The sequence below is a fragment of the Biomphalaria glabrata genome, chromosome 13, assembly GCF_947242115.1.
Source record: "Biomphalaria glabrata chromosome 13, xgBioGlab47.1, whole genome shotgun sequence".
Taxonomy (NCBI): Eukaryota; Metazoa; Mollusca; class Gastropoda; family Planorbidae; genus Biomphalaria; species Biomphalaria glabrata.
Genome location: NC_074723.1, coordinates 35,467,369 through 35,607,542, shown reverse-complemented (window position 1 = coordinate 35,607,542; position 140,174 = coordinate 35,467,369). Strand labels below are relative to the sequence as shown.

Below are 140,174 nucleotides of genomic sequence, written 5' to 3'. Positions count from 1 at the left end.
TTAAGTTATGAGACAGTGGTACGGCGATATCGATAATGGTAGCGTTTTTTTTTTTTTTTTATCAACAAACAGAAGATCGGGGCGATTGAAATCTACCATTTTGTCGGTCAAGATAGGCCTATCCCAGTACAGCAGATGTTCAGTAGACTCGAGAACCTCTTGTGGAGAGTATTTATAATAAGGAGGAGTGTCCTTACCGATCAAATTATGTGTCAAAGACAAGCGTTGATGTATTAGCTTGGTTATGGCGACCTAGGTAGGCTGATTCCGATAGGGCTGGACATCCTGCCATAATGTGTTCAATCGACCCGCCCACATTTCCACATTTTCGGCATTTGTCGACAACATTGAGTTTTAAGATATGCTTCTCGTAATTTTTTGTCCTGATTACTCTGTCCTGTATTGCTGAAACATAGCCTTCAGTTTCAGGATAGAGATGACCTTCTTTGAGCCATGTTAATGTAGTCACCATTATTATTATTATTATTATTATCACTATTATTATTATTATTACTTTATTATTAACCACTGTCTCTCTCCCCCCCCCCCCCAGAGTTCTCCTTGTTCAATGAAGGCCTGACTTACTTTGACACCATCATCACATTAGTTCTGCCTTCGTTTCTGATACTTCTCTTCATGACGGCCATTTTCAGTTCCCTCATCGCCGCGTATTGGAAGAACAAGAAAGGGAGGTCATCAGGTACGTAGTTTCTTTCATTTGTTGTCAGACTAAGAGTTGTCTTTCTTGCCCCTTTCAGTTTTTTCGCAGACGTCTCGTTAAAAAAATATGGTAAAATTCCCAGAATACAATAAACTCTTGGCCGAGGGCAAAAATCGGCACACACACACACACACAAACACACACATTCTCATTAAAGTTTCAGACTTGTTAGGATGTTCTTGGCGAATTAAAATAAAGAATTTTTTTTTTTTTAGAATTCTTCATTTCAGCTAGCTAATTCTTCGTAGGGTCAGAAAAACACCAAAATTGGGGGGAAAAAAAAGCAAAAGGGAAGATACGGTTCTCGAAAACGGATCTAAAGATTTTCTAAGATATTTGAAAGTTTATTTAGGGAGCGTGGTGGATGAGTGGTTAAGGCTTGGCTTCCAAACCTGAGGTTCTGGGTTCGAATCCTTGTGAAGACTGGGATTTTTAATTTCGGGATTTTTAGGGCGCTCATGAGTCCACCCAACTCTAATGGATGCCTGACATTATTTGGGGGAAAGTAAAGCTGGTTAGTCGTTGTGCTGGCCACATGACACCTTGCTCATTAACCGTTGGCCAAAAAAACAGATGACCTTAACATCATCTGCCATATAGATCGCAAGGTCTAAAAGGGAAACTTACTCTTTCTACTTACTGAAAGTTTATTTATATATTTGGGAAAAAAGTTTATCTAGTTGGCCACACATGGAAAACTCTGGTTTGACATTATTAATATTTTGGAAGTACAATAATCTAATTCAGCGGTTCTCAACATTTTAAGCTCTCGACCCCTTTTTTTCAATCCCCAACTCTTCCGCGACCCCCATCAACACATAAACACACAAACAGCAATAGAACAATCCATATTTTCGATGGTTCTAAGCGACCCCTGGCAAACAGTCAATCGACCCCCCCAAGGGGGTCGCGATCCACAGGCTGAGAACCCCTGATCTAATTAATACATTTTCTCTAGAGGTCTAGACAATCTTTACATTTACATTTTGTTGCATCCATCGTTACCGACAAGCATCAGCTGCTAACAAGTAACATTATTACAAAGCTTACATCAACTCTGTCTGTCTGTCTGTCTGGTAAAATTTTTGTTCACGTTATTTCTCCCACACCCAATCTCGGATCAAGCTGAAATTTTGTACTTTTAATTCTTTTACCTGACAATACAAGAATTACTATTTAAAAAAAAAAACCTATAAGTTCATTAACTATTTGGAAAGAAATAGTGGTAAAGTAGTGGTATAAGCTGAATTGTTCCCCTTTTATAGGTCACCGCATTAAAGTAGGTTTGAAACAATCAATAATAACTATACAGTCTCCTAGTTTCATACAAAGCAGAGTGATTAGAATGTCGTTTAGAGGAAGTCTGGGTTTTTAGTATTAAATCTAAATACTTTTTAAAAATTACTATTGTAAAATTGAATCAGATCTCCCCCCCCCTCCCCATTTTCTCAACTTGTCCAGACAAGTGATAGCATCATAGCGTAATGAGAAAGCTAAAAGCATGAATTAGCGCTAACGAAAACAATCGGTCTATATATATATAATTCTCTTCGTCGCTCAAGAGTTTGGACGAGAAGAAAAGTAAAGGAAAGATCACTCTCTTATTTCTGCGGATAGTCACCCCACGAAAAAACAAGAAGGGGGGGGGGGGAGAACAAGTATTCACCGGTCACTACGGATGGCTGCCTGGTTAATTGATATTGCTCTTAGTGAAACACAATGACGTGTCTTATCTTATCTTATATAATACAGACGTTACTTCAAAAAAAGAAGATGATTACGTCGTACGCGTCACGCATTTAGTCATGCATATTAACCAATGACTTAAATTCTGCCAAGTCACTGGTTTTCCTGGCTGGCTCAGGCAACCCATTCCATGGTCTACTTCTTCAGTCTCTATTTGCCGTGGGTTTAGTCTCTTGCATGTCTTTCAGTGTTGGGAGACCAATGTCTTGTTGTTAAAATATTTTTACTCGCACAGATTTTTGGTTGTTGATCTAGATCTATTACAGATTTACTGATTCAAAACTAATTGATATTACTACACTTGGTATAAGCTGTGTTTTTTTTTTAAGTATTTGTTATGTTTTTCTTGCTTTTTTTCATGGAAATTTGTCTGAGAGCATAACTCCGACTTGAGTAAAGTTATGTTTGCTGAGCTTCTAAAGGCAGCAATTAAACTGAGACTAAACGTTATAGAGGGCCTCAGTATTATCTGGGTAAAAGTAAAGGCGATTGGTCGTTGTGCTGGCCACATGACACCCTCGTTAACCGTGGGCCACAGAATCAGATGACCTTTACATCATCTGCACTATAGATCACAAGGTATTAAAGGGGAACGTTACTTTTTTTTAAAACATAAGAATAAGGTCATAGTTTGTAAATGTCTACCAGTTAAAATGTAATTGAGGGCAGCTGGACAGAACTGAAGCATTACTTAGCCATGGCTGTGAATGTAATCGTCTGAAAAAGTCACGCAAGCTTGTGATTGGCCATGCAAGTGTCCACTTAGATTAGACGCCAAGACTAACTTAATGTAAACTCCATTATCGGGCAGACGGTTTACTTTTGCTGGAATTTCTTTTCCATTCCTACAAAAGCTCACTCTCTCTCTCTCTCTCTCTCTCTCCTCTCTCTCTCTCTCTCTCTCTCTGTCTTTCTGGCTCTGTCTATCTATCTCTGTTTCGGTCTCTTTCTCTCTTTGTCTTTGTCTCTCTCTGTGTCTCTGTCTCTATCTATCTCTGTGTCTGTCTGTCTGTCTCTCTCTCTCTCTGTCTCTGTCTCTCTGTCTCTGTTTCTGTCTCTATGTGTCTCTGTGTTTGTCTCTCTCTTTCTCTGCCTCTCTCTCTCTCTCTCTCTCTCTCTGTCTTTCTTTCTCTCTTTCTCTCTTTCTCTCTCTCTGTCTCTCTGTCTCTGTTTCTGTCTCTTTCTCTCTCTGTCTCTTTCTGTGTTTCTGTCTCTGTCTCTGTGTTTGTCTCTCTCTCTCTTTCTCTGCCTCTCTCTGTCTCTCTGTCTCTGTTTGTTTTTTAAATGACATTAAAATTCGTCGCTAGGAAAGTCCAACTAAGGTTACAAAGTTTACAAATTGTCAGAAATAGCATTTCTTCAGAAACCATTGCGCAACACTCGACTGTGCATGTGGTCCAAGGGTCAAAAAAAATTTCATTCTAGTAGGCCAACAAGTGTTCAAATGGACACTTGACCTATTGTTTTGTTAATACATAATTGTCCAGCACACAAAAAATATCAATGAAGGGTCAAGAATTAGTGTGGTTTCTGGAAAAGTCTTTTTTTTTATTTAAAACACTTGAAAAGAAAGACCGAGGCTTGTATCGAAATGCTTATAGATTAATTCATACAGCCAGATAATCTTCAGAATTGACAATCTATGGTACTAATACTTTTACAGTTTATGTTGTACTTATCACTGTGATCTCAAATTAATTTCATCTTTAGGATTGATGTTGTTTTGATTTTTATTTGTTTATGGAACTTGTATTGATGCTGACGAGTGCAGAAAAAAGAGCGGAATGGCTGATGACTGTCGTCTCGAAGGTTTTAGGTTTAAACCCTGCCTCCGCCTTCCCTCTGCATCCTGCTAAAGGCTTGGGCTAGGATTTAATCATCTTCAACTCTGAAGGAACGTCCAAAACATTTAAACATTTAAGACAAACCAAAACAAAAACAAATTTATATTATATTAAATCTAGTCTTGTTCTCAAAATGAAACTGGTCACTGCAACCTCCATTACGTGGATATTATAAAACGGGATTTAAAATCAGTGACCATTGATACAGACCATTGGGAAGAGATAGCCCTAGACCGAACCAGTTGGAGAGAGACAGTGACCAAGAAAGCTATGGACAGCGAGAAAACATGAGCTTCAGCTTTCTATCTCTTCACGATATCTCTCTTTTAAAAACATCACTGTCTGACTGTCTCTCTCTCTTAATAACATCTCTCTCTCCATCTCTCTCTCTCTCTCTCTCTCTCTCTCTCTCTCTCTCTCTCTCTCTCTTCAGTCAAACGATTCTTTGTGTCAATAGTCTGACTGTCTGATTGAATCCATCAATGTCTGAGACTCAACCTAATCAAAACATCAGAATTTCCCTTTTTTTCACCTTTTATTGGAGATTCTAATTTAATTAAAACACGTCTCCATCAAAAGTTGATCTTAGACATTCAGTTTTAGCGCTTTCTGGGTTTCAGGTCATCGCCTTTTGTAAAGTCGGTGATCCCGTGCCCTATATAAAACTGTTAATTATCTGTAATTATTTGTAATTGTCTGTAATTATTTGTAATTATCTGTAATTATTTGTTATTGTCTGTAATTAAAAATTCTGTACTATAAATTGTGGAATTCGGAAAAATTTGGGACCCCTCAACTCAAGAAAACATTAAGAAACTGGAACAGACACAAAATAGAGCAGTGAGATTCATAACAAACGAATATTCACATTTGACTTGAGTAACACCTTTAGTAAAATCACTAAATTTAGAAAGCTTTCAGGACAGAAGGCTCAAAAGTAAAGTAGCAATCATACATAAAACACTGAACCATAATCTTCAAATACAAAAACAGAATTTAATAAAATACTCTGAAAGACCCAAAGATAAAGCCACACTCCTCGTCCCATATGCTAGGACAAATTTGTACAAATACTCTTTCTTCCCTAGTGCTATTAGAGCATGGAATGGGTTGCCTGAGCTAGCCAGGAAAACCAGTGACTTGGCAGAGTTTAAGTCATTGGTTAATATGCATGACTAAATGCATGACGCGTAGGACGTAATCATCTTCTTTTTTTGAAGTAACGTCTGTATTATATAAGATAAGATAAATGTTCGTCTTTTTAATATGTTTATATAAATCATTTTGTTTCTTTTAAAGAATATATATATAACCTACGGCTATCTGTTGTTCACAGTCGTTTTAGACTTCTGTACTACTGAGGATGCATTTAGTTTAAAAAGGGGTATTGGTCTGCGCGAGCCAATTATCACTTTAAAAATACTATATATATATATATATATATATAACAAAGAGAAAGAGAGAGAGAAGAGAAAGAGAGAGAGAGAGAAAGCGAGAGAAAATACAATAAACATGCATATATGTAGCCTTTACATTCACATTAAGACTATAGTAGCACCATCATTAAGAGACATTTCTTATACTATATGCTAGGTCAAATTTTTACAACTGCTCCTTCTTTTGAAATAGCCATTAAGAGTCATATTAAAACATGGAATGGGTTGCCTTACTTCAACAAGGAAAACCAATGACTTGGCAGAGTTTAAGTCCATAATTAGCATGCACGACTAGATTATCACATGGATAGGCGTAAGATGTAATTATCTTCTCATATAAAGGAACATCTGTAACTTATAAGATAAGATTAGATCTGCATAATACTAATAATATTTCTAAAGTTTTTCAATTTATGTTTTCGTCCTTTCCATTCAGGTCAACCTGGTCACGTGAAACACTTCTGCTCCTCGCCTTACGGGCGCCTCACTGTCATGCTGACAGCTGTGTCCATCACCTTTATCACGCTTCACACTCCAAGCCACATCATCCGGCTCCGGCTCCTTCTCGGACAGCTGCTCGGACACGGCCCGACCATGTCCCAGTTTCTGCTCCAGCGCCTGTTCGAGCTCTTCTACTACATCAACTTCGCGCTGAACAGCGGCATCTACTTGATGTTCGGGAAGTCCTTCCGGGGCGTCTTTACCAAGTTCTTCTTCTGCCGACCCTGCTGTGACAAAGCGGCCAGGGCTGAGAATCGAGACAGCGAGTCTGCGCAGAACGTGTGCGAGGCGAGTTCGAACGCAAACAAGCTTGAAGAGGCAAGCCGAGAAGACAAGGGTCGGCGTGTACAAGAGAGCAACCGTTTTTCCAAGACTGAGTGTATCGAACTGAAAGTACAAGATGAGATTAGCTAGTCTACCATGTCTTATAGGGGAAAACACAAATATAAGAATTATGACGTCATGCATTCGTGTGATCTACAAGAAACTTTAGCATTTCATAGCTAGTCTACTATGTCTTATAGAGGAAACACAATTATAAGAATTATGACGTCATGCATTCGTGTGATCTACAAGAAACATTTGCATTCATAGCTAGTCTACTATGTCTTATAGAGGAAACACAATTATAAGAATTATGACGTCATGCATTCGTGTGATCTACAAGAAACATTTGCATTCATAGCTAGTCTACTATGTCTTATAGAGGAAACACAATTATAAGAATTATGACGTCATGCATTCGTGTGATCTACAAAAAACATTTGCATTCATAGCTAGTCTACTATGTCTTATAGAGGAAACACAATTATAAGAATTATGACGTCATGCATTCGTGTGATCTACAAGAAACATTTGCATTCATAGCTTAGTCTACTATGTCTTATAGGGGAAACACAAATAGAAGAATTATGACGTCATGCATTCGTGTGATCTACAAAAAAAACTTTAGCATTCATAGCTAGTTTATCATGTCCCATTGGGAAAAAAAAAGAATTATGACGTCATGCATTCGTGTGATCGACAAGAATGAAAAAGCTACATAAATGCATATTATATAAATAAAAGTGTCAATAAAAAAAAAACATATTCAATAGTGTTTATTGAGATTATAACTTTTGTTTAAAATAAAATAAAAATAATTAAAGTCTTATATATATATATATATAACAAAGAGAAAGAGAGAGAGAAGAGAAAGAGAGAGAGAGAGAAAGCGAGAGAAAATACAATAAACATGCATATATGTAGCCTTTACATTCACATTAAGACTATAGTAGCACCATCATTAAGAGACATTTCTTATACTATATGCTAGGTCAAATTTTTACAACTGCTCCTTCTTTTGAAATAGCCATTAAGAGTCATATTAAAACATGGAATGGGTTGCCTTACTTCAACAAGGAAAACCAATGACTTGGCAGAGTTTAAGTCCATAATTAGCATGCACGACTAGATTATCACATGGATAGGCGTAAGATGTAATTATCTTCTCATATAAAGGAACATCTGTAACTTATAAGATAAGATTAGATCTGCATAATACTAATAATATTTCTAAAGTTTTTCAATTTATGTTTTCGTCCTTTCCATTCAGGTCAACCTGGTCACGTGAAACACTTCTGCTCCTCGCCTTACGGGCGCCTCACTGTCATGCTGACAGCTGTGTCCATCACCTTTATCACGCTTCACACTCCAAGCCACATCATCCGGCTCCGGCTCCTTCTCGGACAGCTGCTCGGACACGGCCCGACCATGTCCCAGTTTCTGCTCCAGCGCCTGTTCGAGCTCTTCTACTACATCAACTTCGCGCTGAACAGCGGCATCTACTTGATGTTCGGGAAGTCCTTCCGGGGCGTCTTTACCAAGTTCTTCTTCTGCCGACCCTGCTGTGACAAAGCGGCCAGGGCTGAGAATCGAGACAGCGAGTCTGCGCAGAACGTGTGCGAGGCGAGTTCGAACGCAAACAAGCTTGAAGAGGCAAGCCGAGAAGACAAGGGTCGGCGTGTACAAGAGAGCAACCGTTTTTCCAAGACTGAGTGTATCGAACTGAAAGTACAAGATGAGATTAGCTAGTCTACCATGTCTTATAGGGGAAAACACAAATATAAGAATTATGACGTCATGCATTCGTGTGATCTACAAGAAACTTTAGCATTTCATAGCTAGTCTACTATGTCTTATAGAGGAAACACAATTATAAGAATTATGACGTCATGCATTCGTGTGATCTACAAGAAACATTTGCATTCATAGCTAGTCTACTATGTCTTATAGAGGAAACACAATTATAAGAATTATGACGTCATGCATTCGTGTGATCTACAAGAAACATTTGCATTCATAGCTAGTCTACTATGTCTTATAGAGGAAACACAATTATAAGAATTATGACGTCATGCATTCGTGTGATCTACAAAAAACATTTGCATTCATAGCTAGTCTACTATGTCTTATAGAGGAAACACAATTATAAGAATTATGACGTCATGCATTCGTGTGATCTACAAGAAACATTTGCATTCATAGCTTAGTCTACTATGTCTTATAGGGGAAACACAAATAGAAGAATTATGACGTCATGCATTCGTGTGATCTACAAAAAAAACTTTAGCATTCATAGCTAGTTTATCATGTCCCATTGGGAAAAAAAAAGAATTATGACGTCATGCATTCGTGTGATCGACAAGAATGAAAAAGCTACATAAATGCATATTATATAAATAAAAGTGTCAATAAAAAAAAAACATATTCAATAGTGTTTATTGAGATTATAACTTTTGTTTAAAATAAAATAAAAATAATTAAAGTCTTGAAGGAGGGTTGATGAGATTTTATGAGTGTATTTAGCCTATGCCCGGCTCAAATTTAGAGAAGTTTTTTTTTAATTATTTGTGACCATGTTCATTACAACAATGAATCAAGGTTGTATCAAGCAAGAAGACTGGAAAGCAGTCAACAATGTCTGTACAATGACCCATAATACAGGATATACATTTGGAAGATGTTTTTGTAACCATAAAGTGTAGAATCCTTGTTGAAATATTGCTTGAAGTTACTGTAAAAAAAGTAAAGTTCCCCTTTCAGACCTTGTGGTCTATAGGGCAGATGATGTAAAGGTCATCTGTTTCTGTGGCCTACGGTTAACGAGGGTGTCATGTGGCCAGCACAAAGACCAACCGCCTTTACTTTTCCCTAACTTATGTCAGGTACCCATTAGAGCTGGGTGGACTCCACAGTCGCCCGAAATTAAAAATCCCAGTCTTCACCAGGATTCGAACACCGCTCCCCATGCGCTTTACCGCTCAGCCACCGCGCCTCCTGAAGTTACTCTAATTAGATGTAATTTTCATCTTTCTGAGGACTCCCCTTTTGGTCGTTTCTCGGGGGCTCGGACCACAGTTTGAGAAACACTTTTATAAGGAATATTTGCAATCAAGTTGGACAATATTATGGTAATGTTAGGGTATTGAACCAGTTCCTTCTCTCACCTTCACTTTCCCCTATCCCTTAGTCAGCTGGACCGTTTGGGGCACCACACAAGATCCTTTGACCGTCTTTCTCCGTTTCTTCCTTTCATATTAATAGAATCTCTTTCAATGACATTTCATTTATGTTTTCTTCCCGTCGCTTTCTCTGTCTACCTTTTCTTCTTTTTTCCTGGTACTCATCCTTGAAGGAGAGCCCTGAGAACCTTATGATATAGCCATAGAGTTTTAGTCCCTTTTCTATCACTCTTTAATTCGTCAAATACGAGACTTTCCCCAGCGGGCGAGTTAACGAAACCAAACTAATCGTCATAATTCAACTTAACCTATCATTTGGACTTTTGGGGCACCACACAAGAGCAGTTGAACCTTGTTCTCCATTTCTCTCGGTCTTTTGCCATGGACAGAATCTCCATCAAGGATTGGCGTGCATATCGTTCGTATCTGAGACTTGTGTGCTCAGAAGTTGATAGCGCTGACACATTATGACACATCGTGTAGCTCGACTCAAAGTTTGTTATCTTTTAGAGTGCTACACAGCTGAAGTAATCTATGACACACACCCTCAGTCACACAACACACACACACACACGCTTCTGTGCACACTTGATTAGGGATTTGGTGATAAAGTTATTGCATTTTTTTTATCAAACATTTTGTTGGTTGTCCAATTTAATTCTCATGACAATTACGACAGAAGGACTCCGTTCGGAACTGTCGTTCAAACCATGGTTTTGACCACGGAATAACGGATATTTCAATATCAGTTTTTGTGTTGTTTTCAAAAGTGTTGTCATTAATTTCGTCTGCTCGCGGTTCTGTTACAGTGAAAGTTTACTTAATGCTACTTTAAAAGTGTTTTATGAATTACCGCATCCAACTATAGCAATTAGTAAGTGATTAACAATGAACTGACTTCAAACACGCCTTTTATTGACAGAAATACTTGATTAACATTTTTTAACAACAAGGTAAAAAAAAAGTATTAAACGATAAAATTTTAAAAATTTGCAATCGGAAGAAATTCAAAAACATCGGAGATTTTACATACTTCTCATTTGTCTAAATAGCGTCTTGTAGTCTAAATAGCGTCTTGTTGTTTAAATGGCGTCTTGTTGTCTATATAAGGTATTGTTGTCTAAATAGCGTCTTGTTGTCTAAATAGCGTCTTGTTGTCTAAATAGCGTCTTGTATAAATAGCGTCTTGTATAAATAGCGCCGTGGTGTCTAAATAGCGCTGTGTTGTCTATATGACGTCTTGTTGTCTAAATAGCGTCTTGTATAAATAGCGCCGTGGTGTCTAAATAGCGCTGTGTTGTCTATATGACGTCTTGTTGTCTAAATAGCGTCTTGTTGTCTAAATAGCGTCTTGTCTAAATAGCGTCTTGTATAAATAGCGCCGTGGTGTCTAAATAGCGTCTTGTTGTCTAAATAGCGTCTTGTTGTCTAAATAGCGTCTTGTATAAATAGCGCCGTGGTGTCTAAATAGCGCTGTGTTGTCTTTATGACGTCTTGTTGTCTAAATAGCGCCGTGGTGTCTAAATAGCGCTGTGTTGTCTATATGACGTCTTGTTGTCTAAATAGCGTCTTGTTGTCTAAATAGCGTCTTGTTGTCTAAATAGCGTCTTGTCTAAATAGCGTCTTGTATAAATAGCGCCGTGGTGTCTAAATAGCGCTGTGTTGTCTATATAAAGTATTGTTGTCTAAATAGCGTCTTGTCTAAATAGCGTCTTGTATAAATAGCGCCGTGGTGTCTAAATAGCGCTGTGTTGTCTATATGACGTCTTGTTGTCTAAATAGCGTCTTGTCTAAATAGCGCCGTGGTGTCTAAATAGCGCTGTATTATCTATATGACGTCTTGTTGTCTATACTAGAGATTTTCATTAATGGTGTACAATTTTAAATAGCTAGCATTTTTTTTCAGATTACAGAAATGTTGCTAAGCTATGTTTTCTTTCAAGTTATAAGATAGTTTTTGTGAACTTTCATTAGCAAAGCAGATTCCTATTTACTAAGCTCTTTAGTTGGCAACACCAACGGTGACATTTTTAGAATCATGTACATTATTTAGTTAATAGTGAGACTCCTCAAAAGATATCTTTTTTTTTCTACATTAATTTATCTATATATAGGTCCTTTTCTATACATCAGTGATGCCCAAAATACGGCCCGCGGGCCAGATCCGGCCCGCAACGTGGTTCCATCCGGCCCGCCTAAACCTAGGCAAAAAGTGTAGTGTCGATGTTTTATAAAACAACAGTTAAACAGCATTTTGAAATAAAAATGGGAATGTTTACCAAAAAGAGACAAAAAAAAAGAGTCGGTGGTAAAGCTAGCTACATTTTTCCATACATTTTAAATAAAGAAATGAAGTTATTTTCTGATGATAAACTTCAAACCTAAGTGCTAGATCCATGTTTTTTTTTCCGAAAAATAGTTTCAGGTAAATTTTATTTCTTTTGTATCTTTTCGGTCATTTGGCCCGGGATTCAAGGGTCGGAAATTAAAATGGCCCGCAGGTCAAAATAGGTTGGGCATCCCTACTATACAAGGTTTCTGCTTGTCCACACATTTACCATGTATAGTCTATGTAAGACATACTGTCTTTTTGTCTACATAGTGTCAACATAGTGTCCATTGTTATGCAGATAAGTCAAACGGAGGTAACTCTCAAATAACGAAATTCAATAACGAGAGGCCAACAGTATAAGTTAGTCGACGCTGACAGCGAATGTCGAATAAGAAGTTGAATAATAACAAAAGGGACCGTCGAATGTCAAGCTAAATCTATACGTCAATAAAACAGCCTCTCTAGAAAGCTTTTAAAAGTAGTATGTTTACATTTCGCTATTCTTCTTAAAATCCGAGTCTTGTTTTTATTAGTCGCGTCATTGTCTCTAAGTCAAACCTTTCCCTTTCTATGTAACAAATAACTAATTCCTAATCGTGACATAACACAAAGTATAGTCATTGTCTAATTTAGGGTCCATTTGTTTTCTAGCGTCCATATATTGTCCATGTATAGTCATTGTCCAATATAGTGTCCATTTGTTTTCTAGCGTCCATATATCGTCTATGTATAGTCATTGTCTAATTTAGGGTCCATTTGTTTTCTAGCGTCCATATATTGTCCATGTATAGTCATTGTCCAATATAGTGTCCATTTGTTTTCTAGCGTCCATATATCGTCTATGTATAGTCTTTGTCCAATATAGGGTCATTTGTTTTCTAGCGTCCATATATTGTCCATGTATAGTCATTGTCTAAAATAGGGTCCGTTTGTTTACACTCTACATAATCATTATATCTGTATTACGTCCTTTGTCTACATAGTGTCTATTTGTCTACATAGTGTCTATTTGTCTATATAGTGTCTATTTGTCTACATAGTGTCTATTTGTCTACATAGTGTCTATTTGTCTACATAGTGTCTATTTGTCTACATAGTGTCTATTTGTCTATATAGTGTTTACACATTGTCCATAATTGACCGTCTATTTTCTATATAGTTTTAGTGATGGGCAAAAGTTAACTAAAAAAATAGTTAAGGCCAAAGTTTAATTAAAAAAAAAAAGTTTAGTTAAAATCCTAGTTTAATTATTTTTTTTAGTTACAAACTAAAAAGTTTAATTACAAATTTTACAAACTTTTTTAACATACATACCAATAAATATTTAGATCTATGTAATTTGGAGAATATATATGATGAATAATAGAGAAGAGAATAAACTAGAGGGTGCACAGGTCACTAGAAAGCCTTTTGACCTTTACCCGGTCGCTATTCCCGCCAATTCAAGGCAGACTATTTGAAAGGCGAGAAAAATAAACGTGTTCATTATATTTCTAGCAAGTTTCGCTGCTTGATAAATCCTGATTAATTCCTTGCTTCTATAGATCTACATTTTGCTGCTTTTTATTAAACACCAGTGTGTTCCTGTATTAAAGAAATGTCGACTCTCTTTATTTTAAAACTTTTTACTAGATTATTACTAGAGTGTCTAGAGTTACAGTCTAGTGGCGTCTAATCTATTAGTATTAGTCTATTAATACTATTAGATCTATACATAGTCATAATAGTCTATATTTCATTATTTTAGTCTCTTAGTCTTAAGTAGAGTCTTAGTCGACTTTGTCTTAGATCTAGATGTAAATTTAAAATTATAAGTCAATAATATAAATCTATTAATTGAAATCTATATTACTTTACTTTATTAGACTAGATCTATTAGTTTAGAGATTCTACTATTCTAGAATTAGAGTCTAGATTAGATCTAGATATATTTAGATTACTTATTATACTATATAATAAGACCTAAGATGCATAGATGATAGAACTATCTATAATGACTATAATACTAATAATAGTCGTCACTATACTAGATCTAATACTAAATCTAGACTAGATCTACATCTACTTCTATTATAATTATACTTATATCTACTATCTAGATTTATTAGATTTAGATCTACTATTATCTACTAGAGTATATAGATCTAAATACTCATATCTAGTTATAATCATAATTATAATAATCTAAAATCTCTAGATCTAGAGTTACTAAGATATCTACTAGACTCTATCTAGATTTTAGATCTAGTAGTAGTAGTAGTAACTAGTATTTCTTTGATTATTTTTATATTAAAATATTAATTATTTGATCTAGGTCTAGTAGCTAGATCTAATTCTAGATCCAGATTATATTTCTGATCATTTCGTTTGTGGAAGATATTAGATCCAGAATATTCTAGAATCTAGAGTTAGTTAGAGTCAACATGCAGTTTTATCATTACTTCTAAAGGTAACTTATATTAGAACTTGGACAATGACTTCTAATTTCTTTCTATAATAGTATCATTCTAGTGATTCTATTAAGATCTACATCTATCCCATTAAAGACATTAAAATCTTTTTTCATGTGCACAAATAAATGTTTATTACATTTTGCTAAAGAGATTGGTTGTGCTTTATATTTTTCATGTTTGGCTGTTTGTCCTTAAAAAAGGTCAAAATAGTTAGTAAAATTTGTGATTAACTAAAAGTTTAATTACTTTTTTTTAGTTCAAACTTAGTTTTAGTTTAACTAAAAAAAATTAGTTTAGTTCCCATCACTATATAGTTCAGTGTCCATTTATCTATAGATGCTAATCAAGTTGAGTCCAATGATAGTAAATAAAATATCACTAGTGATAGAACTTTAAAGAATTGAACAAGATAAAGCTCACATCCTCTAATACAAGTCCACTATAGTGTCGCAAATAATTTGTTCTAAATGAGTAGATTGCAAGCAGAAAACGCTAAACGTGCTTTTAATATATACCGATCTTTATAGAAGGCCTGAACACTGGCTTGAGACGTCACAGCCTGTGGGCAACTTAGAACAATATCTCATCGCCACGTCACAGGTCGTGATGCCAGACCTATAACGTGGCAACGAGCTAGTGGTCTAAACGATTGGTCTTGATTAAATGCTGTTACACCTTGCCCAGTAAATTTAGCAAGCATTGAGTTTTTGATTTATTGTTACTATTGAAAATATTTGTGAACATAAGTATAACATAATAGTTCATAATAGGTCATGTAAGTCAAAGTATTATTTTATAAGCTATACTTCTTATCAAAGCTAAAGCTGGTATATGTCTAAATGATCAATGCATGAACTCTCCTGAAAGTTTGGAAGACATTGAAGAATGGACGAGATTCGATTACTTCTCTTTGGACTTGTGATAGCACTACTGCTGGGACCTAATGGTGAGTACTAAAAATATTAGCCTTTTTACAAAACCTATATCAACTCTGTCTGGTAAAAAGTTTGTACACGTTATTTCACCGATACCAATTCTCGGATCAAGATGAAATTTTGCCCAATTATTTCTTTTACCTGACAACACAAGAATCAATAAAAAAAAATTAGCCAATTATCTATTGGCAATTAATTATTTTGTTAGGTAGCTTGAACAAGGGAAAGTAATTGTTCTTGACTGAAGTGGTGGTATAAGCTGAATTAGTCCCCTTTATAGGTCACCGCTCTAAATTGAAGCAAACAGTATAAAACAATACCACCATATATATATATATATATATATATATATATATATATATATGTATATATATATCCCGCATGCCAGATGGTAGAATCCCGAAAGATATCTTATATGCTGAGCTTGTGGAAGGAGTCAGACCCAAAGGCCGCCCAAGACTAACATATAGAGATGTCTGCAAGCGAGACATGAGAGCCACAGGCATCAGCGAAAGTATGTGGGAAAACATAGCCAAAGACCGGAGTGCATGGAGACAGACTGTGCGTGCTGGGACAACCCTTGCTGAGAACAAAAGAATTGAAGCGGCCCTTAATCAAGAGGGAAAAAAAAGAAAGCTGCCCTGTCCGCTAGCCCTAAATCAGAGGCATACACATGTACGAATTGTGGCAAAGTCTGCCGTTCTAGAATTGGCATGATTTAGCCAAACCAGATTCTGCCCCGACTCAAGATTAAGCCAAAACCAGTGACTCATTTGGGCGCATCCATTGCCTTTCGAGACAAAAGGAGCCATATATATATATGTTAGTTAGAGCTCATTCAATGATAGATTTATATAATAAAAAAAAGGTTCATGTGTCTGTTCTGTGATCCTGTATCCTCATAGTAATAGTAAACGGATGGACTCGAGGCACAATGAAATGGCGTTTATGTAAAATTAAAATCTTTTGAGCTTTCTTACCAATGTTTTATCTTAGCTAGATATCTAACTAAGGTTTATGTGTTAGCTATGATGTTACCAGGAGTTATTCTATCTAGCCCCAGACTTGCTTATCTCCGTCTCGACAGGTCTGGGAAACCCAAAATTCTCGACCTGTATGGCGACATTGATGCACTACGCAAGACAGCAGGGTTTCTGTCCAGGGCTTTTGCAAGAGAGGATTTGAGCCTCTCAAGCCCTCACCCAAATGGAGTTTGATGATGATGATGATGATGATCTAGCTCTAGTGAAGCCTCTATAGTTTCTCACCAAATCTAGGTGTCCCTGGTTACAAAACACTGACTACCCAGTCAAGACAAACACAATACTTTGTTATATCATGTGTCACACACTAGCCTCTGGAGTAAAAACTTACACACTTCCTTTAAGTCTGATCTGGCGATAAATTGCGTGAATGCGTCAAGCTATTCCCCCCCTCCCCCCCCCCCCCCCAAACCAGTTCACACTGAGAGATGAAGGACTGTAAGAATCAACACGCGTACAAGAAAGGAACATGTAGTCAAAATATTGAGGATAATTTTAGCAATAAACTGGTTATATCTAAGTTTAGCAATTTAACAAATTCGTCATAGACAGGTTATTCATCATTATAATGGTTCTAACTGCAATCATATAATGTTAGACAAAATTTAGTATTAGAGATTATTATTTCTGAGCAAAACGAAAAACATAAACGCAATTACCAAGATTAAAAGTTTAACATTTTGTATTTAATGAATAGAAAATTGCTTTTTACAGTTTGGATTATTCGGAATATCCTATACATATCAACGCATGTATGGGCCCAGTTAATTATGTATAGTGTTTAATGTATAATAGCTACTTTTCTTTTTATTCGTCTGTCCCAGAGTGTCTCTAGGTTTAGTGATTTTACTAATGGTGTTACTCTAATCTAATTGGAATATTCGTTTGTTATAAATCTCACTGCTCTATTTTGTATTTGTATTAATATATTAATATTGGCCATAACATTATTTCTCTACTTCATACGGGATAAATTTGGAAGAAAAAAAAGAAATATTTTTTTAAAAACTATATATGTAAAGCAGATTACCTTTATCTATCACTTAGATCTTTAGCTTGCGTTTTGTTTTTACAATAGTTAGCAGGTCATCGTGGGGTCTAATCTCTTGGTTTGAGATGCGGTCATTCCTAGGATTCTTCTGTAGCATCTCAGTTCCATTGCTAGGATCCTCCTCTCTAGCTCTGCAGTCAGCTTCCAAGACTCACAAGCATATAAAAAAATGTCAATTAAAAAAAAAACAAAGTTTCTCTAAGCAAAAGAACTCCGTACTTACAACTATGTCTACATCTTTCAATGATGTATAAGTTATTTCCCTTATTAGATATCAAATTATTACCAATAATTAATTGATAAAGTTTCTTACATTTATTTACGTTTCATAAGGCACAATAACTAATTGAAATTAAAGTTTCTACTTCATCCGAAAATTGGGTGTGGGAGAAATTACAAGAACGAAACCCTACATATTTAGCCGAGTCTGTCTCTGCTACTCTATACTGAAGAATGTATTTCCATTGTTGGTATCAAACGAAATACTTAATTACCAGTACTTCTATTTTATTGATTTATGTCTACTTTTTGCCATTGAATAAGCTTGAAATGTGTCAGCTTGATCCGAGAATGGGTGTGGGAGAAATAATGTGCACACATTTTATACCAAACAGATAACGAGTTCAAATAAGCTTTGTAAAAAAAAAAGCCCGTGTGATCACAGCAAATTTCCAATAAGGATCAAGAAAGTGGCATTAGTCTTAAGACGCCAAAGATGGTTCATTCCTGCAGCTCAGAATGCTAGTACTCTTTTGCACTGTAGCTCTGTGCCGCAACTCTCTGGGAAGTTTAACTCATTGAGTGCGGAGCGTCTATCCCATAGACGTTCATACCCTACCTTTGTTTCGTTGCAATTTTAAAATAAACTTTTTAACTAACAACAGTGGAACTATTTTTACTGTATAAAAGAGTTCTTCATCCTTTGTTTACATAGATCTAGAAATTAGAAGCTTTTGGCTTCATTCAGACATTTATTTTTACTTTTTTTACGATGTAAAAAATGTCGACATGACTACGCTAGTCCAAGACACACCCACAGTGTTTACTACTGAAGAAACTTTATAATTATTCTAAAATTTATCACAAATAAATAGTAATAATGAAGAATTTGATCTAGGATTAGATATATTATTATCATTAGACTTAGTAGTAGTCTATATTAATATTAGTATATAATATTACTATAATAAAACAGTCTATATTACTATTAGTAATATTAGTATTTTTAGATCCAGGTTACGCAGGTAGGTCTAAGTACTCTAATCATGTCTAATGTCTCTAAGACTCTAAATTTAGCGTATTTATAAATTATAATTTATATCTATATTAATATAGTATTTAGATCTAAATCTATTATTGTCAATAGGGGGGGATAGGTAAGGTGTAGATCGAGATTGACTAGATCTAAAGCTTTTATCTCTAGATTTAGGATCTAGATCTAGATATATCTTTAGATCTAAGCCTATAGTTATTATAGTATGATAAATAAAAAGAAAGGTAATGGTAGATCTACATCAAATAATCATCCACTGTGGGCATTTTTTGCCCATTTTCTTTTTTTTTTTTAGTATTGTTTATCTGTAAACATCTACAACATCATGGCTATGCTTGGTATGCTTGTCCAAGACTGGCAAGACACACCCTCAATTTTTACAACTAAGGAAGCTTTATAATTGTTTATACTTCTATGAATAGTAATAATGAAGATTTAGATCTTGATCTACATTTAGCATAGGATGAAGCAGACTTGGACATTATTAGCATTTAGATTTAGATCTAGTATTGTGCTTAGGCATAGGCTAGGTCTGGAATGTAGATAAAGGTTGACTAGATCTATGCTTTTATCTTTACACCTGGGTAGATCCCTATAGATCTAAGCCTAAGATAAATGAAAACAACAGAAATGGTAGATCTAAATCCAATATTCATCCACCATGCTGGGCTTTGTCTTGGTATATTTAGTAGCAATTGTTATTTAGTATTGTTTAATGGTAAAAATCATCACCATGACTATCGGCCTACTTATACAGGTTCAAGTTGCACTCTGTCTTGAAAGTACTCCAAAAGTACTACTAAATAGAAGTGAAATATAAAACTATTCTAGATCCATAATTTATTTACAAAGGAATAGTAATAATGATCTAGGTCTAAATCTTAGGTATAATGAATTAGAATTTTTATTGTCCATCAGCTAGTTAGAGATTTAGGCTTTGCTCTCTCGCTAACCTATGTCTTGCACTGGTCTAGTATTAGAATGAAAGATGTTCTAGGCAAATAAAAAGAAGACAAATCTAGATCTATATCCCATTGATTCAAATGTACATAATATTTGTGTACATTTGATTGATAGATTTAGAACTTGTGTCTATTGTTATTGGTAGAAATAGTGCAATATTATTTTCCCTTTTCTGACTAAAAAGCCATGTAAAAATAATAATATAATCAGTGATTCATCATCTTTTATTGACTGTTTTATCACATTTCTTTTTTAAAAAGATGTCAATAGTCTAATATGATGTTTCAACAGTAGTACAAAGGTCTCAGAAGTTCTAAAGCTGGCATCCATTTTTTTTAGGGTCATATTATTTAGATTATAATTTGTATCTTATATTTAAATAGAATGATGTTAACATTTTCATATTCTCTATTCATTTAACTTTACTTTGATACCAAATATGTTACTATAGGTTCATTGGTACTTGAATAATAAATTTGTGTATTAGTCATGTTTGGAACATTTTCTTTTTTTTTCCAAAAATGTAGCATTTAAAAAAAAAAAAAAAACACTGCACTCAATGCCTTTTAAGCTTTCCTCAGGCCCCTAGTTGTCAAAAGGGTAGGGGACAACGCGAAATAAAATGTTCTACCTGAGGGGAAGGGGCGTCTTCAATAATAATTTAAGAAACACTGCTCTAAACGTTTATGAACTTTATATTTATATAGACTAAAGTCAGTAAAATATATTTCTATAGAAACGATAACATCATACTGGACTTTGATTATTTATTAATAGATATTAAACTGTCTAGATATTAAAGTGTAATTTTATTGGCAATGTGTGTGTTTGTTCTAGGTAGTAAAGTGTAATTTTATTGGCAAAATGTGTGTTTGTTAAAAATAATTATATTTTCTTTTTGCTTGATAATTATATCAGTTCCGAAGTTCAGCCTAACAGACACACCATACACACTCAGTTGTACATAAATTAATACACGATAAGTTTGATGATTTAAAATTAAATTATGAATTTAATACAATGATATTTATGCAATGAAAAGTTACTAATGTGAATGATTAGTAATTACAATAAATCCTCCCTTAACACCTATCCCACCGCATACCTAAACGACTCTTGAATGGCCAACTAAGCGAAGGAAAGCGATCGTAAGGTGGTCAAAGAAAGCGCTTCAGGGACACCCTCAAAGCTTCTCTGAAGGCGTTCAGCATAGACCCAGCCACCTGGAAAACAGAGGCATATGACAGAGCATCATGGTGTAGCGCTGTGAAAACTGGCGCACAGGTTGCTGTGAAAAAGAGAACCACGCTGGCAGAAGAAAAGCAACCTAACATTCCCGGTTTACATAGATCTCACCAGCCACATGAGGTGGCATAAAACACCAGTACAAAGCCCTCAGCCCCCTGGATGAAAAGTGGTCATCATCGAACCACGATGGACGAACTATATATACAATAAATCATAATTTCAGTCCAATTAATTACTTAAATAGCATTTAATATTATTATAATATAATATTGACGTCAACAACAGTTTTCCAACTCAAGACAAAGATTCATCTCTGTTACAGATTCTGTTCAAATTTCTATAACCATCAATTCTTGATAAGTAGCATGCAAGAGAATCTTCCAACAATATTAAGGATAAAATTGACAACAACAATACTCAGGGCAACTCCAGATACCATAGTATCTATATGTCACTCCAATACTGAAACCCTATAAAAACAAATAACAGAGATTCTTCTAACTTCTAATCTAAAACTACAAATACAAATGCGAACGAATCCATATGAATATAATCTTTACAATATGAAATAAAACTCATCCTAAACAGGGGTCAAAATAGTCCTACTAGGAATAGATACAAGGCAATCGCTAAGGCTGTCCAGTAACGTAAAGCAAAGGACAAATTCAGGACCACAAAAGTGCAGCTTGACTCTCAAGGTACAAGATGGCGTAAAATCCATCAAACGTTCAAGAAAGAACAAAAATGACGTCACATCAAAATCATGTCGAAGCTTGAAGGGAAAAAAATACTGCACAAATATAAATAGTGCAAATGATGTCATCGCCTACAGAGGAAAGAGGGGTAACTACGACACTCCCCCTCCTCAACGAACTGGTAATTTTGAACAAGATTCCAGTTATCTTAACAATAGCCAAAACTGCAAGAAATTTCTCCAGAAAACCAAAACTTCACCCAAGATCAAGACAAGAAGATTATAACCGGTTATGTATTTATATAATCGCACCCGACAACAATTCTGGATTCGCTCTTAATGTGTAGTAGACTATGCCTTAAACGTCTTGATTTGTTTAACATGAATGTAATAGATTCATCTTTCCTTTCCCAGAAAGCCTTAAGTGCTTCCAGTGCGCTGAAACCACGGATACAGGCCACTGCGCACGGGACATAGCAGGATTGGTCAATGCTTCCCTGGGAATCCCAACCTGGTATCATTACGCCAAGGACTGCACGGCAAGCAACCCTGACTGGGCCCTGTGCATGATACAAACTACTGAGACAAACGGTAGGTTACATCTCTCTCTCTCTCTCATTCTTTCTCTCTATCTCCCTCTCATTCCTTCTAGCTCTCTCTCTCTCTCTCAATCTTTCTAGCTCTCTTTCTCTGTCTCTCTCTCTCATTCTTTCTAGCTCTCTTTCTCTGTCTCTCTCTCTCATTCCTTCTAGCTCTCTTTCTCTCTCTCTCATTCTTTCTAGCTCTCTTTCTCTGTCTCTCTCTCTCATTCCTTCTAGCTCTCTCTCTCTCTCTCATTCTTTCTAGCTCTCTTTCTCTGTCTCTCTCTCTCTCTCATTCCTTCTAGCTCTCTTTCTCTCTCTCTCATTCTTTCTAACTCTCTTTCTCTGTCTCTCTCCCTCTCTCATTCCTTCTAGCCCTCTCTCTCTCTCTCTCTAATTCTTTCTAGCTCTCTTTCTCTGTCTCTCTCTTTCTCATTCCTTCTAGCTCTCTCTCTCTCTTATTCTTTCTAGCTCTCTTTCTCTGTCTCTCTCTCTCTCATTCCTTCTAGCTCTCTTTCTCTCTCTCTCTCTCATTCTTTCTAGCTCTCTTTCTCTGTCTCTCTCTCTCTCATTCCTTCTAGCTCTCTCTCTCTCTCTCTCTCTCTCTCTCTCTCATTCCTTCTAGCTCTCTTTCTCTCTCTCTCATTTCTTCTAGCTCTCTCTCTCTCTCCTTCTTTCTAGCTCTCTTTCTCTGTCTCTCTCTCTCTCATTCCTTCTAACTCTCTTTCTCTCTCTCTCATTCTTTCTAACTCTCTTTCTCTGTCTCTCTCCCTCTCTCATTCCTTCTAGCCCTCTCTCTCTCTCTCTAATTCTTTCTAGCTCTCTTTCTCTGTCTCTCTCTTTCTCATTCCTTCTAGCTCTCTCTCTCTCTTATTCTTTCTAGCTCTCTCTATCTCCCTCTCATTCCTTCTAGCTCTCTCTCTCTCTCTCTCTCAATCTTTCTAGCTCTCTTTCTCTGTCTCTCTCTCTCATTCTTTCTAGCTCTCTTTCTCTGTCTCTCTCTCTCTCATTCCTTCTAGCTCTCTTTCTCTCTCTCTCTCATTCTTTCTAGCTCTCTTTCTCTGTCTCTCTCTCTCATTCCTTCTAGCTCTCTCTCTCTCTCTCTCTCTCTCTCTCTCTTATTCTTTCTAGCTCTCTTTCTCTGTCTCTCTCTCTCTCTCATTCCTTCTAGCTCTCTCTCTCTCTCTCTCATTCTTTCTAGCTCTCTTTCTCTGTCTCTCTCTTTCTCATTCCTTCTAGCTCTCTCTCTTATTCTTTCTAGCTCTCTTTCTCTGTCTCTCTCTCTCTCATTCCTTCTAGCTCTCTTTCTCTCTCTCTCTCATTCTTTCTAGCTCTCTTTCTCTCTCTCTCTCATTCTTTCTAGCTCTCTTTCTCTGTCTCTCTCTTTCTCATTCCTTCTAGCTCTCTCTCTCTCTTATTCTTTCTAGCTCTCTTTCTCTGTCTCTCTCTCTCTCATTCCTTCTAGCTCTCTTTCTCTCTCTCTCTCATTCTTTCTAGCTCTCTTTCTCTGTCTCTCTCTCTCTCATTCCTTCTAGCTCTCTCTCTCTCTCTCTCTCTCTCTCTCTCATTCCTTCTAGCTCTCTTTCTCTCTCTCTCATTCTTTCTAGCTCTCTTTCTCTGTCTCTCTCTCTCATTCCTTCTAGCTCTCTCTCTCTCTCTCATTCTTTCTAGCTCTCTTTCTCTGTCTCTCTCTCTCATTCCTTCTAGCTCTCTCTCTCTCTCTCATTCCTTCTAGCTCTCTTTCTCTCTCTCTCATTCTTTCTAACTCTCTTTCTCTGTCTCTCTCCCTCTCTCATTCCTTCTAGCCCTCTCTCTCTCTCTCTAATTCTTTCTAGCTCTCTTTCTCTGTCTCTCTCTTTCTCATTCCTTCTAGCTCTTTCTCTCTCTTATTCTTTCTAGCTCTCTCTATCTCCCTCTCATTCCTTCTAGCTCTCTCTCTCTCTCTCAATCTTTCTAGCTCTCTTTCTCTGTCTCTCTCTCTCATTCTTTCTAGCTCTCTTTCTCTGTCTCTCTCTCTCTCATTCCTTCTCGCTGTCTTTCTCTCTCTCTCTCATTCTTTCTAGCTCTCTTTCTCTGTCTCTCTCTCTCATTCCTTCTAGCTCTCTCTCTCTCTCTCTCTCTCTCATTCTTTCTAGCTCTCTTTCTCTGTCTCTCTCTTTCTCATTCCTTCTAGCTCTCTCTCTCTCTCTTATTCTTTCTAGCTCTCTTTCTCTTTCTCTCTCTCTCTCATTCCTTCTAGCTCTCTTTCTCTCTCTCTCTCATTCTTTCTAGCTCTCTTTCTCTGTCTCTCTCTCTCTCATTCCTTCTAGCTCTCTTTCTCTCTCTCTCTCATTCTTTCTAGCTCTGTCTCTCTCTCTCTCATTCCTTCTAGCTCTCTCTCTCTCTCTCTCTCTCTCTCTCTCTCTCATTCTTTCTAGCTCTCTTTCTCTGTCTCTATCACTAAACTATAGAAACAACAAAAGAAACAAAAAACTTAATGAAATACTCAGAAAGACACAAAGACCGAGGCACATTTCTTATTTCATACGCTAGAACAAATTCGTACAAGTGCTCCTTCTTCACTAGTGTCATTACAGAATGGGAGAGGTTGCCTGAATCAGTCAGGAAAACCAACGACTTATCAGAGTCATTGATTAACATACATGACTAGATTGACGCATGAAATGCATACGACGTGATTATCTTCCTTTTTGAAGTATCGTCTGTAATATATAAGATAAGACGCGAAATTAAACTTAAAAAAATAAAATTATCGTTATAATTATAGCTCATAGTTGGTAACAGCGAAATTCAATTGATCGTTTTTGACATTCAGACCTAACCCCACCAATGACAAACATACAGATGAAACATTTCTTTAATCTATATTCATTTGTTCTATTTCTTTATTTTCTCCCTTAGCTAATTTTTTTTTATATTTAATAGAAAGCGATGTTTAATATATCTTCCTGGACAAGCATGTATTTTTTAAATTTTAATAAATGTCAACGTGACCACAGAGATTTATTACCAACTTCATCTTAAAATCATTATATGTTGTTTTTTTTAACAAAGTTAATATCAACTATGCCCGTTTGTCTGTCCGTCTCGGTAGATCCTTGTATGCGTTGTTGTTTTTTTTAACTCCATCTCCCCATTCCGCGGATCAAGTTAAAACTTTGCATAATTTTCAAAGTGGAAGACTATACACGAATCAATCCCAAAAAAGCTATCAATTCAGTTAATCAATTAGTGGTAATTAACTACTTTTATTTATTTACAGAAAATGGAGATAAGCCTTGTAGTATTGAACACATATGGCAAGGATTTGCGGTGCTTCCCCTTATACAAGCTTTTTTAAATATTTTTACAAAGCTTAGATCAACTCACTTTGGCTGTCTTTCTTTGTAGGTGTCTATCTGTTTAGCCAAAAGTTTGCATACATTATATCTCCGACACCCAATCTGGGATAAAGCTGAAATTTCGCACAATTATTTCTTTTACCTGACATTAAAAAATTAATTAATTCAGTATTGTTAGTTAATTATTTTGGCTTATATCTTAAACGGATAAGGCTTTTTAGTAAGGGAGATTACTATTTACTATATTTTTAACATATGCAAACTGTTTTAGATTTTTTGTCAAAAACTTTTTTATTACAATTGTATTTCTAAGTTAAGTAAGTTCTGTCATACTAACTTCTACATTTACAAAAAAAAAACAATGTTTACTTTTGTTTTAAAGAGACCAAAATCTATTTAGTATGCATATAAGTGGAACATAGTTTAAAACAACAATTAATAAGTAGTTTTTTATATTATCATGTGAACTGCAGCACCGTCAGATGGCAATGGTACATTTTTAACTAAAGGAATTTTTTTTATTTTTTACGGAAATGTCTTTTATTCTTGACTATTTGAATAAGAGGTTGACCCTTTATACAAAACATTAGATCAATTAGATAATCATTATAAGACACCAGTTAGGCCAGGTTCACATCGAACTTCACATTCACTTTCACCTATTCTTTGGTCTGCTGGACCGTTGGGGCATAACACAAGATTTGTCAACCTTCTTTCTCCATTCTTCTCTGTCATTGATAAGATTTCATTCTGATATTCTTTCTGAAAATATTGAAACCTGCCTTTTTACCTGCCTGGGTGGACCACTTCGGGGGCCGATCGATTTTTGAGTTTATGTTTCCTCACAAACTGTCTTTGTAACCTTGTTTTATTTATTTTTATAACTGGTATTTTATTGTTATTCTAGATCCCTTACAAATTTAATTATTTGACGGATCCAAAATTACGCTTTGTTTTTTTGCTTTTATTTTTTATTTTTTTCTTGTTTCTCTTCTGCTTGTTTTTATAGGTAAAAATCAATTGTTTCATCGAGGCTGCCATGACGGGCATACTTTCGATATCGGCCTGGACAGTCCACGATTTCACAACGTCAGCGCGAACAATGCTTCCACCTGTGCCTACGTGAAGGACACCAACCTTCTCGTCTGCTACTGGTTCTGTGATGAGGACTTCTGCAACGGCCCGCAGCCGGAGCCCCAGAAGGTGTGCAACTTTACGATATCTTCAGACGGCTTCTATGACAATGTGGAGAACCCTTGCCTCGGACTTTGCCTTCTGCCGGAAGTGTTTCTATGTCTGCTTTCTTTCATGACGTCATTGTACTTTATAAACTAGATCTGATCTTCATTGAGTTGTAAAACCTACATGGAAATCTTAACGTAGTTGTCTGTGTATATTGAATTACGTGTCTATATGATAGCATGGAAAGTTTTTTATTACCGTTTTAACCTTCGATGTTTATAAATTTGAAGAATCACCTTCACCTTCATCCATCCCTTAGTCTGTTGGACCGTTGGGGCACCACACAAGTTTTTCAACCGTCTTTCTCCATTCCTCTCTGTCTTTTGCCTTGGATAGAGCCTCTTTTGTTTTTCTATTTGTAACCTATGGTTTAGTGTTTTATGTATTATAGCTACTTTACTTTTTATTCTTCTGCTTTCTCTGCCTCTTCTTCTTTTTCCTGGTACTGTTCCCTGAAGGAAGTTATTTGCGAGCCCTGAAGACCTTGTAATATGGCCACAGTTTTTAGCTTTCGTTTTTATTTTACAATAGTTAGCATGTCATCGTGGGGTCTCTAATCGCTTGGTTTGAGATGCGGTCTTAAAATGTGATATCTAGGATCCTTCTGTAGCATCTCAGATTCATTGTCTTATCTTTTATAAAACAGACGTTACTTCAAAAAAGAAGATGATTACGTCCTACGCGTCATGCATTCAGTCATGCATATTAACCAATGACTTAATTGCTAGGATCCTCCTCTCTAGCTCTGCAGTCAGCGTCCAAGACTCGCAAGCATGTAAGAATGTAAGACCATGACACGAGTCAGACTGATGCGCTCCCTGGTCATGGCCTGGAAGTTAAGAGAATACCACCACCTAAAACGACATTTTGTGTGTATTACTATGTACTCTGGGGCGCGGTGGCTGAGTGGTGAAGCCCTTGGAATCCGAACCTGTGATCCTCGGTTCGAAGCTGAAGACTGGGATTTCGAATTTCAGGATTTTAGGACGCCCATTAATCCACCCAGCCCTAATAACTACCTGACTTTAGTTGGTGAAAGTAAAAGCGGTTGGTTGTTGTTCTGGCCACTTGACACCCTGCTCGTTAACCAAAGAAAGAGATGACCTTAATTTGACATCATCTGACCTTTAGACTGCATGGATTGAATTGTGTATTGTTGGTGCTGGCTATGGCTTCAATCATAGTCCGTTCAACAAAGTAATGGAAAAAAATTTAATTTTAACTTTTAACCATTTAACGTTAAACAATTGTATTACCTTTGGTCATAATTTTAGAACATATACAAAACGTTTTGTTTACCTGATTCTTTTTAACATGTATAAATATTATGTACTTAAAAAAAGAAAAAGTGGCTACCTGGTTGAGTGGAAGGCACGCCGGGCTGTCGTTACAATAATCCGGGGCTTGCCCACAGTTATCCCCCTTCCGTCCTACAGGAGGTACAGGATAGTATGTACTGTGATAGTCGTTTGTTTAATGCGAATTTCCGCGATGTAAGGGAGATAATTGTTGATGTATTTAAGAAGCATTTGAACCCTTAAGATCTACGTGTTCATGTTCATAACCTCCCTTTGAACGATACAGCCATTCTAGAGTGTTCTTCAAAGCTGGGCCTCCATGTGATACCCTACCAGTTCATTTAATTGAGTAATTCCAAAATTGTAATTTAGCGTAAGTGAATTTCATTTTGATGTTGACATGAATAACGCATGTATTATACCTATGAAATACTTTGCAGTAATATATTTTCATACATGGTGGAAAAAAACTATAAATATCTGTTTTGTGTGTGTGTATTCGGTGTACAAAATAAAGGACTTTTTTGAAAACTGTACTCTTCAAAAGGTCTTATGCTCTTTTGTTTTTTGGCACTGCAGGGTCAATTTTGTAAGCACTTCCGTTTGTTGCTCGCGATAGAAACAAGTTTTACACTCTCACTCTACGACTAAAAACTTTAAAAAATAAAACAATGGTCTACTAACTTCCGGTAATAAAGGACAACTAATACGAAGCACAAATATACTGTAACGCATGTGTATAATCTAAAAACAAATACTTTAATTTACACACAATGGGACAGCGTTAATATCTTAGGCACCCAATCTAATACATACTGTAGGGGTTCTAAACCAGTGGGTCGCGACCCCCTTAGTGGGTCGGATGACAAATTGCCAGGGGTTGCCCAAAGACCCTCCGGAAATTCAAATTTGGTCTATTCATCATTGGAAGTTGTTTGTTTTTTTCATTCTAACGTGTTGTAACATTTAAACTTGAACGTTATTTGGTATTCAAACTATTTCCTATTCCGTTCTATTTGAGATTGTGTTGCACCTTCTCCTTCCATTTCCGAGACCAAATCTTTGCAACACAAAGTTTTCCAGCATGTTAGTTATGAAGTCCAAATTCAGAAGCAAACTTGATGCAGAAGAGGACATTCGTTGTGCTACTGAATTCCTGATCTGGTGGAACGAAATCAAGCTCAACCTTCACAATATCAATGGCGTGTTTGTAGATACTGTCGAAACACTATTTATATAAAAACGTATCAAAGACTGTTATCCATACTTTGCCATATTTGTCATAGTGTTGTGGTCGAGAAGCTAAGTGCGCTTGAACTTGGCTTGAATTGGCTACCTACGAAGGGGGCTCGAGGTTCAACACCCGACTCGAGCAGAGTTGTTTGCTGAGCGCCTAAAGGCAGCACGGAAAACCTTCTCCCAGAGACTAGGATTGGCTCGAACTTCCTGATGTTTCGTCCTGATCCCATAATTCAAAATTTAAAATTATGATTCATCAAATGTCTGTTTTGCACAAACAGAGAAAATAAATTAAAAAATTAAAATTGAAAAAAAAAATCCATAAAAATATGCTTCATTTACAATTTTTTTCAAGATTATATAAAAATCTTCAAATGTTGAAATTGGTAAGAAAAAAATATCCATTATACACATTGAAATTCATCTTGTCTTATTTTGCATGTTTATGTCTTTTATATATAAATATTTATTTTGCATACCATATTACTATTGCATTGTTTGATTTATGTCTAATACTATTAAAATGTTTGTTTTTTTCATAAGATATGAACTTATAACATATGTCATAACATATGTACATATTTATCTATGTATAGCAGTTTTTCCAAAACTGTGTTTCGCGGAACCCTAGTTTTCCGCGAAGCCCCGAATAGGTGTTCCACGAACTAATGGAATAATTAACTAGTTGGCCACCACTAAAAATGTCTAAAAATAAGCAAAGTGTTCCGCCAAATACTCACAATGTGCTAAGTTTTCCGTTAAGGAAAAGGTTTGGGAAACACTGTTACGTCATAGCTATTACCAACTCTTCTTCACATCATAAAAACCCGTGTCCGTATAAAAAAGAAAAATCGTCATAGCAGGTGTGTACCCAGCCCTGTGACGTGGCAACGAGATATTGGTCTCCACTAACTCAGGCTGCCACGGCTGCCCACTGAGTTTTTTCCGATCGAGGGCCTTGTGGACCTTTTTTTCTTTCAAAAAGTGTGCTACCGCTGTTGCTAGAACAGACGTAGGGATATGTGAAGGTTACACAGCTTATATCAACTCACTCTGTCTGTCTGGTCAAAAGTTTGCACACGTTACTTCTTTGACATCCCATCTTGGATCAAGCTGAAATATTAAACAACGATTTCTTGTATCTGACAAAATAAGAATCAATTTGTTTTTAAAAAATAACCAGTTAGTTAATAAACTATTAGTTTGGAACTCGAACAAGGGAAAGATGTTGTACTTGACTGAAGTAAGCAGAATTAGTGAACCGTAAGCTCTTCACTAGCAGACTGGTTACTGTGTTGGCCATCTTTTTTTTTTTATAACAAGGGAATGAAATTGTACATGACTGATGTAGTGATTAGATCACTTTATACTTTCTAGAGAGAAAAGTTTGAAACTAACAATGGATAACTATAAAAGTTTCTATGTCACCTCTCTTGCACAATGGTTAGATTACCGGGATTAAATTCAAATCGTTCAACTTTTTTTATAGATAAATTTAAAAGCTACCACGGTAGCATTCACACACCCATTTCCCAACTGGTCCAGATAATTGATAGGATCTTAGTGTATTGAGAAAACCAAAAGCGTAAAATTGCGCTAAATAAAGTCAATAGTTAAAAATATTTCTAATATAGCACAGATTTATTGTCGTCGGTCTAGATCTAATACAAATTTAATGACATGACTGATCCAAACTAACTGGGAAGCGTGGTCGAGAGGCCAAGTGCGCTTGAACTTGGCTTGAACCTAGAAGGGGGCTCAAGGTTCGACCCCCGACTGGGGCAGAGTTGTGTTTACTGAGCGCCTAAAGGCAGCACGGAAAACCAACTCCTAGATACCCCCTCCCCCCACCGGTCCACAAATGAGATTGGATCAAAAGCGCTATAAGCATGAAAGTAGCGCTATATAAAAGCTATAATAATAACTACACTTAATATAAGCATTGATTTGTTTGTTTTTAAATAGTAATTTCTATATTTTTCTTGTTTTTTTTTTCTATCCCATACGGAAGGACGGACAGACAGACCACACAAAACCAATAGCCTCTTTTCCCCTTTCGGGTTTCGCTAAAAACATCGTATTCCCTTATTTATTATTTTTTAACGCTAATTTTGTAATGTATCCATATTTGGTAGTTTAAGTGTTTCAAATAGTTCATGCTTGTATGATATAAAGTCCTCATTAACACATTTCTAGCCTGAGATTACGTCTCGCTGCCGGACACATTAACGTCACCAGCAAACCTTACAATGTCGGCCTAGAAACCTCACATGTGTCCTTTGATGGTAGCTATTTCCAGATGAACGCATTTCAGTTGCTGTTATTTTCTGGTGTCACATTGAGACACAGTGGGAGGCAAGAGAGGTATCCATAAACCAATGAATGAATAGCTGCTATAATAGAATCCGGTGGTGAAGATCGCGGGGTATTTTCAGAAGGTAAATACGGATCATGGCGCATTGAAAACGCTAAATAATGAAATTGCGTTAAGCAAAAACAATTGGTAAAAATATTTCTAATCGCAAACATTTATTATTGTGCGTCTAGATCTATTACAAATTTAATGACATGACTGATCCAAACTAAGTGATACAACTACACTTCATATAAGCATTGTTATTTTCTGTCCCTCCCGGACCCCCAAATGATGGAAAATTCCTAGTCCCCTGATCTAGACCTTTTGAAATCCTCTTGCGTCACTGCTGAATGTTTGAGAAACACTACCTTTAAAGTCTGAGACTCTGATATTGTATCTGTTGCTTTCTCTTAAAGTCTGAGACTCTGATATTGTATCTCTTGCTTTCTCTTATAGTCTAAGACTCTGATATTGTATCTCTTGCTTTCTCTTATAGTCTGAGACTCTGATATTGTATCTCTTGCTTTCTCTTATAGTCTAAGACTCTGATATTGTATCTCTTGCTTTCTCTTATAGTCTGAGACTCTGATATTGTATCTGTTGCTTTCTCTTATAGTCTGAGACTGATATTGTATCTCTTGCTATCATCTATAGTCTGAGACTCTGATATTGTATCTCTTGCTATCATCTATAGTCTGAGACTCTGATATTGTATCTCTTGCTTTCTCTTATAGTCTGAGACTCTGATATTGTATCTGTTGCTTTCCTATAAGATTAACTTCAGCAAGATAAAATCAACTAATAATAATATAAGCTGAATGTAAAAAAAAAAAAACACTTAATAAAAAGGTTAAAAAAATAATATTGACTATTTATTTTCAACAAATGTCAGGTACAACAAATGTCAGGCACGACAAATGTCATGTATAAAATTTAATAATATTTGTCAGGTACAACAAATGTTATGTATAAAATATATCCGGTACACTAAAGGTCAGGTACAACAAATGTCAGATACAATAAATGCCAGATTAACAAATGTCAGATACAATAAATGCCAGATTAACAAATGTCAGAGACATCAAGTTTCAAGTGCAACATATGTCACCTACAAGAATAATGTCAGTAGCCAAATGTCACATACTGTGGTCACTGGCGGATCCAGAACTTTGGAGTGGGGGGGGGGGGCGATTTTTTTCCAAACCCTAACCCTAACGCCCAGTAAACCCTAACCCTATGCATAAACGTGCGTACAGCATATATATATATATATTCGATATATGAGAATAAAATAGGACTGTTTCTCAATCTTCGGCGAAAAAAAAAGAAAACAAACAGTCTTTCTCTTGCAAGCTTGGGGGTCTAGGAGAGCGCTGTAAGCTTCTTCAGGTTCGCCCCGACGCCCAAAAGCGTTTTCTTGCATTTTTCTCTGACGAAACGCATTCTTCTGACATCTACAGCTCATTATTTATCAGTGGGGTTCGGGGCGAAGCCCCGACGCTAAAAGCGTTTTCTTGCATTTTTCACGGCTGAAACGCATTCTCCTGACATCTACAGCTAATTACTTATTAGTGGTGTTCGGGGCGAAGCCCCGACGCCAAAAACGTTTTCTTGCATTTTTCACTACAGAAAAGCATTCTTCTGACATCTACAGCTCATTATTTAACAGTGGACGCCAAAAGCGTTTTCTTGCTTTTTCACGGCTGAAACGCATTCTCCTGAGATCTACAGCTCATTATTTATCAGTGGGGTTCGGGCGAAGTACCGACGCCAAAAGCGTTTTCTTGCATTTTTCACTGCAGAAACGCATTCTTCTGACATCTACAGCTCATTATTTATCAGTGGGGTTCGGGGCGAAGCCCCGACGCTAAAAGCTTTTTCTTGCATTTTTCACGGCTGAAACGCCTTCTCCTGACATCTACAGCTCATTACTTATTAGTGGTGTTCGGGGCGAAGCCCCGACGCCAAAAGCGTTTTCTTACATTTCTCACTGTAGAAACGCATTCTCCTGACATCTACAGCTTATTATTCATCAGTGATTAAGGTTTTGAGGATCGTCGCCGAAAAAAAAATATTCGATTAATAATATTCAATAAAAATCTAGCATACATTGTGAGTTATAGTGTTAAATTTATTTAACAAGAAAAATATGAGATAGAGTAAAGGTTGGAAAAAGTTGATTAGGAAAAGATTATCTGGCTTTGGAACTCATCTCAACCGTGACTGTTATATTGAAAAATTTCATTTGAATTAAGACTTTGCCAAAGCAAAGTCTTTCTTAAAATAGTTATGATAAATTCATGTCAAATTACACAAACTCTGTCTGGAAAGGGCAAGGGCGGTAAAATGAAAACTTTTAATTCTCGCTCTTTTTATAATTTCTGCTATTGATTGCATTTTGCATTAAAGAATAGGGGTTTGGCGACTCGATATAAGAATTTAATTTATAGCATATATAAATTATATTAGTGACAGATTTTTTTAATTTTGTAATTTCTTACTATAATACAAAAAAAAAAAGTATTGATTAGTCCGATGGGGGGGGGGAGGGGATTGCATGTATCGCACTTCCACCTGTTTATATTATATAGATATTCGACTAATTTTGTTAACATACTATGATTTCTCCATAAAAGTGGGACCGCCACCCCCCACCCCAATCAAAGGGTTTAGATGGGAAGGGCGGTGGAGGTATTCGATCTTCCCCTTCCAATCGGCCAACAGGTGAACGAAATTATATAAAGACCGGTTAAAATACCAATAACAAGTTTTAATCATATATATAATTATAATAATAATTGATTCTGTTAGCAAGCTGCGGTTTCTACAAATAAATAGGACCGCCCCCCCCCACTCGAAAGTTTATGGTTGGGGGGGGGGGGCGGATTGATGCCATCACCCCCTCCCGACACTACCAAATCGGCCAAAATACTAGATGGGGGGGGGGCGAAATAATCTAAAAATAGGTTGAAATATAAATAATTAGTATATATTATTAACATAAGTAATAAATTCGCATACAAATTGTGTGAATTCTATACTATAATTTGTCCGCCCCCCCCTTCGGGGGGGGGGGGGTCGGCCGAGTGGGGGGGGCGATCGCCCCTACCGCCCCCCCCCTGGATCCGCCAGTGACTGTGGTGAAATATATCCCCCGATCGGATAGTTTGTTCTTTCCATCGCAGATGAATGGCTTGTGACTTCTGGGGTCTTAAGACCACAACGCGATAAAATATTATATCATCTATCGTATAGGCACTTGACAGGCATAAGCAAAAACGGAAGCTTAGTGATTTGGTATTTAAAAAAAAAGTGTATTTAATTGAAGATATACAAACAATATTTGGGGGGAAGATGTACATATAGATCTAGGACAAATTGCAAGACAACTTCATCTCTGGCATATTGCTCAAATGTATTGTTCGCTTTTCTTAACTGTCTCCCACTTATCTCTTGGTTCGAAGCTTTTACTCAAGGATGAAGTGTGTTGAGGCTTTCCTAGGATGGTGGTCAGTCACTTGATGTTCTGAAGGCCAGCAGGTAGTAGTGTGATGGGGCTTTCCTAGGATGGTGGTCAGTCACTTGATGTTCTGCAGGCCAGCAGGTAGTAGTGTGGTGGGGCTTCCCTAAGAAGGTGGTCAGTCACTTGATGTTCTGCAGGCCAGCAGGTAGTAGTGTGATGGGGCTTTCCTAGGATGGTGGTCAGTCGCTTGATGTTCTGCAGGCCAGCAAGTAGTAGTATGGTGGGGCTTTCATAGGATGGTGGTCAGTCACTTGATGTTCTGCAGGCCAGCAGGTAGTAGTGTGGTGGGGCTTCCCTAGGATGGTGGTCAGTCACTTGATGTTCTGCAGGCCAGCAGGTAGTAGTGTGGTGGGGTTTTCCTAGGATGGTGGTCAGTCACTTGATGTTCTGCAGGCCAGCAGGTAGTAGTGTGATGGGGCTTTCCTAGGATGGTGGTCAGTCACTTGATGTTCTGCAGGCCAGTAGGTAGTAGTGTCGTGAGGATGCCATGCGATGGGCTTACTTCTTGTGTTGATACAGACTGGTCTAGGGACTCTTGTCTAGAATGCCTTCAGCTTGATCGAAGGTGATGTGTGTGACCCACCCTCGACGGGATTGTGTGGAGAGCTATTAAAGTCTTCTTTAACTCTTTATCTCCGTAATTATTTTGCTATGCTCTGACAGAATTGTTCATTTTTCACATTAGTACATTCTACCCTGTTATGATTAAACTTCAATAACATTTTTGTTTGTAATCAGAAAACATTACTTTTGGTAAAGAATTATAGAATAAATGCATGCTCATTTTATATAACACAAATTAAATTTAATAAAAACAGATATTAATTTAATTTAATGAGGTCAAATCAACGATGGTATCGTCAATCAGGAGAGAAAGAGTTAAGGCAACACGCCAGCTCAGACGTAGGAGGCTAGAGAATGTGACGTGACTGGAGCCAGAATTAATAAACTATACAGGCTGGTTGGTGAGGGGCGCAGTCTTGTCAGGAGCGTCACCCTCAGACTAACTAACATGCAAATTAACAGTATTTTGCATAAGTTAATAATATTTGCTTTGTAAGGGGGCATAAATACATATTAAAGACAGGGGCCGATTACTATGGAAGAAAACAGGATGGGAACTTTATTAGGTGGTTATAACCCTTTTCATTTTATTGACCGACAGGTAAACAAGAATTCGATGCAACTAAGGGACAAGTGGAGCGAGACCAAAACAAAAAAAAAAAGGGGGGGGGGGGTGAAGGGAGGGATAAGGCACCAAGCCACGGCAGGCCAACTGACCAAAGATAATGTGTGTGGACGAGCGAGACAGACTTTAACACTACATGTTGAAATTAGGTTCAGAGGTTTAATTCTTTATTGCTTAACCAAAACATCTTATCAGAACTGCCCTACCCCAGTGGTTCTCAAACAGGGGTCCGTTAAACAACCGCAGAAATATGAAAATTGTATGTAATTAAAATAAATTCTTCAATAAAGTCAGTTTATCCGATCGGATAATTTCAATGATAGTCTAGTTGCCAATGACGGCTGTTTTAAATGTCAATAACATACTATTCTTTGACGAACTAGTTTGCATACTATGTAATTATGATAGCATGGAATGGGTTGCCTGAGTCAGCCAGGAAAACTAGTGACTTGGCAGAATTTAAGTTATTGGAAAACATGCACGACTAGACGCGTAGGACGTAATCATCTTCTTTTTTTTTTTTGAAGTAACGTCTGTATTTTATTAGATATGTAGCTTTTTTTAGACTATGTAAAGGGGTCCGCAGCTGGTTGGTGGCCTATACCCCAGAAGGGACCACAGCCAGAGATAAAATGAGATGAAAGGGGTCCCAGGGTCAAAACAAGTTTGAGAACCTCTGACCTATACAATAGCTCTAAAATAGTGAACAGTGTCAGAAGTTTGCCTCCCCCTGAATAGATTTTTTTTTTTAGGCACAGAAGATTCTTCTCTGATTTTAAGAAAAAAAAATCCAGTTATACATCTGGGAGCATCCAAAGTCTTTGAGACAGAAGGAGCCAAATTGATTTAAAATAATTTTGTATCATTCAGAAAGGAATGTAAATTTCAAGCAATGCTCTTATCCCTTCTGAAATAGCATCCACTTTTTGGCGCCAACAAAAATAGGAGGGAAGATGTCCTTCCTATCTGCTGAGAGAATCGTTTTCCATTATAAACTTGGCCTAACCCTAAAACCCTAAAACCCTAATTGATTAAAAACACATTCTCTTGTGGTAAAGGAGTGCAGTGCGGTGCGAACGCTTTTAGGAGGGTTATGACATCATTGGAGGATGACGTCATATTCCTTAGTGATCGGTTGCCATTAAGGACTCCACAAGAAATGGTCCTACACAAAAGATAAACAAATATATCTGAATCGCGAAAAGGGTCCTAAACAAAAGATAAATATATATCTGAATCATAAGAAAGGGTCCTCCAGAAAAGATAAAAATATATCTGAATCGCAAGAAAGGATCCTCCAGAAAAGATAAAAATATATCTGAATCACAAGAATGGGTTCTCCACAAAAGATAAATATATATCTGAATCATAAGAAAGGGTCCTACACAAAAGATAAACATATATCTGAATCATAAGAAAGGGTCCTCCACAAAAGATAAATATATATCTGAATCACAAGAAAGGGTCCTATACAAAAGATAAATATATATCTGAATCACAGGAAAGGGTCCTACACAAAAGATAAATATATCTGAATCATAAGAAAGGGTCCTCCACAAAAGATAAATATATATCTGAATCATAAGAATGGGTCCTACACAAAAGATAAATATATATCTGAATCGCAAGAAAGGGTCCTCCAGAAAAGATAAAAATATATCTGAATCACAAGAAAGGGTCCTCCAGAAAAGTTAAATATATATCTGAATCATAAGATAGGGTCCCACACAAAAGATAAATATATATCTGAATCACAAGAAAGGGTCCTACACAAAAGATAAATATATATCTGAATCATAAGAAAGGGTCCTACACAAAAGATAAATATATATCTGAATCATTAGAATGGGTCCTCCACCAAAGATAAACATATATCTGAATCATAAGAAAGGGTCCTACACAAAAGATAAATATATATCTGAATCATTAGAATGGGTCCTACACAAAAGATAAATATATATCTGAATCATTAGAATGGGTCCTCCACAAATATATATCTAAATCATAAGAATGGGTCCTCCACAAATATATATCTGAATCATAAGACTTAAACCTTTTTTAAACTAAAATATGCATATTAAATATTTTTAAAGCATTAGGTTTCATCTTTGGCGGAATGATGTGTAGTCTTGCAATCTATGCGATGCTGATAGATATAAGTGTTGTTTTTTTTAAATTAATGGATTGTTATTAAAGCTTTCGAAAGAGTGTACCATCCTCCACATACCTAAATCCGGCCCTGCTTCTAGCCGACATAATTACCAATCCTTATATACTCCAAATCATGTGTGTCTGGGTTTTTTTTTTTTTCCTTCTCACATTCCCAAGCATGGTATGAGCCAAAGATAAAAGTTCAATCTCAACTTCCTTGTTCTGACGTCACTGTTTGCATCTAATCAGTTCCTTTGAAACTAGCCTATATTTAGATAGTGGAACCTGGTTGTTGTTTTGTTTTTTTTTGACAAGGAAATGATCTGAACAAATACACAGAAAAAAAACACAAATAATTTGATTGAAATTAGATTCAAATAAAAGACATATATATATATATATATATTCACACACAAACACTAACTATCTAACTAACCAACTAGCCAACATTACTTTATGCTTAAACTAGTAATTTTTTTAATTGTAAGTCAAGTACTTCATTTGTTACGTCCCCTCCTCCCCCCCCCCCCAGATATTTTTAAAAATTAATAGCTTAATAACTCAATGGTTCTCAATTTTTTAACCCGGGGACCCATTTACATAGTCAAACCTTGCCCACGGACCCCTAAGTGAGAAAGCTCCATAAAAGCATTGAATATAAGTTACAAATGTATTTTTTTTTTAAACTGTTGAAGGAGTGTTTATTGAGATTAGAACCTTTGCTTAAAATAACATCGTAAGGAACTCATGACATGGATACGATTTTTATGAGCATATTTATTTCCGGCTTAATGCCTGTAAGTAACAAACTTAAATCTCGACGAACGCAAAGTTCGAGTCGGCTTCTTGTATTTGTAATGAGGCTCATTAGGACATTGAATCAACGTTGTACCCAACAAGAAGAAGAGAAAGCGGTAAATAACTCCTGTACAAAGACTCCAAATGCAGGTTACCTTTACCTCTATCTATCCGTCTGTTGGACTTTTGGGGCACCATGCAAGATTCGTCGACCGTCCTTCTCCATTCCTCTCTGTCTTTTGCCTTAGTTAGAACCTCTTTCAATGGCATGGCCGTCAAATCTTTTATGTTGTCCTTCCATCGCTTTCTCTGTCTGCCTCTTCTTCTTTTTCCTGGTACTGTTCCCTGAAGGAAGGTCTTTGCGATCACCGAAGATCCTGTAATATGGCCTTAGATTTTTGGCTTGCGTTTTTTTTTTTTTACGATAGCTAGCAGGTCATCATGGGGTCCAATCGCTGCAGTAACCCTGTCTCTAATCTCTTGGTTTGTGATGAGGTATTTAAATGTGATGCCTAGGATCCTGCTGTAGCGTCTCAATTCCATTGCTAGGATCCTCCTCTCTAGCTGCCAAGACGCTGACTGCAAGTGCAGGATATAAACTTGAAATCTGTTTTTGTAGCCAGAATTTGTACCATCATCGTTCGAACATTGGTTCTAAGGTCCTCGAATGTTGATATTTCAATAAGCTGCTCCTGTATTTGTATGGGTTCATGTGTAATTGGGATCTGCCAAGACGCTGACTGCAAGTGCAGGATATAAACTTGAAATCTGTTTTTTTGTAGCCAGAATTTGTACCATCATCGTTCGAACATTGGTTCTAAGGTCCTCGAATGTTGATATTTCAATAAGCTGCTCCTGTATTTGTATGGGTTCATGTGTAATTGGGATCTGAGTTTGTCATGCGCAGAAGGGTTGAAATCCCAGTCGAGAATATCCAAGTGAAGAATGTTTTCAAATACTTGTATAACGGTCATCATAATACATATAATAAACAGTAGTGAGGGGCGAGTTGGTCATTATTTAAAATTATTTGTTCGGATAAACTAGCTTTTAGTATACTTGTATACTACTATTATTTTTCAGTGGACCGTTTACGGTCGTCTCGCGGACCTACAGTTTGAGAACCACTGTTAGTCTCAGGCGAGCCATCAGAAATGAAGATTCTCACATCTTTCTGCAAAATGCATGAGGCGGTCCATCATGATGACAGTCCGCTAGGCGAACCGACTCTCTTAAAAGCCAGTCTGACTTTTGGAGGTAAGGCACGCAGATCTTCAGACATAAAACATGACTCCTACTATATCAGAGAAATCACACAGCCATCATCAGCGTGATTGGCAAAACACAGAGAGAAATGGAGAAATACAGTCGACAGATCGTGAGTGGTGCCCCAAAGGCTCAACAGACTAAGTGATAGGTGAAGGAAAAGCTGAAGACTTAAAACGATGGGTTTTGAACTCGGGACTGTTCGAAGTGCACTTAAGCTCTGCTTCCTGTGCACCGAATAATTTCAGTGCACTTAATACTTTCAATGCATTCAGCACTATTCTGTGTGTAATCAGCACTATTCTGTGTGTAATCAGCATTATTCTGTGTGTAATCAGCACTATTCTCTGTGTAATCACTATTATGTGTGTAATCACTATTCTGTGTGTAATCAACACTATTCTGTGTGTAATCAATATTCTGTGTGTAATCAGCACTATTCTCTGTGAAATCACTATTCTCTGTGTAATCACTATTCTCTATGTAATCAGTATTATGTGTGTAATCACTATTATCTGTGTAATCAGCACTGTTCTCTGTTTAATCACTATTCTCTGTTTAATCACTATTCTCTGTGTAATCACTATTCTCGGTGTAATCACTTTTCTCTGTGTAATCATTATTCTCTGTGTAATCCCTTTTCTCTGTGTAATCATCACTATTCTCTATGTAATCATTATTCTCTGTGTAATCACTATTCTCTATGTAATCATTATTCTCTGTGTAATCACTATTCTCTATGTAATCATTATTCTCTGTGTAATCACTATTCTCTATGTAATCATTATTCTCTGTGTAATCACTATTCTCTATGTAATCACTATTCTCAATGTAATCATTATTCTCTGTGTAATCACTATTCTCTATGTAATCACTATTCTCTGTGTAATCACTATTCTCTATGTAATCATTATTCTCTGTGTAACCAGCACTATTCTCTAGACAGATGTTACTTGGTCTACCATAGCCATAGAAGGTTGATATAATACTAAATAATGAAAGCCACTGTGTTGAAGACACTGACGTTATCACATATGCATATAAAACTGTTCCAAAATAGATTTAAAAAAAACCGTGTTCGTCACTTCGACAACAAAGGCAATAAATGTAAATGACTCTTTGTCCCATTTGTTGATTTCAGACTCAATCAACCATGAACATCTTATATAGCAAATAATTTACTCTAGTTTTTATAGTGTTTTATTTATTTGAACTGGTGGGTGATAAATGATAATAAGCAGTACACATTTTAGAATCACTGTACTTAAACGTGCGACTGATAACATGCTTTTGAGTAAGTCAACAAAGACGGTATCTTTTTATTTTAACAAGAATTTAACTCTCAAACATAGGATCTAACTCAAAAGGTAAGGTGTCCGACTGTTAACGCTATAGCTCACAATAAGAATAATTAAGAATTCTCAACATTTAAAACCTAAGTGACACTAATCCTCGATGTGATCCATGAGCTGTATATGTTTACTCTTGATCTGGATTTGTGTCTAACGTGTGTTCAATATGTTTAGTCTAAACATAGATTTTAAGACTAAGACTGATTTATTGATCCGTATGGAAATTTGTTGTGATTACAAGGACTCATTTCTCATATAAAGACAACACAACAGAAACATTCACATAAATAGAACAGACACAGACATAAAGAGTTTATTCAGTGACTACACACAGACGTCTTGATCTTTCTCATGCCTCCTAGTCAACGAGTGGCGCTGAGATAAAGTCTGACCGAGTAAAGAACGAGAGACTATTTGTACCGTTCGGTTCTAAGTCTTGAGTGACTGAAGTCGCACACTTCGCGACGACTTGACCTAGTTATGACGGTGCGTATGCAGTTTATTTTAAACTCGAGCTAAAACTAAACTCATTTGGGCTTAAATATAAATATTCCCTTCAGGATGCAAAGGATGCTGGCAGGACTTGAACTCTAGAGAATGGCCACTACAGCTGAAGGTGAATACAACATTATAAGTCAATTGAGTGGCTGAGTGGTAAAGTACTTGACTTTCAAAAAAAGTAGTGCTTTACTTTTTATTATTATTATTATAGCTTTTATATAGCGCTACTTTCATGCTTATAGCATGCTCAGAGCGCTTTGGTCCAATCTCAGTTGTGGACCAGTGGGGAGGAGGGGGTATCTAGGAGTTGGTATTCCGTGCTGCCTTTGGGCGCTCAGTAAACACAACTCTGCCCGAGTCGGGTGTCGAACCTCGAGCCCCCTTCTAGGTAGCCAAGCCAAACCAAGTTCAAGCGCACTTAGCCTCTCGACCACGCTTCCCACTTTAATTTATTGTACCTAACAAAAGATGAATCGATTTAAAAATTAACCAATTCGTCAATTGATAATTTGTTATTTTGTGTTATATCAAAAGGGGAAATAACTTATACATTCCTGAGTGACATACTTGTAAGTACTGATCTCCCCTTAGATAAGTTTTTGTTTTGTTTTTTTAAAGGATTTTTTTTTTACATTTTGCCCATGAGGGCCCTATTGGTCATGGGATCCCTTTCACCCCGAGATTGCTACGCCCCTGATCTGCTCTGCATTTACATTTTAATTTTTTTTTATTCTTAAATCCTAAATAATTGAATAAAAGCATATTTTGCACACTGGATCAGAAGCGTAGCTAGCCACGTACGGGTGGTGCGGTCCACCCGGGGCATCAGGCTGTGAGGGGCATCAAACTTTACCCCAGTATCTATTCATTTAAAAAAAAACAACATTGGATAATATACTGTAGCCGTACAACATTGGAGATTACCTGAAGACTTTTGAAATGAGGTTCGAATACTGATACTATTGTTAACAAGAAAGCACGTAAGATTTATATGTTATATCATTTTGTCTAGTTGCTTTTTATCTGAATACTAGCAATCCTCTAACAATGTATACGTCTTATTTTAGAATATAAAGGAAATCTTTATGCAGTTTTATTTCGATTTTTTTAGAGCATCATGAGGAGCTACCGCACCGAGGAATCGTATACCCTAGCTACGCCACTGCACTGGATACATTTAAAAGCTTACTATTCATGAATTCGCCTCTATATTATAGGCATCTCTGATGACTTTCAATGTTTATTGAACATTATCTTTCAAACAGCTTGACTTATATTGAAGAGAAAATGATCAACAAGTGTCTTATATTCGCTTTGATTGGATATTATCTTAGCAGCAGCAGTACTCCAGTGCAAGGTGAGCTCAAATAGTCCCAATTATTCTTATTACAAAGTTTTTATCAAGTCGCTCTGTCTGTCTGTCTGTCTGACAAAAAGTATGTACACGATTATTTCTCCCACACCCATTCTCGGATTAAGTTGACACTTCACAAAATTATTCATTGACATAGACAAGAACTTAATCAGTTAATCTATAAAAAAAAAAAAAATAACCGATTAGTCAAATAGTTATTGGTAATTAATTATTTTGTTTGATATCAACCATAGAAATTAATCCTTTAGTATTCACATATACGACTAAATATCTTGGGTTTGGCCCCTTAAACAAATGAACACATAAGTTCTCCGACACCCATCAATAAAAAAAAATTAGTCAATTAACTATTGGTAATAAATTATTTTGGTTGATATCGATTAAGGGAAATAACTTACATTTTTATAGATATAGTTGTATTAGTTAAGAGTTTTTTCCCTTAGATACGTTTTTTTTTAAAGGATATTTTATATTTTAATTGTTTTATTCGTAATTTTATTCCTAATTTTATAAATGTCGATACAGGTAGAACTGGGCGTGTGAGCTAGACTGACAGTCATGAACAAAGGCACAGTACTTTTAGCGTTGTACATATAGCCTGTGATACGGGTTACGCTACCCAGCATCTGCGGGTCGCCCGAGTGGAAACGGTCGTAGGAGGAAACGGCTAGGCCCTAGGCTAATAGAATAGCAGAAAAAAAAAGAGACTCCCGCAGGGGTGCCTAAAATTGTGTGAAGAGCCCTTTCATTGCACTGGGTCCTACGGTCGTAGGAGGATACGGTTAGGCCCAGGGTAAAAGAATAGCAAAAAAAAAAAAAAAAGAGACTCCCGCAGGGGTGCCTAAAATTGTGTGAAGAGCCCTTTCATTGCACGGGGTCGGGGATCGTAAAAGAGCCCACTGCACCAAGTCACTAATCGACATGCCAATCCTCAACGAGTCCCGAACTCGTGGTAAAGCGAATGAAAAGGCCCTTAGACATCCCTAAAAAGATTCTCGTTGCCTGTCAGAGGGCGGTACTGCTGCAGACAGGCCACATCACCAGAAAATTCCTCAGTGGAAACTGAAACAGAGACTATAATGAATTTTGTTTCTGTCTAATGAAACTTGACCCTGACAGGGCCAGAGAATGAAAATTAATCCATTTCCATAATAATAATAATAATAACCCTTAACATTCCTAGGAACATCTTCGTTGCCTGTCAGAGGGCGGTACTGCTGCAGACCTGCCACATCACCAGAAAATTCCTCAGTGGAAACTGTTAAAGGGACTACGATGAATTTTGTTTCTCTTTAGCGAAACTCGACCCTGGCAGCGCCAGAGAATGACTACTCGTTCAATTCTAACATAATAATAATAATAATAATAATAATAATTGGAGATTAAGCGTTTATGGAAATTATCTAAAACAACAACATACCCCATTGTTACATCAACTGAGGGGATAATAACAACTGACCTCACAGATACCTTTAATGCCTCGGGCATTCCTAGATACATCCTCGTTGCCTGTCAGAAGGCGGTACTGCTGCAGGCCTGCCACATGACCAGAAAATTCCTCGGTGGAAACTGTTAAAGGGACTACGATGAATTTTGTTTTATTTTAACGAAACTCGAGCCTGGCTGCGCCAGAGAATGAATACTCGTTCTTTTCTAAAATAATAATAATAATAACAATAATAATATTGCTTATATTGACTCTTCTGTATTTTCCACTTTCAAGCTATCTTGTGTTATCAGTGCGCTGACTTAAAAGGTGAAACAAATTGTCAGACCAACTTTGAGCTGCTGGCCAATGCGTCTTTGCTCCTTACCAAAGAGTTCTTCCAAAACTGTACCGAATCAAATCATTTGTGGAACAAATGCATGATTGAAAGATATTGGCTTTCAAATGGTAAGGGCATTCTTATATATATATATATAGAGAGAGAGAGAGCACATACAAATCGACTAAGCAGACATATTTTTAAAGTCATAAAGCCATACCACACGAGGCTTCTTATCTTCAATGTATTTGCCTCATGCAGTGTAAGGTAGATCAAATTAAAATGTCATCTTTTTATATTTCAGAACTGATGACATTTCATCGCGGGTGTCATGACGGGGAAAATTTCATCCGGATGTTTAACGAATCCCGATTCCAGGGCTTAAAGCCTAATAATCTGACAACGTGCGCCCACTTGGGAGACTCGGGCACCCATTTCGCCTGCTATCAGTTCTGCGACACAGACTTCTGTAACGGCCCTGCCAAACCCGAAAATAAAACCTGCAACGTCACAGTGTCGTCTGCGTACTATGATGAAATCGAGGAAGAGATATGCGCTGTCAAGGGACTTCATTATCGTCCAGAAACTGTATTTTTGAACTTGGCTTGTCTGGCTGTGACCATTTTGTCTGTGATTGGTGTACATACTGTGGAAGTGGCATTGTAGTTATAGTCATAGTCTTGTTATTAAATTTTATTCTGTCTTCGTGGCCAAGACTTATATTGGAAATGTTGCTGTTACGAGCAGATGAGACTCTTTTAATCCTACACCAACACAGAACTATACAAGTCGTTGATTATGAGAACTTTAATCTTGTTCAGCAAATAATAATGTAAATAATCTTCTCGTTCACAATACTCCACTTTTCTCTTCTCTTATTTCAGCACCTATTCTCACCATTCCACGCTCACACTAAGCTGCGCAGGTAACAGATACACTTGGTTATATTCTAGTTTTAGACTCTTGGTGGCCAAGACTTTAATTGGAAGACATTTAGCGGGGATTTTATTCAAACTGTTGAATAATTTGAATATTTCTTGGACAAGGATTATTGAGTGACGCGAATAAATATCTATGAATCAATCAATCAAACAATCTATCTATCTATCTATCTATCTATCTATTTATCTATCTATTTATCTATATATCAATCGATCGATCTATCTATCTACCTACCTATATACCTACCTACCTATCTACCTACCTATCTATCTATCTATCTACCTATCTATTTATCTATCTATTTATCTATATATTTATCGATCGATCGATCTATCTTTTATCTATCTATTTATCGATCCAGTGCTTTTTTCTGACGGTACGCACTGGTACGGCGTACCTGCACCTTTTTCAATGTGGGGAAAAATATTGCTTTTCTTGTATTTTAACGTTTATTATTAATTTATTAGTAGTTAAAAGTTAGGCAATCCATCACTGAGTACCGGCACCTATTTCTTTTACAAAAAAAGCACAGTATCTTTCTATCTATTTATCTGTCTATCTATCTATCTATATATCTCTATCTATCCATCTATCTATCTATCTGTTTGTCTATATCAATGTATCTTTAAGCACTTATTATAGATTCTTTTGTATGAAGTGTTTTTTTTTTTCATTTGTTAAGGTTTACAATTACTTTTTTATGCAGCTTATATTAATTCTGTCTCTCTGTCTGTCTGGGTTTCTTACACAGTTTTTATGTCATCCTTAAATGATCCTTTTGATTTTAAAAAGTATTAGCTAGCGTTTGAAAAACAACAACTCTTAAAACAATAACAAAACAAAGCTACTTGCATTGCCCCAAGACATGTGATAAACCTGTTGGGAAAAGTATTTGTCGCAAAAAAATGATATAAGACGTTCCTACTAACTTATTCTCTTTAAATGTTGACAACATTCAAGAGATTTAAAAAATGTGGATTAGATTTAACCCTTTCTCTCCGTAATTATTAGTCCACATCCTGACGGAATTCTTCAGTTTGCTCATGACTGGTTCACTCCCCTGTTATGCTTAAGCTTCAATAACTTTTTTGTTTGTTATCAGAAAATGTTTCTTTTATATAATACAAAGTAAAGTTTATACAATTAATCATAATTTAGTTTCCTGAGGTCAAATCAACGATGGTATCGTCGATTAGGAGAGAAAGAGTTAAAACATCAATTTCTGCTGTTTCGTGTTTCTTCATTGATAAAACACCAGCAAATATTAATCAATGCTTTACATCGGAGAGCACAGGCAGTCCGATGACATGATTAAACAAAGACAAAGACACCTAGAAATAAACAATAATCAGTTGTTTATAAACAATAAGACCTTATTTGTAATGCGTGACATTATCTGCATTAAACAGTAGCCCACGGGCTTTACCTTAACGGTAGAGTAATCTGAACGTTGAAAATAAAAATAAACTCAGAAAATCATAAATACTGCTAGCCAGGTCTATATATAATCTCCTGACTAGTTAATTCCCCTGCAACGCATGCCCCTCCTACACGCCAACCCCACACACGCCTACTTCCGGAACAGGTCGTGACGTACACATGATTACATCCCCTCCATGTCGTGTTAAACCATTCCGGTTAATTGGACGACATCGGAATGTGATCATCTTGGTCATAATCCACTGGTCATAATCCACTGGTCATGATCCACTGGTCATAATCCACTGGTCATAATCCACTGGTCATAATCCACTGGTCATAATCCACTGGTCATGATCCACTGGTCATAATCCACTGGTCATAATCCACTGGTCATGATCCACTGCCATAATCCACTGGTCATAATCCACTGGTCATAATCCACTGGTCATGATCTACTGCCATAATCCACTGGTCATAATCCACTGGTCCCAATTCACGATCTGTTTTTCAAGACGGTCAAAGTTTCTGCAAATCTTATATCAACTCACTCTGTCTGTCTGTCTGTCTGTCTGTCTGTCGGGTACAGATTTTGAAAACGTTTTTTCTGCCAGGTCCCATTCTTTGATCAAGCTGAAACTTTGCACAATTAATTCCCAACAAAACATTAATCAATATACAAAAACAAATTCCGTCAGAATGTGGACTAATAATTACGGAGAGAAAGGGTTAAATCTAATCCACATAGTAGTTAACTAAATAGTGGTAATGAATTAATTTTGTTGATATCGAAAAGGAAAATAAATCTTACAGTATTGAGATTTTTTAAAAAGTATTTTTTAAATATTTTGCTTGCTTTAAGAATCGGTTCGAATAAGCGGCAGTCCGTTTAACAGGTTGTTCTTTTAATTAGATTCGACTGATTACTAATTAGATATACAAGAATTGGATAAAGATGAAATCACCTGGCTGAGTCAACAAAGAGTCCATATTATATGCTTTGATTTTTTAATTTCACCTGTAGGTAAACATTTCATAAGAAGTCACATCAAGGCATAATTTAATGTATTACTGGTAAACATTGTGTCTGCTTCCGGTTTGTAAATAACTTTTTTTTCCTTTCAGAGCGCACCCAGTTGCACTGTAAGTTTAAAAACAGATTAAAGTAAAGTAAAATGCCCTTTCAGGTGGTCCATGGGCAGATGATGTAAAGGTCATCTGTTTCTGCGGCCTACGGTTTACGTGGGTGTCATGTGGCCAGCACATCGACCAACCGCCTTTACTTTTTTCCCCCAGTTAATGTCAGGTTCCCATTAGAGCTGGGTGGACTCAAAGGCGCCCAGGAGATCCCAAAATTAAAATTAAGAGTCTTCACCAGGATTCGAACCCGGGATCCCAGTTCGGAAGTCAAGCGCTTTACCGCCTCCATAAATAGATTAAAATGTGTAGTAATGATGTGTTGACCTCAGCCAACAACAATAACAAAACTTCAAGCGCTGTCACTCTGTCCCAACCCAATGAAGCAATGAAATATATAGTAAAATAATAAATAAACATAGAATTCCTTGAATCTTATAACACAGGTTGTATCAACTGCTGTTTACAATGCTATATATATATACAAACATAATCACCGCAGGGAGCACCACCAGCCTAAGATAACACTGACCGTAATTATGCCCCTATCGTTGTTCATCCCAGGTGAGATGTCTGTTTTATTGAATATTTCAGTACACTAAGCTTCATAATTCTTTTTTTTTTTCATTGTTGATGTATAGAGTTGTAAATACCACCCCACCGGGCCCATGTTGCCAATCCGCCCCTGGTTATGACTTAAATTTCTTTTGTTTACATATTCTAGTGTTCTTTTAGAATTGATGATTGTTACATCCTCGCCCAGACCTCCCTAGGAACGAGGAACAGGGTTCGAGCCCGGAACCTTCGAGACATTCCTTAGTGGATACCACAGGACTAGGCAGCCATCCTATTCATAAACCACATACTTCATAATTGAAACACATCGCCCTACATTCCACTTTGTGGCAGTATTCAAGATGTTATACAAGGTTTGGACATAACGATTGCTAACATTCTGAGTGAATCTACAAAAAAAATAACCCAATTATCCAGGAAAAAATGCGTATGGTTTCTAACAAATTAAATTTAAAAAAACAACAACTGTTATTTTAATAGATTTAAAACAAAATGGTTTCTGGTCTAGTACAGATGCATTTAGACTGAGTGCAATGCGTCACCATTACATATTGGTTGTTTTTAGTATATGTTTCATCAAAGCCATAATGTCCTACTATCCTACTCATGTTGGGCTGTGATAGAGGAAATAAAAATGGTCATACCTAGCCTACCAAATGGAACATGTCCTGCCTTTCTACTGCAACTACAGCCCATACGGTGCCCACTCTAAACGTGGGAGATCTTTATGCCCCCCCCGTACTATTATTATTATTATTAGAGCTTTTATATAGCGCTACTTTCATGCTTATAGCATGCTCAGGTCCAATCTCATTTGTGGACCAGTTGGTTTTCCGTGCTGCCTTTAGGCGCTCAGTAAACACAAATCTGCCCGAGTCGGGTGTCGAACCTTCTAGGTAGCCAAGCCAAGCCAAGTTCAAGCGCACTTGGCCTTTCGACCACGCTTCCCACCTACTATATATTAATAAGTCGTGTATCGACCCTTCAATCTTCTGAAGCTATTTGGTCAGATCAGAAGCTGTTCTTCATACGCTGAAGGTCACTCAACTTAAAGCTAACAGCCCCACTTACCCCCCCCCCAAAAAAACAACAACAACAAAAAAAAAACTTGATCTAGGTGACTTTAAAGCACGATATTGACGCCTATGGGAAAAGAAATGAGCTCAAAGGTGGGCAAGGATGGATAAACAAGATTATCGACTTTAAGAATACCCACACAGATACTTTACCCTTAGGTGACTAGACCAAAACGTCAAAGAAATTCTTCCCCTTTTGTAGATTTAAAGATACATTCGTGATTGTGAGATTAAAAGATTACATGTAATCATGAATGTTAAGTGCTGTAAAATATATTTGAAGTCCGAATCTGTTTATGATACTGAACATATCCTGATAGTTTATTTGGTTTGATGATTTAATATAAATTAATCATAGCATTCAAATTTAGATGTGTATTTACAAAGCTTATATCAACTCACTTTATCTGTCTGTCTAGTAAAAAGTTTGACCATGTTTTTCCTCTTACATCCCATTCTCGGATGAAGTTAAAACTTTGCTCTGTTATTCATTGAACCTGACAAGACATGAATCAATTAAAAAAAATTACCAATTAGTTAATTGATTTGTTGGTGATTTACTATTTGTTTGATATCGAAAAAGGGGAAATAACTGCTACTTAATGGGAGATGTGGATGTAAATTGGATTACATCCCCCTAATACGTTGTGACCATAAACATATATAGATATAGACTGGAAAAGGGAAATAACTTCATGTATCTTGAAAACATGTGTATCTATTGTTGTCGGATTTCCGAATTCTGAAAAGTTGCGTCATCTTCAGTCTTAGAGATTAAACAAAACTACACTGCTGTATAATAAAGTACACAAAATTGCAAGTCACAAATTTTCATTTCATAAAACTCTTTTATCGGCCAGTCTATATTTAGTTATGTCTATGGTTGTGACACGTTTCTTCTCCACTTCCCACTTCTCGCATCAAGTTGAAATTGTACATAATTATTCATAGTCAATTACACCACAGGAAACAATCCAAAAATTGATCAATTAGTTAATCATTTAGTACTAATTAATAAATTATATTTTTATAGCAGAAAGCGAGCTATACACTGTAATGTTTTAGATATATGGCAGTAATTTCTATTTTTGGTGAGCTAAAAGGTGGTCGAAGTAACAGAGGCGCCCCACGGAAACGCTACAGGTTTGAAGGACATGGTCAGCTTTCTCTGGTGACCCTCCAGGAAATCAAATTTCACTATTTTCAATTTTCAGCTTCTAGAACATTTAAGTTGTCTCATTCTGTTGTTAAATTCACTACCATCCAAGCTTATGCCCCTACAGAGGATGCAGAAGATACCATCAAAGATCATTTCTATAATCAACTACAAACCACTCTTGATGAAACACCTACTCACGACCTAATTCTACTGATGGGAGACTTTAACGCCAAAATCAATCCCAACCGAACTGGCTTTGAATATGTAATGGGACCATATGGCTCTGCAGAAAACATCAGTGATAATGGCGAGCGCTTGATTTCTCTCTGTGCATCCAACAGCCTTTCAATTGGAAACACATATTTTAAGCACAAACAAATACACAAAAAAACATGGCGATCACCAAATGGAGAAACCTTCAACGAGATAGATTACATTTGCATCTCCAAACGATGGAGGTCATCTCTGTTAGACGTGCGGACCCGCAGAGGAGCTGATATCGGCTCAGACCACTACCTTGTCAGTGGCAAATGTAAGCTCCGATTGAAACGCCAACCAAAACGAGCCACACGACCCCGCCCATTTAATGTAGAGAAGCTTAAAGACGGCAATACTGCAGCACAGTTCCAATTGAAACTAACGAACTGCTTTGAGGCTCTTGCAGATATATTGACCCTTGAAGAAGAGTGGGCCAACTTCAAAGATACCACTATTGGGTGCGCGGAAGAAGTTATCGGAAGGAGGCGAGGTTCATACAAGGAACGGTGGATACAAGACAGAACATGGAAATTGATAGATGAGAGGAAAGAGGCCAAACGTAGACGAGATCAGAAAAATGAAACACAGGATCGCAGCCTAGCGGAAGAAGCCTATAGGGAAGCAGATCTGAAAGTAAAGAGAAGCTGTCGGCAAGATAAACGGGACTGGATTGAGCAGAAGGGACAAGAGGCACAAGCAGCTGCAAGCAGAAATGACACAAAAACCCTCCATCGTATTGTCCGAGATCTCACTGGAGCAAAAAGTGGACATGGGGCACCAATAAAAGACAAGCAAGGCAAAACTTTGCTAACCAAAGAAGAACAGGATGCAAGATGGGTAGAGCACTTTAAAGAGACCCTTAACCAACTGTCGCCAGACCTAACTTACATATACAAGGACCCCTCTCCAGACAATGATCTCAAGGTCAAGACAGACCCAATAACTGCTGAGGAGGTTACCATGGCCATAGCAGTGCTAAAGAATAACAAAGCACCAGGACTAGACATGATATCAGCAGAAATGCTAAAATATGGGGGACAGTGCATTGTTAACAGAATGACTGATCTCTTAAATCTCTGTTGGCGAACTTCAAAAGTCCCAGAGGACTGGCAAAAGGGAGTGATTGTAAAGCTTCCAAAAAAGGGCAACTTGGCAGACTGCAACAACTGGAGGGGCATTACTCTCCTCTCTGTCCCAGGCAAAGTTTTCAGCACTGTTTTGTTGAGACGGCTTCAACAGTCTGTAGATGAAAGGCTCAGAGAAGAACAAGCAGGGTTCCGAAGAGGCAGATCATGTACAGAGCAGATTTTCGTTTTACGAAATATCATAGAACAAAGTCTTGAGTACCAACAACGGCTAACGATCAGTTTTGTGGACTTCAAAAAAGCGTTTGATAGTGTCCACCGAGAATCACTATGGAAAATAGTTAGAGAATACGGTATCCCAGAAAAATTCGTCCAGATCCTACGACACCTTTACAGTCAGTCTAGTTGCTGCATTAAAACAGAAGAGGGAACAACAGAGTTTTTTTACAATCGAGACAGGTGTGAGACAGGGGTGCATCTTATCTCCCTTCCTTTTCCTCCTAGCCATTGACTACATAATGAGGAGAGCAATGAACCAGACTGCCTTTGGTATTCCATGGCATGAACAACTCCGATTGACGGACTTGGACTTTGCTGATGATGTTGCACTACTCGGGGCTACAAATAAATGCATTCAAGAAATGACGGAGAGCCTAGACAGAGAGGCACCCAAAATTGGCCTCCGCATAAACTTGGATAAGACTAAAATTATGCGAGTGGGATATAAGGCAAAGGGTGTCCCCATCAGACTTGGCGAGTCAAAGCTTGAAGAGCTGGACAAGTTCACGTACCTTGGCAGCATCATAACAAATGATGGAGATGCTTACCATGATGTAGCATGTCGAATAGGAAAGGCAGGGAGCATATTCCAAAGGCTGCAGCCTATTTGGACTAGCCAAGCCATTGGACTCGAGACAAAAATACACCTTCTCAACACAATCGTCATTCCAACTGCTACATATGCATGTGAGACGTGGAAGTCATCTGTCAAAATTGAGAAAACACTAAATGTGGCTCAACAGAGATGGCTGAGACGGATTTTGGGAGTCAGTTACACAGACCGGATCTCAAACAAGGAAATCCTATGCCGAACTGGGAGTCGAACACTTAGTGAGGTTGTGACTGAGCTTCGCATGAGGTTTGCGGGACATGTTCTACGTCAAAATGAATTACGCACACCAAGAGTTGCGATAACATGGAAGCCAAAACGAGGAAAGCGCAAACAGGGACGTCCTCGTATTACCTGGCGACACACCTTCATGGAGGACCTCAGAACAGTGGACACCAGATGGGAGGAGGCTTCAGACATTGCCAGTGACAGATCATTATGGAGACAGCTTGCCGCCCAATGCGCCGAACGGCGCGGGAGGACCTAAGTCTAAGTAAGTCATTCTGTTGTATGTTATTCTTGGAAGACAAATCGAAAGTTGGTCATGTCTGTCGAAATACCTTACACGAGGCGTCTTCTTTCCTATAATTTGTATTTCAGCCAGTGGCGTAGCTATGGTGGTGGATGGGGAGGAGAAATTGAAAATCCTTAGGGCCCCCGCTTGAGGGGTCCCCCAAATGTGTGTTCGAAATTATTTTTTTTTTAAATTATAAATATTACTCCATTATCTCATGTCATGAAGTCGAACGTCAAAATCCAGAGCCCCTAAAATGGTCAAGCCCACTGGCCCCCAAATGATGGCAAATTTCTAGCTATCCCCACTGATGTCAGCTTGTCCATTTTTATCACGCTATCTGTCATTTAGCTACATTTACATCTATATGTCTCAATAATTTAGAAGTTATTTCCGTTTTTTATATCATTATATATTTTTTTATATGATTGACATATAGTGCCAATGGCGGCAGCTAGCCGAGATAACACTATAATATGAATCATATTTTGGGTTAAAGAAAAATTAATGTCCGTGATATACTGTCTTCCATGTATCATCTAAAGACTAATAGTAAAGTTAGAAAAAGTAAAGTTCCCTTTCAGACTTTTTGGTCTATAGGACCAATCTCTAAATTACTCGTACAAGTAAGAATTATTCGTTATTACTTCTTTACATGATTATAAAACTTCAAGCGACCCGCGGCGTAGCATACGCCGCTATTTAGTGACGGGTGAACACTTCCTGAAAGACACCATTGTCCAATTGGCTCTAGTACGAAATAAGAGTTATCTTTCCGTGACTTTTTCATCGAGAGTTAGAGAGTCGTGTGCATCAGTTCCGCATGGTTGAGCGACGTAGAGAATTATATATATCTACATAGATAACACACCTTAGATCAGGGGTTCTCAACCTGTGGGTCGCGACCCTCTTGGGGGTCGATTGACGATTTGACAGGGGTCGCCTGAGACCATCGAAAATATGGACTGTTATTGTCTATTCTTCTATTTCTATATGTGTGTGTGGGGGGGGGGGTCACGGAAGAGTGGGGGTCGTAAAAAGGGGTCGTCGAGCATAAAAGGTTGAGAACCGCTGCCTTAGCTGGTCTATTTATTGGTCTATCATTCAGGCATGGATAGTGCTTTCAAATGAATATTTCCCTTCTCAACACGGTTATATTTAGACTTCAAAACAGGATACGCCGAGTAACTTTATAATTGGAATAAAAATTTAATAGTAATAAGTAATGATTCCTTTTAAGACCTTGTTTCTGTTGTCTACTGTTAAGGAGGGTGTCGTCTGGTCAGCACAATGACTAATCACCTATATCTTCCCCAATAAATGTCTGTTAAAAATCCGGAAGTTGAAAGTCCAAGTTTTATATCCCCGGGATTCAAACATTGTCCCCTTCAGATCCAAAGCCAACGCTTTACTTCTTGACCATAAAAAAAATGTAGCAGTTTTTGTTTATTATTCTACGTTTTAAAGATTTGATAAACGGAGAGTTTATTTATAGCCCTAGTTCCCCGGGAATTATATTAAAGTTTGTCAAGTTAACAGATTGCTACTGCCGAATTGGGGACAGGAAAGTTCGTACGACTATAATCTCACAGAAGAAGAGAAGGGCTGGCGTTGGGTGCGTCTCTTTCGATAACATTATTTATGTACTGAGATATATAGCTAGGTGGTAAACATTTCTGATTGCATCAAAGCGCGCACTCCCCCCCCCCCCGCGCACCCCTCCATTATGTCACGGTGTCTAGTTGCGTTGAAGTCAGTTACAGGTAGATCTACATCTGACCTCGTTTTCATAAGCTCTCCTACTATAGCCGTCTGCTATTTATACAAATTGAAACGCGTCTTTTTCCCAGGGCTGGGTTAAAAGTAAAAGCAGGCCCTGTCATAATTGTAAGGCTTAAGCTTACAAATGTAAGTAAACTTTTTGTCAACAAAGATGTCTCAGTAGAGTTGAAAAGATCATAACTACTTTAAGTCGTCGAAATTTGGTCGACTTCTGCCCTTTAAGGCGAAAACAGAGCGCTACAAAAACTCATTTGTTCCTGTCATAATATATCAGCGTTACTTGTTGACTAAGGAACCTTAAAAGAAATCAAGACGTGTGTGTGTCGTCACTTAATGAAGTTCTCTGTGTGCAGTGGCCTAGCAAGAGTGTGGGGGTAAGGGGTGGGGAGAATTTGAAGGAATAGTCTTTATGACTTGTTGACTGTCTATTAGCAGAAGATGTCACCCGTCAGGTAGTTTGAAGAACTTTGTAGTTCTTTCATACTAACTTCAGAGCTTATATTAATTACGTAGAAACGGTTAAAATAGAAAGAGAGAAAAAAAAAGAGAAAAGGAGGCAGGAGAGAAAGAGATATGGCTGCCTGGAATTGCGGTTTGCGCGCTGGACTGTCGTTCGAATTTATCGACGGTCGAGGGTTCAAACCCTGCCCGCTCCCATCCCCCGTCGTCCTGCTGGAGGTTTGGACTAGGAAGTAAACTAACTTCAACTCTGAAGGAATATCCGAAACATGTAAAACATTTTACAAACAAACATATACAGGTAAGAAGGAAGAGTAAGAATGAAAGGGGTAGAGAGATAAAGAGAGTGAGAGAGAGACAGAAGGAGACAAATGGACGAGATATTAAAATAGAGAAGTGTATAGAAAGAGAGAAAGAGAAATGTGTAGAGAGGGTAGGGAGAAATAGGAAAAGAGAAAGGGAGAGAGAGAGAAGGGAGAATGGGGAGAGGAATGAGAGGGTGGAGAAAGAGACAAAATAGTAAGAGAGATGAGATAGAGAGAAAATGGAAGCCTGAGTAGAAAGTAAAAAAAAAAAAATAAACAACACATCAGGAAGTAGCACACTCAATATTTACTCCACACACCTGGGAAGGTGTTTCCCCGTGTCACGGGTGGGTGAACACAGACTAGTCAACTTACCGACTCCCACCCAACTATCCTATATAAAGTCAAATCTTGGGGGGGGGGGGGGGGGACTGTAGATATGTATACTTTAAGACAATGACGGGGGGACGGTGTTGTAACAGGAACTAATCGTGACGGACAGGGCTATGCACTGGGAGTGTTTCTTAATAAAACTGTTTGACTTCATTGTAGGAGTCAGTACGTGACTTGGTATTCTTGACATGGAGCCTTATATATAAACGACTACTCTTTAAGTTATTATTCTTATTTGATGTGGATAAAAAAGATATACTTTTATTAATTCTAATAGGCAGGTAATGAAATGTAAACAAGTGATTGTGATGTGTAGTTATAAGCTCATTATTTAGGTCAATTTGTTGGAGCTATTTCTTACATTTCAAATTAATATAAAGGATTAACGTTATAGCTAACCTTTTACAGACCTTATTTTTTTACGTAAATATTCTTTTTTTTTTTCCTTTAATTTTATAACAGAGACAAATGAAAATATATATCTACACAAACAAAAAAATAATAGTTTGTATTGTAATGTGGTACATGTTTCGGTTCTTCCTTAAGAATAAGAATAGAAGATTATTAAATCCTAATCAAAACCTATCTCAGGATAGCGGAGGGCAGGGATCGAACCCGTGACCAACGAGGCATCACTCCAATGCGCATACCACACGATCCGGTTCCCTTGTTTAGAATGTTTTTGTTTTTTTAGTGACATTTTAAAAAAAGAAAACATTCAGCGTGTGTTTCGTTCTTAAAATTAAATTTGTTTAAAGTTGATTTAAGTCATTTCCTTTAAAATAAAACAAGCAAAATATTTTTAAACTACTAAAAAAAACAACACCTTATTTATAAAGAAGAACTCCACATGTATAGCCATATCTCTCAATAACTAATAAACAAGCAAAATGTTTTTTAAAAATACTTTTAAAAAAACAAAGCTTATCTATACCGAAGAACTCCACATTTACAGCCATATCTCTCAATAAGTAATAAACAAGCAAAATATTTTTAAAATATTTTAAAACAAAAAAAAAAGCTTATCTATACAGAAGAACTCCACATTTACAACCATATCTCTCATAATAATTTATAATCTAATAATTTATTTCCCTTTTTCGACATAAAAAATATTTTTTTAGATCATTTTTTATTGATTCATGTTTGTTAGCTACACTGAACAATTGTATAACGTTTTTACTTGATCCGAGACTGGGAAGTGGGAAAAATAACGAGTACAAAAAGTGTACCAGACAGACAGACAAACAGACAGACAGAAAAACAGACAGACAGACATACAAACAGACAAACAGACAGATAAACAGACGGACAGACAGACAGACATACATACAGACAGACAGACAGATAAACAGACAGACAGACAGACAGACAAACAGACAGACAGACAAACAGAAAGACAGACAGACAGACTGAGTTGATAAAGCTTTGTAAAAATTCATTCAACGCCGGGGGCGTCACAGACATAAATGTAACAATCATTGAAACATAAGAATCATTGTAAACGTTATTCTTAAGCGATCAGATCTCCACAGCGCTATATTTGATCTACTTAAAGTGCACGCTGTGATTCAAAAGTCTACACAGGATATACAGAAAAAGAAAAAATTTAACATTTTAAAAAGTTGTTTTTTTTTAAACACAATTCCTCCTATATGACGCAGGTGACTTTTAGTTAAGTTTTGCTAATTATAACTATTGAATGATAGATTGGTTTGTAAAAATCAAAAATCTTTACCCCGTCCCAATTCCCACCCCCCATCCGAAAAAAACAAAAAAACATCTTCCTTATGCGAAAATATAAATCTACTAGAGCAGGGGTTCTCAACCTGTGGGTCGGGACCCCTTGAGGGGTCGATTGACGATTTGTCAGGGGTCGCCTAAGACCATCGAAAATATTGTATTTAGTGTATTCTTCTATTGCTGTATATGTTATTGGGGGGGGGGGGAAGGGTCGCGGCGGAGTGGGGGATAGTAAAAAGGGGTCGCCGAGCTTAAAAAGGTTGAGAACCGCTGTACTAGAGATTATTTCGAATCTGTTCCAAACGACATATAAGTAGAACGTAAAAATAATGCTTTTTAAAAAACAAAGCTTGTCCGATGTTTTATTATAATTAATTTAAAATCAATTAGTTTAGAACAGTCATGTAAATAAATGTGTAATAGATCTAGACCAGCAACAATAAATCTGTGCGATTGGAAATATTTGGACCAATTATTTTTTGTTTAGCGCTATTTCATGCTTTTTAGCTTTCTCCATACGCTATGATTCTAGCATTTATCTGGACCAGTTGGGATAATGTGAGGGGGGGGGGAGAGAAATGGATATCGGTCGAATTTTATCGTACTCGCTTTTTAAAAGCATTTACAAAAAAAAAAAGGGGGGGGGGACGACCTAATTAGCTATGATGTAAACAAACTGTTAAATTTCTAGGAAAATCGCTAGAGCCTTTTTCAACCCTCAGAGTTGTTTGCTAGCTGAAAAAAAAGGAATTTAAAACACATACATTTAAAAGAGGGTCATGGGAAATGAAAGTGCAGATAAGCTATCAAAGGCAGGTTCATCTATGGAACAACCAGATAGACCTGTTAACTACCTCACCCTAAGGTCAATGTTAGTCAACAATCACAAAGAGGAGTGGCTCAACCAATGGGCATCAGGAAACACAGGCAGAGCCATGTACAGAGAAATGAAACTGCTTAACAAACTGGACAGTATTAACTTCCTCCGCCGCAAAGAACAATCTACAACCTTCCAACTAAGGACAGGGCACACACCTCTGATAAATTACCATCTCAATAAAATAAATCCCACATAACTTCCCCTTTGTAGACAATCTAATCCCACTTATGAAACCGTAAACCAATGATGCTCAACCTAATTCGTCCTGCGGGCCATTTTAACTTTAGAAACGCGAGTCGTGGGCCACATCAACAAAAAGGTAAATAGAAATTGAAATCAAAATTCACCTGAAACGATTTGAAACTATTGGATCTAGTACTTACATTAATTAATGGGATAGTTAAAGTCTATCATTTTTTTACGCGTCTTAAAATGGTTTCATTTCTCTACTTTAAACGTGAGCAACATTGTAACTACTTTTACCACCTACTTATTTTCTTGTCTCTCTTCGGTAAATATTTTCATCCGTCCTCCAATCTCTAGGGTGTAGTTTAACCAATCTTTTAGACGCGGCTCAAACCAAGAAGTCCTTCATATTTGTTTTATAATGCCGCTGTAGATGTTGTTGTTTTTGAAACAGACAGACTTTCTTTACAAAACAAATATGTCGGCTTATTATCATGTTCCACAAAAAAGATCCATTTCCTTTTCAGGGTACATTCTACATTCAGAGTTCCATTTCATACTTTCATAATCGCACACTCGTTAAAGGTCATGTATAAATCTATCACAAAAAAGCGAGGGCCCTAACGAAGGTAAAAATACCTATACAACTATTTTAAAGGGGGAAGATTATCTACTTTTTGTGCCGACGTTTCGGCGGGACGGATGGAACCACATCGTTGGTCCGGTTCTGGCACTCGGGCCGTACTTTGGGCATCACTGCCGTAAACCATTTCCTTTTTGAATGCCCCCTCCTAATCCACCTTAGGCAGACCCTACTACCACTACAGCCCAACATAACCAACACCCTGTACGGCAGTGCTGAACAACTGAAGAGAACAGCACACTATTTTCCCTTGACACAGTCTGCAAAAGAGCTGACAGCTCAGCAGCAAAAAGCTGGCTAGAGGAAGAAGAAAAGAGGTTTTTTGTTGTTTTTTCATTGCCCAAACTATATTCTACTTTAACCATGTCCTATTTGAGAGTAGAGTCTAGTAGAAAAATCCAAACAGCCCTACTTATAGGCCAACAGCCTTGCGACAAAAGTATAACACATAAATGTAATTTTACTTTCATTAAGACAAAGACAAATGGAGAAAGATGCTCGTCAGATCATGTGTGTTGCCCTAAGGGTTCATCAGATAGGTAAAGGTTGTGAAATTCGTTGAATAAATATAGCAGGTAGAACATGACAGTAGCACTGTAGTACAGTAGTTGTTTTTTTTTTTTTTGTTTGTTTTTGTAGGGACCTGATTGGTCAAGTCACATGTTGGCCTGGTACCTGGTCGCCGCTAGGCGATGGTGCCGGTTCGAAGGTCCGTGATTCGAGTCTCCGTAGAGCTTTTCTATGTTTCATCAGACTGTCTCCATCTTCAGTTCTCTACAATAATTGTACCAGACTGTTGCGATGATATGCTCCTTCTTCCCTAGTGCTATTAGAGCATTGAACAGCCTGAGTCAGCCAGGAAAACCAATGACTCGGCAGAATTTAAGTCATTAGTTAACATACATCACTAGATGCATGACGCGTAGGACGTAATCATCTTCATTTTTGAAGTAACGTCTGTATTTAATAAGATAAGATAAGATATGCTTTATTAGGTGAGTACGGGACCAGTGATTAACCCTTTAGACGCGCGCGGAAGATTAGCCTCACTCTAAACTCTGTAATTCTATTTTGTATGTACTCTTGTTTAAAAAAAACAATATATGACACATTGGTAGTTTGGGGTTAAACACTTGACATTCCAATTCAAGCTATGTTTTATTAAATTTAATATAGATTTGAAACTTTTAATATTTTGTATAAATAATGAATATTTTAATATCTTGATAGAATATTGAAAGAAGTCTCTACAGATTATAAAATATGTAGTTCTTTTCTCTCTCTGTCTCTCTCTCTCTCCGTTGTCCCTCTCTCCACATTCTCTCCTTCTCTCGTTATCTAACTCCCTCTTTCTACCTTCTCTCTCTCACTCTCTCTCGTTCTCTATCTAACTCCCTCTTTCTACCTTCCTTATCGCTCTCTCTCGTTCTCTATCTAACTCCCTCTTTCTACCTTCTCTCTCTCACTCTCTCTCGTTCTCTATCTAACTCCCTCTTTCTACCTTCTCTCTCGCACTCTCTCGTTCTCTATCTAACTGCCTCTTTCTACCTTCTCTCTCTCACTCTCTCTCGTTTTCTATCTAACTCCCTCTTTCTACCTTCTCTCTCTCACTCTCTCTCGTTCTCTATCTAACTCCCTCTTTCTACCTTCCTTCTCGCTCTCTCTCGTTCTCTATCTAACTCCCTCTTTCTACCCCCCCCCCCCCCCCAAATTCCCTTTCTTTCTCTTAATGTGTAGGGAGTAAGGTGAAAGTGTCACAGAATGATGTATCTTGCATGTGTCTGTGTGTCTGCGACTCTCTGGTATCCGGGGTACTTAAAGGTGACTGAGCGATTGTTTTTTAAGGCGGTTAAATAACTGAAAATTTGATAGTTTCATATCGTTTCAATCTTGCTTGATACTACCAAGTTTATTAATACCTTCGAATGCCACTTGTTTACTCTATTTTTATGCGTTATTTCTATAAAATGTAGTCAATCTAAACAGGATGGCTGCCTGGTCGTGCGGTTTGCGCGCTGGACTGTCGTTCGGATTTATCGAGGGTTCAAACCCTGCCCGCTCCCATCCCCCGTCGTCCTGCGGGAGGTTTGGACTAGGAAGTAAACTATCTTCAACTCTGAAGGAACATCCGAATTATGTAAAACATTTTACAAAACAGCCTTAGGCATAAGCAAACTAGGCCTAGGACCTCCGATTAGATGGGGCCTCGCACAGGACTGCAAAAAAAAAAAATAATGTTTTAGAGAAAAATTTGCGAAACATGGATAAAATTTCAAACATAGCAGAACCCTAAGCCTCTGTCTCTACTAGCCTAGCTGTAAGTCTCTACTATGATTCAAGGCTTATTCATGAATGTTTAGATCTACTTGTTAGACTGCATATGTTAGAAGTAGGGGTGCACCGGATAGTCCCTCCGGCTCCGGCTTCTGCCGAATACCCGGCATTTTTTACTATCCGGTGCTATTCGACTCCGGTCGGATACCACTACCGGATAGTAAAAAATACACCTAATTAATATGCATAAAGTGGACCTCGTTCCATTACTGTCTGTTATAGAATGTATTAATGCTTATATGAAAACAAAATAATGTGCTTAAAAATAGAGCCATTATGAATATGCACCAAACATCGTTTATTATAAAGACAAGGCATGTTAATAACTTAATATAAATAGAGATGAAACTTTACATCATAAATTTCTTCTATAGTTGATTTTCCTGATTTTCTTAGATCTATATAACAGTAGATCTAACCATAGATACCAATAATAGGCCTACAGACTACAATTAAATCTATGCTTCGCAACATTTAAGGCTCAGGCTATGAGTAGGTATAATAGATGTTCCTGCTGTTAATAAAATATCGTTTGCCGCAAATGGATTAATAAATATATGACCTACTACGCTTCAGATTCCAACTATTAACTAACAGCTATCAGTATTAAGCCCTTGAAACCAGAACCAGAAGCAGTCTTTGGACTTAAAATTACAAGTCTGATGACCAGTTGTTGGTCAGAAATTCTTGAACACATACATCCAACCACCATACAAGCCAGATGAGAGATTTACATTAATAACTAGTTAAATATATACTAACATATTTTACATTGACCCTCCAACACACAGCCTTTATGGTTGGTGGCCTCGTACATGCTACACAGATTAATTTTTTTTTATAAATACTGTTAAGCTTGAATAAATCAATCAGTAACAGAGTTTAAAACAATAAGGTATATAAAAGGAAAAAAAATAATACCAACAAATATAGGTATGTTATTTAACAGTGTCGTAAAATGCTCAGCAATACAAGCTATTTACAAGACACTTAGGTATTCGGCTCCGGCTCCGGCCCCGGCCGAATATCAAATTTTACTATCCGGTCATATCCGGCTCCGGCCGGATATCAAAAAGTACTATCCGGTGCACCCCTAGTTAGAAGACCATTTGTTAATTCCTTTTGGTGATCTTTCGAAATGTTATTTCTGGCCTCCTACCCTCTGATCGTCCATGAAGCACAGTCGTGCTATCGGCGCTTGGATTTGGGTGAAAAAATTGGTTTAAGACAGTACGAATATGTTTATAAACCTTACGGAACGCTAATTGAACGCTACGGAAATACGATATATTAATTAATTTATTTGCTGATAGATACAAGAAGGTTTTTAATTCATCGCGTATTAATTTACAGCGGCCCTCGAAAGGAGAAAAGGCGCTATTAGTTTTGTGTGGTCTGTCTGTCCTTCCATTCGTCCGTCCGTCCGTCCCGTTTAGATTTCGTAAACTAGAAAAGATAGTAAAAATTCGACATCATAATATTTTAGACCATTCAAAGTTCTGATGCAGTTTCTTCTTTTTTACAATTGTATTGCTAAGTTAAGTAAGTTCTGCCATATGAACTACTATATTTACCAAAAAATGTTTACCTTTTTTTAAAGAGAAAAAATCTATTTAATATGCATATAAGTGGAACGTAATTAGTAAATAGCTTTTTATGTTATCGCGTGAACTGCAGCTGTCCACTTTGTAAAAAGTGCACTTAACTATTTTCTGCTACGGAAATGTTTTTCATTCTTGAGGATTTGAATATAAGAGATTGACCCTTTACAAAAAAAATTAGATCAATAAGATAATCATAATAAGACATCAGTTAGGCCAGATTCACATCTAACTTCACATTCACTTTCACCTATCCCATGGTCTGCTGGACCGCTGGGGCACCACACAGGATCTGTCAACCTTCTTTCTCCATTCTTCTCTGTCACTTACCTTTGATAGAATTTCATTCTGATGTTCTTTCTGAAAATATTGAAACCTGACTTTTTACCTGCCTGGGTGGACCACATCGGGGTCCGATTCTGAGTTTGTGTTTCCACACAGGCTTTCTTTGTAACCTTGTTTTTTTTTCTATTTCATGTGTGGTCAGCCATTTTACTTTGCCTACGGCCTCCAATTACTTAAAGCCGGCCCTAATCTTAATTGTCAACTGATATATTAACAGGCCCATGTCATGATGATAAAAAAGAAGTAACGTTAGCCCTGTCAGACCATGCGATCTGTAGGGCAGATGATGGTAAGGTCATCTGTTTCTTTGGCCAACGGTTAACGAGGGTGTCATGAGCCAGCACAACGACCAACCGTCTTTACTTTCCCCAACCAAATTCAGGTACCCATTAGAGTTGGGCGCCCTACATATCCCGAAATTCAAAACCTCAGTCTTCACAGAGTTTCGAAACCAGGACTCCAGGTTCGGAAGCCAAGCACTTAACCACTCAGCCACTGCTCATCTAAATCGCCTTTATTAACAGGCCTAATTCATGCTAATCTTGTCTTTAACAAGACCAAGTCATTATAATCTTGTTTTGATCAACAGATCTTGCCATAAAGAACGCGGCATGATATGTCAAGAGTTTGTATTGATAACTCTATCTATCTTCGCTTTGCCTTGCGTTATACTTAACACCAGCACTAGTGTTTTGTATTGACGTTATATAATAGGTAACACAATATAGCAGAGAGTTGGGAACAGGATATATCCACATGTAAGGTATCTAGCTCTTCCTGGTCCGTGTGCGACTTTTAGAGGCCCTAGAGTTTTATTATCTAAGTAGCTTTAAAGCAGCGAATGGGTTTTACATAGTTACGCTGGAAGTTTATGGTGTTTATAAATTCTGTTGATAACATTTGCAGTAAATGTGGTAGATAACATTTGGAATAAAAAGCTGATAATATTGGTTTGAAGATTATTTATAAACATTGTGAAATAAAGTGTTGATAATGTTTGAAATACAATGTTAACATTATTGGAAAGAAGTAAGTTGATTAATTTTTTAAAAGTCTGTTGATAACATCGGAATAAAGTGTTGATAACATAGGAATAAAGTGTTGATAACATCGGAATAAAGTGTTGATAACATCGGAATAAAGTGTTGATAACATCGGAATAAAGTGTTGATAACATCGGAATAAAGTGTTGATAACATCGGAATAAAGTGTTGATAACATAGGAATAAAGTGTTGATAACATCGGAATAAAGTGTTGATAACATAGGAATAAAGTGTTGATAACATAGGAATAAAGTGTTGATAACATAGGAATAAAGTGTTGATAACATAGGAATAAAGTGTTGATAACATCGGAATAAAGTGTTGATAACATCGGAATAAAGTGTTGATAACATCGGAATAAAGTGTTGATAACATAGGAATAAAGTGTTGATAACATCGGAATAAAGTGTTGATAACATCGGAATAAAGTGTTGATAACATAGGAATAAAGTGTTGATAACATCGAAATAAAGTGTTGATAATATCGGAATAAAGTGTTGATAACATCGGAATAAAGTGTTGATAACATAGGAATAAAGTGTTGATAACATAGGAATAAAGTGTTGATAACATCGGAATAAAGTGTTGATAACATCGGAATAAAGTGTTGATAACATAACTTTTCGTTGTGATGTCGCCTATCTGTCTTGTAGTTAGTGTTGCCTGTCTGACTTCGACAGAATTACTCTGGAGATGTCTGGGTTTCTTGTGCGGGTGTATTCACTGTGACTAACCACTAAGACACACACACAAAGGTAACAAGTGAAGAAGATCAGTCCAAAAACCCGTTGAACAATGTAGATCAGTGATGCCCAACCAGATTCGACCTGCGTGCCATTTTAATTTCTGACACTCGTGTCGCGGGCCACATGACCGGAAATGTACAAAAACGAAATGAAATTTACCTGAACCAATTTTATTAGAAACTTGTGGGTCTAGTAGTTACATTAATTAATGGGATCGGAAGTTTATCTCCATTTTTTACGCGTCTGAAACTGGCTTCATTTCTCTGCTTGAAATGTGAGCAACATTGTAGCTAGCTTTACCAACGACTTATTTTCTTGTCTCTTTTTTGTTAATTTTCCCATTGATCCTCCAATCTCTAGACGTAGTTTAACAATCGCGTCCTATTTGTTTTATAATGCTGTTTATATGTTGTTGTTTTTAAAAACAGCCACTGTTTACAAAACAAATATGTTGGCTGGTTTTCATGTTGCACAAAAAGGTAAAGATACGTTCAAATTTTCCTGGTAGTCTCTAAATTCAGAATTCACTTTTAGTTTCTTCGGCTCTACCCTTTCATAAACGTACACACGTTCAATATCATGGTACCAGTCCATCAGAGAAAAGTAGGGGCCCCAACTTAGATAAAGCAACATTTTTCAACCTTTTTTTTTTTGTTTGGAATGGAAAGGGAATTTTTTTCAACTTGTACTGATGTTTCGGCGAGCCGGATGAAACCACACCGCGTGCAGAATCTGGCCTGCGGGCCGTATTTTGGGCATCACTGATGTAGATGATGAGTTTAATACAGCAAAAGGCCACAGTCGATGTCTCTGTCGATAAATGCGTCTTACGCATATGAAATCCTATCACCAACTGATTTTCTGTCTCTAAGTAGCCTCTAACCCACTAAGTCATAACGTCACTAGTCGCGTTCAAAGTCCGTCAATTATGGTGCGTCTCTATATAAACTAAAAATACTAACTGTCTAACATCGTATGTAAGGACACTTAAACTAGTACTAGATTTAATAATAAAGAAATTAAGTCTCGTGTTATTAATTGCACTGATCAAAGGTGCTAGGCGGGGAAAATGTGTTGTGGTAGCCGCCCTATGTTGCCATTTTCTTAAACTCTGCACTCCGTTATGCTAGGAGTTCAAATAAGAAGTAGATAAATAAGTAGCAATGCCACTTGTACTTTATTGACTCGCTTTAATTACAAGAAATTCAGTAAATCTTTCTTAACATATTTCTTTACATTTATGATTGGATCTGTTTAAGTCTCTTCAGTAGGTCTGTTTCAAGCCACGTCTTAAAGCCACTGAATCTGTAAGCGTCTCAAGTAATTACGTCATCAGTATTTGAGGTGATTCTAACGGATAATGTGGTTTCATCATAACGACTAAGTCATAACAACTAGCACGAAATGTGATTACGTCATAGCAACCATACTGTCATTTGGTCGTGTGTATGTTGTGATCAACTCAGGCGCCATTTCTCCTCCACTTGAATAGAGGAAAGCTGCTGGCCGCAGATGCCCTCTGAAAGAAACGCTGCCTGGCTCTCACGTGGGTCGCGGGACACACATTTTGGCCAAAAAAGAGCCCTTATAATACACAAAAAAAAAAAAATAATGATCAACTCCCGTGGACAACGGATTTGTCTGCGATAAATGTTTCAAATATGCAGATCGCAACTGGGTTAGCGTAGTCATGTGAAAGACTGCACTCATCCTTAATCTTTGGAATTGTAGACAATGTCTTAAATATAACAAATTTTTTTCTTAATGGGTCTTTGGCCCAGTTCAAAATATGTACACTTTTTGCTTAACTTTATTTTCCTTCTACCAAGGAGGCGTCGCAGATTGATTCAGCTGACGGTCTGTACTAAGTGTGAGAATGGGTGGCCTACAATCGTAAAGTTATTTTAAGATCGATCAATCCATCTTTTTCTAGGCTTCCTTCTTGATTTATATCTTTGATGTACGCTATAATGGGTGGATGATATTTCGACATTGTTTCTTGGTAATTTAATAATTTTTTTGCCATAGTGACCGTGTATGTTCGTGTCTGCTTTTTTTCTATTGTTTAAGTGAAAAGTAGTTGACACAAGCAGGGGTAGACAAAGTATGAATAAAATCTGTCTTGATCACCAGAAAAACATCATACAAATAAGTGTTATGTAGAATCTAAAACTAGATTTATTACAGCATCTAGGCACCCACAAAAAAAATAATGTGAAATAATAAGCCATGCTCTTTTAGTAATTTAGATTGTCTTTAAATGAATTAAACCTATTTAGTTGTCAACAGTAATCTTTCAAAATGGCGACCTAGACAATATTTATTATGTCTCCCATACATTTCATTTTCTTGCGGCTTTGTTTTCTTTTTTACCTCCATTACATCGCCACCACCTTTCCTCATATAGCTTTATCTTCTTTTTCTCAGTGAATATACGTTATTGCTCAAGGAACGTAAATGGGATCTTACAAATCACAGTGTAGAATAGTAATATGTCATCAACCTTAAGTTTGACAACCCCCTATGCTGCAAGGAACACACACACACACACAAGCGCACATACACATAGATACGCATACACACACACATACACACAAGGATCCTTTGTTCACTTCATAAGCACTACATTCTCTAACTTCCTGATTCTGTCCCCCTTTTCTACAAAGTGTCGTGCTCTATAAACTGATCCATAAAACTGTAACGTCATTTAATCACTATACCTGTGTCGATCTGTTACATACTTGTACCAGTGCTTCCCAAACCGTGTTCCGCGAAACCCTAGTGTTCCGTGAGGCGTAAACAGGGGTTCTACGAACGAATAATTAACTAGCAGGCCACCGAGTAAACCAGTGTCTCTAATAATATAAGCAAAAGTGTGCCGCTAAATACTCATAATGTTCGTTAAAGAAAACGTTTGGGAACCACTGACTTAGCGCTACCTCATAATTAAATTGTTTTTTTTTTATTCGTATTTCCAAAATCTGTATTGAATCCTTTACTTCTAGACTTGGGTTAAATTGTCTCGGTGTTATGGAGTGTACACCTCTGCGCATGTGTGTGTGTTTCTATGGTGACGGTGAGAAGAAGCTAGCGATTATTCGGTTGCTATGCAGTGTGAATGATGAAAGAGAAGTGATATTGCGTAAGCTGTCTTGGGTAGGACTGAATCAGATGTCCTTTATGGTTCGAGATGACCGCATCCCTTTTATGAACCGTTTGACCAGGGAAAGGCTTTTATCCCGTGGTCAGGATTAGAAATGGGCTCTTCACCGACTCTTCTGTCTGGAGTCCCCCAGCGACTAGATGATCATTTAATCAAACCCGTTTGGTCGTGGGATACTGTCCCTTGAGCCAACAACACGGGTTTCCCCGACTCATGCAAGGCCGGAGGCCGAGCCCACGGGGGGGGGCCCTCCATATACCTATAATGTGACATCGCACTCGTGAGGGGACCATCACCACCCCGTATTGCCCCCGTTGGTGAATGAAGCGGTGGGGGGGTTTCGGACTGGTTGGCAGGCCTTTCTCACATCCCCACCACGTGCAGGTACACTCAGGTACACTCGCTAGAGCATACAGTGGTAGCTGACTGGGAGCCGTGTTCAATCCCGTTCTTAGCCTATCCACTTCCTCGGGCGGACGTTTCCACGGAGGTGCCACGCTAAGCCGACGGGAGCTGGAGTTCCTTTCGCCCCGAAGATAAAAGTAAATAGTGAAAGTGGGTTTACCCGTTAAGCAGATACATTCTTAGCAAATATAAATTAACATCAAAACGGGTTTACTCGATTTGTCACAATGTTTATTTCTTTAATTGAGATAAATTTAGCGATTTTTTTTTTATTTTTATTTTTGTGGCCTCCCGTTTGTGGGAGGGACATTAAACATACACTGCGGTCACCGCCATGATCCAAGAAAACATTTATGCCAAGTTTTATCAAGATTGGTGTATCAGTCTTCATTTACCCTATATGCAGGTCATACATACGCCTTACTTTCTGCTTTATATATTAGATGTTTAAATGGTTGTTATTGGTTGTTATTGTACTTTTATACCAAAAAAGATAAAAAAAAAAAAAAGTTTTTAATGACAATTCCTTCTTTATAAAACTAATACAATTTTTGTGGACAATTTAGGCCAATAGCTCGTTGTCACCTCACTGGTCCGACGTCCCACTAAACAGCCCAAAGGTTGTGACGTCACAGGACAGTGTTTAGGCCTTCTAGAACGATTGATCTCGGCCCAAATTTAATTTTAAAGAACTTTGAAATTTTGAAAACATCAAAACGGGAAAACCCAGAGTTTAGCCAATTATTTTCCCAAAGTTATACGTAACCTGTCAATTTTCAGGATACGTTAGAGCCGTTTTCGACATCCGTGTCGACACACCCAGGTTTTCGTTGTTGTTTTTTTATTCCGACCTTTTTTGAAAAATTTGCAAGCCGTGAAGAGGGAAAAACAAATTGAGATATTGAAAGCGGGATAACTCCTTTTCCCATTTTTACTTTAAATTTCCACAGTTCTCTACCCTTAACAATTTGATCATGTAGGATCATGCTCGATATCAACATGTCTTTCAATTGTTATTAACTTATTACAATAGCTCTATTCAAGTCAGAACTTCATGGAGGGGGAGGGTGGAGGGGGAGGGTGGACCCCCCGACGCTGATATGACAAACGGCTGTAACGATTTCTTCTAGAAATTAAACAGATGATGTATATGGTTGTGAATAAAAAATTACTAGCTCGTTGGCCACATGGGGAAAAGTCTAGTTTTACCATTATAATTTTTTTTTTAAGTAAAAAATGAATAAATGTTAATTTGGCTAGAGAACTAGGCCTAGATCTAGATACAACGGTTTTGAAAGAACTATCATGGGAATTTCTGATAGGAAGGCTTTATTAATTCAAGAGTTAAATAAAGTAATGTTCAGGAAAATTATGCTCATTATCTTCTAAATGCTCAGCATTGGAATATGAAAAGGTGTACTGGATCAATACATTCACTTAACCAGGATTCTTTCTCGGGAAGAAGAGGCAATGGGGCGGGTTAAAAATGTAACATTCATTAGTTATTAATCATAGACATAAATAAATATAGACTGGCCGATTAAAGAGTTTTATGAAACGAAAATTTGTGACAAGCAAATTTGTGTACTTTATTATACAGCATTTATGAGCAGTATAAAAGTTAAGTATTCATATCTATTTCAGCCGTAACCTATATAAGTATTACAATATTTTCACTAGTGTTTTTTTTAAATCTCTCAGCGTGAAGATCATGCCATTTTTTTATAATTCGGAAATCCGAATACAATAGATATACATGTTTTCAAGTTACATGAAGTTACTTCCTTTTTCCAGTCTATATTTATTTATGTCTATGTTATTAATCTTATCTTATATGATAGAGACGTTACTTTCAAAACAGAAGAGGATTAAGAGCAAAACAATCGCTCTATAAGTTGTATGAAAGGAAGTATCGTCTTTTTCTTTATTATTATTTTTTAATTTTTTAAATGTGTTTTCTTGTTTTTAAATGTAAATTACGGTGTTTGGCTTTCTTTTTCTCCCTGACAGAATTGAAGCACTTCTGTGATAGCGCCTACCGCCAACATTCAAATAGGATGCATATCACAACAGTCTAATCTAATAAAGTCTTGCGAACGCTTCAAGGAAAGAAACTTTTAAATGGCATCTAAATGTCAAGCTATTTTGGTACTCTGTGTTGTACTGTATTGCTTCTACCTCTCAGGTGAGGCAACTTAAACCTTCATACTAACAATTATTAAGTTAATAACCAAATTAAAAAAAAAAAAATTACTTTTACAAATATTGCAGGACCATGGGGCAGGTAATGTAAAGTTCCTCTATTTCTATGACCTATGGTTAACCAGGGTGTCACGTGGCCAGATCAAAGACCGTTACTTTGCCCAACTTATGTAGGGTGGATTCTAGGCTTAGGAAATCATTGGGATACAACCTCGAGAAGCTTAGTGTGGAGGCGAAGTGCTTTACCACTCGGCCAACACATCCCTAATATATATTATAGCTTTTATATAGCGCTACTTTCATGCTTATAGCATGCTCAGAGCGCTTTTGGTCCAATCTCATTTGTGGACCAGTGGGGGGGGGGTATCTAGGAGTTGGTTTTCCGTGCTGCCTTTAGGCGCTCAGTAAACACAACTCTGCCCGAGTCGGGTGTCGAACCTCGAGCCCCCTTCTAGGTAGCCAAGCCAAGCAAAGCTCAAGCGCACTTGGCCTCTCGACCAATGTGTAAATAATGAGCGTCGAATGACCTATTCAAAAGTCATTGGTTTAGGATTTCAAGAGAGTATGTTTTAGAGTTTGCACAGCTTATAAACAATAAGCCATATGCAATATCTACATTCAAAACTGACGTGTTAGTCTAAGCATTGCGTGGGTCAGACGATGTAAAAGGGAGCTATAATCTCGCCAGTACAACTATCTATCGTTTTAACTAACTATTCAGAATGTTGAGAACTTAACTAGAACTGGTTGGTCACACTAAAAATAACGCGTACTAATTGGAGCTGGTTGGGCGCTTTAAAAATCCGGGTACTAATTTGAGCTGGTTGGGCGCTTTAAAAATCCGGGTACTAATTGGAGCTGGTTGGGCGCATTAAAAATTTAGGGTACTAACTGGAGCTGGTTTGAGACCTTCGTTTTGGAATTCTTACTATCTATTTCTTGACCTGCGTTACCAGTTAGACCTGCGTATGTGCGTTACCAGTCAATCCTGCGTTACCTGTCAGGCCTGCAGCGGATTTGTTTTTGTGAGATAAAATGTTAATTTTTATGCAGTTTTTTAAATCCATCGATTTCTACGGCACATATTTCAAACCATAGCAAGCTCAGTATTCTTTTGAATCAATCTTATATGGACATGTGGGCTACAGCACATATTTCAAACCATAGCAAGCTCAGTATTCTTTTGAATCAATCTTATTTGGACATGTGGGGGGGGGGGGGGTTGTCATTGAAAGGCTTTCTGTGCTACCTTTGGTCGGTTACTGAGCACATCAGCTGAGTCAGGATTCGAACTGGAGCCCTTTAATTTGTAGAGCGGTGGTTCATTCCACTCATCAAGATGCTTCAACACTTAAGGAGGACATCGGTTTCGTAGCTGATACCTTTATTAGCAAGATTATCGACAACATTATACCTCCTTTTTGGACCAAATAAATTGTTACATTTAACGCAATTATACAAATACAAATATGTTTCAAAACAGGTGCGCTGCTGTGTTATCAATGTCTGGGCACTGAAGAGAACAGCCAATGTGAGGTGAACTATACAAAACTGGTCAACTCTTCCACGAACTACACACACTACAAAGACTATTTTCAAAATTGTTCTGAGTCCAAGTTCACCTGGGACAGATGCATGATCGAAACGTCGATTTCAAATGGTCAGTAGACTTATCTTGGGCGAGACTTCAAAAAAGCAAGTAACTAAACGAATGTTTCAAGTGGAAAACAATAAAAATATTTTCCTTTTTAAAAAAATATATTAAAAATACCTCCTTCGTACAACTGATAGAGAGATTGTGTTTCTCATAATAACTAATGAATTTTAGATTAAAAAACAATTTTCCCCCGAATGTATAGATAGATCCACTACACTGTATAATATTCCAGTGATAGACCTTTAGATGTAGTCCTGGTTAAGTGAATGTATAGATCGACTGCACTTTATAATATGCCAATGATAAGACTATAGATCTAGACTTAGAAGACCATGCGAAAATATTTCCTGAACATTCATTTACTAAACTGTTGAATCAATAATTGTCATATAGATTTATATTGTTTTAAGTTAGAAAATGGGAGCGGGTCCATGGAAAAATAAACAATATAGGTCCAGTAGCCTGGGAACAGTAAACAATAGGCCTATAGGTCCAATAGCCTGGGGACAGTAAACAATAGGCCTATAGGTCCAATAGCCTGGGAACAGTAAACAATATGCCTATAGGTCCAATAGCCTGGGAACGGTAAACAATAGGCCTATAGGTCCAATAGCCATGGAACAGTAAACAATAGGCCTATAGGTCCAATAGCCTGGGAACAGTAAACAATAGGCCTATAGGTCCAATAGCCTGGGAACAGCAAAAAAAAAAAAAAAAAAAAAAGGCCTATAGGTCCAATAGCCTGGGAACAGTAAACAATAGGCCTATAGGTCCAATAGCCTGGGAACAGTAAACAATAGGCCTATAGGTCCAATAGCCTGGGAACAGTAAAAAAAAATAGGCCTATAGTTCCAATAGCCTGGGAACAGTAAACAATAGACCTATAGGTCCAATAGCCTGGGAACAGTAAACAATAGGCCTATAGGTCCAATAGCCTGGGAACAGTAAACAATAGGCCTATAGGTCCAATAGCCTGGGAACAGTAAACAATAGGCCTATAGGTCCAATAGCCTGTGAACAGTAAACAATAGGCCTATAGGTCCAATAGCCTGGGAACAGTAAACAATAGGCCTATAGGTCCAATAGTCTGGGAACAAATCACTGAGCGAAGGTGATATTCTATTTTTCACGAACACGATAGTTCTTCTAATCTGTAGTTGAGTCTAGACCTAGATCTAGCTCTCTAGCCAAATCTAAATGTATTTCACAGTAGACAACAGTAACGAAGACTGTACCGACGATTCTACCTACGACTCCATACGACTCACTCACGACTCCATACGACTCACTCACGACTCCATACGACTCACTCACGACTCCATACGACTCACTCACGACTCCATACGACTCACTCATGACTCCATACGACTGACTTTCACATTAACTCTCTGGCTTATAAAGAGTCCCTAATCACTCCTCCAAAGTTGCACAAACACTGCTAGTATCATCTGGAACAACACGTGAGGACACGTCACATCCTGTCTTTATTTATACATGTAGATTCCAGAGAACACCCGCTGCAGTGTCATCTTGCCGGGGTCACAAGTTGTGACCTCTATCTGTCACTGGACATTGCTAGTACCTTCTGGAGCAACACGTCACATCCTGTCTTTGTTTATACATGTACATTCCAGAAAACACCCGCTGCAATGTCATCTCGCCGGGGTCACAAATAGTGACCTCTACCTGTCACTGGTCATTTGTAACAATATACTAGCTCCACCCTCGGCCCTTCCCCCATGAAGAGATATTGTAAAAAAAAGACTCATTGCCTTGGACCTAGACCAGTGAGTCGCAACCTCATTTTAGTTGTCGAGTACCCGTTGTGCATAGATTTCTTTGTGACCCGATCTCTGTGAGACTTAAGATCCTTCCTTAAGATCCTTCTTAGTCTGCTGAGCCACATTAAGCCTTCTCAAACAACAAAAAACAAGTAAATATCTTTTTTAATGATTTTTTTTTAACAAAGCTTAGTGTGTAATAGTATCAATTAGTTTCGATCATTCATGTGATTACATTTGTAATAGATCTAGAATAACAATAATAAATCTGTACGCTATGATCCTTCTTATATAATACAGACGTTACTTCAAAAAAAAAAAGATGATTCCATCACTTTACTGGACCAGTTGGGAAAGGAAAAGGGGATATCTGTGTGAATGTTACCGTGATTGCTTTTTAAATACATAAAAAAAACGATGTTTACTCAGGGCTTAAGCCTCCTAATGGGCCTATTCAACTAATACCATTTCATCTGTCAGGTACGATTCTTGCCCTCCTTTGATACCAAACACAGTCTTTACAGTACCAATAGTTAATTAACATTTTTTAAAAATTCATTCTTGTTTTGTAAGAGACAAAAAAAAATAATTGTGCAAAATTTCAACTTGATCCGAGATTTGGGTGGAGGAGAAATAACGTGTACAAACTTGGTACCAGACAGACAGAGTGATATAACCTTTGTAATAAACAAAAAACTATATACCAAAGTTACAACTATTTAAAAACAAATTTGATTAAAGATTTAGTTATGGCAATATTCTCTCCATCCGACAGCTGATCTTTGTCCTTCCTCCTTCATGGGTCACAGACAGGGCCGGTCTTACGCCCTGGTCACAGAAACATTGTTTGGAACAATTGTTCCCATATACAGATAAATCTTAAAAAGATAAGATAAGATGAGATAATTTTATTGATCCCAATCAAATGGTAATTCAGTTTGACTAGGAGTTATTTTTACTCTTACTAGAGCTCTATCTGAATTTGAAATAGAAAAATCTAAAGTCCCCTTTCTTTTGAAATTTCGATTCTTGTATTCACCCAGGATATACCTTACCGATAAAGTTAAAATAAGCACGCCTACGGCATGAGATTCGCTTTTCATGTATTTCGCTAAGACTGCGTAGGATTACTGGGATTAGGAGCAAAGAAACATGTGATTAAGATTAAGATTAAGAGGAGTCCTGGATTCGAATCTTGGGGAAGACTGGGATTTTGAATTTCGGGATTTTGGGGAGGCCCTTGAGTCCACCCACCGCTGATGGATACCTGAATTTAGTTGGGGAAAGTAAAGGCGGTTGGTCATTGTGTTAACATGACACCCTGCTTGTTAACCGTTGAGCTCAACATTATCAGCCCTATAGGTCGCAAGGTCTGAAAGGAGAACCACTATACAGATGAGTCTGTGTCCTCGTGTGTCCTCGTGTCTTTTTTTCGTGTGTCCTCGTTAGTCCTCGTGTGTGATCGTAAAATGATGAACTTGTTCTGATCACTGGCGGATCCAGGGGTGGGGCGGTAGGGGCGATAGCCCCCCCCCCACTCGGCCGACCCCCCCCCCCTTCGGGGGGGGGGGCGGACGAATTTTAGTATAGAAGTCACACAATTTGTATACGAATTTATTACTTATGTTAATAATATATACTAATTATTTATATTTCGAACTATTTTTAGATTATTTCGCCCCCCCCTCTAGTATGTTGGCCGATTTGGTGGGGTCGGGAGGGGGCGATAGCATCAATCCGCCCCCCCCCAACCATAAACTTTTGAGTGGGGGGGGGCGGTCCAATTTATTTGTAGAAATCACAGCTTGCTAAAAGAATCAATTAAATATCTATATGATTAAAACTTATTGATATTTTAACCGATCTCTATATTATGTCGTTCCCCTGTTGTGGGGGGGGGGGCGAAACCTCTACTGCCCTTCCCACCTAAACCCTTTGAGTGGGGGGGGCGGTCCTACTTTTAAGGAGAAATCATAGTTTGTGAGCAAGATTAGTTGAATTGATATATAAATTTGAAATTATGTCGCTCCCCTTCTGGTATCTTGGCCGATTCCGTGGGTAAGGGGGGGGGGCGATTGCATGTACTGCCCTCCCCGCTCTAGCCCTCTGAGTGGGGAGTGGTCCTATTTTTATAAAGGAATCATAGTTTGTGAACAAAAATAGTTGAATATCTATATAATTGATATGTGAAACCATTTGTATATTATGTCGCACCACACTCTAATCTCAAATTTTATGATTAGTAAATATAAAAGGAAAAAGGTGGGAGGGGCGATACATGCCATCTCCTTTCCCTTATCGGACAAAGCAATATTTTTTCTTTTTGTATTATAGTTAAGAAATTACAAAATGTAAAAAAAATGAAAATGCAAGAAAACGCTTTTAGCGTCGCGGCCCCGAACTCCACTGATTAATAATGAGCTGTAGATGTCAGGAGAATGCGTTTCTTCAGTGAAAAATGCATGAAAACGCTTTAAGCGTCGGGGCTTCGCCCCGAAATTCACTGATGAATAGTGAGCTGTAGATGTCAGGAGCAGGCATTTCTGCAGTGAAAAATGCAAGAAAACGCTTTTGGCGTCGGGGCTTCGCCCCGAACTCCACTGATGGATAAAGAGCTTTAGATGTCAGGAGAATGCGTTTCTGCAGTGAAGAATGCAAGAAAATACTGAGAAATACTGCTTATTATTATTATTATTATATATATATATATATAATATATATATATATATATATATATATGCTGTACGCACGTTTATGTATAGTTTTAGGGTTTCCTGGGCGTTAGGGTTAGGGTTTGGAAAAAAATCGCCCCCCCCACTCCAAAGTTCTGGATCCGCTAGTGGTTCTGATTCTTAAAGCCTCTGTGACGAACCTTTAAGCTGTTCCATACATACTTTGGCCTAAACTCAATTTTAGAACCCAGATTTCCCATAATGCACTATTATCGATCGAGGGAAAAGGGAAGGGGGGTATGTAAATAGGTCAATGCCAGTCCTGCAATTAAGGATAATAGCTGTAATTTACATGACAACGAAGACCCAGTTTCGACCTACATATATTGTCACATCTCACGCAGACTAAGACGCCGTCCGTCGGGGTTCTCATTACATCACAGTTTTATCAGAGGCGATGTGGCTGAGTGGTAAAGCGTTTGTCTTCCGAATCGGGGGGTAACGGTTTCAAATCCTGGTGAAGACTGGGATTTTTAATTTCCGAATCTTTGGGCGCCTCTCCGTGGAAAAGAAAATAAATACGCATTAAACTCGCGTATCAAGTGGCCAGCACAACGACCAAAACGCCTTTACTTTCTCCGACTGATGTCAATTACCCAATATATATGGATGGACTTACTCGCGTCCTAAAAATCCTTTATTCAAAAAACATGTCTCATTTTGGGATTTGAACCCGATACCTCTCGATTAGGAAGCCCGGCGACAGTTGTTATGGGGTATCACTGTCACATTCACATGTGTTCTTCAAAATGCTTGTGCAAAAGAGGTGCTAGATGTCACGGTGAAGGTGATCTTTGAAGATTAATCTTTAGTCTTGACTTGAATTGAAGAACTAATTTAATGGAAACAATTTTCTGATTTTCTGATAGGGAGAGAACAAACTGTAATAATAAATGGCTCTAAATCAACACCGATACAGTAAACTCAGGTGTACCTCAAGGAACAGTCTTGGGTCCACTACTATTTTTAATTTACATAAATGATTTACCAAATTGCATTAGTTCAGGAACAAAAGTCAGATTATTTGCAGACGATTGCATAATTTATAGAACAATAAAAACAACACAGGACACAGATATTTTACAAAGAGAATTAGATGAATTACAGAAATGGGAATCAAATTGGAGCATGTCTTTCCACCCAGAAAAATGTTAGTTGTTAAGAGTAACAAAAAAACTAAAACAAATTAATTCCACTTATCTTATTCATGGCAAACCAGTAACACAGACTAAAAACGCAAAATACCTAGGTGTTATAATAAATGAAAAACTGTCATGAAATCCACATATTGATGAAACTAAAAAAAAATCAAACAAAGCATTAGGATTTATTAAAAGAAATTTCTATAAATCAAATAAGAACATAAAACTAAAATGTTATTTAACCTTGGTTAGGCCAATAATAGAATATGCATCCTCCGTTTGGGACCCCTCAACTCAAGAAAACATTAAGAAACTGGAACAGACACAAAATAGAGCAGTGAGATTCATAACAAACGAATATTCACATTTGACTAGAGTAACACCCTTAGTAAAATCACTAAATTTAGAAAGCCTTCAGGACAGAAGGCTCAAAAGTAAAGTAGCAATCATACATAAAACACTGAACCATAATCTTCAAATACAAAAACAAAATTTAATAAAATACTCTGAAAGACACAAAGATAAAGGCACATTCCTCATCCCATATGCTAGGACAAATTTGTACAAACACTCCTTCTTCCCTAGTGCTATTAGAGCATGGAATGGATTGCCTGAGCTAGCCAGGAAAACCAGTGACTTGGCAGAATTTAAGTCATTGGTTAATATGCATGACTAAATGCATGACGCGTAGGACGTAATCATCTTCTTTTTTGAAGTAACGTCTGTATTATATAAGATAAGATAAGATAAACAATTATTTTTGTTGTCCTCAGGTAAAATCACGTTATTTCACAGAGGCTGTCACGACGGGAAAACGTTCACGCCAACCTTCAACGACACTAGGTTTTTCAACCTCAGCCCAAACAACTTGACCACCTGCGCACAGCTGAGCACGGTTGTCTGCTACTCGTTTTGTAACGAGGACTTCTGCAACGGGCCGGTGCCTCCGCCCATTAAGGTGTGCAACGTATCAGCTCTTGGCTACGGTGAGGAGTGCGCCGGACATCAAATATCTGCGTCTTTCATTACAAGCATGTTCGCCGCTATTACCGTGACCTTTATTTGCTACATATGGACCTGATTCTAAACTAAATCTAACATCTGCATCTATTTATTGTACTCATCTTTGGCAAAGGGCACGAATTAGGAATTTGTGCTAATGCGTCAAAAATCCAAATCAAAATCAAAATCATCTTTGGCACTTAAGGAAGTGGGCCTACATTTGGGTTATCAAGAGCAAGAGAACTGCTGTTATGTTTTGTATTTGAAAAAATATTTATATTAGTTTATAAACCGTTGACTAATTGTAAGTTTGATGAATGCTTTTTTTTTTCACCCTGTCAGTCTGTCTGTCTGGGTACAAATTTTGATCACGTTATTTCTCCTAATTCCCTTACTCATAATTATTCCTTTTTTTTCTAGCAAAACATGAATGAATACAAAAATTAACCAATTAGTCAATTAATTAGTGGTAATTAATCAATGTTGTTTGATATCAAAAGGATGAAATTAATCTTACAGAATTGATAAATATGTCTGTAAATGTAGAGTTTTTCCCCTCAGAAAAGCTTTCTTTTATGAAGTATTTTTTTTTATTTTGTTCATTTCAACAAAACTTATATCAACTCATTCAGTCTGTCTGTCTTTCTGTCTGTCTGCTAAAATTCGAACATGTTTTTTTGTTAATTTTCCATTCTCGGATCAGGTTTAAACTTTGCAGTTATTCACTGAACCAGACTAGACATGAACCATTAGTTAGTTCATTGATTGTTCGTGATTCATTATTTTGTTTTATATCGAAATAAGGGGAATAACTGCTACTTAATGAGAGAGGTGGATGTGTATATTACAGTATATGGATTTAATTCCCTTATTACGTTTTGACACGTTTTTTTTCTCCCACTTCCCATTCTCGGCTCAAGTTGAAACTTTGCACAATTATTCATAGTCGATGACAATACAGGAATCAATCCGAAAAAATAACCAATTAGCTAATCATTTAGTATTAATTAATTTATTTTGTTTTATATAGCAGAAAGGTAGCTAAGCCCTGCCATTTTCAGTAAATGGCAGTAATTAGTTGTTCCTTCCCTTAGAAAAGTTTTTTTTATACAATTTTCTCTTTTTTTCATTATTGCTAGATTTTTGTTAATACATTCCAACAATAAAATATGAAAGACCCACCTGTTTTTTGAACAATTGTATTATTTTACATAAGGGTGGGGGGTGTTGTTGTTTTTATATCGGGGAGCATACGGACTGATTGACGGTTTCTATTTGTACACCAGATACACCGAAAAAGCTTTTTATTTACGGATTAGCCTCCATGTATAAAAATCTCAAATAAGCATCATTTGTTATATCATTTTTATATCATTTCCTATATCATTTGTAAAAATAATTTTTTTTTCATATATGTTTCGTTTTTCTTTTGTGTATTATGTCCCTTTTTCTTGCCATTAATTACACCTGTATTAATGGACCTTATTCATCAAAACGAACGGTCACGTGATAATATTGATTTTAAAAAAACGGGGGGGGGAAACTGTCACGTGATAACCATTGTTGATTAAAATTGGATCGTAATTTGTACAGAAGAGATAGAAAATTACGTGGCTATTTTGTTTGTTTATGATTGGTGTGAATGATGGCTAATGAAGCTATTGTGAATTTCTTTTTTAATGTTCAATATTGCTTATCTTTACTCGGTTAACGACTTATTTGGAATGTATAGTTGGTTTTTTTAATGTATTTTGCAGAACTAACACATTAAAATGGAGACGCGGTGGCTGGGTGATAAAGCGCTTGGCTTCATAACCGGGTGTCCAGGGTTCAAATCTGAATGAAGACTGGGGTTTTGAGTTTCGGGATCCTTAGTGCCCCTCTGAGTCCTACCCACTCTAATAGACACCTGACATTTGTTTTGAGAAACGTAATGGTGATTGGTCGTTGTGCTGGCCACATGACATCCTCGTTACCCGTGGGGACACAGAAACAGATGACCTTTACATCATCTACAACTCAACCCTTAAACAAGACAAGGTATTGCATTGTATTATAGATTTCCATGATTAACTTAACAATGACACTGACGCTCGATTAAACTTCACTAACTTAATTAAGAAGAATTAAGCAATGATTTCAATAAATTATCAATGCGTAGTTGACATTCGTTTCAATTCTTCTTATTTAGCATTAGTTTAGTTACCTATTTGTTTTGATTTTTTTTTTAAATCCTCCATATTGAAAGTATTTTCTACTGCAGTCTCCTGCAATCTGCAGAGCTTAGAGAATTTGATTCTGCCTTGCTGAGAAGAGCACACAAATTATCACGTACCTTTTAAGATTAAAATACCTAGCTTAGCAACACTTTATTCTGACACCGGATACGCCAAAACAAAGCTATCTATTTATAGTTTTTCGGACATGTATAATATTCTTTGATTTGTTATGTTAGCAGCTGCAGGATTTACGTAAATGTAGTCTCATAATTTCGCTTTGTATCTTCAATTTGGGAAATGTATGTCAAATAGCTACAGAAAATTCATGTTATATTTCAACAACATAGCCTATTGAATATAATCTGAATGCAGAAAGAAAAAAGAGGCAGAGTTAATTATAATCACCAAGGGAAGATAAATGCATAGGAAAATATGTGACGGACCCATCAAGTGTCAATTTTTTTGTGTGTAAAGTTGTGTGTCTTGACACAAATAAAAATGTTGCCTTTCCTTTTGTGTTGTTAACATTGTGTCCGATTTTTCGTCTCCATTAATCTTACGTGTGAAAAAATAAAATAGGCTAATTAGCCTAAAGCTAATGTAAATCACACTTTGTATGCACTGTAAAGTTATATCAGTGCTGTTTTTAAGGAATACACGGCAGTGTATACATAACTAATTGAAATATATAATTCTAATAATAAAAGTATTTTGGTGAGCTAAAAGGTGGTCGACGTAACAGAGGCGCCCCACGGTAACGCTTCAAAGACCAGCTTAGGCGTCAACTTTCCTTGACTGACATAGAAGAGAGCACCTGGTTGCAGGCGGCCTCAGAACGAGACAGCTGGAGGTCTCTCACGAAGGCCGCGGGATACAAATTTGAGATCAAAAGAAAATCTGCTGCCGAGGACAAATGCAGACGGCGAAAAGAAAATCTAAATCGACCACCTGCGGACAACGGTTATGCTTGCCCTGGTTGTGGCAAAATATGTAGGTCACAGCCACGGGAAATAATGCATTCCTCACTAATCTTCGGACTCGAAGACTAGCCTTATTATTATATATATATGTATATATATATATATATATATATATATATATATTTCAATGAAAAATTATAACATTATAGCTTATAACTAAGATTCATTGACCAACCAATAAGAGGTTGGAGAGCGTGGGGAGCTCTTGTTCAATTTTAAAATGTTCTGAAACTATAAATGACAGATGTTCATTCGAATGCGAAGATAATTACGTCCTGCGCGGATCCATGTGCTGATCTAGAGGTGCTTGTTAAACAGAGTGTTTTTTAATGGCTGAATCAGGCAACTCGTTTCTTTAACTTGTACGAGTTTGTCCTACCATAAGGAATAAGAAATGTGCTTTTCTCTTTGTGTTTTCTGAGTATTTTTTATTAAGTTATCTGTTTGTATTTATAGGTCACAACTTAACTCGTGTGTTTATTGACGCTGCCATTATTGTGTTGACTAATGTTTAAGACAGTAGATGCAGCTGATCGTTGTACTAGCTAAACGATACCTTCGTTCACTTCTAATTTTTTAAAAAAGTTCTCCTTTCAGATCATGTGGTCTATAGAGCAGACAGATGTTAAGGTCATGTTTCTCTGGCCAGCTGGCCAACGCAACGACCAACCGCCGTTACTTTCCCCAACTTAAGTCAGGTACCCATTAGAGTTGGGTGGACTCAGGGGCACCCTAAAAATCCCGAAGTTCAAATTCCCAGTCTTCACCGAGATTCTAGCCCAGGACCCCCCGGATTCGGAGCGAAGCGCTTAACCTTTCAGCCACCGCGTCACAACTTATAATTACTTAAGTACAAATGATAAGCGTTTTTCCCGAAGAACGCAAAGTATGAAACAGAACTTTACTTTAGATTGGTTGATTATAGGCCTAAATGTCTTGAAAGAAACATCTCAAACGTCTAAGTCTTTCTGGGTATGGTAGAATGACAAAATAAAACATAGAATTTTAAAGATGTTTTTTTTTATTCGCTTAGCTATCGGATATTTCACAAATAAACCCAACTTTCACCAATCTATCTTTATAACATGGAATGTCGTTCATAACCCAGACAGGCCCTTGCTTTCCGTAACTCTGACAGTGCTCGTTGCCGTTAAAGTTATTCGGCTCCCCTGGCCCCCAGTTTGGAGCTGTCAGTCTGGTTCCACTGTGGCTGTTGATCCAGACGCCCTCGCTTTCTTCATCCGAGGCGCCCGTGATGGCGGCGTCGTAGTGTGAGGTTCTAGGAACGAGCAGCTGATCTCGGATAAAGCAAAACTCCCTGTCGGAGTTGATCTCTGCCAGGTACCCCCCGTACAGCTCACACGTCCTCTGGGCCTCAACACTGTTGGTGAACGCGTAGTCTTTGGTCAGCCAGTACCTCCGGCCATTAAAGCTATCAGACGAATAAAAATAAGATTCCCTGGTAATGGTCAGCAGTCTCTCTATCTGTATGCTCTGGTCATCTTGTCCGTGTTCCAGTGCGTAGCTCTTCTTATCCAGGAGTTTAATTCTGGAGCTTAAGGTCTCCAGATATTTATTTAGAATCATCTCATACTTAGCGGTCAAAATCTCGATACTATTTGATATCTTTGGAATAACCATTTGGTTGTAGTCTTTAAACCTAATGGCCAGATTTTCATAGGACAAGAATAATAGTTTGACTTGACTTAAAATAGTTGCCAAATGCAAGACCAAGTTGTTAGTTTTTAAATCCATTTCTCGTACCATTCGGTCGTTGGTTCTGGAAGTGTTCGTCAGACTGTTTGCAAGCGAAGACACACCGTCCTGTAGTTTTATTAACTTTGTCTGCAAGTCTGCGTGCAGCTTTTCAAGCGCATCGCTCTCTATTCTTGCACTCAGCATTCTGTTCAATCTGTTTGATAGTTCATTTACTTTGGATGTCAGGTAATCTATATTCTCAAACAATGTCGTTATTTTGTGCTCCAATTCAATAGGGGTTGATTGTGGCTTTTTCTTGTTGTAGTCTAATAAATGAGGAGTTGGTTGTTGCTTTTCAGTGTAGTGGTCATACGACTGGGGAGTTGGTTGTTGCTTTTCGGAGTAGTAGTCATACAGCAGGGGGGTTGATTGTGGCTTGTTGGTTTCGTAGCCAAATAAAGCCGTTACTTTTTTGTAAAATTCACGAGTCGATGGCTGCTTCCTGGTGTAGTTCAATGCTGCATAACTCTTCGATCTTTGGGCATCTCCAAACTTTCTGTACAATATCACCTGCGCAACTCTGGAATAGGAGACTGGCTTGTTAAACCTATTTATTGCAGTAACTGTACATTGGTAGAGGCCTGCATGTTTATATGTTGGCATGGTCCAGCTGATATTTAATCGGCTTTCACCCAAAGTGTTTTCCAAAAATACGGAAGCTTTGGGATCAGTGATGTCTAAATGAGGTATTCCGTCCAAGGGGCTGGCTTTAACAAGCTCTGTGTACATTGGAAAAGATACTGATTTTGAATGCAAAATTTGCATTGATGTGATTAGCGCCTGCCTTGCTGAAAACTTTATCTGATTTACGCCGCAGGTGACATGTAAATGGTTTGTGTTTTCTTTGATCAGATTTGGGGTGGCTTGTATCGAAATATCTGAAACATAAAACATGTTGGCATATTATTACATCAATTGAAAGGAAAGAAGTTTCGATTTTTGTGTTGGGGATTCTCACTAAAAAGTAAATAATGTCAAGGACACTAAATAAACTTTACTGTTGCCAACTAAAAAATGAGCTACAAACGGAAGTGCTTTAAAAAAATTGATTCTGCAGGGCTCAAAAGTGCACACAAAAATATATAACTTTAAAAAAGACAACATAGGCTTCATTTATTCTGGCACCGGATAATCGAAAAGGCTCGCAGTGTATTGTTTCTCTGTCATAGATGATGACTTTTAATAGATAACTCTTTGTCAAGAAATTGTTTCGAGACGACCTGTGACGTGTCAATGAGCTATTGGTCAAAACTGCGCACAAGTTGTGACGTCGCAGGTCAGTGTTCATGCCTTCTGTAACGATGGGCCTTATCTGGGTGTGTAGGTGTCTGGCCACCCTGTGTTAGTGACTGTTTTGTCTCTGTTATGGTGAGTAAAACTATTAATATTTCTTTTCTACTTTTACAAAGCTTATATCAACTCACTCTGTCTGTCTCTCTGTCTGGCCAAAAGTTTGTACACGTTATTTCTTCGACACCCCATCTCGGATCAAGCTGAAATTTTGCACAGTTATTTCTGTTAGGTGACAAAACAAGAATCAATTTTTAAAAAAAAGAGAAACCAATTAGTTAATTAACTATTGGTTATAAATTTGAGATGTTTGTTTGTAAAATGCTTTACATGTTTCGGATGTTCCTTCAGAGTTGAAGATAGTTTACTTCCTAGTCCAAACCTCCCGCAGGACGACGGGGTATGGGAGAGGGCAGGGTTTGAACCCTCGGCCGTCGATAAATCCGAACGACAGTCCAGCGCGCAAACCGCACGACCAGGCAGATACCAAATAAAGGAGAGAAATAATCCCAAAATTCAAAAATAAAGTCTTCACCGAGATTCGAACCCAGGACCCTCGTTTCGGAAGCTAAGCACTCAGCCACCTCGCCCCCAATAAACAATAATGCATGATATATACATAAATAATAGTTCAGAAGTCTTTGGCAATTCTAAGCTTGTCCCAACATTAAGAATAAACGTAAGCTAAACTGTAATTCTAACTCTAATGCTAACCTCAGTAGACCTACTGAGACTTTGTCCAAGGAGATTAGACTAGGCTAAGAAAATCACTATTAACCATAGCTAATATTTACTTAGTATAACTAAGGACCTATACAGCTACTGACGTTTGTGGAACTAAGATTTTTAAGTTACACGCTTACTCAGCGCTACGTTTGGCTGTACCTAATGAGAAAGGCTGAACCTTGCATATCGACTGATCACAGTATATACCAAAGACACCACAAAAGCATTCTTGACAGTTGTCTATTGTCAATTGTTCAGTCAGCCGATACTTCTGTTTCATACATTCACAAGAGAAAAAATAATTAGACATGTTAAGGTCTTCTAATAAAACACATAAATGATTAAATGTTAAACATGGCAACCATTTAAAACTGTCGGTAAAGTTGAGCCGAAGACTTTTCAAGTTCTAGGAAAATAAAACCAATGAGCACCCTTTCACCAGCCTGGCTGACAGGGGCGTAGCTAGGAATTTCCCATCATTTGGGGGCCCGGGGGGGGGGCTTGGCCTCTTTCAGGACCCCTGTATTTTGCGTAATATTTAATAATTAATGTTAAAAAACACTCATTTGGGGGCCCCCCTTATTTTCAAAATCTCCCCACTCCTCCCCCACCTTAGCTACGCCACTGCTGGCTGAACAGATCGTTCAAGTTCAGGTTGTTAACCCCACCAATATTTCCAGTGATTCGACAGCTCCGGACGCAAGGAATAAAAACGTGGCCGAAGGTCGAGCACATCGGAGATCTCCCCTCTTAGACATTATCCTTCATTGTAACACAATAACCGAGCGGGACTCACACCATTTGTGAAACGGCTCCTCGAGGAACGGCATGTGGATTGTTGATAAGGTTGCATGGGCCCTTACGACAGTCCCCCCCCCCCGGACGCCACTATGAGGCAGGGTAGCTTACCATGGAAGAAAAAGGTTGAGTCAATTCCTTCCGACCCACCATTGGTTCCAATGACACAAAGCAGGAGGCCTTGCGCCGAGAGGAGCGGGGGGGGGGGGGGGGGGGTAGGCAGTGGAAAGGGGGGAACGTCTGCTTTTGCATTGCTTGATTTGATATTTGGCAAAATTAGTGTTATCATTACCGTGACAATAATCCTAATTGGCAAAGCCGATGATACATTCTCTATAATAAATTGCGTCATTGCGACAACAGGTACTGATTGTTGCAATGCTATAAAGGCATATAATACAAACATTTAGGCTATATCTTCAATTTTGGCTTTTAATCGTTAAATCTTTCGCATTTCAAACAAAACTTAGAATGTGATAACCTTTTATTTCATGGTAGGCGATTCGGCTTGTCGTGACGACGGTTCCGAGTTTGAGCCCTGCCAAACCATCTTCGTTTCTTACCGTACCCCCGAAACTTACGAAACAAAACAATACACTAGCATTAAAAATATAGGAAAAAAATATATTGTGTTTACCTTGCCGTTGTGTGCACATGACAGCTCGGAAGCCTCATTCAGTTTTGAGCAGACGACGGCCAGCAAAAATAATTGCAACAAGCCAAGTTCTACCATGTTCCTGATAGAGTGAGAAAAATAGACCTGAGAAAAATGTTTCAGAAATATATATATATATATATATATATATATATATATATATATATATAGAGAGAGAGAGAGAGAGAGAGAGAGAGAGAGATAGATAGATAGATAGATAGATAGATAGATAGATAGATAGATAGATAGATAGATAGATAGATAGATAGATAGATAGATAGATAGATAGATAGATAGATAGATAGATAGATAGATAGATATTTTAGATATGGCTCCTTTTTGTCTCGGAAGGCAATGAATGCGCCCAGATGAGTCACTGGTCTTGGTTTCGTCTATAGACAGGGTAAAATCTGGTGTGGCTAATCAAGCCAATTCTAGAGCGGAAGACTTTGCCACAATTCATGCATGTGTATGCAGGAAATAGCAGCACCATTAAATCCTATCTTATGAGTCTTATCTTGGTTAGGCCAATAATACAATATGCATCCTCCGTTTGGGACTCCTCAACTCAAGATAACATTAAGAAACTGGAACAGACACAAAATAGAGCAGTGAGATTCATAACAAACGAATATTCACACTTAACCAGAGTAACACCTTTAGTAAAATCACTAAATTTAGAAAGCCTTCAGGACAGAAGACTCAAAAGAAAAGTAGCAATTATATATATAACACTGAAACATAATCTTCAAATACAAAAACAAAATTTAATAAAATACTCTGAAAGACACAAAGATAAAGGCACATTCCTCGTCCCATATGCTAGGACAAATTTGTACAAATACTCCTTCTTCCCTAGTGCTATTAGAGCATGGAATGGGTTGCCTGAGCTAGCCAGGAAAACCAGTGACTTGGCAGAATTTAAGTCATTGGTTAACATGCATGACTAAATGCATGACGCGTAGGACGTAATTATCTTCTTTTTTTTTTGAAGTAACGTCTGTATTATATAAGAAGAAGATAAGATAAATAGAAGATAACTGCGTCCTATGCGAATCCATTGTTAATCTAGTCACGCATTTTCTGGCTGATTCAAGCAATCCATACTAGTGACACTAGGGAATAAGGAGCACTTGTAAGAATTTATCCTAGCATATGGAATATGAACCATACCTGCTTACCGACTGTAAAGGAAATATTACACAATATTTTATAATTCCTAAGTTTATTTTCCAGGCTGATTCGGGCAGCAACGTATTCCATGCTCTAACAGCATTAAGAAAGAAGGAACACTTGTATGAATTTGTCTTAGCATATCTAATAAGAAACATGCCTTTATTTTTGTGCCTTTCTGAGTATTGTATTGTATTTTGTTTTGTTGTTTTGTACATGTTGGTTCATCTTTTTCTTCATTGTTAATATTTAAGCTAAATTAAGTTTTAAAATATGATTTTTTTTTCATTTTCGTTTCTCTTTTAAAAATAATACCTGGATTAACCTATATATTTCAAATCTTTACCCCCCCAAAAAATGCGGGGCTACTTTCTAATTGGCCAGTAAGGACAAATAGACGCCTGAGTTGATTTGTATAGCGCTTACTAAGACTAAGACCGCTTCATTGATCCTTATTGGAAATATGTTTTCACTACAAGGGCTCTTTTCTCCACTAAAAACAACAACAGAAACATTCACATAAATAGAACAGACACACACATAGAGAGTTCATTCAGTGACGACGACACACGGACGTCTTGATCATTTTCACGTTAGCAAGTAGAGCTGGTACAGCCTGACCTAGCAATGAGCGAACGAGTTTTTGTACCGTTTGGTTCTAATCTTGATTGACAGAAGTCAGAAGAATAAAATGTAAAGTAGCTATAATACATAAAACACTAAACCAGTGATGCCCAAAATACGGCCCGCGGGCTAAATCCGGCCAGTCAAAACGTCGGCACAAATTATAGGAAATTCCCACCCCCTCCCCAAAAAAAATGTTCAAAATGTATCTATACCTACGTTAGGACCTTCACTTTTTTCTAATGGATTACTACCAAGGCATTTAACATTTGTGCGTTCATGAAATAGTAGGCTATAGAATCTATTAGGAGAAGTGAGCGGATCTTTACTTTTGTGTAGAACATGATACCATTGCTAGCCAACATGTTTGTGTTTATAAAGAAAGTGAGGCTGTTTTTAAAAAAACAAGAATAACAAACTATACACAGAACTTACGCCATTTTTTAAGTGTAAAGAGAAAATTCAACTCTCCCAATACTTTCATGTAAGTTCTAGATCCTCGGGTTTGAAATAAAATAGTTTCAGGTCAATTTCAAAAAGTTTTTGTAACTTTTCCATCATGTGGCCCGCGACACTAGTTTTGGAAATTAAAATGCCCCGCAGATTGAATTAGGTTGGGCATCACTGCACTAAACCATAACTTACAAATAGAAAAAAAAACTAATGAAATACTCTGAAAGACACAAGGATAGAGGAACATTTTTTATTCCATACGCTAGTACAAATTCGTACAATCGCTCCTTCTTCCCTAGTGCCATTAGTGAATGGAATGGGTTGCCAGAATCAGGCAGAAAAACTAACGACTTAGCAGAGTTTAAGTCATTGATTAACACGCATTACTGGATTGACAACATGAAATATGTAGGACGTAGTTATCTTCTTTTTTTTTTTTTTTTGAAGTAACGTCTGTAATATATAAGATAAGATAAGAAGTTTGTGACGACTTGAAGTAGTTATGAGCGGGTGGCTGTTTACATTTTTTTCCGATTTTGCTAAGACATTTTTGTTCAAAATGTTCGTTTTAATATGCTAGTGCTGTGCATGATTTTTTAGATGCTCTTTCTATACGGATATCTAAGCTGCGCAATAAAGATATAAACAGAATGTATCTTTCAAGCTTACCTTCTAGTGCGCATGTGTCACTGCACATGTCTTAAAAGACACACATAGTAAGCCTAAATTAATGAAATTGATGGTGGTGTGTTAATTCACTAATAGCACCTGTTGCTTGATCAATTACATGTTTACATATAAAGGCGATGGACGAAGAAAATGTGGATTGGAAATTGTCTTTGTCTTATAATTGTTCTAACCTTCTAACTTTTAAACATGCGAAGTAAATATTGACATACCTTGCAAATTCGGAAAGCACATTTCATGAGTGCAAGTGATTTGACCATAGACATAGAAATATATAGGTCTGTGTATTTAACCCGCGTAAGAGAAGAGGAGAGAAAAAAGCGATGTCATCTATATGATTGTTATGATGTAATCTCTCATTTCTGTTAACATAAATAAATGAAATGTCTTAAATACTAATTTTTGTTTATTCCTATAAAGAAAAAGATGGCAACATGTAAATCCCAAAGTATTTTTAGAATACCTGACTGCATTGCACAGAGTTAACTATGCTGATTTTTTTAAAAATACCCATTTAGTTTGTACATCAGAATAAAACATCATAAGTTTGAAAACCTTTTTTATTATTTAAGTTTTTACAAACTCAAATAAGGTGCTGTTTTACATTTAAGACTTATTTCTTCAAGGAGCAGGAAACGGATAGGGATGTTACAACTTCTGTCGACACGCCCACTTTTTCAATGTAAAAACTGTTTCCATTTTTTTTTAAAGAATACATTCAATGTGTCTCTGAAGCATACAAATAAAATTAACTCCCTAATTGAATACTTAATTGTAATTATTTTGTATATATAAGGCTACAACAACAAAAAATTGATAGTCATTAACAATACAACCTTTTTTTTTTTTTGCCTGGGGGGGGGGGGGGGGGGGCTGAAGGCTACTCAGCATTACAAACATTCCAGAAAGGGTACGCATAGGTCAAAAGTTTGAGAACCACTGGCCTATATTTTACTCTTATAACCCAAATAGTAAGCTTTCAGTAAAAGATAATTGAACCTTTTTAATTTGAGTTATTTCAACTTCAAGTCGAGTAGATATTTCTGAAATGAGAAACGAGAAAACAAAACATTGAATTAGAAGGCAATGAAAGAAGCAGACATACTGGCCAAAGGTAGAAGATATACTGGCCAAAGGTAGAAGATATACTGGCCAAAGATAGAAGACATACTGGCCAAAGGTAGAAGATATACTGGCCAAATATAGAAGATATACTGGCCAAAGGTAGAAGATATACTGGCCAAAGATAGAAGACATACTGGCCAAAGATAGAAGACATACTGGCCAAAGATAGAAGACATACTGCCCAAAGATAGAAGACATACTGGCCAAAGATAGAAGACATACTGCCCAAAGATAGAAGACATACTGGCCAAAGATAGAAGACATACTGCCCAAAGATAGAAGACATACTGCCCAAAGATAGAAGACATACTGCCCAAAGATAGAAGACATACTGCCCAAAGATAGAAGACATACTGGCCAAAGATAGAAGACATACTGGCCAAAGATAGAAGACATACTGGCCAAAGATAGAAGACATACTGGCCAAAGATAGAAGACATACTGCCCAAAGATAGAAGACATACTGGCCAAAGATAGAAGACATACTGGCTAAAGGTAGAAGACATACTGGCCAAAGATAGAAGACATACTGGCCAAAGGTAGAAGACATACTGGCCAAATGTAGAAGACATACTGGCCAAAGGTAGAAGACATACTGGCCAAAGGTAGAAGACATACTGGCCAAAGATAGAAGACATACTGGCCAAAGGTAGAAGACATACTGGCCAAAGAAGACATACTGGCCAAATGTAGAAGACATACTGGCCAAAGATAGAAGACATACTGGCCAAAGATAGAAGACATACTGGCCAAAGGTAGAAGACATACTGGCCAAAGATAGAAGACATACTGGCCAAAGAAGACATACTGGCCAAAGATAGAAGACATACTGGCCAAAGATAGAAGACATACTGGCCAAAGAAGACATACTGGCCAAATGTAGAAGACATACTGGCCAAAGATAGAAGACATACTGGCCAAAGATAGAAGACATACTGGCCAAAGAAGACATACTGGCCAAATGTAGAAGACATACTGGCCAAAGATAGAAGACATACTGGCCAAAGATAGAAGACATACTGGCCAAAGGTAGAAGACATACTGGCCAAAGATAGAAGACATACTGGCTAAAGGTAGAAGACATACTGGCCAAAGATAGAAGACATACTGGCCAAAGGTAGAAGACATACTGGCCAAAGATAGAAGACATACTGGCCAAAGAAGACTTACTGGCCAAATGTAGAAGACATACTGGCCAAAGATAGAAGACATACTGGCCAAAGATAGAAGACATACTGGCCAAAGGTAGAAGACATACTGGCCAAAGATAGAAGACATACTGGCCAAATGTAGAAGACATACTGGCCAAAGATAGAAGACATACTGGCCAAAGGTAGAAGACATACTGGCCAAAGATAGAAGACATACTGGCCAAAGAAGACATACTGGCCAAATGTAGAAGACATACTGGCCAAAGATAGAAGACATACTGGCCAAATGTAGAAGACATACTGGCCAAAGATAGAAGACATACTGGCCAAAGGTAGAAGACATACTGGCCAAAGATAGAAGACATACTGGCCAAAGAAGACATACTGGCCAAATGTAGAAGACATACTGGCCAAAGATAGAAGACATACTGGCCAAAGGTAGAAGACATACTGGCCAAAGGTAGAAGACATAGTGGCCAAAGGTAGAAGAAATAAATAAAAGAAGAATAAATAAACAGATGAACATTCCTCTCTACCCAGAAGAAATTATGAGACTTGGACAAACTCACATCCCAGTTACATGAAAACAAATTGAGACTCTTTGGTATCCTCTTTGCTATGATAAAGAGTAGGTAGAATAAATGAGAATCAGACTAGCTGAGATCCCAATTGCAAGAACAAGAAAACATTAAAAATTACTTTTAAAAATGAGTAAAGCCCATACCAAGTGTAATTATATCAATTAGTCATGTAATTAAATTTGTAATAGATCTAGACCAACAATAGTAAATCTGTGTGATTACAAATATTTTTACTAATTGTTTTTGTTTAGTACTATTTCATGCTTTTAGCTTTCTCAATATGCTTTTATTATAATTATTATTATTATTATCACTTGTCTGGACCAGTTGGGAAAATTTAAGAGGGGGAAGAAAGGGATATCTGGCTGAATTTTACCATCATCGGTTTTTAAAAGCATTTACAAAATAAAGGGGAATGACCTGAAGTCAAACTAATGGCTCATGATCCTCAAGTCGACATACTAACCAGTCTTCTAGTGAGGTACTTATGACTGGACGAGATTGTATAGTTATGTATTGTTTCAAAAAGCTTATAACACCACTTCAGTCAAGTACAATTTCTTGCCCTTTGTTAAAGATACCAAATAAAATATTTAATTACCTATGGTTAATTAACTAATTATTTTATTTTTTTTATTCTTGTGTGTCAGGTAAAAGAAATAGCTGCAAAATTTCAGCTTGATCCGAGATTGGATGTAGGAGAAATAACGAGCACAAACTTTTTACCAGAGTGAGTGCGTTGATATAGGCTATGTAAAAAGAATCCCAAAACAATCCCAACATGACCAACGTATTATTGCTTGCCTAAGCACCAAACAAAACAGAATGAGGCTACACATGTTTCGGAAGCTTGAAGTCAGGACTAACTGACTAACAAAACTTGCTTGTGGAGCATCACCAGAGAATGCTGACCATATCCTTCAAAGATGCATAATTTATCAACAAGACTCTGGCCCCGAAACCCTCCTATAAAAGAAAAACTATATGGAAAACTGCCTGATCTGAAAACCACTGCGTGTTCATCTCAGATATTGGATAACTGATCTGCACCCTCTGACACAAAGAAGAACAAACAAATACAAGTAAATAAAGTAATTCAACATTTTAGGATCATTGTCGAATTTTGTCAAATAACCAGAAAACAAAATTCTCTAAAAAAAAAGTTAAAAATGTTTTCTTCAGTTTCCTTTTTTTTTTTAAAAAAAAATAAGTCAAAAAGTATTGTCCATAGACTTTATTTTGTTAATACAATAGTTCTTACAACATTCAAACTTAAAAAAATTTGAGTATAAAAAAGTTATAGACATGAACCAAAAAAGTATTTTAAAATTGTCTTAATTAAAATAAGGATATAAAAAATGACATCTCTTCAATGATAGAGTATGAATTACACATTTGTCAACACTGGTACAGTGTGTATGTCACACACCGGTTCTGTCAACACCGGTTCAGTATGTATTTTGCACACCGGTCATTCAACACAGTACATAAAAAAACATTTTTAAAAAATGAGGTCTAGAAAATGTGTAACCATGGGAAATGGCGCTACACAGATAAAAATGTGGAGGTAGATAAAATGTACTCTTATAAAAAAAAAATCACATCAATAGGAGCCATTTCGGAGCCTTCCTAGGAAAACAGACTCCATTTACCTGAGAATTTTCATTGCAACAGCTGAAGTACAAACATCAAAATATAAAACAATTGCTAAATATCTTTTATTAAACATAGCATGAATAACAAAAAAAAAACATTTTGAAACCATTTCATTCCATTAAGGTACATTTACCTACAGATTAATAAAGGAAATGTATAATCTATGGCATTGTATACTAATAATAAGGCACTAATTATTCTATTACTTTAATTGTGTTTTTGTCCACCATGGCCGAGTCAATGGCGCAGTAGCAATGTTATAAAACATGTTCAATACACTTCATCAGAAACACTTCAGTTTTCATAAACATGAGAATGTGTTTAATAAACTAAGCAGAAAATGACAAAACAGAATTCAAACTTGGGTAAAAATGTGGACAACATTCCACAAATATTAAACAGAAAAGGCAGAGGTTGGACACAGACATATATTAAGATAATAGTAATAAAAAATAATATGCAGATAATTTGGTAGATACTTGCAACTTGATAGAAAAAATGCTGCAGCATAGCATTTAATAAAACTCAAAGGTAGCCCTGAGGTAGTACATACAAAATTATGTAACACCCAAATTAAAAAAAAAATATAATCAAATATAGAACTTATTATCAAATATAGAATTTATAATCAAATATAGAATCATATATATTTACATGAGCTTCCCTTTAAAAATTGCGAGCAGCCTTTTGTATAAGTAATTGCTGCATGTAGGACTTCAAGGTAATTCTTTTATTCTTACTTCCAATAATACTCTATGTATCACTTAATACAAAATGTATTTCATTTTAACAACAAAAATGCTCATCAGAATACAGGCAATGGTGAAATAAATTTTTAATAGCACTTTTGACTCTTTCGTATCGACTATTTGTGGGAGATACAAATAGCACAAAATTCATAGCAGCCGGAGGATCTGTCAAAAAGAACTCCAAACAAATTCGTGTAAAAGGCAGCACTGTCTCACAAGGCTCTCACCAACAGACACAAGTGAATAAATTTCCCTGAGAAAATATATTACAACTGAAGAGCAAAAACAAAAGTCTTCAACACGACCAGACCAGTGGAATGCTATTTCTGTAATTTACACAAATGTCTGCTATGTCGATGGACCGCTTTTTCAATACTTGTTCATTAAAAAGAAATGAGCCAGAATGTATAAAAAAAACAACAGCTGTATACATGTTTAGCTTTGCAAATAATGTGTTTCCATTGAATTGATATGGTTTGACATGAAAATTTTCTAAAAATTGTATTATACATAAATTGTAATATACATACATGACATTGTGGACAAAAGTCTTCAACACGACCAGACCAGTGGAATGCTATTTCTGTAATTTACACAAATGTCTGCTATGTCGATGGACCGCTTTTTCAATACTTGTTCATTAAAAAGAAATGAGCCAGAATGTATAAAAAAAACAACAGCTGTATACATGTTTAGCTTTGCAAATAATGTGTTTCCATTGAATTGATATGGTTTGACATGAAAATTTTCTAAAAATTGTATTATACATAAATTGTAATATACATACATGACATTGTGGACAAAAGTCTTCAACACGACCAGACCAGTGGAATGCTATTTCTGTAATTTACACAAATGTCTGCTATGTCGATGGACCGCTTTTTCAATACTTGTTTATTAAAAAGAAATGAGCCAGAATGTATAAAAAAAAAACAACAATTGTATACATGTTTAGCTTTGCAAATAACTGTTTACATTGAATTGATATGGTTTGACATGAAAATTTTCTAAAAATTGTTTTATACATAAATTGTAATATACATACATGACATTGTGGACAGTCTGTTTCAGGGGCTAAGGCCTAGTGGGGTTAAGAAATGAAATATATGCTTTGGTTTAACATAGAAAAAGGGTATAAAATAGAAATGCTTTGACATCATCTTCAATCCTTTAAGATGAAAGAATATTTGTAGACACTATGATATATCTAATCTATGACACTGTAAAAGTGCCATATATCTAATCCATGACACTGTACAAAAGTGCCCATATCTAATCCATGACACTGTAGAAAAGTGCCATATATCTAATGCATGACACTGTAGAAAAGTGCCATATATCTAATCCATGACACTGTAGAAAAGTGCCATATATCTAATCCATGACACAGTAGAAAAGTGCCATATATCTAAACCATGACACTGTAGAAAAGTGCCATATATCTAATGCATGACACTGTAGAAAAGTGCCATATATCTAATCCATGACACTGTAGAAAAGTGCCATATATCTAAACCATGACACTGTAGAAAAGTGCCATATATCTAAACCATGACACAGTAGAAAAGTGCCATATATCTAAACCATGACACAGTAGAAAAGTGCCATATATCTAAACCATGACACTGTAGAAAAGTGACATATATCTAAACCATGACACTGTAGAAAAGTGCTATAAGGCAGAACATTTTCTTTTTGCATTCAGTCCATCTTGATGATATGAAAGAACGGATCAGCTTAATGCTGATGACCATCATCCTCCAAACAGATACAGGGTTTCGTTCCAATACTTCCTCCCAGCTTGTGGCCGAACATTTGATAACCTTTTTCTTCACACGCAATGAGGTCAAGGATGGCAGTCATTATGGCACATTCAGGCTTCGAATTGTCCCAAATCGTTGGTCCTGGATGACTGATCTTTACTTTGAGAAGTTTATCTAATTGATGTCTCAAGTCCTGAGGAACAGACAATGTGCTATAGTTTCAAATAATCAAGAGCCTTATTGCTCTCAATGACATTCCTTCAGGGAACAGTACAAGGAAAAAGAAGAAGAGGCAGACTGACAAAACGATGGGAAAACAAAATAAAAAAATGGAAAGAGATTCTATTCAAGGCAAAAAGACAGGAACGGGTTTGGGTTTTTGGCACATGGGCACAATTTAGGCCATGTCATGCCCATGTACCCTCATGGGTTATTCCACCTTTATATCTCAAGATCTAAATGTTAAACAACTAAGTAATACTTATTAAAAGTAACGTCCATTCATAGCTCAGATAGTAAAAATATGTATTATTTAATAAAAACCTGTTGTAAATATTATATATTCACAATTACTTTGTTGTATCAAAAATAAAATTTTCGTAGTAAAGCCCACCTCTCGGATAAAGCTAAGTATTTTCCCAGGATCGACACTTAGACAGGAATGGAGAAACACTGTCAACATGTTATGTGTAGGTAGGTGAAGGTGAAGGTGAAAGGGTGAAACAGAAGAGTTCCTATCCAAAAAAGTTATTAAAAAAAACAGGTTTCTTGCTGCATTATTAATAGGCTAATAAAATAAATTTTAAGGAAATTTTCATGCTACTGGGATGGTGAACAAGTCTGCCCCAGTATCTCACAACATACAGAATTGTTCAATACTTGAAAATGATGGAATTTATTTATAGTAACTTTTTAATTTTTTTTATATTACAAATTACACTATAAAAAAAAATTCATATAACGGACAATAATGCCACTAAATGATGTGAAGAATGAACATTGAAAGCGATTCTACTTCTGACAGAAGACAGTGAAGATTGGAGAGAGATGGTCGACAGATCATGTGTGATATCCCAACATTACAAAAGACTAAGCAACAGTAAAGCTCTTATAGCTGCTATTCTTTTTCTAAATAAAATAAGAATAGTAACAGGTCCTTCCTTTATAATTGTGTGATTTGGAGATTTCTAGAGTTGAGCGTATGTATTTTAGACTTTGTTGAGCACCAAATACAAAAATGAAGACTTTAGAAATGAGCTGGAAATGATGAAATCAATGCAGTGAAAACAATTAATACCTTTAACACAGAAAGTCTCTGTCTTTCAATGATATTGTCACCATAGAAATGATATTGTCACCATAGAAATGATATTCTCACCATAGAAGTCAAAACACCAGCTGTCAATAATCTACAAAGCCTTCACTATCTATGTTGATAATGACCTTTCTCATCTATTGCGTGTCACTACACTAAATAAATAAATGACACCACATGGCCGGCCTTAGATAATCGGAGGCCCTAAGTGAAGTAAATTTGGTGGCCCCCGATGAAAAAGCAATATAAAAAAATTAAATTATATCATTTATTTGAAACCTAGACAGGCTGATGTACTTTAAAAATAACATTGGGCACAAGTTTAGCTATTTCTGGTCTGAAAAAATCGTTATGATTCCTGTGCAAGGCACCCACCAACCGAGAATCGAATGCCCCAGCCGGTGCCTAGTTTGCCTATGGCATAAGGCCAGCCCTGAATTCAGAATATACAAGTTACCTTCACAAGCTGTGCAACGGATGCTGAAGCTCTGAATTGAATCCAATCATCCACAGAAATCATTTCTTGTCCATCATTCTAGAAAACATAAGAAGAAAGAAAGGAATAGTAATTTTGACAAAGCACGTAGAAAAAGAAAATTAATAATAATGTTTTTTTAAAAAAATAAACAAAAAAAATATTTCAAGTATTAAATGTGTGGCTTTTTATTTAATGTCATATACAATATTTCTGTGGGTCAAATAGGAAAATAAAATAATTTCTAAAATTTTTAGAGAGTCCAGTTTTCAGACCACATCAAAAACTTAAGTTGAAAAAAAATATCTAGCTGTTTTTTTTTTACTTTCAGATTTCTTGAGATTGAAAAAAAAATGTTATTCTCATAACAATCTTACTTTAATAATTTTGATATCTCCACCAAAGAAGAGCAGAGGGTAAGGGGAGACCATCGTGCAATCATGGATGTAGACCTGAAAATATATAGAAAATGTTTGTCTTCAAACACAATTATTTATATTTTCTACACCATCCCCCAGATTTTAACTATGCATTTTAAGAGAAGGAGAGTTAAAAAAAAATAATCCTCTTCTATAAAAAAAAAAGATTTCTTAACTGCTGATTAATTTTCAAAAAATCAAATTGAGCAAAATTATATCTGCCAATTTAATATACAAGTATTGGTATGGCTAAAGCGCGGTGGCTCAGCCGTAAAGCGCTTGGCTTCCGAACCGAGGTCCAGGGTTCGAATCCTGGAATTTTTAATTTTGGGACCTTTGGGCGCCTCTGAGTCCACCCAACTCTAATGGGCAACTGACATTAGTTGGGAAAAGTAAAGATGTTTGGTCATTGTGCAGGCCACATGACACTGTCATTAGCCGTAGGCCACAGATACAGATGACCTTTACTTCATTTGCCCTATAAACCACAAGGTCTATAGGGCAAACTATTTGTATGGCATACTAATTGCATGTCTGCTGGTTTTTTGTCTTGTTTTAAAATAATCTAAATAGAATCCATACTTTTCCTAATCAATATACAGCTATTGTACACATTTTTGGCATCAAGCTTTTAGATGATTCTTCTTCTTCTTCTTCTAGCCAGCTTTATTGCTGCTGAGCTGTGAGCTCTTTTGCAGACTGTGCCAAGGAAAAAAAGTGTGCTGTTTTCTTCAGTTGTTCAGCACTGCCATACAGGGTGTTGGTTATGTTGGGCTGTAGTGGAAGTAGGGTCTGCATAAGGTGGGTTAGGGAGGGGCATTCAAAGAGGATATGGTTTACTGTTTCAAAGGGGTGGGCGTAGTGTCTGCAAAGGGGTAGTTGTGTGGAGTTTATTTTGTTCAGGTGGTAATTTAATAGTGGTGTGTGTCCTGTTCTTAGTTGGAAGATTGTAGATTGTTCTTTGCGGGGGAGGAAGTTAATACTGTCCAGTTTGTTAGGCGTAGTCATTTCTCTGTACATGGCTCTGCCTGTGTTTCCTGATGCCCATTGGTTGAGCCACTCCTCTTTGTGATTGTTGACTAACATTGACCTTAGGGTGAGATAGTTAATTCAGATACTATCTGGTTTTAGATGATGACATCTTATTTAGTATCTGGTTGTCAAAAGTGGCAGCATTTACTTAACAGAATTGTTTCTTAAATGCATGAAAAAGGATGCCTGGAATCAGCCATAAAAAAAACTTAGTAGAAATTTATGACTAGAAACCTAGTCCTGACTATGTCTAGGACTAAATGAATCTTTTTCAAAGGAATGGCTGTAATTTATGATATAAAAAATTTCATAATTATGAAATTTGCACCCGATTGTCATGGTCTCAACGGTCCTGAGCTAGAACCCAGCCCCTCATTAGTCCATGCGGTCCTACAGGATGTCTGGGCTAGGACACTTCATTATGACGAAAGTTTGAAACTAGTAAGACATGAAATTTTATATCTACTGTATATAAAGGAAAAAAAAATTACTTTTTTTGTTTTGAGTTTACAGTGGTACACCATCCAGACACTGTCAAAGTAAGTTTTTCTTGAGTTCACTGATTTGGGGTGAGGCATCACTAGTGATCGATCTTTCACCATCATTTTGATATTGCTGAAAAATGGAAAAAAACACAACAACATTCGTAACTATCTTCTGATATAATTTATATCCAGATGCATTGCTAGTAGAATTAAGAGATTTTTTTATTTTAGATTGCAGCATGAACTGGCAACTACAGTGTGAATGGATTATATAATAATGTAACAGATCTCACTTTTCAAGCTGTCAGCAAACACTCCAACACAAAAAATAACCAACTCAAAGAGCTTAACAACTCAGTGCTCCAAATAACTTAACTCTTTAATATCTACTATATCAATGGCCAATACTGTAAAATTGGCAACTTGATACAGCTACTATAGAAAAGCTTTAGTGTAGATAACCAAACTGCCATATAATCACTGTTGTACCAAACTCCCTGCTTCGTACTGGACTCTACTGTTACTCACCAACCTCACACTGGGCTCACTGAACTGGGCTAAGACTAAGACTGCTTTATTGATCCTTATGGAAATATGTTGTGATTACAAGGACTCTTTTCTCATTTAAAGACAAAACATCAGAAACATACACATAAATACAACAGACACAACATAAAGTTCATTCAGCGACTACACAGTAGTACACACAGGCATCTTGGTCCTTTCCTTGTTTCCTGATCAATGAGTGGCGTTGATATAGTCTGACCGAGTAAGGTACAAACGAGTTTTTGTACCGCTCTGTTCTTGTCTTGATTGACAGTTGTCGCCCACTTTGCGACTAGATCTTGAACTATGAAGCACTTGACTCTGATACTTTCGCTATTTAAGTAGGTTCCCATAGGCCAGCAGTTCTCAACCTTTTAAGCCGTGCCCCCCCCCTTTCCCCACACACACACAGCAATAGAAGAGAAGGCAATAGCAATCCATATTTTCAATGGTCTTAGGCGACCCCTGGTAAATGGTCAATCGACCCCCACGTAACCATATCCAGTTAAATTGCCTGAGTAGTGTTCACAACAGATCTTTCTTGAAACGTAACGCGTCCACCCAACTCTAATGCATACTCGGCATTTGTTGAGGAAAGTAAAGGAGGTTGGTCGTAGCGCTGGCCACATGGCATCCTCATTAACCAGTCGGCTATAGAAACAGATACCCTTTACATCATCTGCCCTATAGATTGCAATGTTTGAAAGGGATACTTATACTTTCCTGGCGTTTTGTTTTTCATGTATTTGCCAAATAACGAACACTATTATTGAAAATCCCAGTGGAGCATTACTTACTATAGAAGTCTATAATCATTAGCCACTTCAACAATTTGGGCCACATTAGGATAGAACCCAGCACACAAGACTGCTTTGATCAAGCCGAGATTTTCTGGGGATTAAAATAAGAATATGTTTTGTATTTTCAAAAATAAATAATGATAATTTAAAACCTTTTTAAAATTTACTATTGAGGTGCAAGGCTGATTGAATATTACACAGATATATGACCATAAAGGAAAAAGAATATTAAAAGTCATGTATGTTTCAGAAGACAAGGTTCATGGAGGTAAAAGGGAGAGAACAAAAGATGAGAGACAATGAGAGAGCTCAATGGGAAGACCTAACATACTTTTAGTTCTAAATGGATAGCATAAAATCCTTTTCATGAGAATATATAAGAAAAAAAACAAGCAAAATATAAAAATACTTTTTTTTAAAAAAAGCCTTTTGAGAGGGAAGAACTTCATATCTCTCAATAATGTAGAAGTTATTTCCCTTTTTAATATCAAACAAAATAATTAAATTAATTACCAATCATTAGTTGACTAATTTTGTTAAATGTTTAATGGATTCATTTTTTGTTAGGTAAAATAAATAATTAAATAAAGTTTAAACTTCATTCATTAATGGATATGGGAGAAATAACTAGTTCAAACTTTGTACCAGCCAGAGTTTATATAAGCTCTGTAGAAACAAGCCATTCTTGAGAAAATCATCCAGATTAAAACAACTTAACTACAAATGTGTTTCCTAGTCACTTCACTCTGCATCATCGTCACGGAAATGAGTGACACACCAATTAAAAAAAAGATGAGTTGAAACTAGAAAGTTTTTTTTTCCTTAAAAACAATGTTTTTTGTTGCCCATGTCTGTCTAGCATGATGGGCTCGCAATGACTACAAATTAATCCTGAGCATGTAGCTTGAGGATATTGTTTGAAATCACTTTGTAGACTTAAAATAATGTTTTTAACACTTGTTTAAAGTAGCAGTAGGAAGGTTTTTTTTTTTTACAAAATGACAGTGTGAGTTTGTTTAGCATTTAACCCTTTGGACCCTCGCAGTACCCTGCCCTTTGTTTCCTATCCCCCTAGGCTCCTGGGGAAAAATTACGCTTTACACAAGCTTAAAAACAAACTAATGGTATTAAAACTTTTAAATGAACTTTCGAGAGAAATTTATTAGAATCTTTATCTCCTGAATTCTTTCTTGGTATGCCAGTCTTCTCAGCATGTAGACCCCTCATTCCTTCGATGGACCTGGTGCTGGTATAGATGTAGATCTAGTGTTTTTATTTACCAAATTTATCTAGATCTAGATGATCGTCGAGTCAATCTCAAATTCCCTATCATTAGTATCATTGTAATGATTTTCTAGATCTAGTTCATTTCTTAGAATCATTGAGAATATTGTTTCCTGCTCATGCAAAGTTTATTTATTTGGATTAGACTACGAGTACCTGAATCAATAAAAATTCTTTTCATTTTGTAAATCAATTTACCAATTAAATATACAAAACTCATGGGATCGAGATTATTGTCATTTACCACAAGTCGAATAGTCCTATGTGACATGTTTTTTTCTTGGGATTTTTAATTACGGACATTAGGTTTAAGGTAAGGTGCACGAGACTGATATGTCGGGCTGGCGGGGCGTGGAGTTGTTACGCCCAGATCGATAAATTGGGCTGGAGGGTTGAAAAGGTTAAAAAAAGAAAACACATTCAGTACATAAAAGTGTTGCACCAACAGGGAGTTAAGTCACACAGATTGGCAAGCTTGAAGGTGATTAATAGTTCCAACAATACAAGAGAGCTTCCAAAAGATAGATGTAGTCTATTGAACAAAAATATAGAAGCACAGAAAAGACCTTACATGGCTATTTGATTCAACTCTTCCGCAATGGAATGGACAAAACAAAGGACAAGTTTGCAGACTGTGATTTTGATTTATTTACATTCTACAACTCTGCGATTCCATTTCAAAACCATTTTTTCCTAAATTTCTTTTTACTTCAAAACAGAGGAGGAGATAATTTCTGTTTCCTCACAAGAGTCAATGATGAACTGTACTAATAGCTTACCGCTATTCTTATTGTTAGATTGATGCTTCACATCAGGAGAAGCCAGGAAGCCAATATCATACAAAAGGTGAGCCAACTGCTTCTTCATGTCATGTAGTAGCTGAGGGTTCACGAACAATAAAAAAGCTATGTCATTTATTTTTGTAAAAATAGTCCATCACCTTAAGATTTAAAATTTTACTTTGAATATTACTTATTTTTAATTAGGGGGCGCGGTGGCTGGGTGGTTAAGCATTTTGCTTCCAAACCTGGGGTCCTGTGTTCAAATCTTCGTGAAGACTGGGATTTTGAATTATTGGATTTTCAGGGCACCCCTGAGTCCACCCAACTCTAATGGATACTTTAGTTGGGGAAAGTAAAGGCAGTTGGTCATTGTGCTGGCCACATGACACCCTCGTTAACTGTTGGCCAAAGAAACAGATGACTTTAACATCATCTGCTCTATAGACTGCATGGTTTTAAAGGGAGACTTTACTTCACTATAAGGAGAACCTGAGGCTTCATTGAGAATTAACAGATAATCTGCAAAATGGTGTTATCAGACATTGAAGTTTCCTAGAAATGTATGTGAAATAACATAAAGTACTATCACTATGACAATGCGGCTAACAAGAAATAATGTTGATTGATTATGAACATAAAATTAAAGTTATAAAACAAGTCAATACCTGCAAAGTATTCTCTGATAAGAAATGTTGCCAACAATAAGTTCTGGCACAACCTTTCTTCTTACTTTTTTCCCAGCCCTGAAAAAATAGCAAACAAAATATTTGAATGATAGTAAACCAACAGTTTTATTACATGCTCTAATTTGACATTAAGTGGACTAACTCTGAATGACCTAAAGACTGGATATTAAATACACTAACTCTGAATGCTCTGAAGACTGGATATTAAATACACTAACTCTGAATGCTCTGAAGACTGGATATTAAATACACTAACTCTGAATGCTCTGAAGACTGGATATTAAGTGGACTTCTTATCTTATCTTATATAATACAGATGTAACTTCAAAAACAAAGATAATTACGTCCTAAGGGTCATGCATATTTACCAATGACCTAAAATCTGGCTAGCTCAGGAAACCCATTCCATGCTCTAATAGCACTATATGGCTCCTTTTGTCTCGAAAGGCAATGGATGCGCCCAAGTGAGTCACTGGTTTTGGCTTAATCTTGAGACGGGGCAGAATCTGGTGTGGCTAATCAAGCCAATTCTAGAACGGCAGACTTTGCCACAATTCGTACATTTGTATGCCTCTGATTTAGGGCTAGCAGACAGGGCAGCTTTCTTTTTTTCCCTCTTGATTAAAGCCGCTTCAATTCTTTTATTCTCAGCAAGGGTTGTCCCAGCACGCACAGTCTGTCTCCATGCACTCCGGTCTTTGGCTATGTTTTCCCACATACTTTCACTGATGCCTGAGGCTCTCATGTCTCGCTTGCAGACATCTCTATATGTTAGTCTTGGGCGGCCCTTGGGTCTGACTCCTTCCACAAGCTCAGCATATAAGATATCTTTCGGGATTCTACCATCTGGCATGCGGGTGACATGTCCGAGCCAGCGTAATCTCCTTTGTGTCAGGAGAGCATACATGCTGTTCATATTGGCCAATCTCAAAACTTCCTGATTGGAGACATGGTCCCTCCAAGAGATGCCCATTATGCGTCTCAGGCAGCGCAAGTGGAAACTATTCAATCTGTGCTCTTGGTACATGTATGTTGACCAGCTTTCACTGCCATAAAGGAGAGTGCTCACAACACAGGCGTTGTAGACTAGGATTTTGGTCGCTGTGGTCAATTTACCATTTTCCCAGACGCGCTTGGATAGTTTTGCCAATGCTGTGGTAGCTTTTCCTATCCTTTTTGTCAGCTCGATGTCTAAGTCTAGGTTACTGACAATGGTTGAACCCAAGTAGGTAAATTCCTGCACCACTGAAAGGGTGTGGTTCCCAATTTGTATTATAGGTATTTCTGCAACGTCTTGTGCCAGGATTTCGGTCTTGGAGAGACTTATAGTAAGGCTAAACTCTTGACAAGCAGCTGCTAAGGCGTTCACTAGCTTCTGTAGACCTCCTTGTGAGTGAGATACGAGTGCCGCGTCATCGGCAAACAGCAGCTCCCTTATCAAGATACGACGCCTTTTCGTTTTGGCTTTAAGACGTGCCAGGTTAAAGAGCCTTCCATCGGATCTGCTATGGATGTATATTCCGTCTTCCAGGGATTTAAAAGCACTGGATAGTACGACTGAGAAGAAGATGCCAAATAGTGTTGGGGCCAGTACACATCCTTGTTTTACACCGCTCTTAATGGAGAATGGCCTGGAGGAAGAACTTTCAAACTGAACGGTGCCCTGCATATTTTCGTGAAAAGCTGACACTAGTTTTCTTAACTTATTTGGACAGCCGATTCTCTCTAGTACAGCAAATAGACCGCTTCTGCTAACAAGGTCAAAGGCCTTGGTCAAATCAATAAAAGCTATGAAGAGGGGCTGCTTTTGTTCTCTGCTCTTCTCCTGTAGCTGCCGCAGAGAGAAAATCATATCTGTTGTAGATCTTCCTGCCCTAAAGCCACACTGCGACTCTGGATAAACACGATCTGCCAGGATCTGTAATCGCTTTAGTAACACTCTAGCAAAAGCCTTTCCGACTATGCTAAGCAGTGAGATGCCTCTGTAATTGTTACAATCAGAGCGGTCGCCTTTATTTTTATAAATTGTAACAATGTTGGAGTCTTTCAATTCCTGGGGGACCATTCCTTGTTCCCAGCACAAGCTTAGCAGTTCATGGAGTGGTTTGATTAGGGCATGTTTTCCAGCCTGAATTACTTCAGCAGGAATGCCATCTCCTCCGGGTGTTTTCCCATGTGCAAGCATGTCAATGGCAATGCTCAGCTCCTTTACTGAGGGCGTTTCGTCTAATTCCGTCAAAACTGGAAGTGATGGGAAGTTGGAAACAGCATTTGGTGAGATGGCGTTTTCAATCTGGTAGAGTTCTGCATAGTGTTCTACCCATCGTTCCATTTGCAGCGCACGATCGCTGATGATTGAGCCATCTTTTGACTTGAGCGGAGCACACTTGCTGGTGTGAGGTCCAAAGGCTTTTCTCAAGCCCTCATATAGTCCTCTTATGTTACCACAGTCGGCACAAGATTGAATATCTTCGCATAGCTCCTGCCAGTATTTGTTAGCACATTGTCTCGCTACTCTTTGGGCATTGTTACGTGCAGCTCTGAGCCTTTTTAAGTTGCTTGGGGTGGGATCCTTCTTGTAGATTAGCATGGCTGCTCTCTTGTTCGTAGTGGCAGTTTCCATTTCTGGTAGACTAGCTTCAAACCAGTCTTCGCTTTTCTTGGTTTTGTTTCCAAAGACCAGTGATGATGTTTGGTAGATTGTATCACGCATAAACGTCCAGCTTTTTTCTACCTCAGTCACAGAGAAGTTTTTAAAAGCTTCCTCTAATTTGTTCTCAAATTCGGTGCAAAGATCAGGATTTTTTGTGCTAGTAGTATTCAGGCGTGATTTTCTTTTTCCCTGTGAAGTGTGGATCTTAGTTGGCAGCAGTCTTGTCCGGCATGACACTAAAGTATGATCAGTATCACAATCCGCGCTTTGGTAGCTACGTGTCAGCAGTATATTTCCAATGTCCTTTTTCGTGTCAGTATCATATCCAGCTGGTGCCAGTGCCCAGACCTAGGGTGCCTCCATGAGACACAGTGCTGTGGTTTTGTTCTGAAGTATGTGTTGGTAATGCAGAGCTTATGGTATGTGCAGAATTCAAGCAGTCTTTGTCCGTTCTCATTCATCTTTCCGATTCCAAAAAGCCCAAGACAGTCTGGCCAGGTAGTGTGATCTGATCCTACTCTGGCATTGAAGTCACCTAGAAGGATCATATGTTCTTTTTGAGGAATGTTTGCAATGGCTTCTTTGAGGTCTTCATAGAACTTGTCTTTGTCCTCCTGAGGCGAGCATAGTGTGGGGGCATAGGCACTAATTAGAGTGACTTTTCCAGATGCTGTCATCATACTTATGCTTAGTAGCCGTTCCGAGCCACCCACTGGAGGGACTATCATGGGAAGAAGACTGTTCTTGACAGCAAAGCCCACACCATGTATTCGAGTCTCATCCTGTGCTTTCCCTTTCCAAAAGAAAGTGTAGTCAGTCTCGCGGAGCATGCCGTTTTCGGCCAGTCGGGTTTCTTGCAGGGCTGCAATGTCAATATGTAGCCTTTTTAGCTCGTTGTTTATAACTGCCGTCTTCCTTGCATCGTCGATCTGCCTTAGATCATCAGTGAGACCAGGACACATTGTCCTGACATTCCAAGTGGCCAGTCGCATGACAGGGATTTTCTTTTTCAGTTTAAGTTTTCTTCTTTTGTTGCTTGGTGCAAGTTTCCAGCCTACTTGTCGTTTTAAACTAAGCTCTAAGCACCCATTAGAGCAGGCAGGCTGTGGCGGATCAGCACCTAACTGACTGGGGGCTGCCCAGGTTGAGGCGGGCGGTAGCTGATCAGTGAGGCGCGAAGACCTCTCCCACCGTCAGAGACAACCCGTGGCGTCCATACATTACGCCAGGGAAGAAGCATTTGTACAAATTTGTCCTAGCATATGGAACGAGGAATGTGCTTTTATCTTTGTGTCTTTCTGAGTATTTTATTAGATTTTTTTTTTTATTTGAAGATTATGGTTCAGTGTTTTATGTATAATTGCTACTTTAGTTTTGAGTCCTTTATCCTAAAGACTTTCTAAATTTAGTGATTTTACTAAAGGTGTTACACTAGTCAAATGTGAATATTTAATTTTTATGAATCTAACTGCTCTATTTTGTGTCTGTTCCAGTTTCTTAATGTTTTCTTGAGTTGAAGGGTCCCAGAAAGAGGATGCATATTCTATTATTGGCCTAACCAAGGTTAAATAACATTTTAGTGGAATGTTCTTATTTGATTTATAGAATTTGTTTTCCTTATAACTCTGAATGCTCTACATACTGGCTATTAAGTAGACTTACTTTGAAAGCATTTATCAACATAATGTGATCACTTCGACTGGAACCTGCCAGTTTTGTCTTCACTTTATTGGCTGCCTCTTCTTTGCCCTGGGAAGTTTATGAAAGCATTCATGAACATACAAAGAAAGTATTTGTCATTACAGGTAAACAAAATAGATAAAAAGCACAGGTAGGGTAGCTGTGTGTGTGACTAGCCAACATGTGACATGGGCTAGAGTACTGGGAGCAGCTAAGCAAAATGACCAATGACTATTCATAAATGAATTTGTGAATACTCATCGAAATCACCCATAACATGGTTAAGTGATTGTCAGATAGGACTGGTTACTGCTTCTGTCATTTTCAAGAAGGCCTCCGGAGAACTTCCGTAAAGAGAGGAAGTAAATATGATCTGGTTGAGTCCAGTCTGAGTTTAGGATGAAACAGAGGCTCTTGTTCAGTTAAGTACATGTCAGGGGGAGGTATGGCGAGAATGAATGTTAGTTTGATATCTTGGTATGATAGTTATATCCCCTTGTGAATGTGAATAGTATTGCACGTGTTGTGAACTGAGTGATTAAGTCTTCTTTGAATGTGCGAGAGAGTGTGTTAGTTAGTAAGGTCTTGCTCCCGGTCCAGGAAGGTTGGATAGTTGCTTCCTGGACTGGTGTTTATATATGTATATAACTTGAAAGTAGATGGACTGGTGTTTTGTGTATTAAATAATATTTGAGAGTTGATTTCATTATGTGCTTATGAATATTAAAGTATTATTCATATTTCAATGGATATCTATAGTTGGAGTTTCAGTGTATCTAGTAGTAATTGCCTTTAGTGAGTAACTAAGCAAGTATTAAGTAATTGTAATTGAGTATTGAGGTACAGTTCTGTGCCGTGAAGCCATTGTACAGTCAATGAGTCATGTTACTAACTGTATAGTATTTGGTAATTATTCCACACAGTTAATAAAGTACCACACAAATTGTCCAATTCTTGAGTTAGTTGTGTCATATTGTCCAGTGTTTAAAAAAGCCAGATAGTCATAACAATGTAATTTCTAACATAAATAATTCAGTAACTTCAGAACGGGAGATAAAAGCCAAGTATAAGCATGACAGAAAAGATAACATGACATTAGAGATTAAGTAAAAAATAAAATTGAGAGTATGACATCGCACAAATATTGTACTTACATATCAAAATCATAGAGAATACAAGAGTTTACCAGAGGTTTTGCTAGTAAGAAATCATTCCTTACCAGAGGTATGTTAACTCTTTCTCTCCATAATTATTTTTCTCGTTTCAATAGTATTATTCGTTTTGCTCATTTGTATTACAATATCCTGTTTTGATTAAACTTCAATAACTTTTTTGTTTGCTATCAGAAAATGTTATATTTGGGATTTAATTATAGGAGAATGCATGCTCTTTTTACACAACACAAATTAAATTTTACAAATTCAAAAATCAATTTAGTTAAATAGGGGTCAAATCATCATTAACATCAATTAGGAGAGAAAGAGTTAATTAAAAACCGCTGCTTACAAGGTGTAATATAAATATGAATCCATTGCTTACCAGAGGAATAGTTTTAAGACCACTGCTTACCAGTGGTATTAAAATAAACCATTGCTTAATAGAGGTATTATAATAATACCATTGCTTACCAGAGGTATTGTGAAGGCATCTTTAAAGCTTAGGCTAGCAGCTACTGTCAAGATAGGATCCAGGCAGCAGAACATTGCGCCAAACAAGATCATCTTGCCCGTGTGGGGCTCCATTGGCAGGCGAGCCAGGTGGTAGCCAAGTGGCAAAAGATTTTCCTCTGCATCAAGGGCACTCTTTAAAAGGAAAAGTTTTTTTTTTTCATTTATTTTGTATCTAAACTATTATTCATCACAAAGTAAAAGCCTACTACAAGGTTTATATTCTTTTTAAAATTTAATTCCTGACTCCTAATGTTCTTAAGACATGAATAGTTACTTAATACTAAATATGTAGGTTACATTGTCCGTACATTTCAGTCACGGTTAATAAATTCAGAATTTACAGAATTTAAAACCCACAAAGGGGCTTGGAAAGAAGTTACAATAATATTAACTGTTATCTTCAAAACCAAATCAAACTCTAACAACTAGTGATTAGAAATTCATGATTTTGTTTTGTTTCTTAACAAATAATTGTATTTGTTTGTATATATTACAGACTAATGGTTACAATGAAGTGAATAAAGTAATTGTAATGAAAGCTTATTAAGCAAGGGGAGGCATGGTGGCTAAGAGGTAAAGCCTTTGGCTTCAAAACCGGGGATTCCGGGTTTGAATCCTAGTGAAGACTGGGATTTTTAATTTAGGGACCTCTTGGCGCCTCTGAGTTCAGCCAGCTCTAATGGGTACCTGACAGTAGTTGGGGAAAAGGAAAGGCGGTTGTTTGTTATGCTGGCCGCGTGACACCCTCGTTAACCTTAAGCCACAGATACAGATGACCTTTACATCATCTGCCCTATAGACCACAAGGTCTGAAAGGGGAACTAATTAAGCAAAAAAAAAAATATGGAAGTGACCCTGCTGCTCAATATGTTTAGTTTTTATTAATACATAATGATAAAGATAATTTAATTTACACAGTTCTGTTAAAAAAACATAATGTGGGCTCAAGGCGCTGTGATAAAAATAACATATACGAATATTTAATTGACAAATTAATCTAAAAAAAAAAAAATTGAACAAGTAGGTCTTAATTTTCTTCTTAAATGTGGTGAAGCTTATTTGTTAACCCCCTTCAGCAGTAAGACTAGAAATACAACAAACCTCAAATCAACTTTACAAAGTTCAAGACTTTTATCTTCTTCTTCTCTTATATAATACAGACATTACTTCAAAAAAGAAGATGATTACGTCCTACGCGTCATGCATTTAGTCATGCATATTAACCAATGACTTAAATTCTGCCAAGTCACTGGTTTTCCTGGTTAGCTCAGGCAACCCATTCCATGCTCTAATAACTACTAGGGAAGAAGGAGTATTTGTACAAATTTGTCCTAGCATATGGGACAAGGAATGCGCCTTTATCTTTGTGTCTTTCAGAGTATTTTATTAAAAGTTTATTTATTCCTGAGTAAGTGCCATTTTAAGCACCAGTTTTCTACAAGCTAATAATTCTAGCCAATGTTTTTTCTTACCAGTTTGACTAAGGATTCAATGGCATGTGAGATTGCTGCTACTGAAGGATGTTCCATGGCTTTACTGATGAAAGGTAAGATCTTACCAAGTTTCAGCAGCTGAAAGAAAACAAATTTTCCTTACTATCTACAGAAGAAGCATAAATGTGATGAAACCATTAACGATTCGAGAAAATATTAAAAGACTAATACAGATAACATCATGAACTATTTTTGTCATGTGAAAAGTTTTTGTAGAGTTTAAAATATATTAAGTTGGTGGTAAAACAAACAAACCATGACAAAGATGTTTGACGGACGAAAACATGAAACAATAACAAAGCTAAGATATATGCATTAAAAATTTGAAACTAAAACATTTCTTGAAATTATTTTAAAAAAACAACAAGAAAACAGAGTTTGTGTTACACATCTGTAACTCTTAGATATCCCCTGTGGGTCATTTGTTCTCACACTACATAAAACAAACTCATACCTTAATCACATTCACAACACTAAAACTTATGCCATCATTAATAGACTTTATGGGAGAACAATAAAGAACTTAATTGTTTAGTTGTTTTTTGTTTTTTTTTGTAATCTTGGAAATACTCTATATTGGATAGATATATTAAATAACATCAAGGTTTTATTAATGTTTTTAAGGGGTCAATTTTAATTTTTAAAAAAAAATGGATTTTTCAAATGTTTCACATTACATTATAAAAATATCTTACAAATGATGAAGGCAAGTTATAACTATTGAAATAAAAGATACTGTATTGGACAGGGCTGGCTAAATTGTCCTAAATGTTGATAAAGTGATCATTTTTTGTATACCATTGCATTACCACCACCACCACCCCATGAAAGTGTGTCATGGTAGGTAGCATTGTAAAGCTTGTGGTCAGCTCTACAAGTCCATTCTAATAACTTATTCAAGTAAAAATGGCAATAGCCTTGAAATTGGTTTAAGTGTTTATCTCTGTAATTATTTTTCTATGTTCTGACAGAATTGTTCATTTTTCACATTTGTACATTCTGTCATGATTAAACTTCAATAACATTTTTTTTCATAATAAGAAAACATTACTTTTGGTACACAATAATAAGATAATGCATGCTCTTTTTATATAACACAAATCAAAGTTTATAAAAACACATTAATTTAGTTTAATGAGGTCAAATCAACGACGATATCATTAATTAGGACAGAAAGAGTTAAAGATGCAAACTTATTATTAAATAACCTTAGCACCTCTTTGAAGCAAACAAAAATTCTAGCCAAAATGAACTTTCAATATTTACAGTTCATTTTCGTGATACAACTTGCTGACCATGGCACGAACTGCCATTTATATGTTTTTGATAAACAGAAAGCCTATATTTTAAAAGGGACTATAAACATATATACATTTCCTTCTTTTGAAGTAACTTTCACCATTTTAAAAGTAACTGACTTTTGATTCATTCCATTAGATTCTATCACCAATAACAAAATGTTTTTTTTATAAAACCATTCAAATGACGCTAACCTTTATTTGCAAGCACAACTCCTCCAGCCTGGTGCGCAACATTTCAGGAGGAAGATAATCTGGGGCAGACATATAATGAAAAGCAGTGTACAAGTGGAAGCAGTGTCCAGCCTGGACTCTGGAATAAAAAAAAAAACAACTGAATATGATTTTAATGTAATCAGAAACCACAACATGTAATGTAATAAACAGCCACAGCATGCGATGTAATAACCAATCACAGCATGTGATGTAATAACCACAGCATCTGATCTAATAATAAATAATTCATTAACTCTTTCTCTCCGTAATTATTTTTCCAAGTTTCGATGGAATTCTTCATTTTGCTCATTAATATTTCACTCCCCTGTTATGATTAAGCTTCACTAGCTTTGTCGTTTGTTATCAGAAAATGTTTTATTTGGTATAGACTTAAAGGGGAATGCATGCTCTTTTTATATAACACTAAGTGTAATTTAAAAAATTAACCACTAATTTAATATAATGAGGTTTAATCAACGATGGTATCTGCAATTAGGAGAGAAAGAGTTAAGTTAACAGGGAGATTTCATTCAAGTTGTTCATTAAAGGTCCCAAGGAATTCCTAATTCAATGCAGGGTGGTAGAAAACAAAATTAAAATTGTATTTATTCGTAATAAATAAAACTAGTTTTTACTTGAAGATCATACTAGCTACACTCACTACAACAGATATTATAATCAACATGAAATGAAACCATATTATATAATATAATCTCCCCTGCATTTTATTATTTCTCTCTTTTTCTGTCTTTATGTATCCATGAATGTTACTAATTGATATTCATCTCCACATAATCTCAATGATCTACACAAAACATATCTTAGACAATAAATCTACACTCCATTAGGTTATATCTTTTGATGTACCGGTACTTGTAGCTTATATCTTTTGATGTACCACTAAAAAAAGTAAAGTACCCCTTTCAGATCTTGTGATCTATAGGGCAGATGATGTAAGGCCATCTGTTTATTTGGCCAATGGTGTTATGTGGCCAGCACAACGACCAACCGCCTTTACTTTCCCCAACTAAGGTTAGGTACCCATTAGAGTTGGGTTGACTCAGGGGTGACATAAAAATCCCGGAATTAAAATTGCATTCTTCACCGAGATTTGAACCCAGGAACCCAGGTTCAGAAGCCAAGCGCTTAACCACTCAGCCACCGCACCCACTTGATGTGCCGGTACTTGTAGCTTATATCTTTTGATGTGTGGTACTTGTAGCTTATATCTTTTGATGTGTGGTACTTGTAGCTTATATCTTTTGATGTGTGGTACTTGTAGCTTATATCTTTTGATGTGCCAGTACTTGTAGCTTATATCTTTTGATGTGCCAGTACTTGTAGCTTATATCTTTTGATGTGCCAGTACTTGTAGCTTATATCTTTTGATGTGTGGTACTTGTAGCTTATATCTTTTGATGTGCCAGTACTTGTAGCTTATATCTTTTGATGTGCCAGTACTTGTAGCTTATATCTTTTGATGTGTGGTACTTGTAGCTTATATCTTTTGATGTGCCAGTACTTGTAGCTTATATCTTTTGATGTGCCAGTACTTGTAGCTTATATCTTTTGATGTACCAGTACTTGTAGCTTATATCTTTTGATGTGCCAGTACTTGTAGCTTATATCTTTTGATGTGCCAGTACTTGTAGCTTATATCTTTTGATGTGTGGTACTTGTAGCTTATATCTTTTGATGTGCCAGTACTTGTAGCTTATATCTTTTGATGTGCCAGTACTTGTAGCTTATATCTTTTGATGTGTGGTACTTGTAGCTTATATCTTTTGATGTGCCAGTACTTGTAGCTTATATCTTTTGATGTGCCAGTACTTGTAGCTTATATCTTTTGATGTGCCAGTACTTGTAGCTTATATCTTTTGATGTGTGGTACTTGTAGCTTATATCTTTTGATGTGCCAGTACTTGTAGCTTATATCTTTTGATGTGCCAGTACTTGTAGCTTATATCTTTTGATGTGTGGTACTTGTAGCTTATATCTTTTGATGTGCCAGTACTTGTAGCTTATATCTTTTGATGTGCCAGTACTTGTAGCTTATATCTTTTGATGTGCCAGTACTTGTAGCTTATATCTTTTGATGTGCCAGTACTTGTAGCTTATATCTTTTGATGTGCCAGTACTTGTAGCTTATATCTTTTGATGTGCCAGTACTTGTAGCTTATATCTTTTGATGTACCAGTACTTGTAGCTTATATCTTTTGATGTGCCAGTACTTGTAGCTTATATCTTTTGATGTGCCAGTACTTGTAGCTTATATCTTTTGATGTGCCAGTACTTGTAGCTTATATCTTTTGATGTACCAGTACTTGTAGCTTATATCTTTTGATGTGCCAGTACTTGTAGCTTATATCTTTTGATGTACCAGTACTTGTAGCTTATATCTTTTGATGTACCAGTACTTGTAGCTTATATCTTTTGATGTACCAGTACTTGTAGCTTATATCTTTTGATGTACCAGTACTTGTAGCTTATATCTTTTGATGTGTGGTACTTGTAGCTTATATCTTTTGATGTACCAGTACTTGTAGCTTATATCTTTTGATGTACCAGTACTTGTAGCTTATATCTTTTGATGTACCAGTACTTGTAGCTTATATCTTTTGATGTGTGGTACTTGTAGCTTATATCTTTTGATGTACCAGTACTTGTAGCTTATATCTTTTGATGTATAGGTACTTGTAGCTTATATCTTTTGATGTGTGGTACTTGTAGCTTATATCTTTTGATGTGCCAGTACTTGTAGCTTATATCTTTTGATGTACCAGTACTTGTAGCTTATATCTTTTGATGTACCAGTACTTGTAGCTTATATCTTTTGATGTACCAGTACTTGTAGCTTATATCTTTTGATGTACCAGTACTTGTAGCTTATATCTTTTGATGTACCAGTACTTGTAGCTTATATCTTTTGATGTGCCAGTACTTGTAGCTTATATCTTTTGATGTACCAGTACTTGTAGCTTATATCTTTTGATGTACCAGTACTTGTAGCTTATATCTTTTGATGTACCAGTACTTGTAGCTTATATCTTTTGATGTACCAGTACTTGTAGCTTATATCTTTTGATGTACCAGTACTTGTAGCTTATATCTTTTGATGTACCAGTACTTGTAGCTTATATCTTTTGATGTACCAGTACTTGTAGCTTATATCTTTTGATGTACCAGTACTTGTAGCCTATATCTTTTGATGTATAGGTACTTGTAGCTTATATCTTTTGATGTACCAGTACTTGTAGCTTATATCTTTTGATGTACCAGTACTTGTAGCTTATATCTTTTGATGTACCAGTACTTGTAGCTTATATCTTTTGATGTACCAGTACTTGTAGCTTATATCTTTTGATGTGCCAGTACTTGTAGCTTATATCTTTTGATGTACCAGTACTTGTAGCTTATATCTTTTGATGTACCAGTACTTGTAGCTTATATCTTTTGATGTACCAGTACTTGTAGCTTATATCTTTTGATGTACCAGTACTTGTAGCTTATATCTTTTGATGTACCAGTACTTGTAGCTTATATCTTTTGATGTACCAGTACTTGTAGCTTATATCTTTTGATGTACCAGTACTTGTAGCTTATATCTTTTGATGTGCCAGTACTTGTAGCTTATATCTTTTGATGTACCAGTACTTGTAGCTTATATCTTTTGATGTACCAGTACTTGTAGCTTATATCTTTTGATGTACCAGTACTTGTAGCTTATATCTTTTGATGTGTGGTACTTGTAGCTTATATCTTTTGATGTACCAGTACTTGTAGCCTATATCTTTTGATGTACCAGTACTTGTAGCTTATATCTTTTGATGTACCAGTACTTGTAGCTTATATCTTTTGATGTACCAGTACTTGTAGCTTATATCTTTTGATGTACCAGTACTTGTAGCTTATATCTTTTGATGTGTGGTACTTGTAGCTTATATCTTTTGATGTACCAGTACTTGTAGCCTATATCTTTTGATGTACCAGTACTTGTAGCTTATATCTTTTGATGTACCAGTACTTGTAGCTTATATCTTTTGATGTACCAGTACTTGTAGCTTATATCTTTTGATGTACCAGTACTTGTAGCTTATATCTTTTGATGTACCAGTACTTGTAGCTTATATCTTTTGATGTACCAGTACTTGTAGCTTATATCTTTTGATGTACCAGTACTTGTAGCTTATATCTTTTGATGTGTGGTACTTGTAGCTTATATCTTTTGATGTACCAGTACTTGTAGCTTATATCTTTTGATGTACCAGTACTTGTAGCTTATATCTTTTGATGTGTGGTACTTGTAGCTTATATCTTTTGATGTACCAGTACTTGTAGCTTATATCTTTTGATGTACCAGTACTTGTAGCTTATATCTTTTGATGTACCAGTACTTGTAGCTTATATCTTTTGATGTGCCAGTACTTGTAGCTTATATCTTTTGATGTACCAGTACTTGTAGCTTATATCTTTTGATGTATAGGTACTTGTAGCTTATATCTTTTGATGTACCAGTACTTGTAGCTTATATCTTTTGATGTACCAGTACTTGTAGCCTATATCTTTTGATGTACCAGTACTTGTAGCTTATATCTTTTGATGTACCGGTACGTGTAGCTTATATCTTTTGATGTGCCAGTACTTGTAGCTTATATCTTTTGATGTGCCAGTACTTGTAGCTTATATCTTTTGATGTACCAGTACTTGTAGCTTATATCTTTTGATGTACCAGTACTTGTAGCTTATATCTTTTGATGTACCAGTACTTGTAGCTTATATCTTTTGATGTGCCAGTACTTGTAGCTTATATCTTTTGATGTACCAGTACTTGTAGCTTATATCTTTTGATGTACCAGTACTTGTAGCTTATATCTTTTGATGTGCCAGTACTTGTAGCTTATATCTTTTGATGTACCAGTACTTGTAGCTTATATCTTTTGATGTGCCAGTACTTGTAGCTTATATCTTTTGATGTACCAGTACTTGTAGCTTATATCTTTTGATGTGCCAGTACTTGTAGCTTATATCTTTTGATGTGCCAGTACTTGTAGCTTATATCTTTTGATGTACCAGTACTTGTAGCTTATATCTTTTGATGTGCCAGTACTTGTAGCTTATATCTTTTGATGTACCAGTACTTGTAGCTTATATCTTTTGATGTACCAGTACTTGTAGCTTATATCTTTTGATGTATAGGTACTTGTAGCTTATATCTTTTGATGTACCAGTACTTGTAGCTTATATCTTTTGATGTATAGGTACTTGTAGCTTATATCTTTTGATGTACCAGTACTTGTAGCTTATATCTTTTGATGTACCAGTACTTGTAGCTTATATCTTTTGATGTACCAGTACTTGTAGCTTATATCTTTTGATGTATAGGTACTTGTAGCTTATATCTTTTGATGTATAGGTACTTGTAGCTTATATCTTTTGATGTATAGGTACTTGTAGCTTATATCTTTTGATGTATAGGTACTTGTAGCTTATATCTTTTGATGTACCAGTACTTGTAGCTTATATCTTTTGATGTACCAGTACTTGTAGCTTATATCTTTTGATGTACCAGTACTTGTAGCTTATATCTTTTGATGTACCAGTACTTGTAGCTTATATCTTTTGATGTATAGGTACTTGTAGCTTATATCTTTTGATGTACCAGTACTTGTAGCTTATATCTTTTGATGTACCAGTACTTGTAGCTTATATCTTTTGATGTATAGGTACTTGTAGCTTATATCTTTTGATGTACCAGTACTTGTAGCTTATATCTTTTGATGTACCAGTACTTGTAGCTTATATCTTTTGATGTATAGGTACTTGTAGCTTATATCTTTTGATGTATAGGTACTTGTAGCTTATATCTTTTGATGTATAGGTACTTGTAGCTTATATCTTTTGATGTACCAGTACTTGTAGCTTATATCTTTTGATGTATAGGTACTTGTAGCTTATATCTTTTGATGTACCAGTACTTGTAGCTTATATCTTTTGATGTATAGGTACTTGTAGCTTATATCTTTTGATGTGCCAGTACTTGTAGCTTATATCTTTTGATGTACCAGTACTTGTAGCTTATATCTTTTGATGTGCCAGTACTTGTAGCTTATATCTTTTGATGTGTGGTACTTGTAGCTTATATCTTTTGATGTATAGGTACTTGTAGCTTATATCTTTTGATGTACCAGTACTTGTAGCTTATATCTTTTGATGTACCAGTACTTGTAGCTTATATCTTTTGATGTACCAGTACTTGTAGCTTATATCTTTTGATGTGTGGTACTTGTAGCTTATATCTTTTGATGTACCAGTACTTGTAGCTTATATCTTTTGATGTACCAGTACTTGTAGCTTATATCTTTTGATGTATAGGTACTTGTAGCTTATATCTTTTGATGTACCAGTACTTGTAGCTTATATCTTTTGATGTATAGGTACTTGTAGCTTATATCTTTTGATGTGTGGTACTTGTAACTTATATCTTTTGATGTACCGGTACGTGTAGCTTATATCTTTTGATGTACCAGTACTTGTAGCTTATATCTTTTGATGTACCAGTACTTGTAGCCTATATCTTTTGATGTACCGGTACTTGTAGCTTATATCTTTTGATGTACCGGTACTTGTAGCTTACAATACAATATAGGTAGATTTAAAAAATGCATTCCTTTCTTTGTAACTTTCTTACATTTTACTGTGATAATTGATATATAATTATCTTTGATTTCTAAACAATGCTTTATGTATTATCTCAAACTTGTAAAGAATGTAACTTTCACTTTTGGCTAAGATTAAAAATTAAAAAAAAACAAAAAAGTATCGCTAGTCACCTGCCCGCTCTGCCGCGTCGTTGTTTGGCATTAGCTTTGGAGACCCACTGGATTTCAAGAGATGGAAGGTTCATTTGAGGGTGGAAGTTTTTCACTTTGACTTTGCCGCAGTCAATGACATAAAGGACATCATCAATGGTTATGCTGAAAGAAAAAAAAAAAATATGCAAGACAATATTTCTCACATTCTTGTCTGATATGAGGAAAAATTAACATATTTCTATATACAAAAATATAGTTCATGCTTACATGTTAATATCTAAATGAAAATGTAAATTGAGTTTTTGAGTCAAATGTTTGTAAAAAAAAAATATATTACTGAAGTAGTGGATTGTAGGAGGGGTGGTAGCTGAGCGGTAGAGCGCATGGCTTGCGAAGCAGGAATTCAGGGTTCGAATATGTCACAGTTTTAGTTGACATTGCATGATCTAAAGTTCACGACATGTTAATAGTTTAAAAGACATGTGGAATTCCTGATGTAGAAAACAGGAAGTAGAATGAATAAAGTTAGACTTAGAGGTCAGTCAGTCAAGTAAAGCAGACAAGTGAAGTCAAGTTAGAAGTCAAGTGTTATTCTTTGACCCGAGTGGTCAAGTATATTTTAGTCCGGGATGGACAGTAGCGACTTAGAAAAGTCTGTAGTAATTTCAGTTAGAAAGTAACTTGTGGGCAGTTGTTGCCAGTGGTCTTTTGAGACATGTATTAGTTAATCTATATTTCTACACAGTGTTACCCGCTGAGATGTGGACGTGATTTGTAACTAACATATATTGGATACTTTTGATACCGCTGTTATGCGGATAGGATTGTTTATTATTTCTTGACTTGTAGCACTAACAAGGAGTGCAGTGTATTATTATTATTATTATTGTAGTAAAATAAACTTCATGTTTGTCTGCTGAAACGGACTTGGGTCAGTTTATACCATTTGTCTCGTCACGTGTCAAGAGCACCTCAGGAAGCAAGAACTCAGTATTACACGACATTCGCATTCTGCAACGTTACGCCATTAAACCGGACATTCACAGAATATTGTTGAAGACTGATTTTTTAATTTGAGATTTTTGGGCACCTCTGAATACACCCAGTTCTAATAGGTACCTGACATTAGTTTGGAGAAAAGTAAAGAAGGTTGGTCCTTGTGCTGGGCACATGACACCCTCCTTAACCATGGGCGACAGAATCAGATGACTTTTACATCATCTGCCCCATAAATAGCAAAGTCTGAAAGGGGTACTTTAGTTTTCTTTATGTTCATATATTTTGTAACTGTATCTTATATAAAATATAGAAGGTGATGTCAAAATGTAAATATTGGTTGCTGTATCATCCTTCTCAATTCATTAAGTAAGTACTTTTCTTTTTGGTTGGGAGTAAAAAGAAAACACATGATGTCCCAAACAAACACATGATGTCCCAAACACATGATGTCCCAAACACATGATGTCCCAAACACATGATGTCCCAAACACATGATGTTCCAAACACATGATGTCCCAATAATGGTTTCCCCTTTACATTTTCATCATCACATTTCAAGTGTTACCTGGTCTCTGCAATATTTGTAGCTATAATAATTTTACGAACTCCAGGTGGTGGCTTCTCAAAAACATCTCTCTGATTTGCAGTTGGCATTTGAGAATGAAGGGGGATAATTTTGAAAAATCCTAATTGAAAAAAAAACAAAAAAAAAAATGTCTGATGTGGAGAAACAGGAAACAAATGTGATTAAAGACAGTTATTTTATATTGCCCTACAGGAAACAAATGTGATTAAAGAAAGTTATTTAATATTGCCCTAACTCCACTTCTTAGCTCAAGATCTAATTTTTCCCCACAAATTTAGTTCTAATTTTGTCTTACTTTTTTTCATAAGGGTCTTCTAAAGGTTATCATTTTATATTCAAAATTAAGAATCTCTCTTTCGAGTACACCAAACTCTAAAGGGTACCCGACTTTAGTTGTGGAAAGTAAAGGCAGTTGCTCGCTATGTTGGCCACATGAAACCATGCTCATTAGACTGTTGGCCAATGAAACAGACGACTGTAACGTCATCTGCTTTATAGATTGCAAAGGGGGAACTTTACTTTTGATATTATTTACTTCCTCAGTAAACAATCAAAATTATTTAGCGGAACTTAAAAAAAATTATTAAAGATAATCATTTAAAAAATGTTGTAGTTTTATTTGCTCCAAAATCATTATTTTAAAATTAGACACTATGTTATCTCATTAACTAAACTTATTTATTTATTATTTATTTATTTATTTATTTATTTATTATTTTAAAATTAGACACTATGTTATCTTGTTAACTAAACTTACTAGAACTAATTCCAAGTGTGCGTTCTATGAGAGAGTGAAGATTCTTAATGTCCTCCCAACCTGGGACAAAGATGAGGATGGCTCCTTCCTGTAATATAAAATTAATTAGAATCAGTTATCAGAAACTACTGGATAAAACACTAACTCAAGTCATGGGAGCTAATTAAAGAATAAATAACAGAAACTACTAGATAAAACACAAACTCAAGTCATGGGAGCTAATTAAAGAATAAATAACAGAAACTACTGGATAAAACACTAACTCAAGTCATGGGAGCTAATTAAAGAATAAATAACAGAAACTACTGGATAAAACACTAACTCAAGTCATGGGAGCTAATTAAAGAATAAATAACAGAAACTACTAGATAAAACACTAACTCAAGTCATGGGAGCTAATTAAAAAATAAAGAACAGAAACTACTGGATAAAACACAAACTCAAGTCATGGGAGCTAATTAAAGAATAAATAACAGAAACTACTAGATAAAACACGAACTCAAGTCATGGGAGCTAATTAAAGAATAAATAACAGAAACTACTGGATAGAACACTAACTCAAGTCATGGGAGCTAATTAAAGAATTTTAATTGATTTTGAAAAAAAGCAAACTAACCTGAAATCAGATAAACATTTGTTCAATTGAAAGGTTCTCAGCAATAGAAAGAAAGAGAAAGTGCTAGGTCATTATCCCTTATTAATTTAACAACCTTGGCATTATATACATTCTTTTTCTTGCTTCAAGTTAAAAATCAAGTTCTTCATAATCATTTGTTTTGCCTAATTTAGTCTCACTTACCCTCATATGAAAGAAGATAAAACTGATGATGTTTACCACCAGATGAAAGTCTATGTTAGTGAAGTCAAAACTTCTTAAAACTTCAATAGTCCTTAGACTGTACCTGCGGAGTCAGCAAAAATATCAAGCAATTGTTCTCTACACACTCATATGTCTATGACATTTTTTCTTTTTCCCCCCCCCCCATATTGCAGCCAGAAAGTTAAGAGAATGGTAATAGAACAGTTCATATATTATGGTAAAATACTAAGCGTTGTAAATCATTATGACTATTATTGATTTCAATGCTGTTTACTGTAATTGCATATTTATAATAATTATAATAATTCTAGCTTTTATATAGCACTACTTTCATGCTTATACCATGCTCAGAGCGCTATGGTCCTATCTCATTTGTGGACCAGTGGGGGGGGGGGGGGGGTATCTGGGAGAAGGTTTTTCTGTGCTGCCTTTAGGCGCTCAGTAAACACAACTCTGCTCAAGTCGGGTGTCGAACCTAAATCCCCTTCATTGGTAGCCAAGACAAGCCAAAATCAAGAGTACTTAGCCTCTCGACCACGCTTACCACCATATTAACGAGCAATCATATAAATCCTTCCTATATTTTGAACTCATGATGACTAATGATGTATTTTCATGTGTACAGTAGTCCTACCTAATGGAGCGAGGTATTGCGTTATGTAATTTTTCTCTTTTTTTCTTCTTGGTTCTCATTGTTATGTTGGAGCATTCAGATGACAAGACCAATATATTAGATGAACTGCGCAGTGGTTTCCAAATCAGGGAGCTCTCCATGTAGTTTTCTTTCTATTGGCGGTTTTGGGGCCAGCGTCTTGTATGGGCCTCTTGGTTAAGAGAGCAGTTTTGGAGGACATTTTTTTTCTTTTAAAATTAAGATTAATGCTCGGTAGCGTCAAAGAGGATTAAAGAGAAAAATAGATTCTCCTTTGACTCAGAGCCATTGTCCCCAAAAAATATTATGAAGAATAGGTTGGCAGATTTTTTTATCTTTTCCAGCTTATGAGTTACATATACATTTCATCATTTTAATTGTAAGTCTAGTGTTTAAAGTTTTCTTAATCTTGGTTTTCGTTTGTCATCCTTTGAGCACGCAGGTGTCTGGTAACCCTAACAGGATGGCTGCCTGGTCGGGATGGCTGCCTGGTCGGGATGGCTGCCTGGTCATGCGGTTTGCGCGCTGGACTGTCGTTCGGATTTATCGACGGTCGAGGGTTCAAACCCTGCCCGCTCCCAACCCCCTCATCCTGCGGGAGGTTTGGACTAGGAAGTAAACTATCTTCAACTCTGAAGGAACATCCAAAACATGTGAAACATTTTACAAACAATGGCATGAGATTGATGATTCATTTTCTTTTATATTTCATAACTTTTTTCAGCGTCCCATGGAAAGGGAAAAGCAGATGTAAAGTTTGTGCAAAATGTCCGTCTGTCCACCTGTCACACTCAGATCTCAAAAACTAGAAGAGATTTCACCACGCATTGTGGCTTGCAAAGTTAGGTGCGACAGATTACTTTTTGGGTATTATACCACTTTTTGTTTTTCGAAAAGCAAGCTGTTTAGTTTAAAAAATTAATTCTAAAACTATACATAAATGTAAGGGAGACTATGTTTACAATATGCAAACACAGAAAGATAATTTTTGCGTATTTTCAGTATCATTTGGGCTTGAGTATGAATCCAGACATTGGTAAATGCAGACATTGCTAAGTGCCTAAAGGCAGCATGGAAACCCTTCCCCCAACTAAAGAAAGATTGGACAACAGTACACTGGGCATGCTATTAACAGGAAAGATAATCTATACAAAAAAATCTTTTTAAAAAAAGTTCTTAAAATTTGTTTAAACGTGAATCTAAACAAAAATAAAACCACTAAAGAATTCTTTACAAAAACTCCAAACAGAACAAGAACATACCTTGGAAACAGGCTTCTACACCAAGTCTGATAACTGGCCAGCTCCTGTAATTCATTCAAGGGCAGTCTGTGGTTGTTTGAAAAATTTCTCCTCAGCTCTGGTGTGTAGCTGGAAAGACAAAATGTTTGATCAATTTATTATCAGGGGAGGCAAGTAATGAATGCAAAGCTATTGCAAAATTTCACTTAAAGTTGGCCAACAGTTAATTAAGTTATTAGGTGGTTAACATAGTGACCATTAGCCTTTATTCCCCAACCCTCCTACCCCCCCCCCCAAAAAAATGCTAAAAACTCATAAAGGGTAAGCTAACAACAAAAAAAAAACACTCAGCTTCAACAATATGAACATAAGTTTGGCCCATTTTTAAAAGTTATGTCTATTATATGCAAAATATCTTGTAATTTATAAGCCTGGGAATACTGTTTCTTTTATGTTCATTTGCTTAATCAAGCCAAGATAGCAGAGCAAACAAACTAAAACAAGCAAACTTTTAAAAATTAACTTTTAACTCTTATCCATAGAAATAATTGTATGTCCTTCGGATACATTTCAATATTTAACTATCGCCTTCTTTCAATCTAACAGATTTTTTTTTAATGATTAGCATCTAAGTGCTCCTTTTTCACTGGTGTCAATGCAGCGTGCAACTGGTGGCTTCAATCAGCAAGAAAAACCAATGACTTAGCAGAGGTTAACTTTCATTAACATGCATAACTAGGTCAACCCTAGGGCACAATTTTCTTCTCTTTTGAAAGAACGTCTGTAATTAATAAGATAAAATAATTTATAAGATAAAATTAAACAGAGTAACTAAATTTAAAATGAATTTTTTCAATATCTACTCTACACAAATTTAAATTGTACTAAAAGTATCTGTATATATAATTCTCTATGTCACACAACCATGCGGGACACCGCGCACAAGCGCCAACTATCTGACCCTCCTCCTGCCCTGTGTCTTCTTCCCACACACAGTTGTTTGCCCAAACCCACACCCATTTGGAGACTAAATAGCGGCGTATGCTATGAAGCCGGTCGGCTTGTTTATAATAACCTGTTGTATTTTTAAATGTTAAATTTTAAGATTAGACCAGCATTTTAAGGGGTAAATGGTAAATAGCTTAGTTTAACAGGCACATCATGGCCTGAGTACTGCCTGCCAACTTGCCAAAAAACTCTAGTACAAAAACAAACATTCAAAGCACTTACTTTGTCAACTGAATGATATCTTCCAGAAGATATTGCTGTACAGGAAATGTGAAGCCAGGTATGTGTAGATTGGGGCAGTTATCTGAGGAATAGTTAGTAAATATAGTCCTTATAGGATTTCAAATATATATATATATATATATATATATATATATATATATATATATATATATATATATATATAAACATAAATCAATCAATATTTAAATGTAATTAAGTATAATTTTTTAAGGATTTTAGAAAAATTTAGAAAACAAAATTGACATTGATGTCTGAGATTCCTAAGAAGCATTCAAGCCAATTGCAATTTAAGCTCCACCAAAAATAAATCAATTTCTTTAGGCACATAGTAAGAATGGAATTGACTTCAAAATCCAGGAAACGAAAAGACAGTAGCTCAAGACCTCACACCTAGCAAAAGTGCAAATATTAAATCCATACACGTAGCAAAAGTCTGCAAATATTAAAATCACACACCTAGCAAAAGTCTGCAAATATTAAAACCACACACCTAGCAAAAGCCTGCAATATCAATAACTTCACACCTAGTAAAAGTCTTGGTCCTATTTGAGCAAAATGACACCAAAAAATTGAAATATTTCACTTTTTGAAAAAAAAAGCTAAGTTAATGTTTACTCTTTACCACAAATGTGTCAACTGGGCAAAGTGCTATAAACCAGACACCTAGCAAAAGTCTGCAATACCAAAAACTTCACACCTAGTAAAAGCTCCTATTCAAACAAAAAGACAAAAAAAAAAATAAATAAATTCCCCATAAAAAAAAAAAAGCTAATTTCATGGTTAATCCTTGCCAATAATGTGTCAACAGTACAAAGTGCTATGAAATTCTTGTTAGTCTATGAAATTCTTGTTAGTCGAACCCAACAATCTATGTTTTAAAAAATGAATGATCTCTTGAGTTGATAGCCAAGTTTCAAACCATGTGGCGCTTTAAGATGAATTATTTTAATTATCTTTCACAACTTAAAAAAACATGTCTTTCTTTTTATACAGTCAAGTTCTCTTTCTTCAGTCTTTCCTAAATGTGCATATTACAAAGTGCCTTAAGCAAAACAATTGAGCATATATATACAATGTTTGGACCATTTTACATCTTGCAATTGAATTAAGTGAACAGAATGTCATCATCTTTAGTGTGAGAGCTTACTAATTTTAAGGCGCTGTAAGTAAAAGTTCATTTTCCTTAGAGATATGAAGTAATGGCTAATGAAAAAGAAAAGACCTATAGAAAAATAAAATGCATATAGTGTATGTTCTCTATCTTCGATTCCATACTGAAATAGGCAGAGAACAACTCTGCATTGAGAGTGGCACTCATCAGGATAATCCTAAGGTCCTTCCGGCGAGGTAGCAGATCTTTCAGGATGATCATCAAGAAGTCAGACTGAAGATCACGCTCGTGAATCTCATCAATGATTATATGCGTGGCCCTCGTAAGGCATCTGTTGATTAATTCACATGCAATAAATTCAGATGCATTTACATGAGATGTTGTCAACACAGAAAAAGTATGACTTTTGCTATAAACATAAATCTGTAAGATCACTAATTAAATGCTTTAATTGATTAACATTTGAGGGTTAGGGTCATAGATTTGCTTCATGTAAATATATTTAGAAAGAAAACAATATTTCTTTGTTTCATCTTTCATTTATATTGAATAATCATTTATATTGAATAATCATTCATATTGAATAATCATTTATATTGAATAATCATTTGTATTGAATAATCATTTATATTGAATAATCATTTATATTGAATAATCATTGATATTGAATAATCATTTATATTGAATAATCATTTACATTGAATAATCATTTATTGTCACATTTGCTCACATTAAGTTGAGAGAATATTCTGATTTTTATTATCGCTATTATTGCTTTCGCATTTCGCATCTTGCATGCTCCGTGGGCTCTGGTCAAAAATATTCTGTGGACAAGCGGTGGTGAGGGGAGGAATGTGAAAGTTTCCACAAGTGCCTATGGAAGCTCAGCAACACAAGTTAGCTTCAATCAAATCTCAATTCTGGATTCGTGGTGGCTGAATGGTAAAGCGCCTTAGACCAGGGGGGGCTCCCAGGTTTGATTCCAGACTGGAATTTCTTATTCTTTTTCTATATAAGTTGGGAAAAAGTAAAGGTGGTTGGTTATTGTGCTGGCCACACGACACCCTAATTAACTATGGGCCACAGAAACAGATGACCTTTAAATCACAAGGTCTGAAAGGAAAACTTTAACTTTACTTTAAATCTCAACTCTGGGTCTAGTTTAGGATTTGAACACAAGCCTTCTAGCTAGATGGCCAAGTGGTTTAAAGCTACTCAGCCACCATCCCCTAGTTATTTGCACATAACAAACATAACAAAATGATAGTGTAGAAAATCTAACGTTGAAAATTAGTAGTTGCAATGACTTACTTCGAAAAATGAATAAATACAGGGTTAGGGTTAGCTATACCATTTATTTTGATTTGTTTAATTCAAAAATTCACAAAATGTATGCAATGTTTGACTCGATTCCCTAAAAAAAAAATATGCAGTCTTAATAATACAAATTTACATTCTTAAAGACTTCATTTCATGAATTGGATCATTCCTTGATTAGCTAAAATATACTGACTTGTAATGAATGAGTTATAGTTACAGCATATGATTTAGAGCAAAATATGTAATTCACAGTTGGGGTTGTATAGCCACAGGAAATACTGCATTCCTGATTAATCTTCGGACTCGAATTCAAACCTTACTAGTATTATTATTATAGATTTTATATAGTGCCACTTTCATGCTTATAGCATGCTCAGAGCGCTTTGGTCCAATCTCATTTGTGGACCAGTGGGGGTGGGGGGGGGGGGGAGGGGGTATCTAGTAGTTGGTTTTCCGTGCTGCCTTTAGGCGCTCAGTAAACACAACTCTGCCTGAGTCGGGTGTCGAACCTCGAGCCCCCTTCTAGATAGCCAAGCCAAGCCAAGTTCAAGCGCACTTGGCCTCTCAACCACGACTTAGGGTATTTAACAGTGAAACAGAAATGTGTACTGGTCTAAAGTTTGGCAGTTGTAAAGTACGAGATATTCTGTGTGATTGTAAAAGAGCTTACAGCTCAGCAAACAAAAAGCTGGCAAGATGAAAGTTGTGCGATCACTGAATCTAGTTAGCCAACATGACTGAACCAATACCTCATTGAAGAGTGAATGAAATAAAACTTACGGATCATGTTCCAGTATTTTCAAAACAACTCCTGTAGTACAAAATAAAATTGACCCCTGACGTCTTGGTGGCTTCCTGGGATAAGAAGAAACATATTTCATCATCCAAAACTATATTGAAACATAGAAAGTTTTTAACATAGGAAAGGTTATTGCAGCAACATTGATTTCATTGACATCTAGACATCAGCAAGTATGTTTTCATAATTGCTGTTGTCCTAGACCAAATCATTTTGAAAGGGGAAAAAAGGAAGTTTGTGTGAATCACTCAGGAATGAATTTGTGCAGGTGAAACTTAATGATTTGGTAGTTAGGGAAATCAGAATTTGACTACTTGTATAATTTGAAACATTCCTATTAAAAAGTAGAAGAAAGCTTTGAGCCAAAAATCTGTTTTGCAGATTTATGTACGATTACATGGCATGGCCTATTATCACTATTTATGTCCTTAATAAAGAAATTGAATCCAATCTAGTTTCTCAGAATGGAAAAATGGAGAAAAAAAATCTTACTTTTCTAGTCTAATCTGGTATCCCACACTAGAAATAACTAAACCAAAATAAAATCTTACTTTTCAAGTCTAATCTGGTATCCAATACTGGAAATAACTAAACCAAAATAAAATCTTACTTTTCAAGTCTAATCTGGTATCCAATACTGGAAATAACTAAACCAAAATAAAATCTTACTTTTCAAGCCTAATCTGGTATCCCACGCTGGCAATACAGGGCACATCTATGTACTCACATCTTTCAGCTGCCACACGCTCTGCAACCTAGTAAGACACAAAGATATGTGGAAGTCAAACTTTGCTTGGCACTAGACCCACTCTTACAAACTGGTTTTTAAAAACAAATCTGGTGAAAGCAGGATCATAGGAATGAAATGTTATTAAAAAAAACAATTTATGAAGCAGCTTTCTTTAATTTCTTCTACTGCCTAGTTTTCCACAAATCCTTTTACAATAAGCATTAATCAATAATAAGCAAGTGGGAAGCGTGGTCGAGAGGCCAAGTGCGCTTGAACTTGGCTTGGCTTGGCTACCTAGAAGGGGGCTCGAGGTTCGACACCCGACTCGGGCAGAGTTGTGTGTTTACTGAGCGCCTAAAGGCAGAATGGAAAACCAACTCCCCCCCCCCCACACTGGTCCACAAATGAGATTGAACCAAAAGCGCTCTGAGCATGCTATAAGCATGAAAGTAGCACTTTATAAAAGCTATAATAATAATAATCGTTCTTGATCTTCTTCAACTACAAGCTTTGACAAAACAATTTTATACAGTTTGAAAAATGATGCTATTCTGTCCCAAACTATGTATTTTTTGCTTCTAAATAATCTTAAACATGGGGGCATGGTGTCTGCGTGGTAAAGCACTTGGCTTCCGAACCGAGGTGTCCTGCATAAGAATTTCAGTGAAGACTGGGATTTGTAATTTCAGGATTTAACTCTTTCTCTCCTAACTGACGATACCAGCGTTGATTCCACTAGAATGTGGTAAATAATTATGGAGAGAAAGAGTTAAGGGTATTCATGAGTTCATTCAACTCTAATGGGCACATGACATTCGTAAAGCAATTGGACATTAACCAATGGCCATAGAAACAGATCTGCGCTATAGATCCCAGGTATGAAAGAATAATTTTTAACATAACAAGTCGTGGTATGCACTCTGGATTGTTGTCTCAATAACCTCAGGGATCAAACCCTGCCAACCACCATCCTCTAGCCTTGCTGCAAGATGTTTGGACCAGAATTTAATAATCTTCATTCTGAAGGAACATCAAAACATGTAAAACAAATATCTAATAACGATTAATTTTTTCTGACATTTCAACCTAATGAGTAGTGATCAGGGAACATGAAAAGCACTAAGATACCTGTGTGGAGTCGCTGAATGAACTCTTTATGTTGTGTCTGTTGTATTTATGTGTATTTTTCTGTTGTGTTGTCTTTATATGAGAAAAGAGTCCTTGTAATCACAACAAATTTCCGTAAGGATCAATAAAGCAGTCTTAGTCTTAGATGTAACAAAAAAAATAAAAATAAGAGACTTACTGCAATGGCACTAATCCTCCGCGGCTGTGTACAGATAATGCGGCACATACTTCCTTTCTCTCTAGTGATGTAGTCGTCCAGGATAAACTGAGGGACCTGAGCCAACAAACAAACAGCTATACCATTACCAAAGATGATCAAACATATATGTGTTTATTTTTGTATAAACGAATGATCACCCAAATCAGTGAGCACTTGACAGAAATTGGATGAGCAGAATATCCAACAAGAATGGAAAAACCTTTGCGGAAGATGGTTTTCAGATTATTAGTAGCACTCCAGTTGTCTAACATTCAGATAAGGCAAAGGTTGATTAAAAAGCAAAGACGAGCATATCTTTACATTTGTCGTATTTATGCAATTAATGGCTATGTATATAGATTAGCCTGTTGTCAAATTTTGTTTACAAAAAAATATAAAGACTGAGATATTTTAGATGGAAATTAGTCTCTTAGTTGCGCTTTGCCTGCTTAGGGACAAAACTCCACAAGGACAACAAAACAAGGGGCACAGCAGCAAGACTAGGAAAAACTGCTGATTACAGAGTAAAATATATCCTAACACTCCCCTCCCCCCTCCACAACTTGATAGTTTGACCACAGCTGGTCTGGCTACTTATAACATAAACTTTATTGTCTTTTTAAGACTTTGTAAATGCTACAGAAAACTGCTGGGTATCAGATACCAGGAAAAGAAAACAAATGAGTTTGTACTTTTAAAAGTCAACACTTTGACTGGAAAAAAAAAGCAGGAACTTCTAATACTGTGAAGAGATGAAAGCTGAGCTGGTTCGGTCATGACTCACTGTCTAAAGTCATTCTTCAAGGTACAGTGGAGGGAACACAAGGAAAGGGTCGTCCTAAGAAAAGCTGGCTGGACAATGTAAAGGTATAATAAGGCCTCTCCCTTGAGATTCTACTAAGAACAGCTGCTGACTGAAAGAAAATGGCGGGATTGTGTTAGGGTGAACTGTCACAGTACCCCTACGACGAAAGTCAAGGGACAGATGAGGATGATGAATACTATTAACCTTTACCTACCTGAGTACTTTTTCCACAGCCAGTTTCCCCACTAATCACCACAACTTGATTGTCTTGAATACTCTTTACAATTTCCTTTTAAAGATAACAAAACCATGTTTTAATAAACAAAGCGAAGTTACAATAACTTGTATATGAAGTGATAGACTAGGGAGAAAATATTTTGTAAAAATATACAAGATTTCTGTGACAGAGTTTATACAAATTTTAAAGTATGAGAGAAAAATCCAAAATCAGAAAATTAAGAAATTATGCAAGCTGACATGAGGTCAGTTCTTCGTAATAATTTCTGAAATAAAATTTTTAAAAAATAATTACTTAACTCTTAAAGTTGATTTGATTCCCATTAAACTAAATTGGTTTTTGGGTTTATAAACTTTAATTTGTGTTGAGTAATAAGAGCATGTATTCTCCAATAATTCAATACCAAATATAACATTTTCTGATAACAAATGAAAAAGTTCATTGAAGTTAAATCATAACAGGGGAGTGAAATACAAATGAGCAACACGAATAATACTAGGAGAAAAATAATTACAGAGAGAAAGAGTTAATAATCAGCATAAAAAAAAAATGTGTCCGAGTAAATGTTTATCTAACATTTAACATTCAATATCATAACAGCCAAATCCAGCCGCTACTTACTTGTCACAAGCAGAGCAAAAGACCAAAAGGGATTAATCTACTTTATCTTGTGACATTATACATGTAGTTTAAAATAAAACCTTGTGATGGAAATAATCCAGAATTTTTTATTAATTTTCTCTAATAGATACTGAAGGACACAGCCCAGTAACTGTTGGAGTCGAGACTGTTGGTTTGTTTAATTAGTATTATAAGTGTGGCTTCACCATTTTAACTATATGAGTCTACATTGTTATATATTTAATGGGTGAAGATATTACATTTAACTGTTCTGAATTTTTAGCAGCCCCCTGAAGGGTAATAGCTGCTTTTAGTTTTGTGTGGTCTGTCTGTTCACTCATCAGTCCTGTATAAATGGCAAAAACTGGACAAGATACCAGAATTGAAAATCTGACATGATATTTTAGATCTTGTAATATTCTGATGCATTGGCTACTTTTTGGTTTTATGGAAGATTATCATTCAATCTTAAAAATTATATACTCAATCAGTTTTTAATACACCTTTTATTCCCTGTTAATAGTAAAAATCTACTGAGAATATACCTATTCTATGTACACAGGATTTTATTCTATGTACATTTGATTGTATTATATGTACACATGATTCTATCATTCATCTGATTTTGAAAATTGTTGGTAGAGCATATCGAAGACTCACGAGGTGACCATGGCAACGATATATACCAACAAGTTGAGACTATAATATAAAGCAACCTTTTCATTGCAATTCAATTCATTTTATCACTTTTACCAATATATTTCTAATTCTAAGATGAAGCCAGCTTTTTTTCTTGCATACTTCCCTTCCTTTGGGTTGGATTTGAAAGGGTTAATATTTTTAATTGGCTAGGTTTGAATGGGTTTATGAAATCTAATAGATGTATGAAATAAAAAAAAAAAATACATATCAAATTACATCTTTCATTTTATAACTGGGTAGTGTTTTTCTGAAGTTTAGCATCGACTGGTATTCCCTTGTCTCCATCAGTTGTTCCAAGGAGAACTTCAAATACTTGTCTAGATCTGAGTCTTGTTGCAGCCTGGCTGTTTTCTCCACAAAGTCTAAACAGAAGCATAGAAAGATTATAAACTTTAATGTAATGAAAACTACTACATAAAATATAACAAATATGAGAATGAATAAGCTCAATATTAAAAACATGCTGAAGTATACAAGATATAAGCTTTATAAATAATCGTAAGTGCAGTTGCTGAGTGGTAAGTACTTGGCTTCTGAACTGAAGGTCTTGGGTTTGAATCCCGGTGAAGTCTGGGGTTTTTAAATCCACGATCTTTAGGGTGCCTCCAAGTCCACTCAGCTCAAATGGATACTTGACATTAGTTGGGGAAAAGTAAAGGTGGTTGGTCATTGTACCGTACGGGCCACATACACCCTTGTTAACCATGGGCCACAGACCAGAAACAGATGATCTTTCCATCATCTGCCCTATAGATCGCAAGGACTTTATAAACAATAATAAAGAGTGAAAATATCAACTTTCTAAACTATAAAGCATGAAATAGTAGAGCATTTAACTCTTTCTTTCTGTAATAATTTTTCCACATTGTGACAGAAGTGTTCATTTTTCACATTTGTACATTCTATCGAATTATGATTAAACTCCAATAACTTTTTTGTTTGTAATCAGAAAACGTTTCTGTTGGTAGAGAATTATAGGAGAACGCACATTCTTTTTATGTAACAGAGAACGCATATTCTTTTTATATAACACAATTTAAGTTTATAAACCAAAAATTAATTGAATTAAATCGGATGGTATCATTTATTAGGAGAGAAAAAGTAAAGTGGGTAAATACAATGGAAAGCAGAAATTTCTCAGTTTAAAAAGCAACCAGAAAATACGAAAACATATAAAAGTTAGTTTTTATAGTTGTTCTATTGATTCATTAAATCTAGTGGTTCCATTTCTTACAATAAATACTTTTATAATATTGAATCATTGCCAATTCAAGCTATTGTGTTGTTTATGTATATTACATACCGGTATATAGTGGTATAGATATACATGTTCAAATTACCATTTCTGACTGCCTATTTTTCAATCTATTCTTTTCTAACAAGCAACAAATAAGTGGCTAATTGTAAAATCCTAATTCATGTGAAGCTTTGATTTCCTTAGAACTTTTAAGAAACATAACGGTACCAAGACACAAAAAGTAAAGAGTAAAACATTCACTCACCAGATCTAGGCTCCTGGTCATTTAAAGGGATGTTAAACTGAGTCTTCATAGACTCAAACATAGAAACTACACTGGGTATCATGTCCGGCACATCATCAGAATCTTTCTCCTCAGCAAAAACAGCACAGACTTCTGTAGGTTTTTCTGGAGTTACCCAGACAGGTGCCGTACCTGAAATATGGGACAGGTCAGACATGTTGTGATAAATACAGTAGATATACATACTAAAACATGTATACACATACATGCACACACACAAATGGGACATTTAGCTAGATACACAGACACACAGTGACCATGCGTCTTGACACAAATTGAAAATATGTTGAGACAAAGACAGAAGGATAGTGTAGTTTATTGAATAGTGATAATGGAATTGTATAGTGTTTCTAGACCTTAAGGTGTCAGATGCATAAAACACTTTTTTTTTTTTTTTTTTTTAAATGGGGTTTAGAGAAGTCATACCTTTCTCATTGTGCTCTAAACTTTTCTTCCAGTGCTTTGCATCTTCTTCATTGTCATCATCCTCTTTGTACAAAATGTGTGCCACTTTTCTTTCCTTTTTCTTTTCTTCAACTTCTTCCTCTTCCTTTTCTGTAACAACTTTCTCTTTAGCCTCTTCCTCTTCTTTATCTTCTTCCTCTTTCCTTTCTTCAGCTACTCCCTCTTCCTTTTCTTTAACTTTTTCTTCCTTTTCTTTAACTTCTATTTTTTCAATTTCATTCTCTTCCTTTTCTTTAACTTCTATTTCTTCAATTTCATTCTCTTCCTTTTCTTTAACTTCTATTTCTTCAATTTCATTCTCTTTCTTTTCTTTAACTTCTATTTCTTCAATTTCATTCTCTTCCTTTTCTTTAACTTCTATTTCTTCAATTTCATTCTCTTCCTTTTCTTTAAATTCTATTTCTTCAATTTCATTCTCTTTCTTTTCTTTAACTTCTATTTCTTCAATTTCATTCTCTTCCTTTTCTTTAACTTCTATTTCTTCAATTTCATTCTCTTTCTTTTCTTTAACTTCTATTTCTTCAATTTCATTATCTTCCTTTTCTTTAACTTCTATTTCTTCAATTTCATTCTCTTCCTTTTCTTTAACTTCTATTTCTTCAATTTCATTCTCTTTCTTTTCTTTAACTTCTATTTCTTCAATTTCATTCTCTTTCTTTTCATTAACTTCTATTTCTTCAATTTCATTCTCTTCCTTTTCTTTAACTTCTATTTCTTCAATTTCATTCTCTTCCTTTTCTTTAACTTCTATTTCTTCAATTTCATTCTCTTCCTTTTCTTTAACTTCTATTTCTTCAATTTCATTCTCTTCCTTTTCTTTAACTTCTATTTCTTCAATTTCATTCTCTTCCTTT

At 36.5% G+C, this 140,174-nt stretch overlaps 6 protein-coding genes across 8 annotated transcripts in view; 4 read left to right on the top strand and 2 right to left on the bottom strand.

Moving 5' to 3' along the window:
• The window catches only part of LOC106063390 (thyrotropin-releasing hormone receptor-like), a 21,219-nt gene extending 13,929 nt beyond the window's left edge, over positions 1–7,290 (top strand). Inside the window, exons 3-4 of the mRNA XM_056008731.1 lie at positions 554–700; positions 6,184–7,290. Of these exons, the coding sequence (XP_055864706.1) occupies positions 554–700; positions 6,184–6,662 (626 nt within the window). The 3' untranslated portion in view covers positions 6,663–7,290. The remainder of the gene's footprint in view (positions 1–553; positions 701–6,183) is intronic.
• A 3,031-nt stretch (positions 7,291–10,321) lies between these two features.
• Positions 10,322–28,741, top strand: LOC106054452 (uncharacterized). 2 transcript variants are annotated; one of them, XM_056008707.1, is made up of 4 exons: positions 10,322–10,625; positions 15,355–15,482; positions 22,158–22,334; positions 26,675–28,741. In XM_056008707.1, the coding sequence occupies exons 2-4, from the start codon at positions 15,422–15,424 to the stop codon at positions 26,998–27,000; spliced, it is 564 nt and encodes a 187-aa protein (XP_055864682.1). In that variant the 5' UTR covers positions 10,322–10,625; positions 15,355–15,421; the 3' UTR covers positions 27,001–28,741. The 2 variants fall into 2 exon arrangements, with proteins under 2 accessions (XP_055864682.1, XP_055864681.1); XM_056008706.1 differs by having other exon boundaries at positions 10,322–10,704.
• A 13,503-nt stretch (positions 28,742–42,244) lies between these two features.
• LOC106054451 (uncharacterized) lies at positions 42,245–47,179 on the top strand. Its single transcript, XM_056009073.1, has 4 exons — positions 42,245–42,695; positions 43,846–43,937; positions 45,679–45,849; positions 46,026–47,179. Exons 2-4 carry the CDS (start codon positions 43,868–43,870, stop codon positions 46,385–46,387), a joined length of 603 nt encoding a protein of 200 aa, XP_055865048.1. The 5' UTR covers positions 42,245–42,695; positions 43,846–43,867; the 3' UTR covers positions 46,388–47,179.
• Positions 47,180–57,768: 10,589 nt separating this feature from the next.
• LOC106074846 (uncharacterized) lies at positions 57,769–82,856 on the top strand. The gene is made up of 4 exons (XM_056008638.1): positions 57,769–57,996; positions 72,816–72,990; positions 74,491–74,667; positions 81,093–82,856. The coding sequence occupies exons 2-4, from the start codon at positions 72,927–72,929 to the stop codon at positions 81,398–81,400; spliced, it is 549 nt and encodes a 182-aa protein (XP_055864613.1). The 5' UTR covers positions 57,769–57,996; positions 72,816–72,926; the 3' UTR covers positions 81,401–82,856.
• Positions 82,857–85,518: 2,662 nt separating this feature from the next.
• On the bottom strand, positions 85,519–92,821 carry LOC106054013 (uncharacterized). Of its 2 annotated transcripts, none has more exons than XM_056009133.1 (4): positions 92,667–92,821; positions 89,730–89,829; positions 88,454–88,565; positions 85,519–87,156 (listed from the first exon to the last, which is right to left on the bottom strand). In XM_056009133.1, exons 1-4 carry the CDS (start codon positions 92,678–92,680, stop codon positions 85,550–85,552), a joined length of 1,833 nt encoding a protein of 610 aa, XP_055865108.1. In that variant the 5' UTR covers positions 92,681–92,821; the 3' UTR covers positions 85,519–85,549. The 2 variants fall into 2 exon arrangements, with proteins under 2 accessions (XP_055865108.1, XP_055865109.1); XM_056009134.1 differs by having other exon boundaries at positions 89,730–89,852; positions 92,667–92,764.
• Positions 92,822–98,896: 6,075 nt separating this feature from the next.
• LOC106071809 (ATP-dependent DNA/RNA helicase DHX36-like) lies at positions 98,897–139,588 on the bottom strand. The gene is made up of 25 exons (XM_056009136.1): positions 139,282–139,588; positions 138,817–138,987; positions 137,531–137,676; positions 135,968–136,042; positions 134,928–135,023; positions 133,561–133,646; positions 132,873–132,947; positions 130,937–131,103; positions 129,641–129,722; positions 128,432–128,539; positions 126,497–126,599; positions 125,698–125,785; positions 124,920–125,040; positions 123,374–123,517; positions 116,523–116,640; positions 115,009–115,107; positions 113,495–113,668; positions 111,849–111,935; positions 107,513–107,590; positions 106,845–106,944; positions 104,779–104,872; positions 103,442–103,565; positions 101,877–101,951; positions 101,482–101,559; positions 98,897–99,902 (listed from the first exon to the last, which is right to left on the bottom strand). Exons 2-25 carry the CDS (start codon positions 138,896–138,898, stop codon positions 99,684–99,686), a joined length of 2,619 nt encoding a protein of 872 aa, XP_055865111.1. The 5' UTR covers positions 138,899–138,987; positions 139,282–139,588; the 3' UTR covers positions 98,897–99,683.
• Between the last annotated feature and the right edge of the window lie 586 nt (positions 139,589–140,174).

Excerpts from the sequence above, each read along its gene's own strand:
- LOC106054013 (XM_056009133.1), bottom strand. Across the intron at positions 88,566-89,729 it reads CATGTGCACACAACGGCAAG|AAGTATCGGCTGACTGAACA; the intron begins GTAAACACAATA and ends TGTATGAAACAG. Across the intron at positions 87,157-88,453 it reads GGTTCAGCCTTTCTCATTAG|ATATTTCGATACAAGCCACC; the intron begins GTACAGCCAAAC and ends TTTATGTTTCAG.
- LOC106054452 (XM_056008707.1), top strand. The coding sequence starts at position 15,422 with ATGGACGAGATTCGATTACTTCTCTTTGGACTTGTGATAGCACTACTG. Across the intron at positions 15,483-22,157 it reads ACTACTGCTGGGACCTAATG|AAAGCCTTAAGTGCTTCCAG; the intron begins GTGAGTACTAAA and ends TTCCTTTCCCAG. Across the intron at positions 22,335-26,674 it reads ACAAACTACTGAGACAAACG|GTAAAAATCAATTGTTTCAT; the intron begins GTAGGTTACATC and ends TTGTTTTTATAG.
- LOC106054451 (XM_056009073.1), top strand. The coding sequence starts at position 43,868 with ATGATCAACAAGTGTCTTATATTCGCTTTGATTGGATATTATCTTAGC. Across the intron at positions 43,938-45,678 it reads CAGCAGTACTCCAGTGCAAG|CTATCTTGTGTTATCAGTGC; the intron begins GTGAGCTCAAAT and ends TCCACTTTCAAG. Across the intron at positions 45,850-46,025 it reads AAGATATTGGCTTTCAAATG|AACTGATGACATTTCATCGC; the intron begins GTAAGGGCATTC and ends TTTATATTTCAG.
- LOC106071809 (XM_056009136.1), bottom strand. The coding sequence starts at position 138,898 with ATGATACCCAGTGTAGTTTCTATGTTTGAGTCTATGAAGACTCAGTTT. Across the intron at positions 123,518-124,919 it reads ACAAATATTGCAGAGACCAG|CATAACCATTGATGATGTCC; the intron begins GTAACACTTGAA and ends TTTTTCTTTCAG. Across the intron at positions 116,641-123,373 it reads CGACGCGGCAGAGCGGGCAG|AGTCCAGGCTGGACACTGCT; the intron begins GTGACTAGCGAT and ends TTTTTATTCCAG.
- LOC106074846 (XM_056008638.1), top strand. The coding sequence starts at position 72,927 with ATGGCATCTAAATGTCAAGCTATTTTGGTACTCTGTGTTGTACTGTAT. Across the intron at positions 72,991-74,490 it reads GTATTGCTTCTACCTCTCAG|GTGCGCTGCTGTGTTATCAA; the intron begins GTGAGGCAACTT and ends GTTTCAAAACAG. Across the intron at positions 74,668-81,092 it reads CGAAACGTCGATTTCAAATG|GTAAAATCACGTTATTTCAC; the intron begins GTCAGTAGACTT and ends TGTTGTCCTCAG.